At 39.1% G+C, this 116,428-nt stretch overlaps 2 protein-coding genes across 13 annotated transcripts; one reads left to right on the top strand and one right to left on the bottom strand.

The window, feature by feature from the left end:
• The first annotated feature begins 7,479 nt into the window (after nt 1-7,479).
• On the top strand, nt 7,480-62,057 carry GNB4 (G protein subunit beta 4). Of its 7 annotated transcripts, XM_063704402.1 has the most exons (13): nt 7,804-8,017; nt 15,083-15,157; nt 18,997-19,065; nt 21,449-21,607; nt 33,223-33,321; nt 38,475-38,513; nt 40,050-40,156; nt 42,985-43,048; nt 44,492-44,654; nt 45,759-45,825; nt 45,931-46,132; nt 54,093-54,309; nt 56,809-62,057. In XM_063704402.1, the coding sequence occupies exons 5-13, from the start codon at nt 33,265-33,267 to the stop codon at nt 56,913-56,915; spliced, it is 1,023 nt and encodes a 340-aa protein (XP_063560472.1). In that variant the 5' UTR covers nt 7,804-8,017; nt 15,083-15,157; nt 18,997-19,065; nt 21,449-21,607; nt 33,223-33,264; the 3' UTR covers nt 56,916-62,057. The 7 variants fall into 7 exon arrangements, with proteins under 7 accessions (XP_018879760.3, XP_055237784.2, XP_055237782.2 ...); XM_055381809.2 differs by lacking the exon at nt 15,083-15,157 and having other exon boundaries at nt 7,588-8,017; XM_063704401.1 differs by lacking the exon at nt 21,449-21,607.
• On the bottom strand, nt 33,550-110,012 carry MFN1 (mitofusin 1). 6 transcript variants are annotated; one of them, XM_055381803.2, is made up of 19 exons: nt 109,896-110,009; nt 108,746-108,864; nt 105,682-105,817; nt 98,693-98,855; nt 95,208-95,332; nt 93,291-93,399; nt 92,471-92,578; nt 90,104-90,257; nt 89,592-89,659; nt 82,443-82,564; nt 80,610-80,736; nt 80,330-80,434; nt 79,329-79,431; nt 78,957-79,186; nt 72,049-72,201; nt 71,138-71,334; nt 67,621-67,755; nt 65,703-65,826; nt 33,550-34,658 (listed from the first exon to the last, which is right to left on the bottom strand). In XM_055381803.2, exons 2-18 carry the CDS (start codon nt 108,855-108,857, stop codon nt 65,748-65,750), a joined length of 2,226 nt encoding a protein of 741 aa, XP_055237778.1. In that variant the 5' UTR covers nt 108,858-108,864; nt 109,896-110,009; the 3' UTR covers nt 33,550-34,658; nt 65,703-65,747. The 6 variants fall into 6 exon arrangements, with proteins under 6 accessions (XP_055237778.1, XP_063560470.1, XP_004038091.1 ...); XM_063704400.1 differs by having other exon boundaries at nt 33,551-34,658; nt 108,746-108,861; XM_004038043.5 differs by lacking the exon at nt 33,550-34,658 and adding an exon at nt 41,800-42,106.
• Nucleotides 110,013-116,428: the final 6,416 nt, after the last annotated feature.

Genomic DNA, 116,428 nt, shown 5'->3' with positions numbered 1-116,428 from the left:
AGAAAGTTCTGGCTCCATATGTCTGTGCCACCATTTACCAGCTGTTTGATTGAATATAGGAGAGTCGCAGGGGCTGCAGTGTTGTTGAAGCATTCTGGAGTTTCATTTGCACAGCGAGCACACTCTTTCCTTAGGTTGTCTAGCTACTGTGGTAGCTTGGAGGACTTGAAGATGGGGGGTTGGGAAGAGTAAGGAGGACCTGACCTCCCCACGCCTACCCCTGGCACTGCCTCAAGACCTTGAGCAAGATGCTCAATTCTCTGAGCCTAAATCTCCGCTTTGCACAACGGGAATAATAATATTCCCTTATAAATCTGTTGTATGTAGTAAATGAGGTTAATTAATGTGAAGTGCTGTCTCCTAAATGCTCCATAAATGTATGTTAAATGTAAAAGATATCAAAGGGGAAATACTAAAGTAGGAAATTTGTTTAAAAGCAGATTGTTTCTGTTAAAAAATTCTCAATTCTGCACTGTTCCTAGATGAGTTTTGATATCTATTTTCAGATATAGTTAGCCTTCCATATCTTCTGCATCCTTAGATTCAATCAACCTCGGGACAAAAATATTTGAAAAAAATTAAAAATAATAATAGAACAATAAAAAGAATATAAAAATTTAAAAACACAGCCTAGCAACTATTTACACAGCATTTATATTGTATCACAGTTATTATAAGTAATGGAGAGATGATTTAAAGTATACAGGAGGATATGTGTAGGATATGCAAATACCATGCCATTTTATATCAAGTACATGAGCATCCTCAGATTTTGGTATCCGCGGGGGTCCTGGAAACAATATGCCAAGGATACAGAGGGATGAATATATTTAGCCCTAATAGTTAATAATAGTTTTTTGTTTTTGCTTTTGCCAAAGACATTTTAAAGAAGAGAAAAGCAGTTCTTGTTTAAATCATCATTACCCTGCCAATACTGCGGCTCAAATTCAAAGGGCTGTGTTTTCCCAAAGAACACTTAAAAACCGCGGACTTTATCACACTATGAGAGCAGAAGCTGGTTTCTCTCACTCCTGGTCCCTGAGGAGAGTGGATTGCTCCAGAAGCCCTTATTTGCTGCTGTCATTTGGATGGTGAAGTGGTAGAGCAACTCCCCTGCCCCTCCCCACATCGCATTAAGAACTAAAATGGGCTGGGCGCGGCGGCTCACACCTGTAATCCCAGCACTTTGGGAGGCCGAGGCGGGTGGATCACGAGGTCAGGAGTTCAAGACCAGCCTGGTCAATATGGTGAAACCCCGTCTGTACTGAAAATACAAAAATTACCTGAGCGTGGTGGCAGGCACCTGTAATTCCAGCTACTCAGGAGGCTGAAGCAGGAGAATTGCTTGAACCTGGGAGGCGGAGGTTGCAGTGAGCCGAGATTGCGCCACTGCACTCCAGCCTGGGTGACAGAGCAAGACTCTGTCTTAAAAAAAAAAAAAAAAAAAAAAAGAACTAAAATGACAGCACAAGGAAACATGAAGCTGTAAAGGTAGCTCAGTGCTCAAATGTTACTACCTTGAAGTGAAAGGAAAATTGTAAAAACCGTCCCAAGTCTTGGAACTCATGACCCACTTCCACCCCACGTTGACTATCTCACCTGCCAGGAACAGATTCCACTCCTAGAAGCATTAATGTTGAACCAAGCATTTTGTTAGCCTGACTCTATTTGTTCTTAAATAGATACGAAGATACCTTTTTATCTGAGAGCGCATTAACTACTTACAGAAGAATGAATGAATGGAGCTCCCAGAGACTGTCCCTTAGAGTTCTGCATTCATTTGCTCCCTCATTAATTGAAGAAAATTGGTGGGTGCATGTGCTGTGCTAAGACTGTGGCTAGAATGTGATAAGAAATGAGTACGACCCCAGAGAGAGAGTTTGGCATAAAATAGTCATCCAATTATAAGCCTCTGAATCATACAAAGTACTGTATTACATTCTAGGCACTATAAAATGAGCATAATTATACAAAGGGGAAAACCAGTGGAATGTAGCTTTAATACATCACACACTCTACCTGAACTGAATTTGCTACCATTAACAATTTCACTTGACTTTCTTAGAATTTAAACGGGCTTTTGAAAACATGATTTGGATATCCTGGTCCATTTAGAGAAAATGGCTAAAGGAAGTCTGAATTCATGAATCCTTTTTCTCTTAAATATTCCTTGGGGTAAGAAGAGGCATTCAAAATTATTCTCTTGATCTTAGAGTTTTGTTCTAAAGAGCAGGTTCTGTAATTTTTTGTTTGTTTGTTTATGACACTGAGATGGGCATTTCTACCAACAAATAAACATGTTTAGAGTAAGAGTTGGTCCGCAGGGCTCCTTTTCATCTTTTCTCACCTCCTAAATAGAGTCTGAAGTCTGGTCTATGTGGCTTGGTATCAGTTCAAAGCAATCGTTTCCATCAGAAAACTATTTGCCAAATGGATAAACCAACTGTGGTACTTCCATACCATAGAATGCTGCGCAGCAATAAGAAAGAACCGAAGTGTTATGCTAAGTGAGAAAAGACAGTCTCGAAAGGTCACATACTGTATGGTTCCATTTATATGATAATCACAAAAAGACAGAACTCTAGGGTCAGAGGACAAATCAATGATTGCCAAGAGTCATGGTAGGGAAGAGAGGTGACTATAATTAAGGCTGTAAACGGATAGTATGAGGGAGATTTGGGGAGTGATGGAACTGTTCTGATTATAATGATAATTACATGAATCTGTACATGTGTTCAAAATCACAGTACTGCACACTAAAAGAAAAAAAGGTCAATTTTACAGTATAAGTTTTAAAATCAAAGCAAAGCCAAAACAAATTTGTAAGGGAAACAAGATGTTTTCCATTGTTTGAAATATGTAACAGAACATATTAGCATAAATGAAATCAATGCTCTATGGGAGGAAGGAATGGAAAGACAGAATCTTAGATTGTTGGATTCTCATAGATTATTAATCCAGGGTTAGCAAATGTGCTTGTGGCAGATTATATTTCTGAAGTTAGCTGCAATGATATGTGCCATTCAACATGTTCCTCTAGATAAGTCTATCCAGCCTGGGGAACATGGTGAAACCCCGTCTCTACAAAAATACAAAAAAATTAGCTGTATGAGGTGGCACATGCCTATAATCCCACCTACTCAGGAGGCTCGAGAATCACCTGAGGTTGCAATGAGCTGAGATTGCGCCATTGCACTCCACCCTCAGTGACAGAGCGAGATCTTGTCTTAAAAAAAAAAAAAAAAAAAGTCTATGTCTCTATTACATGAATTTGTGACTGCCTAGACCAAGTGAGGATAGTGGAAGCAACACTATGTGATTGCTGAGGCTAAGTCATAAAAATGCTATGCATTTCCTCCTTGTTCTCTTGGAACACTTGCTCTTAGAACCCAGCCACTCTAATGTGAGGAATTCCAAGTAGCCCGTGGAAAGCCCTACGTGAAAAGGAACTGAAGTTTCTGCCCACACACCTGGCTGATCTTCCAGCTAGCAGCCAGCACCAACTTGCCAGCCATGTGAGAGTGCCATCTTAATAAGAGTCAAACTATCTGAGCCAGCATGGAACAGAGAACGCGTCTGCCAAGCCCTGCCCATGTTGGAAATTCATGAACGAATTAAATAATTGTTGTTGTCCTAATCCACTAAGTTTGGTGACTTGAATAGAGCAACAGATAACTAATATGTCATCTCATTTTTAAACTCATGTTTTTACTCACTTAACAGAAACAGATCAGAGTTCCTTTTGAAAATGTGGTGTTCAGAAGAGTTCTTGGGATGAAATGAAGCTTACAGGGCAAGAGTCCACGATTGATTAGTGAAGTCATCCCCGGACATAGTCTGAGAGATGGCACCAATGTTGTCTATTTGTCAATCGTATTAGAATTCAGCACCTTCATTTTATATAATTAAGACAGAATGCAGGCAGGGTAAGATCTGCTTAAGATCACACAGACATTTAATACCAGAGCCAAAGCTCTAAATCAAGTCTTCTGATGTGCAGTTTAGTGTTTTTTCACTTTGACATGTCCCTTTCCGGGGACCTGAATTCCCTGATTTCCCTGAATTCCTTGATTCCAGGGACCTGAACGACAGGACATAGAGCAGCAGATATATGCTTGCATGCTTCTAGTTCCCTCTCCCATGCCTGTGACAGATATCATTGACACTCTCTTAAGGTCACTGGGATGCACTTGGATGACAGATTCCAAATTCCCATGGTTAACGAGAACCTGAGTGGAAATATAGAAAAGCTATAACTGATTTGTATCACCAGTGTCAGAGGAGTACAGCAAAGGTGACTCAAAGTACAAACTGTACTTTGATATGGAAAATGCATTGTGTGTGAGCAAGAGGGAAGGCTTTAGGAATGACTACTCTGTATCAAGGATGTCTGTCTGAAACCACACATAGACTGACTTCTTACAGAATCTACTAGGGAATTGCTTCTCATGTCCTTGGGGAACTGTGCTGTAGATCCTGTTAGATAATTTCCATTTAATATTTTATAACTTATTTTGTTGTGGGTGAAATAAAATCTGTTACTGTAGTTACGATGTTGTATGTATATAATTTGGCCTCATTTCAAACACAATAGAATTGGAATGCATACAACACATACAGGGCGGTACTGAAATATTGTACCCTTTAATAGCTGTGTTCTTCACGGTGTGCTTGGCATCGTCTGAGAGCAAGGTAGGCTCAGAAAAAAATATAGACCATTTCTAGGCTAAAACTTCAAAGCAGGATATACAAACCTATGGCACTATGGATTACAGGGTAGCTCACTGAGTACAGCATTCAGATTCATCCAATGTAGGACCAAGAGCAGAGCTTCTCTGAACTTGATCATAGTGAAGCAAAACACCCTGCAAAAGAAACTGTAACTAAACTCCTAGAAAAGCAATGACCGTTTTCGCCTCTCCTATGATTCTGACTAGCGTGTGGGATGGGGTGAGGTATGCAGGTTATTTGCATAAAACAAGCAGCCAAGTGCATTCACTCATTTATTTGTTCGTGGAGTACCTAGCAAATGCAAGGTGCTCTGTTAAACACTACGGCAGACACAAAGATGAAACGGACAAGGATTTTGTCTTCAAAGGTTCTCTAGTAGGGACCCCACCATGCTCTCTTAATAGAGTAGGATTTGAGAACATGGGCCTAATGAGTTAGAAATCTAATTATCAGCCAGTGGCACCCAAACAAAAGATCATGGGGCTTAATCCTTAGAAGTAGGATACATCTCTACAATTGTCTACACAAACCAGCAGGCAGCAGAAATGTTAATATCATACCCCTTCACCTTTCTCTCTGCCTCCCTTCCCAGTCTCTCTCTTTTGTTCTTCGTGGATTTCATTATTATTGGAAGAATCATGAATTGCTGGATCACTTAGATGCATTAGTGTGCTCTTATGAAATTATTCCTGATGATAAAATTCTTTTAATCAGCTCCACTTTCAGATTTTCAGTATAGGCTTGTCCTTTAACAAGTAAGTTTTTTTTTTTTTCCAGAACAATATGCAGCAGGTATGGCAAAACAGAAATACAATATTCTTGGAAGTAGATTCGTTTGGATAATAATTAAACTTTCCTTTTTCTGTACTTGGACTTTATTCTTCTAGTAATTTCTTTGTCTTCATTAAATTTTCAGGAAGGTTGATGATATCATTCTTTTAAACTCTTTAAAAGACAGTCAAATTCTTGTTACATCTTTTCAGGTTTTGTATTTTATGTTTAGGAGCTGTTCATTTATATTTCCCCTCATCTTTTCTGGAATAGACTATCTCATTGCTTCCCACTGTGTTTTCCTAAATACCAGCAACTTGTTTTTCAGCAAATAATCTTAACCCAACAACCAGCTCTCAAAGCTTTATAACATCTGGTAAATGCTAGTGCACAGGAACAAGGCAGAAAAGAATCTAAAGAAAGAATATGGGGCCGGGATCGGTGGCTCACGCCTGTAATTCCAGCACTCTGGGAGGCCGAGGTGGGCGGATCACCTGAGGTCAGCAGATTGAGACCAGCCTGGCCAACACGGTGAAACCCCGTCTCTACTAAAAATACAAAAAATCAGCCGGGCGTGGTGGCTTGTGCCTGTAATCCCAGACTTGGGAGGCTGAGACACGAGAATCGCTTGAATCCTGGAGGTGGAGGTTGCAGTGAGCTGACATCACATCACTGCACAGTGACTCCGTCTCAAAACAAAAAAACAAAAAAACAAACAAAAAAAAGAAAGAATGTGGGCTTTGGAGTTGATCCAATCTGATGTCATGCAGGGCTCTACCAATACCTTCGTGACTCCGATAAATTAATTTTACCAGGGCATCAGTTTGCTTATCTGTAAAATGGGGATAAAATTCACACTTCAAGGTAATTATGAGGATTAAGTACAGTATAAGAAAGCAGAGAGCATGGTCCGTAATAGGCACTCTTTAACAATTTCCCTTTGCTTCCTCCTAAAAACGACAATGATAAAACTCAGGATTTAATCATTAAAACGTAAATAGTTACAGATGCAAAACACTCATGTCCCAACGAGCTCTTCTGACACTTTGATATGCAGAATATTTGGCATTTCTTTCTTCTTAATGGAAAAATGCTCCTAATATTAGTAAAAATGAAAATTTTGGGGGGAAAAATTATCCACAGTTTCTTTATCTGTGGATAAAGAAAATAGAAACAGCTGCTTCTATTTTTGTCATGGCCTGGCTTTTATACAAAACGGTCACATTTTCCCCACAGTCACAAACAGGGTGTGTTTACCATGGCATCACCTCTTTCAAGGGACTAATAGATTTATTCCAGGTGGTAGTGGGAAGCAGCTACAGAAGGAGGATTGGAAGGCTGAGGGGGTGTTAAAGTTATCTGATGATATTGTTCGAACCTTTCTCCGGCACAGAAACTCCACAAAGAACTCCTCTGCAGTTTTCGCTACCCAGGGCTGTTTCTTTAAATTGTTTGACGTCAGAGAAGGAATGCTATAGCAACAGTCTGTCAAACTGGAATTAACTCAGAAGAAAAATGGGGGTGGGGAGAGGAAAAATGCTCCCAGGCGGTACTGACTTCAGAGGAAGCAAATTGGATAGATGCATTTATTTTATGACATTTTAAACATAAAACACCCAGATAAATGTGAAAAAAAAAAAAACTCGATTGAGATGCATGTGGTGTTTAACTCATGCAGAGAAGAGCGACTTGGCAGGGATATCTGGAAGGCCTTCCAGTTTTATCAATGACAATAGGAACAATAACTTCCAAGTATTGGCCATTTATTTGGAGGCAGGCTTCGTGCAAACATCACTTCATTTAATATGCTTAGCACCTTTATGAGGCAGGTATCAGTATCTTTATTTTGGCGATGACGAAACTTAGGCCCGAGACGGTACACGGTCCTACAACTAGTGATGGAAGAGCGGGGACTGCAACGCAAGGTTGTGCAACTCTGGGCTTCAGTTTACTTTCTGACATTTAGAATTCCAGAATGGGAAACCTAAATGGGACCTTTGGGGTCTTCTAGCTCTGCCCTTCGATCCTGCTAACAAGCAAACTGGCGCCTGTCACCGCCGGAAAGGAAACTGGCCACGCCACTTAGACGGGCGCTACTTAGCAGCGTGCCCCGGCGCCACACCAACAAGAAAACGAAACCGCCCGGGAATGAATGTTTTTCTTCTCCTTCTGGCAGGAAACGAGAGAGAAAATAGGAAGCAGAAGCTGCGCGCGGCGCCCGCTCCCTTCGCCCCCCGCCCGGGCTGCGCGCGCTCCGAGGGTCTGCGCGTCCCCGGCACGTCCCCGCCGGGCCCGCGCGCCTCGTGCCTCGCGCCTCGCGCCTCCAGCCACGTCCCCGCCCCGGCTCCGGCGCGCCGCGGAGTTGGCTGCTGGGAGGTGCGGGACTGGGTGTGGCCGGCGGCTCTGGTCTCGGCGGTGTGCTGAGCTCTCCACGCCGGCTCCGCGCTCCAGGGGCTGCTGAGCGCCCAGCGGACCCCGGCAGCGCGCGGTCGACGCGGGCCCGAGCTCCCTCCAGGTAGGCGGCGAGCTCGCGAGCGGCGGCTCGTCGGTGCGCCCCGCGAAGCGATCCCGGGCTTCTCGCAGGGACGTGGGGCGCCGCGAGCCACCCCTGCGGAACGGGGCCCGGGTGACGGCGCGGGGCGGGGCGGGTCTCCCCTGGCTCCGAGACTGAGGGCTCGGGCGGCCGACGCTGCCCGGGAGGGACGGGGAGGGCGCGCCTGTGTCGCGCCCCGCTGCCGCGCGGGAACTGGCCCCACGACCGCCGGCGCAGGCACTTCCCGGGCGGTCCAGACCGCTCGCCCCGGGCAGCGAGGAACGGTCGGCGGTCCAAGTCCTGCAGACCCCCGGGTTTCTCGTCACTCCCCGAGGCCTCCTTCCAGGAACTCAGAGCACGAGCCCGTGCGTGCCCCCAAAATAGCGGGTATTCGGGACTGCCCAGCAGGGCTGTTGGGTGGAGAGTGCTGGGAAGACTCATAAAAGTTCTACGCTGAGTCCAAAATTAGTCCAGTGGTTTTGTTTCAGATTTATTTTGGAAATGATACAATGTCCAGAGTTTGGGGATGAGAGGGGATTGATGAATTTTGAATACTTGTGAGTTCAGTACAATAAAAAGTGTTTTCCTTTTCTCTCCACCTTTTTGTGCTTCAGAACACAGATGATTGCCATATACTTTGATATGTATTGCTATTCGCTAAGGGAACATTGAATTTTCAAAAGTTTAAAACCAGGCTTTCATTTGTTTATACAAGCAATACTTTGTTATTTTGCGTCTCCTTGTGTTCCCTTTTCTCCCACTCCTTCCCTTTCTCTTTCCATAAAGGATAAGGATGCATCTTTCTCCCTCTCAGCCACCGACAAAGTAGCTTGGCGTGTGGATTAGCGGGAAGTTTTCTTAAAACGTTCAAAATTTAATTGTTGATTAGAACTTTTATTATGAGTCCGTCTCAGTGTTGCAAACAGAGTTTATGACCATTAAGTACATCTTCTAGGACAGAGACAGAACACACGCTACTTAATTTAAGATGGGAGGGAAGTTATTTCTAGTCGGAGAGGAGAACGGCTGATTAGGTGCATTCAAAATTGTGTGCTTTGAGTCTCTGCCGTTGTTCATTTTAATACTCTTCAGTGTGGGGCTTTTGGTTTACTACTGATCCTAGGCTCTGAAAATTTACTGTATATTTCAGTATGTGGCTTAAAGACATTTTAAGATTTTCCATGTTGCATTTTGGTTTGTAGATGAATTTGAAACTGAAATAGAAACTTTTAAAATATCATCTTATTGACCGTTGTCAACCCTCTGTATATACATTTATAAAACTGATTGATACAGCTTGTGATATTTTAGGTTGGTTCAACTCTTTGTGGGCCCATAAACATTACTTAGGAAGTTATTCCGAGTCATTGGCCTTTGTTAACCTGTAGAATTGTTTCTTTTAAACAATTGGCATGTAAGTATGTCAGCACATACTTTTACACTTTAAAAATAGACTCTGGGGCAATTTGAAAATTAAGAATTGGAACTAAGTGTTGGACATTCTTCTGCCCTTACCAAATACTGCCTGAGATGGTGTGATTTCTCTTAGGCGTGTTATTGAAGTCAGCTGGCTGTATCATCGGTTTCTTTACCTTGCTGACTATTTTAATCTGCGTCTGTTATGGACTTCTTTATTGAAATATCTCTTCTGGGCTGGGGCAGTGCTGTAAGTTATTCTACTTCTATCTCACAGTAACACCATTATCTACTTCCACAGGTAAGGAAATTGTGAGGTTTTAAGTAACTTGGCAGTGGTCATGTAGGCGTTAGGTAACTCAACTGGGATTCGAAGCAAGACCCCTCTGTTTCCAAAGTCCATGTTCTTTCCCCTGAGCCATATTAACTTAGTTCGAGGGCATGAGGAGTGACCCTCAGTTACTCATTAGCATGTGTGTAAAATATCCAAGAGATGCCAGAAACATGTTTGTTTTTCCAGCATGATCATTATTGTCTGTCCCATGTTTTTATACAGCTCCTCACATCAGCCATTCTCTTCTCACCACTCTACTCCTAGTTAAATGTCTTGTTCCAAGTTCAAAACCTCCCTTTTGCCAGGGCACAGTGTATCCTATTGATATTAATAGGTAGTGATGGCTTAATTATCTTGATAAAATAATAGCTCCATTTTAACGTGGGTTCTCTAGAGATAGAGTTATAACTAATTTGGAAGGTTACAAACAGGATTGCAGTCTATTTTGGGATATGAGAACGCTTTGATATCCCTCAAATTAAACTAGAGGATATTTTGATGGATATTTCCCTCTGCAATTTATCATACTCTCTCCTGCACCTTCAATTTGTCAGTTACTACAGAATCATTTACATTATTGTACAGTCTACCATGTTAAAATTGTTTCTTGATCCAGTGTTCTGCTTCAGTGACTGCCTCATTTCTTTTTATTTATTTATTTTTATAAATAGAAGCGGGATCTCACTGTGTTGCCCAGGCTGGTCTTGAACTCTTGGGCTCAAGCAATCCACCCATCTCAGCCTCCCAAAGTGTTAGGATTACAGGTGTGAGCCACGGCGTCTGGCCCTGCCTCATTTCTCTACCTCACCTTGAGGAAGCGTAGTTTTTTGACAGAACAAAAAATAAATACAGGAGCGATAACCAGAAACTAATTAGTTACCTACAGGCACCGGGTAGGAACTGAGTAAATGGGAACAACAGAAGGAATGGCCTTGTTCTGAATATACTTTTTTGCATAGTTTTGAGTTTTGGAAACTGTTAGTCTTTTTTATGTTCAAAAATAAAATTAACAAGATGTGGAGAGTGGGACTCCAAAACAATACAAACAGCAACAACAAACCATGTATTTATGTGAATAATATAAACTCCCAGAAGAAAAAAAAAAACCAAGTAAGTTTTGAGCACAGGATTAAAGATTAAAGAACTGAAAAAATAATCTTGAACTCTGTGTAGTAGGCTATTATTTGTATGGTAGAGGTGTAGCAATTCTGAAACTATTTTGTGTGCATTATAGGATTGAGCAAATGAGTAAATTCATTGATATTTTGGGAACTGGGGTTTTCAATGTGGAAGAAGAGAAATAAAAATATGAAACAGGCCAGGCGTGGTGGCTCACACCTGTAATCCCAGCACTGGGAGAAATGAAAAATTAAAAATAAAACTTCAAACAATAACAATGCAGGTTTGCTTCAAAAAGAAAATCTTTGAAAGACTCCATGTAGGCTGTCTCTACTCCTTATCTGCCATCTTCTGAACCCGCTTCAGAGACACATTATCCCTCCTACTCCATGAAACAATTCTTCTCCAGGTCACCAGGGATGTCAGTCTTGCCAAACTGGATCTTCAGCCACATTTGACACAGGCAACAGATAACTCCTTCCTTATCAAAATGTTGTTTCCCCTTGGCTTCTGGGACACCGCTCTTTCTGATTTTCATCCTGCCTCATTGGCTACAGTTTCTCATTCTTCTCCATCTCAGTCACCATCCACCAGTTGCTCAGGCTAAAAATTCTAATTCCCCTATTTCACTCATTCTAAATCTATTCCTTCAACAGCAAGTATTATGAGCTCTACCTTCAAAATCACTGCAGATTGGACCATCTTTTTTAAAAAGTTAATTTGACCATTCCTATCACCTGCACTGCCACCACCACCCTGGTGTCAAACTGTATTCTTCCCTGGCCTGGATGACTGCAGGAGCCCCCCAACTGGTTTGTCAGCTTCCACTCTCTGTCTCCCACCAGACAGCATGAACTTTACAAGAGGTAAATCAAAGCAGGTTATATCTCAGTCGTCAGAACCCATTATTGTTAGATAAAATAACGTTTTAGCCAGGCATGGTGGTGCATATCTGTGGTCTCAGCTACATGGGAGTCTGAGGCGGGAGGATTGCTTGAGTCCAGGAGGTCAAAGTTGCAGTGAGCCATGTTTGTGCCTGGGCAATAGAGTGAGACCCCATCTGAAAAAAAAATCAGGATTTTTTTTTTTTTGCCATGATCAAGAGACTGTGACTGGGCTCTGGCACACCCTTCTAGTCTCATCTGCTGCTCTCTGCCCTGCTCACTCTCTTCCAGCCTCGCCATCGTCACTGCTGTAGGTCCAGCACGTCAGGTTAGTTTTTGCCTGGGCCTTTGCTTGCTGTTCTGCCTGGAATGCTTTCTCCCAATGAAGACATAGCTCATCCTCTCATTTCATTCAGTCCTTACTTAATTTATTTGAAAATAGCCTTCCTCTTCACCCTCTAACCTCTTGAAGTTCTTGCAGTTTTTTTCTTGCATACGACTTATCTGTACTTAAAATTATGTTATTGATGTGCTGTATTATTTATCTCCTAGACAGATACAGAACAAAGCACTGTGGCAATGGGAAGTTTTGTTTTGTTTACTGCCGAATCTCTAGAGCCTAGAATATGTTTGGCACATGGTCGGGACTCAGATATTTGTTGAATGAAGGAATGAATGCATGAATTAATATTTGTTGTATCTTAGCTAATGCCATTTCAAATGGAGAAGACAGTTTCTAGAGAATCTTACAGCGTTAGTGCTACGTAAGGTGTTTGGTGATGCTGCTACAGCTTCTCTGAAAGCTAACAAGTTACCAACTTTGAGTGTTTTCACGTTATCACCTTTCTTTTGTGTGCCCTCTGGTGGAGTGATGATAATAAGCAGCAAGTGAGTAGAACAGGTCAAATAGAAACTAAAATGCAAGAACTTAGATCACAAACTGGATGATTAACTTAAAAAAACAGATTTGAAAATTTTAACTTTAGTTAAGCCTCCTGAATAATTATAATAAGATTAGAAAGAATGAAAAGAAAATGAGCCACAGATTTGAAGAGAGATCTGGCTTAGGATGAAAAAATAACCTATTGAGCACACCCAAAATGTTTGGATCTCTTAAAAGAATTCCTGCTTAAATATACTTCTGTCCCTTGAAGTATTTTAATATTTTTCCATCTTTAGTTCAAAGACCTCTTTCTCTCAACTGTAGTAATAATTTCAGTGAGCGTTTATTGACTACCATGTGTCGGTTAACGTACACAAGTGGTGAAGCCAGTGTTCAAACTCCAGCAGTGGAGGATCAGAGTCAGTGCCCTAAATCATCATGCTTCACTACCACCTTTGTGCCAAGGTCCTGTGGATGGTACAGGGACCGGAGAATTTCCTTTGGAGCAATAGTTATGGACAGAAAAATGCTTGGTAAGTTCACAGTGTGTGTTCCACAGTTCCATTTTCCAGTATGTTTATAGAGAGCCTTTTCTTCCAGAATTGCTGAAAGATGTGTTATTTTATCTTTTTTGAAATAGAAATCACATGAAATGTTTCTACACTCAGATGCTACTGACTTGCTGAAATAATATAAAGTTTCTCTTAGTGTATATATTTCATATTTATGGCAGTAACAGCTTAATTGTTCCTCCACTTTTGGCTTTAGCAGGGTTTGTTCATATACTGTATAGTTATTACAAAGGAAATGTAGTATACCTTACTGGGTAAGGACAAACTCCCACTGAGATGCTTATCTTACTTGCAGTAGGAACCCTCTAAAAAAGAATTCGCTCAGAAGATATTATTCTTAGTATCTCTGCAAGTCAGAGCGCTGTCTTCTTAATAGCTGCATAATATTTCATTGTATGAATGCATCATAACTACTCTCCTATTTATATTTTTAATTTGTTGTCATATATACAATTGGTTAATGAATATCCTTAAACATTAATTCTTACCTATTATTCAAAAGTGTTGGCCAGTTGCAGTGGCTCATGCCTGTAATCCCAGTACTTTGGGAGGCTGAGGCAGGCAGATCACTTGAGCCTAGGAGTTTAAGACCAGCCTGGGCAGCATGGTGAAACCCCATCTCTACAAAAAAATACAAAAATTAGCCAAGCGTGGTGGTGTATGCCTGTAGTTCCAGCTACTCGGAAGGCTAGGGTAGGAAGATTGATTGAGCGCAAGAGGCAGAGGTTGCAGTGAACTATGATCATGCCACTGCACTCCAGCCTGGGTGACAGAGGAGACCCTGTCTTAAAAAAAGAAAGAAAGGAAAAAAAAAGTATAAAGTACTCTTTTTAGAAGCCTTACTGTTTCTACTCTCTTACTTTTAGCTTGTCGTGAATTTTCAGCTGTGGAGAAATTAATGAAATCTACTTTCTCTATGGAACAGATCCTATCAATTTCTCTATAGCTGAAGAAAGAGAGAATACTACTTTGGGAGGGACAAGATGAGGACAATGGCCCCTATGCTCAAAGAGCTAACAATTGCTAGGCTCTTATATAGGATTTTTAATTTTTTTTTAATGGCAACACTTAGCAATGGCTCGACTCAGTTTTTTTCTCCTTATTTTTATATTCAGTTTTTCAACTAAACACCTTTACCCAGAGATTGTTTAAAATATGAAAATTGGTCATTAACTACTTGGTAATGTGAAATTAGAAACCCAGTAAGGCAGCTTAAGCTGAATGAGGTTTTATGTCTAATTGGCATGTGACGTAAATTATATACATTATGTTTAGGATAGTTAAAAAGGCTTACGGTGGCTAGTTTTTATAAGGAAATAATTTAAGACATTCTAGAATTCTGCAAATTAAATTATATATGTATGCCTGTATATACTTTTTGAGACAGAGTCTCTCTCTGTCACCCAGACTGGAGTGCAGTGGTACGATCATGGCTTACTACAGCCTTGACTTCCCAGGCTCAAGCAATCCTCACATCTCAGCCTCTTAAGTAGCTGGGACTATAGGTGCATGCCACCGTGCCGGCGAAATTGTGTATTTAAATGGAACATGATAGGCAGTTAATTACTTGAGGAAATTGAAATTTGTCAACAAGGGATCTTAGTTATCTGCATTATGTATTAAATGGGCTCTAGGGAAGCTGTTGAGAGGTTAAAAAAAAAAAAAAAACCACCCTGAAAAATGTGATCTCCTTGCCATGTGGTCTAAAAAACAAAAAACTTAGTAATTAAAAATTTTAAACTTAGATATTAGTTTTCATGGTTTGTGTTAACCTATGGGAATTAAAATTTATGAACAGGAGATTTCATTTGGTTCATTAATTATTGAATATATCACCAGGGAAACTCTTCGGGGGAAAAAATGAAAAAACCACGGGCTCCTCCTTGCTGTAAGACATAAAGAAGATAGAGATAGGTTAGTATGTAAATTTCATTCATGTTTATGTGTTGACTCACCTTTTAATGCAAAAAAATCTTTGCAAAGGTTTTAGAAATGATGAGACAGATCATGAGAGGATGCTGAAGAATCGGGGGGATTGTGTGTTCCCTTAAGGCATTGAAGAGCAGTCTTGGTATATGTGATAGAGAGTGTTGTAGGATAAAAACATGAATAGGAAAATCAGCAGTAGAACAAAACTAAATGGGACTAAATGTAACTAAAAATGAATATTCTATTTGAACTGCATGGTAGAGATAAGACCCTTTGAATGATAGATTCTGAGAACATTAGTGGTGGGGTAGAGAATTGGGGATGGGATAGAATCCCAAATAACTTCAGTTATTAATTAGCTGCTAATCTAAACCTGAGACAGTAATTGTATAATATTTTGGTAAATGAAGTGTCATCCTGAGGTAGCAGAGATGGGTATCTGCTCATCTCAGAACAGTATCACCATAAGTACACTTGCTTGTTAACTAAAACCTCTAAAATTTTATCTTATAGGTAGGCATTATGGCTTTGTTAAGAAAAATGAAATCTACAGTGAAAGACACTGGATGCTGTATTCTATTTCTACTTATTGGTAACTTTAAGACATTTTACCTGTTTTTTCGAGACGTCTCACTCAGTCACCCAGGCTGGAGTACAGTGGTGAGATGTCGGCTCACTGCAACCTCTTTCTCCCAGGCTCAAAAGATTCTCATGCCTCAGCCTTGCAAGTAGCTGGCATTACAGGCGTGCACCACCACACCTGGCTAATTTTTGTATTTTTAGTAGAGATGGGGTTTCACCATGTTGGCCAGGCTGGTCTCGAACTCCTGACCTCAGGTGATCCAACTGCCTCAGCCTCTCAAAGTGCTGGGATTACAGGCATGAGCCACTGTGCCCAGCCATAAGATATTTTACTTCTATTAAAGCTGTGAACATAAGAAATTGTAGCTACCTTTCCGTGACTATGGTAATTGCACATGTTAACATTTTGTCGTATGAAGCGGAGTTAGCAAATAAGCTAGATGGTAATGCTTGTGAGGCACTTATAAACATTTGTTGGATGAAATTCTGATATCCCCAGTTGTCATATTCTAACCCTTTAATGGTGGGATTGATTTTTAAAATTTTTGTATGTAACCAAAAATAATATATAACCAAGTCTGGTAAATTTAAAGGGTTGTTTCTGGTAAAACAAAAGCAAGTTATGTGACTTTAAGTGATACAAAACTGCCGGGTATGGTGGATCACACCTTTCATCCCAGCTACTCAGGAGGCTGAGGTGGGAAGACAGCCTGAGCTCAGGATGTCAAGACAGGCCTAGGCAACATAGTAAGGACCCCATCTCTAAATTTTTTTTTTTTTAATTAGCTTGGCATGGTGGTGCATGCCTGTAGTTCCAGCAACTTGGTAGGCTGAGGTCGGAGATCGTTTGAGCCACTGGGTTCAAGGCTGCAGTGGTGAGCAAGGATGGCAGTGCCACTGTGCTTTAACCTGGGCGACAGAACAAGACCCCATCTCTTAAAAAAAAAAAGTGACATAGGACTATGTGGCTTGGTAACACAGAGATAACTACATGTGGTCGTATAAAAAAAAAATCCAAGAGATGATAATGCTTGAGTGGGTCATGTAAGAAAAGACAGGCTAAGTGTATGATTTTAAATTTACATAATCATAATTTATGTTTCTAATGTTTAGTTCACAAAATCTTAGAGTACTAAAACCAAGAGGCTCCTCTTAGAGAAGGTAGTTTTAGGACTAAGTAAAAGGAAATGCCCTGCTATTTTACAGAGCTGACGTAAATTGACAGAACTTGTTATTTTAAGAAGTAGTACAGGTGAAAATATAAGCATACTAAAAATGGGTTCAATGAATTCATGGACAATAGTTTCAAAACGTATTGTGTAAAATTTAAGAGAAATCCTTAGTATGTTGAGTTCAGCCACATTCTCATAAACATTTGGTTTCAGTGATGTAATACTTTAAATACAAGTTCTGTCATAGCATTTACACTGTAATATGATTATAGTGATGAGCCCCATAACGATGTTTCAGTCGGCCGGGCTTGGTGGCTCACACCTGTAATCCCAGCACTTTGGGAGGCCGAGACAGGTGGATCACCTGAGGTCAGGAGTTCAAGACCAGCCTGACCAACATGGTGAAACCCTGTCTTTACTAAAATACAAAAATCAGCCAGGCGTGGTGGCGGGCACCTGTAATCTCAGCTACTCGGAAGGCTGAGGCAGGAGAATTGCTTGAACCCAGGAGGCGGAGTTTGCAGTGAGCTGAGATCATGTGCCACTGCACTCCAGCCTGGGCAACAAGAGTGAAACTCCGTCTCAAAAAAACGATGTTTCAGTCAGTGAGTGGACTGTATATAGGGTGATGGTCCCAATTTTTTTTTTTTTTTTTTTTTTTTTTGAGACGGAGTCTCACTCTATCACCCAGTCTAGAGTGCAGTAGTGTGATTTTGGCTCACTGCAACCTCTGCCTCCCGGGTTCAAACGATTCTCCTGCCTCAGTCTCCCAAGTAGCTGGGATTACAGGCGCCGGCCACCCAGCCTGGCTAATTTTTGTTTGTTTGTTTGTTTTTGTGTTTTTAGTAAACACAGGGTTTCACCATGTTGGCCAGGCTGGTCTTGAACTCCTGACCTCAGGTGGTCCACCTGCCTTGGCCTGCCAAAGTGCTGGAATTACAGGCATGAGCCACCATGCCTGGCTTTACCATGTTTTTACTGTCTTTTCTATATTTAGATATGTTTAGATACACAAATATTTACCATGGTGTTAAAATTGCCTGCAGTGTTGAGTATGCAGTACAGGTTAGTAGCCCAGGAGCAATAGGCTATATGCTATAGAGCCTAGGTGTATAGTAGGCAATACCATCTAGGTGTGTGTGAGGACACCCTATGATGTTTGCACAGTGATGAAATTGCCTAAGGACATGTTTCTCAGAGCATATTCCCATCGTTAAGTGATGCATGGCTGTATTGTTACTTACCTGTTTTTCCAATGGACGGATGTTTCTGATGGGGTGGGTTTCTGTGCCTAGCACAGGGTAGGTGTCAAATACGTGTTTGTTGAGTGGAAAAAGGAATCACATGATGATTTAGATTGACAGTAGGTCAAAATAATACTCATTTCTTATGTACTTTTAGGAGTATAGGTGAAAATAATAGGAACAATGCAGAAGAAAATCCTTTTGAAAACCTTCCCAAAATGTTGACTGGAAAAGAGTTTAAACTTACTCATTTCAAGCTGCTATTGTATCTCTCTCTCTCTCTCTCTCTATATATATATACATATAGGAATTTTAAAAAAATACACCGAAAGAATAGAAACATATCAACACTATACTTAAGACATGTACTGTGCATTAGGTTTTAATTCCATGAATTTCTATTCATTTTTTATTTTTATGCATGAAAGTTTACTGGGTAATGGAATTTACCATCCCTGTTTAGATTCTGCCTTGATGACATATCCTGTTCAATGTCATAACCCCTAATTGTTAACCGTGTTCACCCCAAATGGATCCATTTATGATACATGGAGAAATAACTTGTTTTTCTTCTTGGTCAATTTGTGCCTATATCGACTGATGACATTGTGCCTTGTTCAGAAAACGTAATCACAAGTTCTTGAAAAAAATAATAAAACATGTAAAAGTCAGCTGGCATTTCAGAATCTAAGTCCCTTTTTAATTCCCAAAATACATGAAACACTATTTTCTTGGTATTTTCTCATGTACTTTGCTACTTTAACAAAGATTAATTCATTTAAGTCTTAATTTTTTAAAAAATGTCTCAAGTGTCTCTTTTTTTCAGGTGGCATGAATATTTCAAGATAAAAGAAGACAGCTTGGTTCCTAACTAAGCCTGTCCTTCCTGACCTGGGTATTTATTTCATTCTTATATTTGTTTAAGAGTAAAGTAAGACCAAAGGAGGTATAGCTGCCCCCCAAAAATCATAGTTCTGTTTGAGGAATTGTTTCCCTCAAGGAAAGAGAAGATAACACCTGAAATATGTCAAGGAATTAATTGTTAATGATTTCTGTGTACAAATATTTTAAGTTGGGAGTGTTGAGAAAATTGCAATTTATATAGGAACTTCTTTGCCCTTTCTGAAGCCATTCTTTAGAAAAAAATTCAAAATCTTATCACAATTCACATATGGGAAGTTATTTTGCTTTAAAATGAATTAAGAACAAGAATAATGTTTTAAAATCTATATTCCTTTTAATGTGTAAATCAAAGAAAATATCTGAGGCAAGTCTCATTCATTTCGTGAGGTTTATTTGCCAAAGTTAAGGATGTGTGCCTGGGAGGCAGGTCTATGCCTTTCTCTGACGATGGTTTTGAGGGCTTCAGTATTTAAAGGAGAAAGGGCAGGATATTGGGAAATACACAATTTTCATATGAGAAATCGGTAGGGGAAAACAGTCATTTATGCCTTTGTCTGAATCAGCGAATCTGTATTTTTACATAAGACAACATAGACAAATACAGCAGAAGAAGCAGTGAGATACACATTTGTCTCAGGTGAGTGGAGGGATGATTTTGAGTCCTGTCCTATGTCCCCACGCCTGTGAAGATAAGCTATCAATTCACATTGCCATGGTGACCTTCAACAGAACTGCTTTAGGGTAGAGATCTCGGGGCCCACAAGGATTTCCTCATGGGCCAAGTGTGAGGGAGGTGTGTAGCTTTTCATCTTTGTAGCCATCTTATCTAGGAACCATAATGGGAGGCAGGTTTGCATGACCCAGCTTGACTTTTCCTTTAGGCTTAGTGAGTCTGGGGTTCCAAGATTTATTTTCCTTTCACAGATGTCTTTATGTGTAAGGATTTAGATGTTTTATCTGATCAGGAAGATTATAAAAGTGCCAGTTTAGTGATTTTTAGGAAGTGATTACTGCATGAACACACGTTCTTGAACTTTCCTCCAATCACACGATCTTAAACTGCTTGTGTAAATAAGAGCTTAGACCAGTGGATCTCAAACTCTAGAGAGCTTCAGACTCACTGTGAAGACTTGCTAAAACACAGATTGCTGGGCTCCACCCTCAAGGTTTCCGAGTCTGTAGTCCTGGGAAGGGATTTATAAATTTGCATTTCTAACAGGTTTCTACGTGATGCTGATGCTGCTGGTCCCCACACTCTGAGAACCACAGATTGAAACTGTTTGGTTAAATTAGTGGTTATCAACCCTGGTTCCGCCCTTACACACTTGAAGAGTCAAGGCCTTAGGGTGGGGGATGGGCCACAGAGTCAGGTGCAGCTAATGCGGTGGGGCAAGTATTTAAATCTTCAGGATGTGGATGTAGTTTGAGAAAGCCCTTCAAATTACTGGTTGTTTTCTTCTATTCTCTCTCCCCCTTTGAAACCACTCTCCTCTAGCCCTCAATAGGAGAGTCCTGGTGCAAATGAAACAGTGCTCATGGATTGTTTTAGTCCTCTCCCAGAAAATAAAACACAGCCTTTACCAACAGTTGCCCCAATGCTGCTTAAGGAGTTCAGTAGAGGAAGAAGTAGTTAAATTGCAGCATAAGGCCAAGAAAGGACTTCCTTCTGGTCATTTCTTTTTCCATTTTTGTTTAGAGCACTATACTATTAGATCTGTCAATTAATCACTGTAGATATTAGCCTGAGTAGTGTTCATGGCTATAGCTTCTTCATATATTTCCCTTGCTGGGCCAAATTGACTTAAATTTCCCAAGACATTAAAAAATGTGTATTATTTAATTCCCAAAACAATCCCATAGGGGTAGAGATCCCCACTGCACAGATGAAGGAATGGAGACTTAGAGTAGTTAAAGAATTTCTGGGGTCACACTGTGTAAGTAGTCATCTCTGGCTCCATTAGGTTGTGTGAACTTGGCTAAGGTCCATAACCTCCATGTGTAAAGTTTCCTCGTCTGTGGAATGAGAATGATACTGGTACCTACCTTCTGAGGTTGTTTTGAGAACTAAATAACGAGTTACTACACAGAGTTGTGTACATACACGTAATAAATGCTCAGTAAATGTTATCTCTTAGTTGGCTAACTCCTAGTTAGTACTTTTTAAGTTCGGGGTAATCCTGCCTTTTCTTTTTCTTTTTTTTTGAGATGAGGTCTCACTCTGTCGCCCAGGCTAGAGTGCAGTGGCACAATCGTAGCTCACTGCAGCCTCGACCTCCAGGGCTCGAGTGATCTTCCTGCCTCAACCTCCCAAAGCACTGGGATTGCAGGCAGATCCCACCACACCTGGGTAATTTTTTAATTTTTTTTTTTTGTAGAGATGGATACCTGCCATGTAGCCCAGGCTGGTCTTGAACTCCTGGCCTCAAGTGATCTGCCCACCTCAGCCTCCCAAAGTGCTGGGATTATGGGCATGAGCCACTGCGCCTGGCCTATCCTGCCTTTGTGCCAGGCAGTCCTCTTCATGTGTATTACAGGTCAGTCTCTTAACAATTTAGAAATACCAAATACTCTTGAAAACTACAGGGTTTTTTTTCCTTTTCACAAATAATTTAGTGGCAAAACCTTATATGACCTGAACTCATTTGGTGGCACAGTGTGACCTGAACTATAACAACATGCAGCTATTGCTTAGTCTGTTTTTGGTTTTTTTTGAGACAGACTTGCTCTGTTGCCAATCAGGAGTGCAGTTGTGCAATCTTCCGCTCGCTGCAACCTCCGCCTCCCAGGTTCAAGCGATTCTTATGCCTCAGCTTCCCAAGTAGCTGGGACTACAGGCTCACACCACCATGCCCGGCTGATTTTTGTATTTTTAGTAGAGATGGGGTTTCACCTTGTTGGCCAGGCTGGTCTCGAACTCCTGGCCTCAAGTGATCCGCCTGCCTCGGCCTCCCAAAGTGCTGGGGTTACAGGTTCTTAGTCTCTTTTTTTGCTACCTCATATGAACATGCTTTACATTTTGCTTCAGAAATTTTAATTCTTGACTCTGTGGGTGCTGCTGTGGGGTCTGGTTGTGGTGTTATGCCAATACAATGAACGTACCTTTCTAAAACCTGGAAACTTCCAAATTCTGAAATGTATCTGGCCCTAGGGTTTAGGGTAATGGATTATGGGCCTGTGTGTGTGTATTTTTATGTCTGTCTTCCCTTTTAGACTGTAAACTCCTTGAGACCTGGGCCTAAGTTTTATTCATATGTAACCCCAGTTCCTGGCATATTCAGTAAATATTTGGTGAGAGAATAAACCCTACCAGGACATAACAGTTAAGGTGAAGGAAAATAGACTGGAGAGCAGTGCCTTATTTATTTCCTGGAACACAAAACAGCCTACCTTCAGTTCACAAGGGGTTGAATTGTTTTACTTTAAGGGTACTGAAAAATGCTCAATATAATGAGTAACTTGGTAGCAAAACAAAAAACAAGATAAAAAACCAAAAGTTAATGCCGTATGCTACAATTTCAGCATCTGCAACTTCTGTTTTCCTCTCTTATCCACTTGCCCCATGCAGCTGTACGGTTTTGACTAACTTCCTGAGAAAGAAAGCCACGTGGAGATGTCTTTGTATGGAACACTTGGGGTGGGTGGGCATGTGTGTTTTAAAATTTCTTAGTTAAAAAAAAATCATAAAAGCTTTAAATATTGTACCTGGTTCATTATGGTTGTTAAAAATTATGAAGTGTAAGAAATATAAATTTGTATTGCAAAAAGAAAAGTAGAATACTAGAAAATTTACAACAAATTAAAAATTATGAATAGACTTTTAGAGAAGCAAAAGTAGTTTATACTTACATTTTTGTTTTATTTTATTTTATTTATTTTATTTTTTTATTTTATTTTATTTTATTTTAATTTTATTTTATTTATTTTGAGATGGAGTTTCACTCTCATTGCCCAGGCTGGAGTGCAATGCCATGATCTCGGCTCACCGCAACCTCTGCCTCCTGGATTCAAGCGATTCTCCTGCCTCAGCCTCTGGAGTAGCTGGGATTATAGGCATGCACCTGGCTAATTTTGTATTTTTAGTAGAGACAGGGTTTCTCCATCTTGGTCAGGCTGGTCTCGAACTCCCTGCCTCAGGTGATCCACCTGCCTTGGCCTCCCAAAGTGCTGGGATTACTGGTGTGAGCCACTGCATCCGGCCTATCCTTACATTTTTAAAGTGCAATTTAAAATAACATTTTTTATGGCTTATATGAGCTTTCATGATTGGTATGAAACTTAGTAGCTAAGAAATACTTGTATTTTTTTGTCTTGCACAGATTAAAATATGTTCACTAACACAGCAGTATAATTGTACAGCCTGCATAATGCCTTGCTTCAGTAAAAGTTCTGTGGACATTCTAAGACATGGAGTGAGAAGGCCATTTGAATTATGCAAGTGTATTTTTTTCCATTTTATTTAACAAATTGGCTTGGATACAATGGCTCATTAGTATCTTTTGATATTTGTAACTGGTACAGCTGAACTCTTAAAAGATAACTGATATGCTGCTTTCTGCTCAACAATGCTTTCACTATGTGATAGTTATTTAAAATGTGTTAAATGAACCAAATATTCATGTTGAAACAGTGCTTAGTCAAGAAGTTACGGTAACAAAATAAGAGCACTGTGTTTATGAAACAATTTCTATTTAATTATTAGTTTAAAATTGCCTTAGCGATGTTAATGCCACTTTGAAGATTGTGATAGGCAGCTCCAATGTGATCTTGAGCAAAAATCACTATTGGTTGAAATTCCTTGGCGATTACATTGTCCCCTTCTGATTTTTTTTTTTTTTTTTTTTGTAAAAGAAAGGGATGGTGTGTGTATCTCATATTCCTCTTTAGCTTTGCTTCCTCCCAAGAGGGCAGTTTCTTAACTAGCTTGATGAAGATAGAACCCTGGGACACATAAATCAATATTTAAATGAATGGAGGAGAAGGACCCACAAAGGTAAAAAGAAGGAATAATTAAGTACAAGGATAATCAGAGAAGTATGGGTTCATGAAAGCCTTAGGAATGAAGTTTCAATAAGAAGGGAGGATCATTAGATTGAGCAAAGAGGTCTTAAGATGCCCTTTGAAAAGAGGCCGTATGGCAGAGTGGTAAACAGCCTGGGTTTCAGAGTCATATGCCTGGATTCAAATCTGAACTCTACCTCTATTCTTAAGCAAGTTATTTAACCTGCCTAAGCTTCATTTTCTTTCTTTTTATTTTATTCCATTTCATTTATTTTATTGTTCCCAGTGGACTTCAGGTACAAGAGTTGGATAAATTATAAATATACTCACCTTTGATTCCTGTAGCACTCACTTTTATATATTTATGTTTGCTTGCTTATTTTATTTATTTATTTTTAAGAGACAGGGTCTCATTCTGCTGCCCAGGCTGGAGTACAGTGGTGCAGGCATAGCTCACTGCAGCTTTGAACTCCCAGGTTCAAGCGATCCTCTTTCCTCGGCCGTTGGAGTTGCTGGGACTATAGGCGTCCACCACTCCACTGCATCCAGCTTGTGTGCATTCTTTTTTTTTTTTTTTAATGAGACAGAGTTTTGCTCTGTTGCCCAGGCTGGAGTGGAGTGGTGTGATCTCAGCTCACTGCAACCTCTGCCTCCAAGGTTCAAGCAATTCTCATGCCTCAGCCTCCTGAGTATCTGGTACTACAGTCACACACCACCACATCTGGCTTATTTTTGTATTTTTAGTAGAGACAGTGTTTCCCCACATTGGCCAGGTTGGTCTCAAACTCCTGGCCTCAAGTGATCTTCCCACCTCGGCCTCTCAAAGCTCTGAGGTTACAGGTGTGAGCCACTGCACCTGGCCCATTGTGTGCATTGTTAAGCAATGTATCATTTAGTTGTAGTTGTTTTTTGAGTTTTATAAAAGGGATATGATGCCAATGTGTGTCTCCTGGAATTTGCTTTTTTTTCCTCCCAATATTATTTTAAAGATTTATCTATGTTGCATGTAACTAGTTCATTTGTTTTCACTGCTGTATGATAATTCACTGTGAAAACACTACAGTGATCAGTTCTCCTGTCAGTGGGCATTGGTGTTGCAGTTTATTGTTATTATAAGTAGTGCTGTATGAACACTGTTCAATCCTGTGCACATGTACTATAGATTCCTTAGGGCTTATATATCCAGAAGCAGAATTGAATTGTCAGGTTGAAAGACACGTGTCGTCACCTTTGTTAGATGTTGCCAAATTGCTTCCCCAAGAGTTGTCCCATTGAATATGTCCCATTTCTACAACTTTGCTAACCATTGGTTGAGACATAAAATGTTATTAATCTAATAGGCATGACATTCTGTCTTATTTTAATTTGCATTTCCCTGATTCCTGAGGTTGAGTGTCTTTTCATTTGTATGTGGTCCTCTGAAGCTTTTCCTGCTGTGGTTTGCCAGTTCATATCTTTGCACATTTTCCTGTTGGATTGTTAGTCTTTTTAATGATTCATTTGAAGTAATTACTTTAAAAATTCTAGATGCTAATTCATTATTTGAATTTTAGCTTACAACTGTCTTTTCTCAGTCTGTGACTTGTTTTTTTTGGTGTTTTGTTCTTTTGAGGTATCTATGTTCTCATCATAGATACCTTGTGTTTACCCAACTGAAGCTGCTTGCTTTTTTTTTTTTCCACCATTAGAGACAGGGTCTCTTTTTAAAATGTTTCCCAGGTTTGAGTGCAGTGGTGTGATTGTAGCTCACTGCAGCTTCAAATTCCTGTGCTTAAGCGATCCCCCCACTCAGCCTCCTGAGTGGCTGAGACTAGAAGCGTGGACCACCATGCCCAGCTGGAAGCTGCTAGCTCTTATAGTTGATCTTTTCTCATCTCCCCAGTTTTCTCATATATAGGAATAATTATGAAAATTGTCAGCAGTGGATGTGTCTGTGTGGTGGGGGTGGAGGGTACAGCTGGTCATTGAACTGTTGGTAAGCCTTTGGGGAGATTCTGCTCCCCTATGTTGAAAGTTTTTGGGTTTTGTTTTTTTTTTTAAATAGCATGCTTGATGCCTCTTTGTCTTCATCTTTGGGGTTCATTTATCAGATCTGTGTTATTGGGAGAAGTCCCACTCAATTTTCTGTTTTGCCTATAACTAGTGTAGATGGAAAACTTTCTGTCTATAATCACTTCGTGTTTTTATCATTATTTCAGGAAAAGTCTGATCAGTGAGAAATGATTTTTTTGGTTTACTGCCTTCTCAGATTGGGCTCTTGATTATTTTAAACTTTAAGGAACACTGAATTAATTGATGCTGCAGTTAGTCCGCCTGGCTAAGACCCAATGGAGGATTTCTTCAGTAGTGGGTGACTGTCTTGCCAATTTCCACCCCCCCTCCACTTTCCATATTTTTCTTTTCCTCACATCACAAAGCTTCAGACATCCTTTTGCCACTTCCCTGATTTCTGTTTCTTATTAAACTATGGATGTAAAGGAACTGCAGGAGGGCAGGTGGTTAGATGACTTTCTCTTCTGCTGTCAAAATGTGTCCTTAAAAACCTGCCCTTCCCTGAATTTACGCATGCTTCTGATAAACAGCCTGAGGGAGCTACTTACTAAACTATACCTGATGTAACAGTATTGTTTCCAAGAATTAAAAATTTTTATAGTCATATTATGTACACACATGTCAATACAGTTTGACCACTTTGGATCCTTACCTTCAAAACATATTTACTAGGACTTGCCATATTAGGCTTCACCTGGGGGCATCCTATGGCCTTGTTTTACCCTAGTCAGCCTTTAGGTTTGTCTGAGAGTAGTTTATAATCTATTGTTCTGTGCTAGATTCATGCTTTATTGGTATTCTCAGGAATCCAACAGTTGTTGGCTGAGAAGAAAAGATCACCAAAAAAATCTGTGTAATCAGAATGTTCTCTCTCCCAAGTGACAAAATGAATCAGTTGTGTTTTTTTTTAAAGAGTGAAAAGTTAGTTCCTCTTTTTAGCAGCAAAAAGGAAAGGGGAAAAAAGGGCAGCTTTGACATTTCTTTTTAGACATCCAAAGAAAGGTTGCGGTTGTCTGGCACAGGCATCACAAGGGTTCTGATTTTGCAGCTTAGCAACATTTCTCAGCCCCTTGCCTTATAACTACGCTCCCTTTCCATCATGCCTGCCCAAACATAGCCGGAGCCTGCTGGACATGAGGTTTGAGAACTCAGAATTTCATGTGAGAAAGTGGGGTCATGCGTAGGCAGTTCTCTTTAAAAGTCCTTGGTGAAGGGAAGAAAAAGGACTGTAAGTGATGGTGCAATGTGGAGTCAAGGAATTTTTTCTTTTTTCTTTTTCTTTTTAAGGGAGGGACTTGGGCCTATTTAGCTGCTGGTGGAAAAGACCCACTTGAAACTGAAAGGTTCTCCACAGATTGTTTGCTGGATGAGAGTGAGGGATTATAACTCCATAGTGGACAAATTAAGCTGTTAACAGCTGAACACACTGAGGAATCTTAGCTTCACTGATAGTAGCACAAAGAAACATTAAGTTCATCCTGATGTGCTACAGTATGAAGTCCACAGCATCACCTGGAAGGATTCTTGCCAAATATATTGAACCTGAATATAATCTAGCCGGTAGATCTAACTTCCTTCCAGTTTACAAGCAATCAGTATAGAAGATAAACAAGTTAAACAGTACCATAAGAAGTAAACAGATTGGGGTACATTGTGTAGGACAAGTGATTTAGTCTTTTTTTTTTTTTTTTTTTTTTTGAGACAGAGTCTCACTCTTCACCCAGGCTGGAGTGCAGTGGCGCAATCTCACCTCACTGCAGCCTCTGCATCCTGGGTTCAAGCGATTCTCCTGCCTCAGTTTCCCGAGAAGCTGAGATTACAGGCGTTTGCCAAGATGCCTGGCTAATTTTTTTGTATTTTTAGTAGAGATGGGGTTTCGCCATATTGGTCAGGCTGGTCTCGAACTCCTGGCCTCAAGTGATCCACCTGCCTCGGCCTCTCAAAGTGCTGGGATTACAGGTATGAGCAACTGCACCTGGCTGATGATTTAGTTTCTCTAATAAGTCAGTGTCAGAAAGTGCAAAAGAGCAGGCAGGAGATGGATACTTCTAGATGGTGGGACAAGAGACATAACTAAATGTATTATATAGTTCTTAATTGGATCTGGATTTGCAGAGATCAAATGTAAAAACATTGGTGGAAGAGTTGGGAAAATTTGAAAATCTACTGGGTTTTAGATATTAAATAATTTCTGTTAATTTTGGTAGTTATGATAATAGTATTGTGGTTTGGTAGATATTGAAGTATTCAGGGCTGAAATGTCTTGATGTCTGTAACTGACTTTAAAATACTTCAGCAAAAACAAAAGATAAAGCAAATACAGCAAAAAAAAAATTAATACTTTGTGAAGCTATGATGAATATTAGGGTTGTTCAGTCTTTCTCTGTGTTAGAAAATTTTATAAATAAAAAGACTAAAAATAGAGAAAAGTGTAAGAGGTTGAATATACTGGAAGTATAAGATTACTTAAAAGGTGAGAGTTTAAATCACTGGTGGAGGGGCTGGGCATGGTGGCTCATGCCTGTAATTTTAGCACTTTGGGAGGCCAAAGCGGGAGGACCAGTTGAGGCCAGGAGGTCAAGACCAGCCTGGGCAACATAGCAAGACACTATTTCTCAAAAAAAAAAAAAAAATTAGCCAGGCATGATAATGCACGCCTGTAGTCCCAGCTACTGGGGGAGGCTGAGGTGGAAGAATTGGGTGAGCTCAGGAGTTTGAGGTTACAGTGAGCTGTGATTGTGCTGCTGCACTCCAGCCTGGTTGACAGAGTGACACTCTGTCTCAGAATGAATGAATGAATGAATGAATGAATGAATGAATCACCAGTGGAGGAATTGGCCCAAACAGGAAAGAAGTCAGCTATTCTATTATAATAGAAAGGAAGGGCCAGGTACAGTGACTTATGCCTATAATCCCAGCACTTTGAAAAGCTCAGGTGGGGGGCATCGCTTGAGCCCAGGAGTTTGAGACAAGCCTGGGCGACATGGCGACCCTGTCTCTACCAAAAAAGAAAAAAGAAAATTAGCTTGGCGTGGTAGTGCCCACCTGTGGGCCCAGCTACTTGGGAGGCTGAGGCTGGAGGATTGCTTGAGCCTGGGAGGTTGAGGCTGCAGTTAACCACCACTGCACTCCAGCCTGGGCAGCAGAGTGAGGCCTTGTCTGTCTGTCTGTCTGTCTCTCTCTCTCTCTCTCTCTCTCTCTCTCTCTCTCTCTCTCTCTCTCTCTCTCTCTCTCTCTCTCATTCACACACACACACAAGAAGATGAGGAATATGAGTCAGTTATGTATGTATAGCTTTGTATATCTAGTAGTGGAAGATTGGAAAAGTTCATGTTTGATGGCTTCTACTTTATGATATAGATGGCAAGGTCATCTGCTGCAAGATGGCTTGTGAGAAGGTCAAAATTTTGAAAAGATTGCAAAGGAATTTAAATATTTGATAGCAAAAGCAGAAGCAGTGCATACAAAGCTGTGTAGGGTTGCCAGGTAGTTTTGAGGGCCCAGTTGAGATTGGTGATGTGAATTTGTAGTAGAACTGATATGCCCCATTGTTTGACTTTCTCAATCAATGTTTGGCCACTTGAGTGCTGGCTGAAAGAAAGTAGGTAGCTGATTTCATCCAGGGTTTTGCTTTTGCTGTTGAGTGTGACAAGATGGAAGGGCAGGCAGGCTAGGGTACTGTGAAAAGGCTTGAAGTGCTGGACCTAGGGCCTGATGAAGTACTGGATGAAGCCTGGTTAAGAAGGGATGAGCCACAAACTCACTATTTTCCACATTGGACCCCTCATCTTTTTTCTTATGAACCCTATATCCATGACTGCAAAGGACCTGGGATCTTTACCTACTTACAAGCGAATAAATGAGTCTGTTACTGTTTGATGAAACTCCTTGGTCAGAGACAAAAGATTTTATTACTCACGGTGAGTAGCATGGTGTGATGATGCTTTGTGTTGATTCCCTGTGTTCCCCAGTGCCCACAGGGTGACACAGGTAGGCCCAGATGGATGCTGCACGTGCACTGGATTTCATCACAGCCTAGAGACACTGAGCTTGGGGGTTTTACCCCTTTTACAGTAAATAGAAGCCATTCTGCTCTTCGTCTCATGAGGAGACATTGTCTTATTCCTTGAGGTTGCATGTTGCAAAACAACCCTGAGAGATGGCCCAAGTAACAGCCACTAGGGACTTGTGTTCTTGGCATTCCCAGCCAGAATGTGCAGGAAGGGCCCGGGTCTGTGACAGATTGCCTCACCCGTCATCCCATCGGTGCCCCATCCACGGAGTGATGGTGGTGAGGGAACTGCTTTTTCTTTGTTTCCCATTTCTGTTCGTGGTACCTCCATCCTTAGGGGCACTCAGCCTGGAAATTCTCATTCATTTGGTACAGATCATAGTTTATCCCATTTAACTCTTATTACAGGTAACTCCTGCTTTAGAAGGTCACTGGTATGTGTATGTGGCTTTGGGGGAAGGACAGCAGTAGGATGGGTAACAGGTAATTTTTAATAAGCTTAAAAGTTCTGAGACCCAGGCTGGGCTCAGCGACTCATGCCTTTGGTCCTAGTGCTTTGGGAGGCTGGGGTAGGAGGGTCGCTTGAACCCAGGAGTTCAGGACCAGCCTGGGCAATATAGCTAGAACCCCATCTCTACAAATAATAACCATAATAGTAATAATAATAACTGCAAATTTTTAAAAAGTCCCGAGGCCCTTTAGGGTCCCTCGATAGTTCTTTCTAGTATTTTAGTTAGTAGGAGGGATGTAAACTAGTTGTGCTTACCCAAAATTTTTTGGGACCCTAAAAATAAAGAGGTATCAAAATAATCAGAATTTCTAGGACTTTGGGGCCAGGGATATCTCAGGAATGGTCAGCAAGGGCAGCTAAGGTTGTGGCTTTATAGAGCCCGCGTGCTGCTTGTCTTCACTTCAGCGGAATGGGATTCCAGACCGGCTGTAATCTGTCCAGTCTGGCCCTCTCTGAGATGCATACTAAATTGTTAAACAATCAAACTTTATCAGGGAATGGTTAAGACTCACAAATAAAAGATGGAAAATTTGGATAAACAGAGAAATATGCCACAATATTAAATTGGAAATGGAATATTAGAATGATTTTAGTTCTTCTGGAACTGTTTTATATACCTTAATGCCATTCCAGTCAATCCCAATACATTTATTTTTTAATTGGACAAAATAAATACAAAGTGAATTCTGAAAGAATAAATACTGGTTTTTCTTTTTCTTTTTTGTCTGAACATAATAAACAGATATTTGTACCATAGTTGATGCGATTGTAGGATATACACCAAAACCAAATTCTCTCTCATGAGGGGAATCAATCTTTTATAGGAATTTGGACTTAGGACAGTCATTTCGGGTTACAATCTTGACCTAAAAAGATATAGGCTTGGGTTTTGTACTTAGGGGAGCAGAAAAAGTCATTCTGTAGAAAGAAAAAAACCAAGGAAGATAAGAAGAGAAAAGAGACCAGGACAGGTAGAGAAAGAATACTCCCAGTTTCTAGCCTCTAGTGTCTTTTTGAGGTAGTAATATTCCTGTCTTTTGGTTCTGTGATTCATCCTAAATCCTTAGAATGAATATTCCTTTATTTGTTAAGCTATTTCAGGTTGCTTTATTTACTGGAGACCAAAGTATCTTAAGTGATGGGGATACAACAAAGAATAAAGCAAACAGAGACCCTACCTGAAGGAACTTTACATCTTTTTTTTTTTTTTTAAAGCCAGAGTCTCACTCTGTCACCCAGGCTGGAGTGCAGTGGTGTGATCTTGGCTCACTGCAGCCTCCTCCTCCCAGATTCAAGCAATTCTTTTGCCTCAGCTTCCCAAGTAGCTGGGATTACAGTCATGTTCCACCACAAACAGCTAATTTTTGTAATTTTGGTAGAGATGAGGTTTCGCCATGTTGCCCAGGCTGGTCTTGAACTCCTGGCCTCAAGTGATCCACCCATCTCAGCCTCCCAAAGTGATGGGATTACAGGCGTGAGCCACCACACCCGGCCCTTTACATCTTATCAGAAGGAAAGAGATCACAAGTAAGTAAATACATGCTGATGGTGTTGAGTCTCATAGTGAAAAACAAGACAGGGTAAGAGGAGCATGTTTGGGTGCACATGTGCTATCAGCAAAGGTCCCACTGAGAAGATCACATTTGGGCAGATTTAGTAAGGGAGCAAGGGATTATAAAATCAGGGACAGGAGCTATCCAAGCAGAGGCAGGAGCAAATGCAAAGACACTGAGACTGGGGCCTGCTTAGCATGTTCAGGGAACATCAGAGAAGTCTTTGAACAACTGGAACAGAGTGAGTGTGAGAGTGATAGATGAGGTCAGAGGGGTGTGTGTGGGTAATGATACAGGGGCTGTGGGTCAAAATAGAGTTTAGTGGAGTGGAAAACCATTGGAGGATTTAAAGTGACTTGTATTTTAAAAGGATCTCTAGTTGCTCTAATTAGACCAGAGAGCGGTCGAGGGCAGTAGAAAGGAGACCAGGTAGGTGAGAGATGGTCATGGTGGTGTGGACCCAGACAGTAGAAGTGGAGGAAATCAGAATTAGAACCTGGATAATTTTTTAAGGAATAACTGACATGATTTGCAAATGGATTCGATGGGGAGGCTATGATTAAAACAGGACTGCTCCCAGATTTTTAGCTTAAACAATTGTAAGTAAGGATGGACGTGCCGTTTCCTGAGATGGGGAAGGCTTGGGGGTGGGGTGGGGTTCAGTTTTGAGGTACTGTGTTAGGTGCCAATCCAGACATCCAAGTGGGGAAGTCTCTTGGTGTCCTCTGAACTATTGTAAAATATTTCTCACCAGACTCCATTCTGGTACTAATTCCCCATAATTCAGCCTCGAATACTACAACTTGGAATTTCTCCTCCATCCTCTGATCATGTTCTTGTATAAAACCTTTCAGTAAATAACCTCATTCTATATTTACTAAGCATCTTTAAATTCCTTTAATAATTGACTACCTCCGTTGAATTTCAGTAGGTCCAAAAAGAAGTTATATGTCAGTATTGTAAAACCAGATTAAGATGTAAATAGAGAACTGAATCTTTCTCTTGCTCTCTGTTTTTTAACAGCCGTTTTCACTCATTAGCTCCTGAGGTAAACAAATTGAAAAAATGAGCGAACTGGAACAGTTGAGGCAAGAAGCAGAACAACTGCGGAATCAGATTCAGGTAAAACCTTTTCATTTCAAAATGTTAGACTTATTTAGTACCAGGAATCTACAAAATTTGCCTATTAGTTTTATCAGTCTATATTAAATGATTTCTAAGGCTAGAAATGGTCTTTTTTTCTCTCACATGGTGAAGAACTGAGGTCTATTTGTGTTTATCATGTCTCGAAAGAACTCTTCAAAATTCATTGCAAACAAGTACCTATATAGAAGAATGGCCTCTATGAAAGACATGATTCTCTTTTTATTTACATGCCTAGAATCATAGATTTTTGGTACAAAACAATAATGTAGATAGTGTCACAATATAATGTCACACTAGGGAAATATTAATCTATACATTAATTAGATTGCAGAAAATCATTAGGGTGGGCACAGTGGCTCATGCCTGTAATCCCAGCACTTTGGGAGGCTGAGGCAGGTGGATCACCTGAGGTCAGGAGTTCAAGACCAGCCTGGCCAACATGGTGAAACTCTGTCTCTACTAAAAATAGAAAAATTAGCCAGGCGTGGTGGCATGCACCTGTAATCCCAGCTGCTTGGGAGGCTGAGGCAGGAGAATGGCTTGATCCCTGGAGACGGAGGTTGCAACGAGCTGAGCTCATGCCACTGCACTCCAGCCTGGGTGACAGAGCGAGACTCTGTCTCAGAAAAACAAAACAAAACTATCAGTGGCAGAATCAAAACATGTCTGACACCTTTTACTCTTGGAATCAACTCAAAACAGGATAAGAAACAACTACAAACTCCATCTTTAACAAAATTAACAGACACTAGAACTTCAAAGCGTAATGGATGGAGAGGAGTTGCCAAATGCAGTGAAGCAGCAGCACGTGGGGAGGCTCTGAGAGGAGGCGTCTGCGTGGGGAGCACTCTCTAAGAGACAGCACCACGGTCCCTTCTTTGGAACAATGGGAACAGATGCTTCCTTGGACTTCATTAGCACTGAGAAATATCAAGGAAGGCAGAGCTAAAAATGAAAGGATGTAGACATGCCATCTTGTAGGAAGCCTGGCGGTAAGCAGGGTGGAGGAAAGAGGCTTTGAGTTGTGAGTAGCCTGGCAGCTGCCTACTTCTTTTCCCAGAGAAAAGTAAAGGCTAAAGCAACGTACAAGGGTAAGCAGGGAGAATCTCATAACTTGCAACACAGCTGCTGCTTTTCCCAGTTTGAACCTCTCACAATAGCTGTTTCTGAAGAATTCGTCTAATTTAAAAGTGAAGAGTAGGCTGGGTGCAGTGGCTCACGCCTGTAATCCCAGCACTTTGGAAGGCTGAGGCGGGAGGATTGCTTGAGACAGGAATTCAAGACCAGGCTGGGCAACATAGGGAGATCCGTCTCTACAAAAACAAACAAAAAAACATTAGCCGGGTGTGGTGGCTTGTGCCTGTAGTACCAGCTACTCGGGAGGCTGAGGCGTGAGGATTGCTTGAGTCCAGGAGTTCGAGGCTGCAGTGAACCATGATCACACCACTGCATTCTAACTGGACAAAAGAGCAAGACCCTGTCTCCAAAAATAAAATCTCTACAAAGATGATACAAGAAAAGAGAAGGAAGGATTAGTAAAAACAGGGATGGATGAAGAACATTCACCAGAAAAGTGTTGATTCTGAGTGAAGTCATAACCAGACAGACTTATTGCCAGGAATTCAAGGAAGTTAACTATTTAGATGTGAATAAGAATTATGAGTTGAAATCTTAGGTATCTCAACAAAGCTTTCAGAACAAAGGAGACATGTATTTTGCCTGGGATAATCACAGAAGGCTTTGCAGACTCATCTCTGAATTCGATGTTACTGCACCCACTAGAAGGAATTTCTGCCCTCTCTACTTTGTGTCACTTACTCCAGATGCTGAGCAGGAGCAGCTGATTGGCTAAACCATGTGGCCACATGCCCATCTCATTTAATCCTCACACCGACTCTGTGAAGTCGATGGTGTTACTTCATTTAATAGTTCAGGAAGCTGAGGCTCAGTGAGATTAAATAAGTTGCCAAGGTAACAGATCCAGGATTCAGACCAGGTGTGTTCTGCTATAACTTAAAGTTGGTTCTCCCAACCTTAGTTACTAATGTCCTTTCCTGCGACTTGTGCTGTAGCCATACTAGTCTGGTTCCCTGAACACGCATTACTCTTTCTCATCTGTTACCTTTTATCAAATTGTTCCCTTGGCCTGGAATTATACGACCTCTGAGCCAATTTTGCTCTTTGGAAATCCTATCTGTTGAGTCCTAATCCTCCAAGAGCCCTCCACTTGGATTTATCTTTTTTTTTTTTTTAAATCAGAGTGAGATGGAGTCTCAGTCGCCCAGGCTGGAGTGCAGTGGTGCCATCTCTTCTCACTGCAACCTCTGCCTCCCAGGTTCAAGTGATTCTCCTGCCTCAGCGTCCTGAGAAGCTGGGTCTATAGGCACACACCACCACGCCCAGCTAATTTTGTATTTTTAGTAGAGACGGGGTTTCACCATGTTGGCCAGGGTGGTCTTGATCGCTTGACCTCATGATCCACCTGCCTCGGCCTCCCAAAGTGCTGGGATTACAGGCGTAAGCCACCACGCCCAGCCAAGTTTCTTAACTTCGTTGATGATCAGTATCTTTGCTGTGAAGCAAGAGTACCAGTACCCCACTTTATACGTTTCTGCAGAGGATTAAGTGAAATAACACACAGAGGACTTAGTCTGCTGCCAGCAAGTGGCAGATTTTTACTTGTACAGCATGTTGGACTTCTGTTATAGAGCTGATCACGGTCTGCCTTGTGTTGTAGTTCCTTGTGCATATTTGCCCCTACTGTTTGTACCTAGATGGACAATTTTGTGTCTTAATCATCTCCGTATCTCACTAGCATCCCAAGCACAATGTCGTGGGCGCAGGTGCTCACCAAATCGTCTCCTCCCATGATTTCAAGTAACCACATTATGTAAAATACTATGTACTTTTCTTAGTTTAATTGTCACACTATATTTAAAAATCTTTCCGGCTGGGCACGGTGGCTCACACCTGTAATCCCAGCACTTTGGGAGGCTGAGGCGGGTGGATCACGAGGTCAGGAGATCGAAACCATCCTGGCCAGCAGGGTGAAACCCCATCTCTACTAAAAATACAAAAAAAAAAAAAAAAAAAAAAAAGCCAGACATGGTGGCGGGCACCTGTAGTCCCAGCTATTTGTGAGGCTGAGGCAGGAGAATGGCATGAACCTGAGAGGCAGAGCTTGCAGTGAGCCGAGATGGCGCCACTGCACTCCAGCCTGGGCGACAGAGCAAGACTCTGTCTCAAAAAAAATCTTTCCTTCCTTCCTCCTCCCATCCGGAAATATAATCGAACTATATTTTTACCTTACTATAGTGTAAATACATGATATAATAGAAATGTATGCTATGTATTATAATAGATGATTTATTTTAAATTTTAAAAAATGCAAATAGAGAAAACAGATTTTGTTTTCTTGTGTAATTGTTATGTCTTTGATTTGCAAAAAAGTATGTATCATCTTTCTTTTGCACAAAGATCTTACCAGATTTTGTATTTCTTGTGGTGCTGGACAGTATGGAATTCAGCCTTTAATTGGGAATATTTTTTATATTCTGGGTTTTTTTTGTTTTGTTTTGCTTTTTTTTTTTTCCAGAGACAGGGTCTCACTGTTTTGCCCAGGCTTATCTAAAACTCCTGGGCTCGAGCGATCCTTCCTCCTCGGCCTCCCAAAGTGCTGGGATTATAGGCATGAGCCATCACACCTGGCCTTATATTCTGTTTTAGAATGGATAATAGTGTTCATAAGAGAGAGTTCCCAGTGTAAATAGAATCTTTGCATAATGTAATTTTGCACATAACTGCTGCTAACATATTTGTAGAATTCTTGTATTCCAACATAATATTTTAATTTTTGTTACCAATTTTCACCGTAGTTCAGTAATTTCCATTTGCAATTTTTAAATTGTGTTACTAATATTAATGTAAGCTCAATGAGGGCAGAGATTTTTGATGCCTATTGGTGCCTAGAATAGTGCCTGACACATAGTGTTCAACCCAGTTTTTTTAACAACTAACTAAATTAAAAAAGATAGTCTAAACAATGGTAGTTCATTTTCATAAAGCTTGAAGTCAAAGAACCTTTTTTAAGAATTTGGTCTTTAACTCTACCATTTTTGGAACATGGTGCAGGCCCATCACTGTCATTTCTGGAAACTCTTCATTATAGGAAAGTGGGCTACATTATTCCTTACCAGCTGAGGTCTTTAAACCCACAATTTGGCTAAGAATGAAATAATCAAATCACATGTTTAGTGCAACTACTTGTGAACACCCTTACTTAGAAATATTCTAAGTGGTTATAAATAGGTTGAAAGGGCAGCCAGAAAGATCATGTCTGCCATCCAGTGTTTGCTGGGAGCTGAAGCAGGCATTTTTCCCTTGGCTGACTGGAACAAGTTGTCCATTTGGGACATTTATTCAGCAAACATCTTGTGCGTTCTCCTTGCCCAGGAGTATGCAAGTACTTAAACACTGTATAGAAAAAACAAAATTGAAGAGGATACTACTATAGCCTTTGTGGAAAAAAGTTTAAGCCTAGCAAGAAGGATTTAATTTCATTTCTTATTTTTCTATGTATATAAATCCTCTAAATTTGTTAACTGATAAATTTGAAAAAAACTGGTAAGTTTGGTGTAAAACTTCTTTTATTAAATATGTTCTTTGCAGTCTTTAATTTTTTGTTAATTTCTGCTTCACCGTCTTCTTTTTGATAATCCTTTTCAGTTCGTATAAAAATTTGAGGTCTCTCAAATTTTTATTGACATCTCTCAAATTTTGTTCAGAAGAGGCAAATCCATAGAGAAAGAAAGTAAATTAGTGACTGTTAAGGGCTGTGAGAGAAAAAGGAATTAGGAGATATGGGGTTTCTTTTTTGGGGTGATGTAAATGTTCTGTAATTAGTGGTGATGGTTACACAACATTGTGATACTAAAAACCACTGGATTACATGCCTTAAAATGGTTAAAATGGTTTGATTTAGGTTATGTGATTTTTATATCAATTTAAAAAATTTTTAAAGATGTGGTTCAGTGAGAAGTAAATTCACAAATCTACGTTTTCAATAAAAGTATCACTTTAGTCATTCCACAGGTTTCTAAATGCATTATAATCATATTTTTTTACTTCAGGATGCTCGGAAAGCATGTAATGATGCAACGCTTGTTCAGGTAAAGTTTTGTTTTTCTTTATTTCATTTTGGTAACTCATAAAATAATTTGACATAGAGGCAAATGACATTCAGATTCTTGTATTAGTGCTTAATTGAAAAAAGTTAAATGAAATCTCTGTGTAAAAGCACTTTGTAATTTGTCAAATGCTATACAGTGCGAGTGCTTTTTCAAATATATTGTTAAAATAGACATCTATGGAAAAATAAATGCTATAAAAGTATACCAGCTGTACCAACATGGTAAAACCTCATCTCTACTAAAAATAAAAAAAATTAGCTGGGCATAATCCCAGCTAGTCGGGAGGTTGAGGCAGGAGAATTACTTGAACCCAGGAGGCAGAGGTTGCAGTGAGCTAAGATCGCACCATTGCACTCCAGCCTGGGCGAGAAGAGTGAGACGCCGTCTCAAAAAAAAAAAAAAAAAATATATATATATATATATATATACACACACACACACACACACATATATATATACACACATATATATACACATATATATACACACACATATATACACATATATATACATATATATACACATATACACACACATATATATATATATATATATATATACACACACACATATATATATATTTTCAAGGCCAAGCATGGTGGCTCATGCCTGTAATCCCAGTAGTTTGGGAGGCCGAGGTGGGAGGATCACTTGAGGTCAAGAGTTTGAGGCCAGCCTGGCCAACATGGTGAAACCCTGTCTCTACTAGAAAAAGAAACAAACATGAAAGTTAGCTGGTCATGGTGGTGCCTGCCTGTAATCCCAGCTACTTGGTAGGCTGAGGCAGGATAATCGCTTGAACCTGGGAGGCAGATATTGCAATGAGCCGAGATCCCTACTGCATTCCAGCCCAGGAGACAAAGTGAGACTCTGTCTCAAAAAAAAAAATTATATATATTTATGTATGTATATATATGTATGTATAGATTCATATAGTTTATGCTTCTTTTTAAATAGTTTCTGATTCTTTTTGGTATACCCTGATTAGGTGTTTTTTTCCTTATGAAAACTCTTAGGTTGGGAATGAGATAGTAAGAGGGGTCAAGAAGACTAATATTTTTTTAAAATCTTGGGAAGGCTTCATGTTTAATTAATATTGATCATTATTATAAGGAAGTACTTTATGTGCTCTACAAATATAAAATTGGCTTTCTTACAGTTAAAATTATAAATGTTTACTGTGATCATTTGCCACTAGATTTTTATTTGTGGTTGGTTTTTTACTAAAGCATAGAGGTATATCTATTCTTTTTAGTTAATAGTCTGCAGAAGGCATTCTTATTATACATTTATATATATTATTTATAATGGCACATAGGATTATTTTAAACTAATCATAATTTTCAGGAACATATTGATCCCATAACGGCTCTGTGGAATTATATACATTAAGTTACCTTCAGTTACTATAAATGTACTGTATGTTTGCTTTTTTAACTCCTCACTGTTTCTAGTTCAAGTTATCTCATGAACTATGATTAAGGTAAAGAATAACATTTTTGTTGCTTTCAAAAGATTACATCAAATATGGACTCCATGGGTCGAATACAAATGCGAACAAGACGTACACTGAGGGGCCACCTAGCTAAAATCTATGCTATGCATTGGGGATACGATTCCAGGTTTGTACCTGTCATTACCTGTCATTTTTAAACTGTTGCAGAATTATTTTCATTAAGAACCATCATTTGCATTTTCTTTGTTTAAAAACAGAATATATTCATGAAGCGTTTGCAGAAAATGCATCTCAGATGAACATGTTGCTTTCAATAAGAATATTAATTGACTCTTTAAAAGTGTAAACATTTTTAATATGGAATCCAGGACAACTGTTTAGAAGAGGATTCCTTTTCTTTGCAGTGGAACATTGCAGACATTCTTTGTTTTTTAAATAGGCACAAAGCGTTTTTACTGTGTATGAAGTTTGAAATTTCAGTTCATAAGCAAATACGTATTGAACACCTATGTGCAAGTTTTTGGATATTGCTATAGTTTGTTATTACATAAATTCGCAAATAATGGAAATTACATGAAACAAAGGTGTTTGTACTGAATACATCTTTTACTCCCTCGACTGCATCACAGAAAGGTGTGTGCTTGAATGTGCAAGCTGACCATCTGCAGGTGCACAGTCACACGCACAGCTGCCACGTGGCCTACAGTTAGATAGATTGCTCATCACTGTCATTCACTGTGTGTATAAGGCTACAGCACAGCCTGTGTTTTTCCATTGTCTGGCAATAGCAGATGTGTCTGCTACCACAGTGGTTTACTTGTTCCTTTGATTTGGTTAATCTTAATGGGAAATGCCTAAACCAAGAAACTTTTATGTTTTAATAGAAGTTGCACATTTATTCTCTTCTCCCAGGAGACACTAAAATTATAAAGTAGAAGAAGCCTCAATTGCTGCTCTAATTGGGATACTTGACCACAATAATATAGAACATGTACCTCTTAGGAAGGGATACATAAAATTATGTAATTGGCAACTGACATAATGTCTTAATCTTTTTCTTTTTCTTTTTTTTTTTTTTGAGACAGAGTTTCACTCTTGTTGCCCAGGCTGGAGTACAATGGTGTGGTACCGGCTCACTGCAACCTCTGCCTCCCAGGTTCAAGGGATTCTCCTGCCTCAGCCTCCCAAGTAGCTGGAATTACAGACATCCACAACCACGCCTGACTAATTTTTGTATTTTTAGTAGAGAGGGGGTTTCACCATGTTAGCCAGCCTGGTCTTGAACTCCTGACCTCAGGTGATCCAACCGCCTCAGCCTCCCAAAGTGCTGGGATTAATCAGGTGTGAGCCACCGCGCCTGGCCAAATGTCTTATTCTTTTTCTTAAAGGAGTTGAAGATAAAAATAATTTACCTGTTGATAAAGCAAAATTTTAACTTAAAATATAGTAACTTGAAACAATGTTTATGGTTCTTGCTTTCCTTAAACGTTTTCTCAAGATTGTTAATCTTCATAGAAAAATGAAACCATCATCCAGGAACCTATCTCACCTAGTCTTCCCACCCATCCGTGTTATCAGTCCATTACTTAATGGTCTCCTCAACTCTTATGCTGATGATCCCAATTGATTTTTAAAGAATTTTCTTTAGATTCCATCCTATACCCCACTATCAGATAGATCTTCCCTTTTGTAAAACCTTGTAGTGATTGCTACCCAAGAATCTGATAATGTTATTTACCTCTAGGGAAAGGAACTGGGTGGCTGATGATAGGCCCAGGAAGGTGCTTTTTAAATTTTCTTCTGTATATCCTTTTTTATTTTTTGAATTTTACACCATGGTGAAAAATAAAAATTCCAAACAAGGCTGGGCATGGTGGCTCATGCCTGTAATCCCAGAACTTTGGGAGGCCAAGCGAGTGGATCACTTGAGGTCAAGAGTTCAAGACCAGCCTGACCAACATGTTGAGATCCCATCTTACCAGTCGTGGTGGTGCGCATCTGTTATGCCAGCTATTCGGGAGGCTGAGGCAGGAGAATCACTTGAACCTGAGAGGCGGAGGTTGCAGTGGGCTGAGATCGTGCCATTGCACTCTAACCTGGGTGTCACAGTGAGTGTCTGTCTCAAAAAAAAAAAAAAATCCAAATAAAACAAAAAATTTAGTGGCTAAAATTACTTAGGAGTTCATACTCTTTAGTTTAACAAAGTTTTCTGCAGTTTAAGCCCAGTCTGCTTTTCTCAACTTATTTTTCCATTTTCTCACAAACTGTACTACTGGAAGACCCACAATTCCTGAAACAACACTCAGTGTATTTTTCTACCTGTCATTGATCTTACATAGCTTTCTCCTAAAATACAGCCTTTTCTGTATCTTTAGCTCTCAACATTTTCTTTCAAGACTCATTCTCTTGTGATTAACTCATCTAGCCATTGTTCCTCCTTTACTCTCCTGTGGCATTTATTTTATAACCCTCTTCTGACAGTTTTTACTTATTTGATTTAATATAAATATGAGTAAATGTCTTATCTTCACCAGATGGTAGAGGCCTCAAGAGCAGGAGATGTATCCTGCGTTGTACCTCTAGTTTTGTCATATTCTCAGGCTCTCAATTGGTGTTTTTGGATTGAATGAAATATGGTTGTTAGGCTTCTATGTACATTCTTGTCATGAAATTTAAGTAAGTCAGTAAGTACTAAACCAGTCAGCTAATATCCACCCAAATCTTGTATAACTAAGATGTTGTTACCACAAAAATGTTTAATCATAGCCAGACATTTTTAGTCAGTTGCTAAATTTTATTTTATGAAATATGTTCAAAATTTTTGGCATGCAGCATAAATTTTTTAAAAGTTGGAAGAACATTTTTTGGTATCAAGTTTTTAGTTAGAAAAATTGTATTTTTTTTCTGAATTATTCTACATTAATGCAATGCATAACCAATTTAAGCTATTTTTTCCCTCTAAGTGTCAAATTATTTTTGTGTTTGTTCCTCTAGGCTGCTAGTCAGTGCTTCTCAAGATGGAAAATTAATTATTTGGGATAGCTATACAACAAATAAGGTAGAATTTCTTCATAATTCTTTTAAATAACCTTATATTTGTTTGGCTGTTCAGTTCTTTCCTTTATTCTTTTACCTCAAACTTAAATTGCTTTCTGAGATAAATTTATTGTTTATTTTAATCTAGTTCTTCTCTTTTGTCTTAGTGTTTACTTTTAATGTTTAACCCTTTTTCATTTCCAGAGATGACTCTGTGTTTTACTAGAGGGCTCATATTTAATATATGAATATTAGAAGAGTACCATTTTACATATACTAATAAATGATTTTTAAAAATTCCCATTTCCTAATATGACAAAGACCTTGAGATTTTTATTTCTAGTTTTGGATAAGTTAGATGGCTAGTGGGAAGCTCTTCTTTGGCCCGCTCCACGCACTGATTTGTGCTTCTGGACTTTTTAGAAGATACAGTAGATTGGAGGTAAATGACAACTTATGTAGATCTCTTGGTGGTAAAAGACTGTGGATGGTCCTAATACATCCACTGGAAGGAATCCCCAGTTTAAAATTGTTGAGTGGTAGTGAAAAAGCTTCAGGAATACTTTGATAAGCTAATATCTTTATACTCTGTGTATACATATTAGTATTTTTATTAAACATTTGAAAATACCATTTTGTGAAGTAATAATTTCAACCTGATTGAGATTTTAAAGCTAGCTAAGACAATTTTGTAATATAATAGTTTTTCTTTATTAATCATCATTAAGCACATTATCTTTCAACTATATTTTCATAAAACAAAAAAATGTATTTTAAGCGTATTATTTTAGGTTAAGTGAGAGCATAGTAGTAATTCTGCCACGTGTTGATTCCCTGTATGGACTGTTTAGCCGTGGTATTCTCATACACCTTACTTTTTTCCATCTGACCTTCAAATGATTGGTGTTAGGGTAACAAGGCAGCAGACAGTGTTGTTTCTAGAGCAATAAAAAACTATCACCATTGTTTGAATGAGATCCCAGAATAAAGGCCTATTAATAGAGGGATGCTAGTGTCGTCTTTTCATGGAAGACTCATGTAATCGACTCTGATACTTGCTAATTATCTCCCTAGTTCTTGTTCAGAGTTATGTTGGAGGAAATTTCTCTTCTGAGCACTACTACAAAAGTGAAAATTCTATTAAAACCTCTAACATTTTACACTTAATTTTTCAAATGGCAATATATTAACCTTGGAACATCTTTATGTTCATTATTTTGTTAAGAGAATTATTTCCAAAAAGAGCACTTTTTGACTCAAATGATTTGATAATACAAAACAATAGGCATTTTAATGTGCGTTAGCGTTGTATTTTTCATGGTTCACTTTCTCAAGCCATTATTTTATTTGACTTATCTTTCTTAGATGTGTTTAATTTTTAATAATATTTACTTCATTGTAAATGGGTTTATGCAATAGATGACTGTTTTTGTAATCTGAGTGATGTGTGGTGTGTGCCCTACAGATGCATGCTATTCCTTTGAGGTCCTCCTGGGTGATGACCTGTGCTTATGCTCCCTCTGGTAATTATGTTGCCTGTGGAGGCTTGGACAACATCTGCTCTATATATAACTTAAAGACCAGAGAGGGAAATGTGAGAGTAAGCCGAGAGTTGCCAGGTCACACAGGTGAGCTTCCCTAAATATTCTTTCCCACCACACGATTCCTTGTGTGGAATGTGCTGATCAAGGACAAATGACAGATTGTGCTCGGCTGGCTAAAGGATGAGGATTAATCGGGTGGGAATGAAATTATTATGAACAAAGGAAACATTAACTTTTTATAGTCATACAAACGTTGATCATAATTTTATTTTTCAAAAATAGCTGTACTGTTTTTGTAAAAAATGATAAGTTTACTGCACAAAATTCAAACTCATGAAAAATAAAGCAAATAAAATGTTCTCCATTTTCTGCTGCCATATAACAATTATGGGATTGTGGCATCTGTACTCAATTACATAATTGAAAGTATGCATTAAGGTACATTAGTGAAGTGCTTTTCACCGTGATAGTGTATTGCTTTGTTTGCCAGTGTGCCCATCATAGTTCAATAGTGTAGTATTGGGTTAGTGGTGTTAATCAGGAATTTATTGCCACTTATCTGGTATCTATCCATCTGAATTTTTAGCCATACTATTTGACCATGCTTTTACAAAATCTCTAGAATGGTGTTTTTCTGACATTTCCATATTTTGAAACACTGATGAATGCTAAGCATTCAAATGCCACATGTTTCATAAAGTCTTCACTGTTGTTCTTCTGATTTCTTACAATATTTTATTTTTTTAAATATTTTTTATTTGAAAAAAAATTTTTTTTAACTGCTCCTTGCAGAGAAGGGCTAACTCATAGGCGGTGCACCCAGAGGCATCCTCTCACAGTATTTTAAAACTATTTCTCCAGGGTGCTTAACACAGTCGGCCATAGATTATAGTTCTTCCCAAAGTAATTGTCTTAGGTGGCAGGGGCTGTGTCTTATTCAATTTGGTAACTTTCAGAGTACCCAGCACAATGTCATTAACATAGTTAATGCCTAAGAATGGTTTGTTGATAAAATTTGGTTTATAGACAATGTAGGATTTGAAGTCACTAAAAGTAGAACTATAGACTATATTGACAAACACTTGTTGCCCAAGTATTCTATCTTTAAAAATATATATTGCTATTTCATATGGTAACTGAGTTATTCAATCAGTGATAACCTAAAATTTGCTACTCTTTATGCTGTAGGGTACTTGTCCTGCTGTCGTTTTTTAGATGACAGCCAAATTGTTACAAGTTCAGGAGATACAACTTGGTAAGTTTATTCCAGAAGCACACTGATCATGGGTTTGAGGGTGGTAGCAGGAACTAACATAAGAAGAAGTAATTGTCATGAAGTGTATTTTGTTTTTAATTACAGTGCTTTATGGGACATCGAAACTGCCCAGCAGACCACCACATTCACTGGGCATTCTGGAGATGTGATGAGTCTTTCTTTGAGTCCTGACATGAGGACTTTTGTTTCTGGTGCTTGTGATGCCTCTTCCAAATTATGGGATATTCGAGATGGAATGTGTAGACAGTCTTTCACAGGACATGTCTCAGATATTAATGCTGTCAGTGTAAGTGAATAGCATTTCCAGAGAAAATTTATTATGCATTTAAAGTGTTGAGTTCTATGGCATGATTTTAACAACAAATTGCCTTCAAGGATTCTTACAAGTAATGTCCTCTTATAACTTTGAATCTCCAAGTCATAAGCGTTTTTGATTTTTTAAAAAAGAAAGCTTCAATTCATAGTCGTAGATCTTTTTTGTTATTGTTGGATTTTTTTTGTTTTTTTGAGACAGTCTTGCTCTGTCGTCCAGGCTGGAGTGCAGCGGTGCAGTCACGGCTCACTGCAGCCTCGACCTCCTGGGCTCAAGTGATCCTCCCACCTTAGTCTCCTGGTAGCTAGGATTACAGGTACACACCACCATGCACGGCCAATTTTGTATTTTTTATAGAGATGGGGTTTTGCTATGTTGTCCAGGCTGGTCTCGAACTCCTGAGCTGAAGCAATCCTCCTGCCTCAGCCTCCCAAAGTGTTGGGATTACAGGCATGAGCCACTGTTCCTGGCAACCTAGGTTTTTTAATTGCTGGTGAATATCACTTTTTTTTTTCCAAAGTGGAGGGATTATCATGAGTAAACAAGCAGATCGTGGATGTTCTACCAGTGAATCAGATGAGAAAAAAGTCTCGTCTTTCTGGGACCAAAGTGAACAACCCAAAGAGAGAACAATAAGGATGAAAAAAGCAGCTGATTAGTGTGGAGTATAGCTTTTGAAGTCAGTGCAACCTGGGACCTAATCTTAGTTCTGCTGCCATTAAGCACCTGTGTGAAACTAGTCATGCTGCTTCATCTTCGTGAACCTCAGATTCTTCAGTTTTTAAAATAGGGATAATACCACTAATCAGAGAATGGTGTGGGGACTAAATGAAACTAGGTATTAGATGCTCAGTAAATGGTATAAATTATTATTATTATTATTTAGAGACAGGGTCTCATTCCGTTGCCCAGGCTGGAGTACAGTGGCATGATCATAGCTCACAGCAGCCTTGACCTCCTGGGCTCAAGTGATCTTCCTGCCTCAGCCTCAGGAGTACTGTGACTACAGGCATACACCACCACACCTGGCTGGTGTTTGTTTGTTTGTTTTTTTAAATCTTTGGTAGAGACAGAGTCTCACTATGTTGCCCAGGCTGCTCTTGAACTCCTGGGCTCAGCGATCCTCCCACCTCAGTCTCCCAAAGTGCTGGGATTACAAGGAGTGAGCTACCATGCCTTGCTGTATCAGTTATGTATAAGCTACTTCATATTTTAAAAAACTACGTAAACAGAAAACCATAAATAGATTAAGCCAGGTAAAAAGTACTCAGTATATAGGAGGATAAGCTAGTCATAGATATCTGTAAATTAGGGTAAAGTGAAAATAACATTTTGAATGACAATCAAAATGATTATCAAATGGTCAGAATTGAGGGGGAGGGGTGTTAAAAGAAGGTAGGATACTGCTTGAGTTAGGTTACCTAAGCAGATCAGATGCCAAACAGTACAGATATGACTAGAATGTCCAAAAGTACCATAATTGCCAAGGATTTTAATGTATGAGAAACATTCTAATTTTATAACAAGACATTTTCGGGGAAAAAATTAGTAAGCTTTTCTTTATCATACACTTATTGAAAGTGACTTTTTTTACATGATTTTATAGAAAACATCAGAGAAAGTAAATGCTGTGCTAACCCCATCCCCACCTCTTTGCCGTAGGCCAACCTGGTTAGAATAATAGAGTTTTAGAGCAGGCAAAGTTAACCCTCTCTATCTCTCAGCCCATTACTTTTATCAAGTTGAGATGTTCTCTCATAATTTGCTAAAGTCTTTATCAGGAATGAGTGTTGAATTTTCATCAAATACTTTTTGTCGGTCTATTGAGATGTTCGTGTGGGTTTTTTTCAGCCAGTTAAAATCGTGTGTTTACATTGATTTTCTCCTGTTTTTTTTTTTTTTTTGTCAAAACATTAGTACCATCTTTTACAAATATAAGTAAATATAGAGGCTTCCTTTTGGAATAAAATGATTCAAACAAAGATACTGTATATATAACAGTTTTCCTTTTTTCAGATGAAATTATGACCAACTTCATTATATTTTTATAATATTTTGAAATTCAGTGATGATTTTAACAGTGACATTTCTCTGTTTAGAATGTTAGGCTTAGAAATGAAACTATAATAGTTTCATTTGTGGCTGAGCCCCATATATTCACTGAGTGAGTTGCTGAAATTTTCCATTTGGCTCTATATTTGTGGGGCCTCTAGGTGTCTCTCAGCAGTAAAGACACTTAATAATTGTAAACTGTGATTATTAATTTCATTAACTCAGTGCCAGATTCAGTTATTTCTATCATAGATCAAGGCTTTCTTCCTCCCCAGCCCCCACTTTATTAAGGTATAATTAACAAATTGTATATATTTACAGTGTATAATGTGATGTCGTATTAGATATGGGGCTATTTAGGTTATCCATTTCTTTTTGAGTGAACTTTCAAAGATTTTATCTATATCATCTACATTGTCATATTTATTGGCTTACAGCTATTTATTATACTCTTAATTTTTTTGATATCTATAGAGTTTACAGGATATCCTGCTCTCATTTATGATGTTGGTAATTTCTGTTTTACTTTTTTCCTGATAGTCTGGGACTGTGGGTTGAATTGTGCCCATCTAAAATTTATATGTTGAAGTCTTAAAGCCCAGGACCTCAGACCGTGACCTTATTTGAAAATAAGGTTGGTCCAGATATAATTGGTTAAAATGAGGTCATAATGGATTGGGTGACACTAATCCAGCGTGACTATTGTCCTTATAAAAGGGGGAAATTTGGAGACAGGCAAGCATAGAGGGAAGATGATGTGAAGAGACACAGGAGAAGACAGTCATCTACAGGACAGTGAGAAGATTACACATCTTTCTGTCACAGTCCTCAGATATCTTGGTTTCAGGTTTCTAGCCTCCAGAACTGTGAGACAATACATTCCTTTTGTTTAAGCCACCCAGCTTGTGGTGCTTTGTTATGGCAGCCCTAGCAATGAACATATCTGGCTAGAGGTTTTTTTTATCTATCTATCAATCAATAAATAAATCAACTATCTGCTCAGAGAACCAGCTTTTGTTCTGAGTGATACTCTGTTGTTTTTCTGTTTCATTGATCTTTCACTCTCATCTTTATTATTTCTTTTCTACTGCTTACTTGGTGTATTAGTTCATTCTCACACTGCTATGAAGAAATACCTTATACTGGGTAATTTCTAAAGAGAAGAGGTTTAATAGACTCACAGTTCTGCATGGCTGGGGAGGCCTCAGGAAACTTACAGTCATGGTGGAAGGCACCTCTCCATAGGGCAGCAGGAGAGAGAATGAGTGCCGAGCGAAGGGGGAAGCCCCTTATAAACCATCAGATCTCGTGAGAACTCTCTGTCACAAGAACAGCCTGCAGGGAGACCACTCTCATGATTCAGTTACCTTCCACTGGCTCCCTCACAACACGTGGGGATTTGGGGATTACAATGCAAGATGAGATTTGGGTGGGGAAACAAAGCCAAACTGATCACTCGGATTCATTTGCTTTTCTTTTTCTAGTTTTTTTTTTTTTGAGACAGAGTCTTGCTCTGTTGCGAGGCTGGAGTGTAGTGGTGCGATCTTGGCTCACTGCAACCTCTGCCTCCCAGGTTCAAGCAATTCTCCTGCCTCAGCGTTCCAAGTAACTGGGACTACAGGCGCACACCACCACGCCCAGCTAATTTTTGAATTTTTAGTAGAGACGGGGTTTCACCATGTTGGCCAGGATGGTCTCGGTCTCTTGACCTCGTGATCTGCCCGCCTCGGCCTCCCAAAGTGCTGGGATTACAGGCGTGAGTCACAGTCCCTGGCCTTTTTTTTTTTTTTTTTTGAGACGGAGTTTCACCCTTGTTGCCCAGGCTGGAGTGCAATGGCGTGATGCTGGCTCACCACAACTTCTGCCTCCCAAGTTCAAGTGATTCTCCTGCCTCAGCCTCCCGAGTACCTGGGATTACAGGCATGAGCCAACACACCCGGCTGATTTTTTTTGTATTTTTAGTGGAGACGAGGTTTCTCCACGTGGTCAGGCTGGTCTCGAACTCCTGACCTCAGGTGATCCACCCACCTCGGCCTCCCAAAGTGCTGGGATTACAGGCATGAGCCACCGTGCACAGCCTTTTTTCTAGTTTTTTTAAGATAGAAGCTGATGTCATTGATTTGGAACTTTTTAAAATTTCTAATACTGGAACTTGAAGCCATAATTTTTTTTTTTTTTTTTTTAAGACTGGGTTTCACTGTCACCCAGGCTGGAGTGCAGTGGTGCAGTCATGGCTCACTGCAGCCTCGACTTCCCTGGGCCCAAGTAGCTGGGTATACAGGTGCGTGCCACCATGCCTGGCTATTTTGTGTGCGTGTGTGTATTTTTTGTAGAGATAGGGTCTTGCCATGTTGCCCAGGCTGGTCTCGAACTCCTGGGCTCAAGTGATCTTTTGTCTTACCCTCCCAGAGTGCTCGGATTTCAGGAGTGAGCCACTATGCCTGGCCCTTCTTCATGCTTCTTGTGTTTGGATCTATGAGTTTCTTTCTTTCTTTTTCTTTTTTTTTTGATACTGACTCTCGCTCTGTCACCCAGGCTGGAGTGCGGTTGCATGATCTCAGCTCACTGCAACCTCCACCTCCCGGGTTCAAGCAATTCTCTTGCCTCAGCCTCCTGAGTAGCTGGGACTACAGGTGCACACTACCATGCCCGGCTAATTTTTTGTATTTTTAGTAGAGGCGGGGTTTTATTACGTTGGCCAGGCTGGGTCTTGAACTCCTGACCTCAGGTGATCTGTCTGTCTCGGCCTCCCAAAATGCTGGGATTAAAGGTGTGAGCCACCGCACCGAGCCCCTAATCAGATTTTTTTTTTCTGTCTCCTCTCTTCCTTCCTTTGGAGACTTTAAGTTACATAGACATTAAACCACTTGAAGTTTTCCCAGAGCTCACTCATGTTCTGTTTATTTTATTGTTCAGGATATTTTTCTTTCTCTATTTTACTTTGGATGGTTCCTATTGCTTTGCCTTCATACGTCTTTTCTGTTGTATCTAATCGGCCGTGAACCCATCCAGTGCACTTTTCATCCCAGACGTTGTCCTTGTGTGTTAATTTTGTCTTCTGTGACTTTTTCTGTTTTTTTCAACTGATTAATTTTTCTCCTAATTATAGGTCATATTTTCTTGCTTTTTTGCATGTCTGGTGAATTTTTATTAGATACCAGACATTGTGAATTTTACCTTGTTGGATGCTAGATAATTTTATATTCATAAAAATATTATTTAGATTTGCTCTGGGGCATAGCTAAAATCAGACTGGCCAAGTTAAGTTACTTGGAAACGATTTGATCATTATAGGGTTTGCATGTAAGTTTTGTTAGATGGGACCAGAGTCACACCGTGTGTGCTTAATTTTGCCCCACTGGTGAGGCAAAAGACTTAAAACCCCTCTTCTCAAGAAATTACGAGGTTTTTCCTGTGTATTATGAGGTTTTCCCTCTGGCTGGAGGGGATAGGCATTATTTTTGTCCTATGTACGCACCAGGGTTTGTTTCCTGTAATCTTTTTGGGTGTTTCTTTTGCAGCTTGATTAGTTTTCTCACAGGGCTCTGCTGATCGGTACTCAGTTGACTACCTAAAGGATGTCCTCAGCGTGCCTCTGGAGCTTTCTCTTTGCCAAGCATTGTCCTCTCTGACACTCTCTGTGAACTCTAGCTGCTGTGGACTTCTTGGATTCCCAGTGCTGTCTCCTCAACTCAGGGAGGCCAGTGGGCTCCAGCTGCGTTTCTCTTCCCTTCACCATGACCTTTATAAACTTTCATAGTAAGATGGTAGTAAGGTAGTAAGATGGAGCAGCTGTAGGAATGATCTTATTTATTTATTTACTTACTTATTTTGAGACAGTCTCATTCTGTCACCCAGGCTGGAGTGCAGTGGCATGATCTCGGCTCACTGCAACCTCCGCCTTCTGGGTTCAAGTGATTCTCCTGCCTCAACCTCCCGAGTAGCTGGGACTACAGGCACCCGCCAACACGCTGTGCTAATTTTTGTATTTTTGGTAGAGACGGGGTTTCACTATGTTGGGCAGGCTGGTCTTGAACTCCTGACCTCAGGTGATCTGCCCACCTCAGCCTCCCAAAGTGCTCGATTACAGGTATGAGCCACCGTGCCTGGCCTCTTTTATTTATTGTTTCTCAGAGGCACACTCCTTCGTTGACTGATATCCAGTGTTTTTAGAACCATGTTTTATATATTTTTGTCCAGTTGTTTTTAGTTTTTTAAGGCGTGGAGCAAATCCAATCACTGTTGCTCCATTTTGGCTGGAAGCAGAAGGATAGCCAAGAAGTAATTTTTTAAAAAATATCTTAGTTGAAGAAAAACATTGAGTAGAAGGTCCAAGGGTCTTATGAAGTACTTTTTAAAAAGTAATTAAAAGAGGGGCCAGGCGCTGTGGCTTATGCCCGTAATCTCAGTACTTTGGGAGGCTGAGGCAGGCAGATCACTTGAGGCCAGGAGTTTGAGACCACCCTGGCCAACATAATGAAACCCCGTCTCTACTAAAAATGCAAAAAAATTAGCCAGGCGTTGTGGTGCATGCCTGTAATCCCAGCTACTGAGGAGACTGAGGCAGGAGAAGCATTTGAACCCAGGAGGCAGAAGTTGTAGTGAGCTGAGATTGTACCACTGCACTCCAGCCTGGGTGACAGAGCAAGACTCTGTCTCAAAAATAACAAAAAAAAGTAATTAAGAGAAACCAACACATCCTGTTGAATTTAAGAGTATCAAAAGATGGGAGAAAATTCAAGGTGAAAACGCAGATTACCTAGATATAAAAGATTAAAAACCAAGCTAACCTCACACTTTTTCACAATAGACACTGCTGGAAGGCTCCTGAACAGTATCTGCCAAGTGTTAAGGGAGATATACTGTGACCCAATAATTTTAAGTATCAGAGATCATCGTCATCATGTGGGGAGGAAATACACTAAATATAATATAGGATAAGAGATTAAGACCAAAAGTAATCACTTAAGGCATTACACGTAAATGATTACTGCTATTAAAAGATACAGAATAAACTGAACTATAATGTTGTATGCAAGAAACACACCTAAAACAAAATGACCCAGGAAGGCTAAATGTAACAGTAAGAGAGTGGGTAAGTCATAAACTGGAAGGAAATCTGTAGTAATATTACTATATTACTATTAACCGAAGTAGAATTGGAGCAAAAACTATAAGATGAGAGAAGTTTTATCTTAATGAAAGGGACAGTAGTGATGCTATAACATTGAAATTCATAAAACAAAAGCCATTAAAAATTCAAGGACCCAAAACACCATTGTGTAGGAGACTTTAGTAGACAACTTGGAAATACTGATATCCTAAGAAGGCACGAAATAAGATACTGAGGATTCGAATAGTGTTATTTAATAATGTTGACTTGAGAGTATATTGTAAATTGCACCATATTTGGGTTTTACCAAGTACACAGTATATTACCTTTCTAAAATCTGAAAAATTCTGAATTCTGAAAAAGAACTGTCCCGAGGGGTCCTTATAACCCTATAAGGATTGTGGACCTTTTATCTCCTTGCCATTCGTTCTACAACAGCCACACACACACATATATATTCTATAAATATTAGTACTTGCTTTCAGTGTTTCAGCATGACATATGGAGAACCAGAGCCAGTATTTGTTGAATACTTGCTGTGTTCTGAACAATGGGCTATGTACTTTGCATATGTTATTTAATTCAGTCCTAATCACCACTTTGAAATGGAATCTAAGGCTCAAAATATTTAAGAATCTTTAGTGCCCAACATCGCTCACCTGGTAGGTAGCCAAGTTGGAATATTAATCTAGATTTGTCTATTATTACACTGCCTCCTATGATTTTGCATACATCTGTAGAATAAATGTTTGTTACTTTCCTGTCTAGTTTTTCCCGAATGGATATGCCTTCGCCACTGGCTCTGATGATGCCACTTGCCGGCTCTTTGACCTTCGTGCAGATCAAGAGTTATTATTGTATTCTCATGACAATATCATCTGTGGAATCACTTCTGTAGCCTTCTCAAAAAGTGGGCGTCTCTTGTTGGCTGGTTACGATGACTTTAATTGTAACGTATGGGACACGCTAAAAGGAGATCGTGCAGGTTAGTAAATAAGTCCACATTAGGTTCTGATTTTCAGGAAGCGTGAAGAGGTTCCCATCAGTTGTGTTCTAGGCCTCCATGGACATCTTGGAGTTGTGGAAAGTGGTAACCCGATGGTTCTCATCATGTTCTTTGTTGTTACCTTTTGTTTGTGGTTATAATCCATAAGCCATATTTACACTTTTGCTTTCTGAAGAATCACACTGAAGTCTGTAATATTTTCTTGTTTGGTAGACTTCAGAATTAAAGATGGATAGTGAATGTGATTCAGTGTGGTCTTTTAGAAATCACACTTTTCTTATCACCTGACAGGAAACATTGTAACTGCTGGTTTTCTTCCTTCTGAAGCAGATCTTGTATGGGACAGGACATAGACCTCAGGTTTCCACCCTTCTGTTAAGTTTTGGTTTTCATTTTCGCTACCATCTTTTTAACTTAAGAGCTATTATTAGTGAAAGAATTTTTTTTTTAAGTTTCTTCTTCAAGCATCATCTTTTGTGTTTCCAAGTTTTTTTTTTTTTTCCCCCTTCATTTTTGGGGTTTCCTGTCTTTATTTTTAGAATATTTCCTTAAAAGTGTTAGTTCTTATTCATACTTAAGAGCGAGGCACTAAAACCATTTGAAGCTCTGAGCACGTGGCTGGTGTGCTGACTCTAGGCCTCCATTTACTCTAGGCTGGCCATTCACTGAGGAAGCTTTGCTGTGTCTGCCTTTCTGCCTTTCTCCATCTTCCACTTTCCTCCATGAAGTGTATAAACTGGCTGCCAGTTTGAGGGCTGATTTCAAGAGAAAACCTGAGGGACCACAACATTTAGCTAGTAAACTTTATTCCCCATTTCAACACAGTTTTATCAATCGTATCTGTGCCTGTTTTCTTCCAGTCAGGAGACCCTGTTTTACCCTTTCCTCTGAGTGAGTCTCTAGTCTTACGCCACAGTGCAGAATGATCCGTCACCTGACTGCAGAGTGGAGGAAGGGGACACCTGGGGGCTCTTACTGATTGATGAACACTTTCCAGCACAATCTTATTTTACTCTGCCTTTGCCCCTACCTGTTCCAGAGATACCTGGTTCTACCTAGTAGGGATGCTTTTGGAGAATCTGCAGTGTAATTTTGTTACTTGGCTTACTATTCATTTTGAACTCGGTATTTTGGGGTTCATTAACCAGTTGCCACCATCCACCTTACGAAAGTTCGTTGCCATTGCCTGCTCTCATCTCACTGTCCTTGTGGATTTATGTCCTTACCCTTTTAACCCCCGCTATGCAGTTGTTGGGGTTCCTGAGGGAACAGAGGCAGTGTAAGTTTTTTCCAGGAATAATTTTCTACAACCTCTTTTAAGAGACTGCATGGTTTGCAGTTTTACACTTTGCAAGTAGATTCCTGGAAGTATTCCGTTGCTTAAGGCCAATTACTTTTTAAAGATATTTGGTGTTTTGCCTGGATTGAAACAATTAGTATCCATAACAAAATAAAAATGTGCTTGTTTGTCCACACTTATATGCTTGAGTTTTAGTTTTGCTTTGCTTACAAGCTGGTTTCAAGTTGGCTCAACTGGAACTTTGAACTTAAAATTGGATCCTGACTTGTGAATTGCTAATTCATTTCCCTCTCCAGTGTGACTTAAAGTATTTAGCCACAATGTTCATTTTTTTTGTTATTTCAACTCATAATGGTAAATTTTCCCATTGCCAAACATGGCCATACTGGAGATACTATAGAGAATATTAAGAGTTACAAGATGAACTTCTGTTCCTGACTGATCGAAAATGATATGCTTAAGAATATAGAGAGAATGCAAATTCAAACACTGTATTTAAAAATTTTGAGCATTTGATGTATTCTAATTTTTCTTATTAATCTTACTGTATTTCTTGTTTTCTTCCAAAATATTGGAAATACATCAAGTGAGTTTAATATGTGAAAGAAATGAAAATTAGATGAGTTTCATGGTTTCAGAAAGTTATAACCAATAACATTCCAGAGTTTGGTGATTAGCATAAGAAAGTGAATAAATTGTGTTGGTATTCTTGGAAGCAGTGATGTGAGGCAGCTTTGTTCTTACGTTTTTGTTGTTCCTGTGGTGAAGGGCTCCTTCAGTGAACTTCATTGACAATCTTGTTTTTGTTGAAAATAGCATACATAGCTCAGTAGCAAAATTTGGAATATCGTGAACTTATTAGAGATGTGGAATAATTGTCTGCATATGTTTTCCTAGATGTAAGTTGAATTATAAAATGATTTTTCAAAAATTAAAACCACAAATTGATGCATGTCAAAATTCAAATAATCCAGATTTATAAATACATCCAGCTTACTCCTAACTTGTCTTCTTACTCAGAGAAATTTGTTGTTTTCTTTTAAATTATTATTTTTTAACTGATGAGCTTTCAAGAAAACTGGACTGATAGTTTATAAGTACCCTTTTAAATCTCTGCATATACTTGTTTAATTCTAAAACTCTACAATTGCTGATTTTTTACTGAATTTTTTTTTCAGGTGTCCTTGCTGGTCATGACAACCGTGTGAGCTGCTTAGGTGTAACTGATGATGGCATGGCTGTGGCAACAGGCTCTTGGGACAGTTTTCTTAGAATCTGGAATTAACAGTGTCATACATATTTGTTCTCCATTGATATATCTGGAGAAATCAATGCTACAGCCTATAGCTGTGAAAAAATTCTACCTTATATTTGCAGGTGAAGATTTTTCTATTAGATTATATACAAAAACAAGCTTTCAGTAAACTACCAAAAAAAAGCGGGGGCGGGGGAAAAAAGGCAAAGGCGCCTTCTGAGATCAAAAGGACCAGTGTATTAATTTGAGGGGTTGGGTTAATTTAACCTTGATGAATTGTTGTGTGTACTCAGAGTCTATTTTCTTTGTGTCGAACAGAATGTACACAATATAGCAGCTCGCCATTGTGTTTGCATTTTTTAAGAAGTACGTTTTTAACTTTGTATACACAAGAAATGTCATATTTTTGAGTTTTGTAATGGAAGAACCAGGCACAGAAACAGACAGAAATGATACTGTATGTGTGTGTATTTATGTCTGAAGAAAGTCCCCTTGAATTCTGATATCTCTTTGAATCTAAGAGATCCTGATGGCTTCATGTTTAAGAGCATTGACAGGTGGGGCACCTCTGAGGGGAGTTCATTGTTTCTCATGCATCATTTGCCGTATACTATTAATCAAAGTGCTTGCTTTCAGTCCTTTGAGGGGACAGATAATCTGAAGGCCAGAGATTAGAGATTTCACTGATATTTTGGACATACATAAGAAACATCATTATAATTTATTAATAAAAAGTAGGTAATAGCATATAAATGGTTCTTGACATTTTAAAAGCCTGGTTATGATCAGTTGACACTTTGAGTACCCCCCTAACTAGCTGGACTTTCCTTTTCATTTCATATTTGGAACTAAGTTTGTAGTGTATACTCATCTTTCAGAAGTTTGGTAAACATTGGGATTGTCCCTGCATCTGAACATCTTTCCCAGTGCTATCAGTATACATCTAGAGAGGAAATGCAATGTGACAGTGTTACATTTGGAGAGAAGTGTGAAATCTAACCAATCGCTAGCACATATTTGTTGTAATACGGTGGTTTATTTCATGTTTGCATACTATAAAATCTGAATTGATGTGAAATATCTGTGCCTTTAAATTTCTTAAAATGAAACCTTTAAGCTTTTTGTTCTGTTTTGCAATATTTTGTAGTATTTCTTCCCTTCCTTAGCACAAAATACTGGTTTCTAAGTGGTTTTGCTTCAAAGGATGTCTAGATGTTAGTGATTCCACTTAAAGCCAAAATAAAAATTCCTAAAGCAGTTCTTAAAGGAGTTAGAGAGCTATATTAAACAGTTTTTCTGTGGTATAATAATGTGTCTCTTAGTAGAATGTCCCCCACTACCAAGTTAAAGATACTTTTCCTGTTGGATTCTCTTTTACAAATAAGTCTAAATGATTGATAATAGAAGATTGTTAGTCTTGCTTGATGGTAAAGTCTTGGATTATTCTGATATACAGACGTGCATTGTTTTGTAACTTAGTTACTTTTCAGATAGGTCTGTGTTAACTTTTGAACATGTGTAACCTTAACCTAAATGCTCCCAAACTTTACCTCTAAATTTTTGTTTTTATGTTGTGAATGTGCTAATATGTGCTTCAACTGTAAAGACCTATCAGTTTTGTTTATTAAAATCAGTGGACAATTAGAATAATAATAAAATGGATAAAGGCAAATTAAGATATAGGACCAAAACAATATTGTAGATGGCAGTTATGAATGTGTATTTATATTTTGATTAAGATTTCTATTAACTTTTTGGCTGGGCACAGTGGCTCACACCTATAATCCCAGCAGTTTGGGAGGCCAAGGTGGGCAGATCACTTGAGGTCAGGAGTTCGCGACCAGCCTACCCAACATGGTGAAACCCCATCTCTTCTAAAAATACAAAAATTAGCCGGGCGTGGTGGCACATTCCTGTAATCCCAGCTACTCGGGAGGCTGAGGCAGGAGATTTGCCTGAACCCGGGAGGCAGAGGTTGCCAGTGAGCCGAGATTGTGCCACTGCACTCCAGCCTAGGCGACAGAGTGAGACTCCATCTCAAATTGGAAAAAAAAAAAAAATTATATGAACTTTTGCTGTTAATGTTTATTTGTAGGCTATTTATATCACTTCATAAAGAACAGCTCTTTGAGAAAAGAATAAAGGAATGTATTCATTTCCAGAAAAAGAGGGTTGGGGAAAGTTTGCCATGTAGGTTAGTCAGAAGAAAGCAATTCTATTATGCATAAAAATAACCTTAAATATGTAAGAGAGTATCTCCTCTACTTAAAAGTTATTATAGTAGTCACAGGCTTACAGACCACAGGAATTCTATGGTCTTAACATATTTTAAAATTACATTTATTTTAATGTTCTTAAAGTTTATGAAGAGGAGTTTAAAGCAATTCCCATAATTAAATATTTACTCGGCAACTAAAAACTATTTAACACTTGTGGTTAATTATACACATAAACAAATGGCGACACAGTAGCCTCACTACCACAATTACCTTCATGGTTACGCCTTTGCTTTCTAATAATAGGGGCTCCAGTTGCTAAATATATTTGTTTACTTACAGTTTAAGTTGAGCTGATTGTTGAATTCTGTTATTGTTCCTGAATTCAATGAGTATATAATTTGTAGAGATGTTGAATAGTTTGGATCTTAGTTTTTAAGGCTGAAAAATCTGGCTGGATTTAGTTTTTAAAAATTTGCATCATCAAGAATATTGCAGTTAATGTTCCTTTTTTTTTTTTTTTTTAAAGACAGAGTCTCACTCTGTCACCCAGGCTGGAGTGTACAGTGGTGTGATCTTGGCTCATTGCAACCTCAACCTCTGCCTCCTGGGTTCAAGCAATTCTTGTGCCTCAGCCTCCCAAGTAGCTGGGGACTATAGGCATGTGCCACCATGCCCGGCTAATTTTTGTACTTTTAGTAGAGATGGGGTTTCACCATCTTGGCCAGTCTGATCTCGTACTCCTGGCCTCAAGTGATCCACCAGCCTCAGCCTCCCAACGTGCTGGGATTACAGACGTGAGCCACCGTGCCCAGCCAGGTTTCCTTCTTTACCTTCTAAGAAACATTTAAACAATGTGCCTGAGAAGGTTAATTTGTCGACTCTGTAGCATGTCAAGAAGAGTAGTTTTTTGAGATCTGGCAAGAATATTTTAGAGATACATATTCTTTTCTAAGTATGTTATCACCCTGTGGTGTTGAGCATATCGTCCCAAAAACCGGCTTCAGCAAGCAGTCCTTGGCCAGGCACGGTGGCTCACACCTGTAATCCCAGCACTTTGGGAGGCCGAGGCAGGTGGATCACGAGGTCAGGAGTTCAAGACCAGCCTGGCCAAGATGGTGAAACCCCGTCTCTACTAAAAATACAAAAATTAGCCGGGCGTGGAGGCGGGCGCCTGTCAGCTACTCGTGAGGATGAGGCAGAGAATTACTTGAACTCAGGAGGTGGAGGCTGTGGTCAGCTGAGATGGCGCCACTGCACTCCAACCCGAGCGACAGAGCAAGACTCCGTCTCAAAAAGAAAAAGCAGTTTTTGCCATCAGCAAGGATATCTCCTCCACTTTAATGGACAGGCCTCATTTTTGGCAGCTATGCTGTTTGAGATGTAGACTGAATATCCAAGGTTCCTCCCTAGCTCAAGTTTTTACTTGTGATTACACACACCACATTGAATTCCGTCTTCGGAGGCAAAGATTTGGGCTTCGTATCTCAACAGCAAAAGGGCCTGTTCAGCAATTCCCTTCATTTTAGACTCATATGACCTCAGCGATTGCATGATAGTAGTAAACTAGTCTCCTGGAAATAATGGATGTAGGTGCTTCTAGAATATGTTACAGAATTTCAGACTTAACCTATTAATAGATAAACGGATCTTGACTTAAGGTGACAAAATGAAACTTTTATTATTGCTTAAAAATGCTGTGCCAATATTGTATAACTAGCTCCTCTAATACTTTTGGTGTTTTGGATTTAATAATAAGACCTTAAGCATTTTAAATGTGAACATGTTCAGGGAAGTATGCTTTGATGTAAATGTCTCAGATCTAAGTTGTAACACAATTGAATACTCGTGGCTTATTCTTGGTTTAACTTAGGAAAACTGGTTAAACAGTCCCCCATTTGGGCCTGTCATCATTTTAATAGTGACGATGTTCTTTCTAAAATCTTCAGGGTCGGAGTCAGGCTGAATTTTTTTAAAAATTACATATTATGTTCAAATTCTTTCCTTTTTGCCATTGTGAAAAAGCAAAATTTTAAATGATTTCTCCTGTTAGAATTTTTAAAAATACCCACAGGTTGGACCATCTTTCTTATGGGTTGCACAATGAATTTATATTTTAAATTAGATTAAGTAGAATGTGAAGTACATTTCAGATTTACTAGTTTTCTTTCCATTGTTCATTTTGGGTTGCCTCAGATTCAGTGTATATTTTAAAATATTGGTTACATAATAGGTACTCAATGAAATGGTTTATAGTAGAATATCTAAGCTAGCACTTTATTTTAAAAAGTAACTTATTAATCACACATTGATGGTACACCTTGTATTTAGCAAATGTTTGCATGTTGATAAAATCTCCTATGTCTTCTTTCTTAAATCCAGTTACTGATTTTGTAAAATACAGTTGTGATAAAGCAGCATTACGGGGGGGGAAAAGCTATATTCCAACTGGTGTTAAATGTATTCAACAAAATCTTACATCATACAGTATTTATTTCTTAATTAATAGAACTTCAGTGATATACTTGGTAGATATCGCAAGCCTTTTGTCTTTTACACAATGGTGCTCTATCCTATTGTTTTCTTTTCAAAGAAGCATCTGAACATTTGCATTTCTATTTTCCTATCCAAAGGCATCCATATCTAAGTGTGTTTTTAAAGTTGATTAAAATTATTTTTCTGTTAAAGCATTCTGAAAGTGTTTGTCTTTACCTAGAATGATTTGTACACACTCGTGGTCAATTGAACATGAATGTCAGTAGTAGTCTAATTATGGGAAGGGTAAACATGTTAGATTAAGGCTCTTAAAGCTCTAAACTATATAAACTATGGACTTGTATCATGATTTAACTGTTCTTAGATCTTTCTTACACAGTGATTCATTCCTCTATTTGTACAGTGGCTTTATGAAATGTTGTGAATTGATACTGTAATCAATAAAGTGCTTTTAACCAGATTTCATTGTATTTTTTTATGCCACACTTTTTTTTTTTTTTTTTTTTTTTGAGAGTGTCACTCTCTTGCCCAGGCTGGAGTACAGTGGTGTCATCATGGTTTACTGCAACCTTAGCCTCCCGTGCTCAAGTGATCATCCCACCTCAGCCTCTGGAGTAGATGGGACTATGGGTACGTACATGCCACTATGCCCAGTTAATTTTTATATTTTTTATAGAGACGGTCTATGTTGCCCAGGCTGGTCTTGAACTCCTGGGCTCAAGAGATCTGCCTGCCCCAGCCTCCTAAAGTGCTGGGATTATAGGCCTGAACTACCATGCCCAGCCAATTTTTTATAAAAAGTTTTTATTGAGACAGGGGTCTTGCTTTGTTGCCCAGGCATGTCTCGAACTCCTGGCTTTAAGGGACCGTCCCACCCTGATCTCCCAAACTGCTGGGATTGCAGGCTTCAGCCAACAAGCCTGGCCTCTGTAATTTTTAAATAAGCGATTCTGCTTATGGTGTTGATAAATTATCTTTACTACTTTCTTTCACCACCACACCCTTGGGGGAGGATGAGGGTGGAAATTAAGATAAAGATGTTATATAATATTATTTACAGATTATATTAAATTTACTTCAAAATGTGGGAGATGATAAAACAACAACTTTAGCCATGAGTTGGTAATTCTTGAAGCTGGGCAATGGAGTAATGAAGGTTTATTATGCTTTCCTGGTTATCTCTGTCCTTGTTTAATATTATTCTATAATAAAATGTTTCTTTCCCTTAAACTTATGAGTCCATGCGGGGGCACATAGCACTACAGGTTGAAGCAGAGGGCAAGAATAAACTCCCCTTTGGCACTAAATTAGTTCTGTTGTCCAGTGAAGAGTACTAAGTACCTGTAAATTGTTATGTTTAAGGTAGGTAGAAAACTTCTTGAAATGTGCTCCTCTGGTGGTATTGTATGACATCTTATACTAATGACTGGTATATGTAACTTTGACTTACCCTTTTAATGCTTGCCTAGAAGAACTAAACAAACAGTAATGCAGTCAAAAGAGGTCTACTTAAGATAACTTACATATCTACCGTAAAAGTAATTAAGAATGAAAGATAAAAACTCACTAAATACTAGTATAAATGCTACATTTGTCAACTATCAGGCAAACAGGTTTTATTTTCATCTTGCAAGCCTGCATACTGAAAAAAAATTTTTGTAAAAAGATTATACAAAGTTTAATCCTGCAAACATACAAAGTAAACAAGTGTATGTGCAATAACTAACTTTGAAGTACATCACTCATAATTACATAATTCCTGTATAATTCATGGGCTTGGTCATAGGTGCACATATTTCTAGGCATAAGAGTTGGCTTTCATTATTTTACTGTTCCATTTCCAACATTCATTATGTTTTCACAATTGATCAGACAACTACATAAAACAAGTGATGAAAAAGTTGCCATACCAAACCTAATACCAGTGGTACCCCAACTTCACTGTGCATCAGAAACACCTGGATGGCTTGTTAAACCATAGATTGCTGGGCCTCAAACCTACTGTCTGACTCCATAGGTCTGGGTTCAGACCCAAGAATCCACACTTTTTATAAGTTTGAAGGTTGATTATAGCTGTGCGTGGTGGCTTACACCTGTTATCCCAACACTGTGGGAGGCTGAGGTAAAAGGATCACTTGAGCCTGTGCGTTCAAGACCAGCCTGCACGACATGGGGAAACCTCATCTTTACAAAAACTAGCCAGGCATGGTGGCGTGTGCCTGTAGTCCCAGCCACCCAGGAGGTTGATGTGGGAGGATCACCTGAACCCGAGAGGCTGAGGCTGCAGTGAGCCATGATCATGCCATTGCGCTCCATCCTGGGTGACAGACTGAGACCCTGTCTCAGAAAGAAACAGAAGTAATGTTGATGACCCAGGACCAAACTTTGAGAACCACTGTACTATACTAATGAGGTGATACCAAACCATTATGAACTTTCAAGCTTAAGTACTTTCATATAAAGATTACGGCCTTGAGTTTTGTAACCTAAATTAGCAGTACGTGATCTCAGACACTGTTTTTCCATGTTGTAGTTGTTACCTAATCCCAGTTACTGTGGCCTGTACCATTTCTTGGGTTATAAATGAGCAATAAAAGCTAACCACCAAAATTAATTTGCATTAGTATACTGCACTCGTGTCAATTTGCATAAAAATATATTTTTGAAAGGCTTCAATGGCCTAGTGTTATCTTCTAAGATACCTTGAAAAATAGAGTTGCACCTGCTGTAAAAAGGCTGAATAGCATATAGAAGCCTTAAAAGGCATAGAAAAGGAAGGACTGTATTCAAAGAAAAAAAGCTTTACATTTTATCCCTCCCATGAAAAGGAAACATAAATTACATGTGGCCAAATGTACTGTGTTCCCCGGGATTGTGCATTTCTAACAAGTGTCTAGGAGATACTGATCCGGTAGTCCTACATTTTGTCTAGCAAATTCCTAGAATGGTGTCATTTTTGTACATTTCCATTCCATCTGAGTTTCAATCCATTTTTTGTAACATCAGTTAAAGATTTTATTTGATTCATTAAAGAGGAAACTGGTGAGGCATTTCCACCAGCTCAAGGAAGAATTTTGTAAATGTTACATTTATGGATCAGAAATAACTGAAATGAATGTGCAAATGGAGGCAAAACTGGCCTCTTCCACAGTGGGGAAGAAAGTCAACAGAACCTCCACTAGGCATAATTTACATATGTACAGACTCAATCAGCTTTTAATAAAGATATTTGAACCCAAAATCTTTCATTAAGGTAAAAAATACAATAATAATTTTTAATGAAATCCTGGAAAATTCATACAAATAAAATTAAAAGCCTCCAATGGGGTATAATCCAGCAATATCCTAGGCAAATGCCTCCTGAAGAACAGCTTTTTAAAAACATCACTGTTTATCATTCAAAATTCAGACGTCTCCTATCTTTGGCTATTTTTATCTCTTCAAACTTTACTCCTAAAATTGCACTAGGAAAGCTTTCCTTATTGGAATCATAATGGGAGCAAAGCTGAAAATGTTTCTTTAGAAACATCTAAGGAAATTACTTAGACCCAGATACTTATAAGTGACTATAACAAGCCTTTATCCTGTTTTACATCAGTTTTAATGGGAATAAAAAGTAAAAACACATTTATTAGTGTTTCACATAGCTGCCATGATGGCAAAGTGACTGTGACTTGCATAAATAATACACTCAAGGACATTCCACACTCCTTGGTGGTTCCAGCAATGCGATTTACTAAATAAAAAAGTGACTATTCCCATGAAAGAAAGCATCAAAAACTAGTTTTGAGAAAGAAGATGAAAGGCTCAATCTCTAACTCCTGGATGCCAGGAAGCAGAGTTTTTCAGAATCAAAAACAAATTAAGAGCTCACAGCCCCACCCCTCAGGGGTCACATAAGTTGGTACTGTTGCTTGTAACTAATTCATGATTTTAGCCTTTTCTTTACTCAAAATTAAAACTAAGGACATAACACTCTTCAAAAATACACATACCCTGAGACAGATCATTACCAGAATCTACACAGGGCTTTGCTATTTAGGTACAGTTAGTACAATTCATATTTAAAGTAATTTCATAAAAATAACAACTGTTCCAATCTTACAAGTTTCGTTTCCTCCTATCATGGTCACCACAGCAATCTCTATTGTTAGGATTCTTCATTGCTTGAAGGTAGAAACTGCTTAGTAAAATTCTCCAGCTCATTTTCAAGTTGAACAGCTCTATTTCTAATTAAAAAAATAAAACACCAATCTAATTACCATAAAGGTCAAGGAGAAAAATGCATTCCATCCATTATTAAAAGACAAAAACTTTAATAATAAACAATGAAGAGCATAACAGACAGTGGAATCATATCTTACACGGGATATCCTAAGTTACCTAGAGTCATGATTATGCTTGCAAATTCCCTTTAAATAATGCACAAAGTACACAGTGTTTCTTATGGACATACAAGGAAAGTAGCAGATGTTACAGCGGCAATGGCATACCAAAAATATTTCCTTTAAACACTAGATTCATCCTTGATGCAGCCAAATGCCCACAAGAGAGGAAAACTGGAACTAAAACTGACAGAAAAACAGATTTGTTTCCCACTCTCACACTATGCCAGGGCACATATTCATTGAGTGGGCTCTCTCTCTCCATTATGGAGGGGGGAGGGTCTTGTTTTACTTTATTCCTGTGTGCATATGCTTCAGGTCATACAAGTGAAGTATACATCAGCTCTGAACTCTACTGTATATATTTCTTGAGGTAGCTCTCCTGCAGCGTTAGCACATTAAATTCTATCCAAATGGCTGAGCCTAATCTAGTAAAAAATGGAAATTCCAAATATTATGGTATTTGTTTTTTTTTAACTTTTTTCTATTAGAAGAATGATTAGCAGACCAAAAATATTCATACTTATTCAAGCCAGTCTTGCCCAAATCAGAAAGCTACATGACTAATGCCAATAATCTATTTTATCATTTATTATAACAAAATGAAATACTATTTAAAAACTTACCTAATATTCCTCTTTCAAAAGCTGAATAAATTAAAACCAAAAAACCACAAAAACTTACCTAGGTTAAGACAAAAAACCAATTTCTACTGCACAGTTTCACCACATTTGAAAGGTATATATGGGATGAGCTGACTTAAAATAGGAGCAATCTAATACATACAATTCACATGGGTGGGTGAGGCTGGAAATATCTAAGTGATAGGCAGTCATCTTTTCCAGAGATTTTTGAAACTAAGGTACAATGAACACGTGTGTTGGTCAGATGAAGACACTATGGATGGATAATCACTACTATGGATGTTTTAAGTACATGCCCCAAAATCCAGGTCACAAAGACAGTCCCTCCAATTTGTAAACATTGACTACTAAGCTGTTCTTACACAGGCAATTTTGTGTAGCATGTGTCCTAGAAGTAACAGCAGGGACTAAATGAGGTTTAATGGTTCTTCCAAGACATTCTGACAAGCCAGCTAATGGGTAAGCAAAAGTAAGAAAGCTGAAAGTTAAGTTCTTAAGCACTGAGTAAGAATTTCCAACTACAGACCGAATGGTGACACTTTCAGTCTTGTCCCCAAAAGCAAATTTTATTAGACCCTAAATAATATATAATGAATCATATCAAACCAGAAATCCACATTTTATCAGGAAATCTTACTTTTATGATTTAAGTATACATAATCAATAGTCCCCCATGAAAACAGAAGTTATGGGTCTTGGACATACACAACTAGAAATTCACTTTTAATTATACAACTTCTGTTCTGAAAAGGGAATAATATAGCCTAATGAAGAGTAAATTTCGATCTATAAAGTCCCTTTCAATTCAGATTTGTTTTCTTGTTGCAATTAGCCTTTGGTGAAACTGCAAACCACATGGAATTAAATATGGAAGATTTTCATTTAAACCAACACAAAAAGCTATTGGGTATGAATACAAATTCATTAATAATTTTACATATTTTGTAATGAGACCAGTAAATGTTCAAATTATTGAGAAGAAAGGTTTAAATACCTTAAGAGCTTTGAATTGTTTTGTATTTTCTCCAACTGATCTATTTCTTTGGGTAATCTAGCAATTTCTTCTTCCAGCTGTTTTTGAGTAATATCAACTTGTTGGCACAGGCGAGCAAAAGTGGTGGCTATTTGTCTTAAAATAAAAATTTAGAAGCAGTCATAAATGTCTTCAAAAATGAATAAGCTTTAATTTAAAGCTCACATGAAAAGAAGAACACAAGTTTTAAAAAACTTCTAAACTATAGGGAATCAGAACACTAAGAATGGTAAGAGGGAAGATATGGCACTAGTGGGCTGCATTTTATCCTGGCTCAAGAGACGATATTACCTCTGCTATATGGCTGTGAACATGAATAAGCTACATAAAGACAAAAGGCGGGCGTGTTTCTTCAGAAGCACAATAAACCTTACTCATGCTTGGGGCCCTGCACAAAGTAAGAAATTATCAAGAACAGAAAAAAAATTCCATGCACTTTTGTGACATAGGCAAAAATACTTTATAGCAAAATTTAACAATATTTCTAGAATCAAAGGGTTATATTTGAGGGCTAATTCATATATTAACTTTGGCAAACATTATATTTTTAAATGGGAGCATACCTCTTCCCATTCCACCAAATCTCAGTATTAGACAGATGAAGCATGTGTCATTCTTTTAATATTTTGTTAAATATTAAATATTTACTTAGTTTATTTTAACTGAAATTATTTGAGGTTGCCTCCACTAATGTGCAAAGTCTTCTAAGAAAGAGGATCAAGTCGAGTTTTTATTTCCCATAACCCCTAACATGAACTGCTGCATGGGAGGCAATTAATAAATGTTTGATAATCAATGCATGGAAAGCTACATTAACTTTGTTTTTATTTATATGAATTTCAGCTGATTCTTTGGATGTCCAAGTATCTTATTTAGATGAAAACTCATCCTTAATATAAATTAAAACTATCAGATAAAATAGAGGCTCAAAAAATTTGGTCAATGATTGAATGAATGAATAAATGAACAAATTCCTCAAATTTGCGTCTCCTGGTAACCATTCTCTACAATTAACTGTTAGTTCAGACTTTGATTTTGTATCTGAAACAGTTTATCATTCCTGCAATTCCTGTCTCTTGAGTCTAAACAATTTCAAATACTACTGCAAAGTTATCTGTTCTAGAGCTAAGTGTTGACATCACTCTCGGAATTCCTAATTATCCAAACCCCAATCTACACATACAGACAAGGCCACATCCTGCTATGAAGTCTATACCTGAATGTATGTACACAGCTTAGATACACATGTGCCACATTGAATATTTCTCTTCATGTCCTCGAATGCAGTCTTTTCCCCTTACCTTCTTGTTTTTGATTTGGGTTGTTGTCTCCATCTGATCTTCTGATACAGCATGTTCAAATCTTATGCTACACATCTCCTCTAGGAAACCTTTATTGATCTACTATCCTTCATGATTTAAATAACTTGTACAGCCTTGCCTTATGATAATAGTTTCTCTTTCTCTTATATTTCTTATCACTCTCACTTTGTATTATAATTATGTAAATGTTAGTTTCTTCCATTAAACTGAAGTTACCTTTAACTCAAAGAATTTTTAAATTCTGCTCTCAGAGGCATCCAAATACAGAATATTGTACCCTGACTTGACTGGAGTTCTATATATTTTTACCACATGAATGAAACAAATATTTAAGTTGTATAAAAGCAGAAACCGGGTGGACTTAGGTATATGTTATAATAAAATTCTCCTGAGATCTAAAAATAAAATAGCATTTAACTTATAAATTTGAACTGCGAGAGCAAATATACATTACATTCACCATGAAATCAGGAGTCTACCTACCATTAAGTTCATTTGTTAAATGCTAAGACTTCATTCAGCTTTCTTAGACTGCTTGGCCAGGCTACCTCTATTCATTCAGTTTTCTTTATTAAGAAACCACAAAGATCTGGCTGGGTGCAGTGGCTCACGCCTGTGATCCCAACACTTTGGGAGGCCAAGGCAGGTGGATCACTTGAGGTCAGGAGTTCAAGATCAGCCTGGCCAACATGGTGAAACCCTGGCTCTACTAAAAAAAAAAATACAAAAAATAATTAGCTGGGCAAGGGGCTGGGCATGGAGGCTCACACCTGTAATCCCAGCACTTTGGGAGGCCGAGGCGAGTGGATCATGAGGTCAGGAGATTGAGACCATCCTGGCCAACACGGTGAAAACCCCATCTCTACTAAAAATACAAAAAAAAATTAGCCAGGTGCAGTGGCATGCACCTGTAGTCCCAGCTACTTGGGAGGCTGAAGCAGGAGAATTGCTTGAACCTGGGAGGCGGAGGTTGCGGTGAGCCGAGATCGTGCTACTGCACTCCAGCCTGGGTGACAGAGTGAGACTCCATCTCAAAAAAAAAAAAAAAAAAAAAAAATTAGCTGGGCGTGGTGGCATGCGCCAGCTACTCGCTTGAATGAGGAAGGTGGAGGTTGCAGTGAGCCGAGATTGTGCCACTGCACTCCAGCCTGGGCAACTGAGACTCCATCTCAGAAAAAAAAAAGAAAAGAAAAGAAAAAGAAACCACAAATATCTTAAGGGCAATTATTTATTTTTGAGACATAGTCTCTCACTCTGTCGCCCAGGCTGGAGTTCAGTGATGTGATCTCGGCTCACTACAACCTCTGCCTTCCAGGGTCAAGCGATTCTTGTGCCTCGGCCTCCCAACTAGCTGAGATTACAGGCATGTGCTACCATGCCCGGCTAATTTTTGTGTTTTTAGTAGAGATGGGGTTTCACCATGTTGGCCGGGCTGTTCTCGAACTCCCGACCTCAAGTGATCCGCCTGCCTCAGCCTCCCAATGTGCTGGGATTATAGGCGTGAGCCACCTTGCCCAGTCAGGTACATAAATTTGGAATAGGTCTGCTGAAGATCTTTTGAGTTGGGCATGGTGGCTCACGCCTATAATCCCAGCTACTCAGGAGGCTTGAGGAGGGAGGATTACTTGAGCCCAGGTGGTCAAGACCAACCCGGGCAACATATTGAGTCCCTGTCTCAAAGAAAAAAAAAAAATTAAAAAATTATCCTGGTGTGGTGGCACACACCTGTGGTCCCAGCTACGTGGGAGGCTGAGGCAGTAAGATCACTTGAGCCCAAGATTCGAGGCTGCAGTGAGCCATGATTGTGCCACTGCCCTCCAGCCTGGGCGACAGAGACCCTGTCTCTGAAAAAAAAGAAAAAAAATTAAGAACTATCTTTTTAAACCTCTCCAGAGTTCCTGAGAGTTCCTATCTACCAATTTTCTAATGTTCAAACCTAATCTATCAGGAGAATGGAAAGAAGAATAGTGATTAGGAGGGAGAAAGGGCAGCAGTGAGGTTTAGTATTGTTCTATTTTTTCTCATTTATGGCCATCACGAAACATGTTCATTTCGTGATCATTCTTTGAGCAATACGCTTATTTTGTGCTTTTTCTGCATGTATGTCATATTTCAGTAACTTTTTTTTTAAAGGAAAGATGCACCTTTCAACTTACTGTTTTACTTGGTGACTGCAGTTTGCACTCGTGGAGCTAACAATCATCCTCAGTTTTTCAGTTGCATAGTTTACAAACTGCTGTTTAAAGGCTCGCTCCTTGGCATGGGTGGTCCAGCTCAGTCTTTCATAAAGATACAAAGCTCCATACATAGTTAATGAAACAGATAGGAGTTTCCAGCCTATAGTTTTCCAAATCTGTAAGATAAAGTCATAGCTTAGTCTGAGAAGGAAAAACACCACTTTGGAGAGTACATTTAAAAGCATTTTAGTTCCCTATGGATCTTTGAGTTAGATACATTTTCTAAAAATGTATATTCCTTTTCCATGAGAAAACCTGAAGTTACCAGAAATCAATCAGGCTTAAAATGGATCAGCACACAAATGAGGGAGAGCTTTATAAGCTGCCAGATTTGATAAACTGATTCAATGTATCTCAAAAATAAAACGATATTAAATATTGTAGGTCAGACCTTTCAAAAACCAAAACAAGCATATCCATGCTGTTAATGATGCACATTTTTTTAAGAAACAAATAAGAACTACTACTAAAAATAACATTTAATACTTAAGACAGATCCCCTTGATATTCAGAGAAGGCTAGATAGGGCACCTGGGGTTTTCTTATTACGCCAATGTACAAATATTTCTTTGTGTGCTGTGATGTGAAAATGCTTAGGAAGTATTAAAGACCAGCTAGGTGGTGATAGTTCATTCCTAAAGATGTATGTTTTTAAAAAATTTAAGATGAAACTTGTGATATTTAATTCACTACTTTTAACCTGCAAATTTTCATACTATTTTACAGATCCTATAAATAGAAGTAAATACTGTATACCTTTTCTTTTGTGAGCCAACAGGCAGCCTTGCAAACATTTCAATTTTAATTATACTAAAAGTAATGTTTCTTACCACTCCTCCAACAATAATGATGCCCATAGAAGTTCTAGATGTAAGGGACGCCAATCCTGTTACTAATGTAATCATGAGTTCTTCCTGTGATGCATCATCTGGAGTTGCTGGAGTGGTAGGAGCAGTGGGAGTAGAAGCTAAAGATCTAGGGAGCTGCCAAGAAAAAAAAAAAAGAGAAAAAGGAAAAAAGATTACACTTAAACAACTATAAAGTTATCTTTATAAAACTCTAAAATTATAGTAGCACATCTATGAGGGAAAAATTACCCTAAATGATGAGTACACCACAAATATATGTAGAAAATAAAAATAATTTGGAAATTCTTATCTACAATATGGACCAATGATATCATGAACAATAATAAATTTTCATAATATACAATGGGGTCTAAATGTAACAGTAGGCCCTCAACTCTCAAGAGGAACAAAGTGTGTTTTTAAAAAAACTAACAACAAAAGCACAATCCTTGAAACAAACAACAACAAAAAATGATAAACTAAAAAAAAAAAGGACTTCAGCCGGGCACGGTGGCTCACGCCTGTAATCCCAGCACTTTGGGAGGCCGAGGTGGATGGATCTCGAGGTCAGGAGATCGAGACCATCCTGGCTAACACAGTGAAACCCCGTCTCTAATAAAAATACAAAAAAAAAAAAAAAAAGTTAGCCCAGCCAGGTGGTGGATGCCTGTAGTCCCAGCTACTTGGGAGGCTGAGGCAGGAGAATGGCGTGAACCCAGGAGGCGGAGCTTGCAGTGAGCCGAGATTGCACCACTGCACTCCAGCCTGGACGACAGAGTGAGACTCAGTCTCAAAAAAAAAAAAAAAAAAGACTTCAAAATAAAAACCTCTTAAACTTCAAAACACACAGGCACAGGCAAGAGAAATATATTTGGGGCTGGGTGCAGTGACTTATGCCTGTAGTCCCAGCACTCTGGGAGGCCATGGCAGGAGGATAGCTTGAGACCAGGAGTTTGAAACCAGCCTGCGCAGCACAGTGAGACCTTGTGTCTACAAAAAATTTTTTTAAATTAGCTAGGTGTGGTGGCACATGCCTGTGGTCCCAGCTCCTTGGAAGCAGAGGTGGCAGTGAACTGTGATCACGCCACCATACTCCAGCTTGGGCATAGCAAGTCCTTGTCTCAAAAAATAAAAAAACATATTTGGAAATCATATATGTGAGAAAGAATTTGATCCAGAATATGCAAAGAAATCCTGCAACTCTATAGGACTCAAACAATTTAAAAATAGGTAAAAGCTTTGAATAGACATTTCACAAAAGAAGATACACAAATGGCTAGTGAGCACACAAAAAAGATGTTTAAAATCATTGGTCATTAGGGAAATGCAAATCAAACCTACAACGAAATACTACTCTATACCCATTAGAACCTAAGTATATACTCAAGAGAAATGAAAACACACGTCCACATAAAAAACACGTACATGAATATTTATAGCAGTATTCATAATAGCCAAAAACTACAAACTACCCTAATGTCCATCAACTGGTGAATGGATAGTGTTGTATCTATAATGGAATATTCCTCAGCCGTAATAAGAAATGAAGTACTGATACATCCTACAACACTGACACCATGATGATAAACCTTGAAAACATTATACTAAGTGAAAGAAACCAGTCACATAAGGCCACATTTTATATGATTGCATTTACAGGAAACGTCCAGAAAGGGCAAATCCATAAACAGAAGGCAGATTAGTGGTGAGGCTGGAGGTGGAAATCATAATTGACTACAAATGAGTAAAACAGCTTTGAGGTGACAAAAACTAAAACTAAATTGTGGTGATGGTTTTACAATTTCACAGATTTCCTAAAAAATTACTGAATTGATACATTTTTTAAAGTTTTTCTTTTAAAATGCTTGTATTCTCTTTTATTTCGATGAGCAGTGGTTTGTAGTTCTCCTTGAAGAGGTCCTTCACATCCTTTGTAAGTTGGATTCCTAGGTATTTTACTCTCTTCAAAGCAATTGTGAATGGGTGAAATGAAAGAACATTCCATGCTCATGGATAGGAGGAATCAATATCATGAAAATGGCCATACTGCCCAAGGTAATTTATAGATTCAATGCCATCCCCATCAAGCTACCAATGACTTTCTTCACAGAATTGGAAAAAAACTACTTTAAAGTTCATATGGAACCAAAAAAGAGCCCGCATTGCCAAGTCAATCCTAAGCCAAAAGAACAAAGCTGGAGGCATCATGCTACCTGACTTCAAACTATACTACAAGGCTACACTAACCAAAACAGCATGGTACTGGTACCAAAACAGAAATATAGACCAATGGAACAGAACAGAGCCCTCAGAAATAATACCACACATCTACAACTATCTGATCTTTGACAAACCTGACAAAAACAAGAAATGGGGAAAGGATTCCCTATTTAACAAATGGTGCTGGGAAAACTGGCTAGCTATATGTAGAAAGCTGAAACTGGATCCCTTCCTTACACCTTATACAAAAATTAATTCAAGATGCATTAAAGACTTAAATGTTAGACCTAAAACCATAAAAACCCTAGAAGAAAACCTAGGCAATACCATCCAGAACATAGGCATGGGCAAGGACTTCATGTCTAAAACACCAAAGGCAATGGCAACAAAAGCCAAAATTGACAAATGGGATCTAATTAAACTCAAGAGCTTCTGCACAGCAAAAGAAACTACCATCAGAGCGAACAGGCAACCTACAGAATGGGAGAAAATTTTTGCAATCTACTCATCTGACAAAGGGGTAATATCCAGAATCTACAGAGAACTCAAACAAATTTACAAGAAAAAAACAACCCCATCAAAAAGTGGGCAAAGGATATGAACAGACACTTCTCAAAAGAAGACATTTATGCAGCCAATAGACATGTGAAAAAATGCTCATCATCACTGGCCATCAGAGAAATGCAAATCAAAACCACAATGAGATATCTCACACCAGTTAGAATGACGATCATTAAAAAGTCAGGAAACAACAGGTGCTGGAGAGGATGTGGAGAAATAGGAACACTTTTACACTGTTGGTGGGACTGTAAACTAGTTCAACTATTGTGGAAGTCAGTGTGGCGATTCCTCAGGGATCTAGAACTAGAAATACCATTTGACCCAGCCATCCCATTACTGGGTATATACCCAAAGGAATATAAATCATGCTGCTATAAAGACACATGCACACGTATGTTTACTGCAGCACTACTCATAATAGCAAAGACTTGGAACCAACCCAAATGTCCAACAATGATAGACTGGATTAAGAAAATGTGGCACATATACACCATGGAATACTATGCAGCCATAAAAAATGATGAGTTCATGTCCTTTGTAGGGACATCGATGAAGCTGGAAACCATCATTCTCAGCAAACTATCGCAAGGACAAAAAACCAAACACTGCATGTTCTCACTCATAGGTGGGAATTGAACAATGAGAACACTTGGACACAGGAAGGGGAACATCACACCCCGGGGCCTGTTGTGGGGTGGGGGGAGGGATAGCATTAGGAGATATACCTAATGTAAATGATGAGTTAATGGGTGCAGCACACTAACATGGCACATGTATACATATGTAACAAACCTGCACGTTGTGCACATGTACCCTAGAACTTAAAGTATAATAAAAAAAATTTTTTTAAATGCTTGTATTTATTCTAGTTTATCTGAAATGTGAAAATCAAATCTTTTAAGAAAACAGAAATGTTTCAAAAATGAATGTAGCACCACCTGCAACAGTATTGGACGAAAGCTTTAGGATAAGCTTTCCCTTAAGCATACTACAGGTTGAGTGTCCCTTATCCAAAATGCTTGGGACCAGAAGTGTTTCAGATTTCAGATTTTTTAGGATTTTTGAATATTTCATAGATATAATGAGCTATCTTGAGGATGGGACCCAAGTCCAAACACAAAATTCATTTATGCTTCATATACCTTATATGCATAGCCTGAAGGTAATTTTATCCAATATTTAAATAATTTTGTGCATGAAACAAAGGTTGTGTACACTGACTTATCAGAAAACACAGGTGTTGCTATGTCAGCCACCCATGTGAACACTCTATGGTTGTTTGGCATCACCATCATTCTTGATTGAATTTACATACTGCTGACAAGCAATCATTTTCTTACACGGATTCACACAAAGGAACTTAATAGTAAAAATATAAGACACACCATTAATAACAGTGAAAAATAACGTATTCAAACTAAGCAGCACAGTGGCATCACCAGAACACCTGTATCAGCTGTTAAACAGCAACAATGGCAGGCTTTCAGTCTCTACCTACAATGCTATGTTTTGATTAAAAAGTTCCTGTACACAGTACTTTGTTAGGTGAGAAGAAACATCAGAAGCAGTTGAGGGACCAAGATTAGTGGGTCCTCTCAGCATAATAAGACATTGTGCTGAATGGCCTTTTAAAATGTTTCCTGCAGTACCACCTACTTGCCTCTTTAACAATGGTTTTTGTTGAAGTCTCTCCTTGATTTTATAAACCTATTTCTTGTTCTGTTATGAATACATGCTGCTCTAGTGCTTCAATAAAGCCCATCACCATGCTGCCTATAGGCAGTTGTTCCGCGAGGTCAATGAAATCATTTTCATTATCACCATTATCATAATCACCTTGATTTAGAAGCATTTTAGCTATTTTGCCATCAGTTAATGAATGAACAACCGAAACCTGATTATCAATGTTAAACACTTCTTTGATATATCCTTCTTCCAGCTTATGGATGGACTCTTAAGATATTATTTTTTGCATAAGGAGCTCACTTGACATACTTCAAAGTCACCAATTTGCTCCTCATCATCAATAAATGTAGTGACAGGCAGACGCTGCAGGCATACACAACTGAGTCACTGTCTTCCAAGTGCTGGCATATATGGCATCCTTCATCCTAAACTCCTTGTGCTGGCAAAAGCAACTATGGCATCTTTCATCCTAAACTCCTTCTGAAAACCTTCCACACCCAGGCCTCAGTTCACTGCTGCTAGCATGCTGCCCAAAAAAGGTTTTTGTATTTACTCCTCATTGATCTTAGAATACCCTGGTCACAAGGTTGAAATAATGAAACATTTTTTTTAATGAGAATTTCAGCTAGACGATGAGCAGAATAGTTGTCAAGGAATAACAAAATCTTGCAGTCATCATCCGGCCTAGCTTCCCTGAAAGTGCACACAAGCTGCTGGTATAAAGTGTTTGTGAAACCAATCAGAAAAGATGTCCCTAGGGATCCATGCCTTTTTGTTAGTACAATAATGGACTAGTAAAAAAATTCATTCCTTGAAAACAGTGAGGACGCAAGCTTTTGCCTATCACAGCAAGTTCACATTTATGCCTTCTGCATTAGCACATCCCAGCACACTTATTCTGTTCTTTGCATCCTTTATTCTTGTAGGGGCTGTCTCCTCAGCTGTAGTCAGTGTCTTTCTGGGTCAATAATGGCAAAACAGTGATGTTTCATCAGCATTATAGACTTGTTCTGGAGTCAGATTTTCATCAGAGACAATCTTGGCAAATTCATCAATGAATTTCTCTGCTGTTTTGTGATCAAGATGCTTTAACACCACAAACCTTTAGAAAAGTTAATGCTATCTTACCTTAAATTTCTCTAACCAGCCTACTGAATACTCACAGTTCCCTTCGATTTTCAGTTCATTTTAATAGATGTTTATTTCATGATCAGCATGTCCTTAAGTGGCACGTGTTCACAGCAATGCTGATGGATCCACTCTTTCAATGCATGATCAAGATCTTCGTTTTTAACTTTCTGCAGTGTTTTTGTTTTTTTCATTAACTTCTGTCATCATTTTTAGCATGGAACTTCAACAGTTTAGTCCTAAAGAACAACTTTAGGAAAGTTGTTCTTTCTTTTAGGTCATATATGGTGTTCATTCCAACATCATTCTTCTGTAAGAAGTTTCTCACTTACATTATTGTCCAGTTTTTCCAACAGCTTAAATTTATGTGCTATAAATAAAAATAAATGCCTCTTCTTTTTCTTATCAATGTCACCCACAAGGGTATCTGTAGGCCTTTTAAACATTTTAAACAGCCTGGGTGCTGTGGCTGACGCCTGTAATCCCAACACTTTGGGAGGCTGAGGCAGGTGGATCACTTGAGGTCAGGAGTTCGAGACCAGTCTGGCCAACATGGTGAAACCCCATCTCTACTAAAAATACAAAAATTAGCTGGGTGTGGTGGTGGATGCCTATAATCCCAGCTGCTCGGGAGGCTGAGGCAGGAGAATCGCATGAACCCGGGAGGTGGAGGTTGCAGTGAGCCAAGATTGCACCACTGCACTCCAGCCTGAGCCACAGAGCAAGTCTCTGTCTCAAATGTATCCCCACTCAAAAAAAAATTTTTTTTTAAACAGTATCTTTACACCAGAGAAAAGAGAGTAAGTAAAGAAGCCCATACTGGGTAATGCACAAAGGTCTTGGCCCCTTGTGGGGCATCATGGGGAAACTGCTGTTGGTGCATTGGACCTGCACATGTGCCATTTTAGTACCCTTCATAGGTGTGCTTGTGTGGGGGAATTTGGGCATATGTGGAAAAGATATATTGCAGCTAGAAGAGGCTGAGTCTTTTTTCCCTTGAGGACACTGAATAAACTGTGTGTTGTGTGCCTGCGTTTTTACTATGACCTCATTGAGGTCTTGTGTGGAATTTTCCACCTGTGGTGTCACCATACTCAAAAAGTTTTTCATTTTGGACCTTTAAGGATTTTCAGATTGGGGATGCTCAAACTAAATTATCTACCTCAGAAATGGCTCTAAGAGATAGATACTAGCTTTTAAATGTGCAGATTTTGTAAAGCTAGTTTTATTATAGAAAAACCACATAAACAAAATAATAAAGGAGAGTCTTAATTGGTAGATTCAAAGATACATACCTGAAAGATAGGCTCTGATAATCCTAGGAGCACCCTTTGAGCATTTCTAGGGCCCAAAAATCGATGTACAAGGGAAGACCAGCCCAGGGAAAAACGAAATACAATATCCTCTTGAAAATCTGAACATAACTTGTGGTAATTTAGATTATAACTGAGATCAAATTTCTTGCAAGGGATCAGTGTATGTAGTTTATCCTGTATACCAGCTGGAAGTAATGGCTTCAAATTTTCTAGAAAGAACAAAATTACAACACTTAAGAAAGAATGGTAAATGTTTTACCTTCAATGGAATGCCTAAAGGAAAATAAGCTCTTTACCAGAGTCATGAATGAAAAAACAAACCAGACATGACCTTGTAGACATAAATATTACCAATAATTTCTTGCTGGGTCTGAAGCACTAAGGCGTTTACTTCATCGGTGCATCGATCAGCCAAATTTCTTCCCATACCATCCTCTATGTGCTTATTTAATTCCTGTTAACAATGGTAAATATCCATATTATTTTTTCTCCAGAAAGTATGTAGTTTTTATAAAGACATAAAAAATTCAGTAAATGCCAAAATGGTCTTTTTAATTTGACTTTTTTTTTTTTTTTTTTTTGAGACAGGGTCTTGCTTTGTTGCCTAGGCTGGAGTGCTTTGATCTTGACTCACTGTAGCCTTGACCTCCTAGGCTCAAGCGATCCTCCTGCCTCAGACTCCTGAGTAACTGGGACTATAGGAGCGTGTCGCCATGCTTGGCTATTTTTTATTTTTTTTTGAGATAGAGTTTTGCTCTTGTTGCCCAGGTTGGAGTGCAGTGGTGTGATCTTGGCTCACTGCAACTTCTGCATTCCGGTTTCAAGCAATTCTCCCGCCTCAGCCTCCCGAGTAGCTGGTATTACAGGCGCCTGCCACCGGCTAATTTTTTTTTTGTATTTTTAGTAGACAGGGTTTCACCATGTTGGTCAGGCTGGTCTCGAACTCCTGAGCTCGTGATCCGTCCGCCTCAGCCTCCCAAAGTGCTGGGATTATAGGCGGGAGCCACCGCAACCAGCCTAACTGTTTTTTGTAGATTAGAGTTCTCACTATGTTGCCCAGGCTGGTCTCGAACTCTGGGGCCCAACTGATCCTCCCACCTCGGCCTCCCAAAGTGTTGAGATTACAGGCATGAGCCACTGTGCCTTGTCCTAAAATGATCTTTATCTCATTCTAAGTATAAATTTTCTATTTACTTTTTATACAAGACAGTTTACATTTATTACAAGAGGGCACAAGAGATCTAACAGTTTCATTTTGTACTGATACACTGAAATGCCAAACCATGAAATAAATGAGGGTATAGAATAATAAGAAACTGTCTCTGAATAATTTTATCTATACTTTAACTTACACTTTTATATATTTTTAATACATCTGGATTAGGATGAAACTCTGAACAAAATTCATCAACCAAAACAGACAGTCGACAAATTTCATCTGTCATTGCACATGAAACCTGAAAATATGAAAATTTTGGAGTTAAAATAATTAAACAAGATTATCAATTATTCAAAAAAATTAAACTGAAAAATCTTAAAATATTCTTTTAAAGTAACAGGAATAACATTTTTAGCATTATCAAAAATAATTTCCATCCAGGTTATTTTAATCATGAAGCTACTGTTACCCACTTTGTTTGCCACCTCCTCGGTAACCTCCTTGATTTTTTTCTTAACATCCAGTGTTAAAAGGTTCATCTGGTTTCGAATAAAGTCCAGTCTATCAATTTGGTCTTCCCTCTCTTCCACTGAATAATGCCTATTTCAGTATAAAGAGTAATCAACGTTCAGGGTAGTCTGAAGTCCTAAAGCATTTCAGCAAGGGACTCATTCATGTATTGAACCATCTATTAGCATGACTCAAGGAAAAAAAAAACTTGTAACATCTCATAGGATTCAAGTAATATTTCACTTATAAAGTATTTTATATAGATGATTTGATAGAAACCACGTTTCTCTGCCCATGTGGCACCTGAATCCCAGAAAGGATGAATAAGAATTCTAAGTCTTCAAACACTTCATAGATATGAACAGGCAAAACAGAATGCAATACTGACTTTAGTTAATAAGCAGGGGTCAGCATATAGCACCTTACAAGCCAAATCTAGCCAGCTGCCAGCTTTTGTTAAAGTTTTCTTGAAACACAGCCACACCCATTCATTTACCTATTATCTATCTATGGCTGCTTTTGCTCTAAAACTGTAGAAATGAGTAGCTCCAAGAGACTTTATGGCCCATAAAGCCTAGAATATTTACTATCTGGCTCTTTTTTTAAACAAAAGTTTGTTCACCTCTGGCTGATACAGGAAAATAAAGACCTGAGATCCATTTAAGAAGATCTTTTACTTAAGAAGTTCCCAGGACATTATGATTATACAATCCTCAAATCACATCTTCTTTGTGCTATACTTTGTTCAACATCCTATGTCTTTAAAAATTATTACTAATTAAATCACTTATAGACCAAAATTTGGGTACTACATCAAAGCAACTGAGCTAGAAGGAACTGCTATAGCAGCACAATCTAATTAAACACAGGCGACACGGAGGCTGTACACAGGGGCTGAGTTCAAACTCAGGGTTCTGATCCTTGCGTTTTATATGCTGGCAATTCTCTGCATTTGAACTTAATTCATTCCTAAGAAAGTACCACTATAAAGCAACAGACAGGGACATGAAGGGGTCTTTGTTCCCTGAAAGAGCAAATACATTTAAAATTCCAATGTTATGTCATCTTGGACTTAAGCTTTGATGCGTTTATGTTTCCTTCAACTGGCTTAAGTCCACTGAAGGTCCTATTGAGGCTTAACTTCATTACTTTTGTCACATCTAATAACATCCCAATCTGTGTTTCAAACATACCAAGTTTGTGAAAATTATACTTTGTATCAATAATGCTGGTATTTTCATCTATTCATTGCCACCTTTATAAGGTAACAAATAGTATAAAATAATGCCGTACAGTATAACACAAAGGGTACTGCTTACCAAATCAACTTTCTGGTTGGCAGGTAGCATCGCCTTGTTTGTTCATCAGGCAATAAACAAACATAACTAGTATAAAATAGTGATTTCAAAATACCGATGTATGACTATATTAAAAAATGGGTCGTGGGTTGAATGCAAAAAGAGGATCACCTGTTTTGGACTTCTTCATAAAAATCTGCTTGAAGAAATGGTTCTTCCACTGCTTCAAAGATATTTTTAAAGCCACAAAACATTTTAAAAATCACAATTCATATACAGGAATAGTGAGGTCCAGGGAATATAAATGATGTGTGCAAGGTTGCAGAATAAATATCGACACTTTCAAATACATACTTAAAAATATAGAAGTAGGCATCAGTTAAACCCACAAGGTTGATTTCAGTGTAAAAAGTATAGTACAACAATTTAAAACCTCATCTTAACAAAAGTCTGACAAAAAAACTAACATTTTTATGTTGCAACAAAATGAACTCATACCTTTTCTCTTCAGCTGCCAGGTTTACTGAATCCATTATGTTTTTCACAGTAGCTAGTATCTGTTTAGCTCTGATAGTGTGCTGTTCAAACTTTGTTTTCACTGCTGACTGCGAGATACACTCCTGCGAGGGGCCCAAGCCATAACACATTACTGTAATTCCATCACAACATTTTCAGGAATTTAAACACAAAAACTTGCTGTTTGTAACTTTAACCCAAACAGAAATAAAGATAGAAAACAAATGAGTGATAAAAGCACAACTTAAAATTACAAAGGTGAAAAAAATACAAAGATTCAAAAGTAAAAAGGGCTTTAGCAGCAAGTTACCATCTTTGTGTATTTTTACACAGTAATGTGCAATGGTTTGACTCTAACATTAAAAAAAATAAACAGGGTACTATTTTCAATGTTAAAAAAATTTCCTCATTAGAATTACTATTTTTATCTGGATCACCTTTAATCCAATTCTAGTCCTTCTATCTAGATTCTTCTCATACTTGCAAAAGATATAACCTAGTAAAGTTCTTAATTAAGATGTGAATTAGGACAATTCCTTATTTAATAGCTGAATGATACAATGATTCCTGTAAGTTTGCTAAAAAGGACTTCATTGAGTTAAAATGTGAAGAATTTGAAAGCTAACATTTAACAATGTAACATCTAAAATTGTTTATAGAAAAAATATCTGCAGCTGTTTAGAAGATAATTGTAATTACTTTCATTAGAATATAGTGTGTACACAAAAACCTGAATCATGCCCTATCTCATTTATCTTCAAGCTAACAACCCATTTAAAATAGTTGTTATAAATCAGTGTTTTATAACCAGTGTTTATTTAAATAAAAAATACGTCACAATGCATCACATTTATCAATGGATACATTTCACAACATTTGTTTCAATTTTCAATATATAGAATACTTGTTATCTTATATATATATTACATATATATGTTATATATATTTTGACAGTCTTGCACTGTCACCAAGGCTGGAGTGCAATGGCATGATCTCGACTCACTGCAACCTCCACCGCCTAGGTTCAAGTGATTCTCCTACTTTAGCCTCCCAAGTAGCTGTAATTACAGGCATGCACCACTATGCCTGGCTAGTTTTTACATTTTTAGTAGAGTTAGGGTTTTGCAGTGTTGGCCAGGCCGGTCTTCAACTCCTGACCTCAAGTCATCTGCCTGTCTCAGTCTCACAAAGTGCTAGGATTACAAGAGTGAGCCACCACACCCATCCTATAAATATATATTTACTATGATTTATCATTTAAAATTTATAAAATTGGGCCGGGCATGGTGGCTCACTCCTGTAATCCCAGCACTTTGAGAGGCCGAGGCGGGTGGATCACGAGGTCAGGAGATTGAGACCATCCAGGCTAACATGGTGAAACCCCATCTCTATTAAAAATACAAAAAATTAGCTGGGCATGGTGGCACGCGCTTGTAGTCCCAGCTACTCGGGAGGCTGAGGCAGGAGAATGGCGAGAACCCAGAAGGTGGAGCTTGCAGTGAGCTGAGATAGCGCCACTGCACTCCAGCCTGGGCGACAGAGCGAGACTCTGTCTCAAAAAATAAATAAATAAAAATTTATAAAATTTTTATATTACAATTAGTCTTATTTCATTTTTACTTCATAGAAAGTCAAATTCTGCACCGAAATATAGCACAGTAACTACTATAGATGTTTTATAAGAGACATGTTTATTTTCTATGATAAATTTTTTTAAAATTAGGGATATATTAATTCTCTGATACTCCAATGAATTCATCTTCTCGAACCTCTATATATTTAGCTAATACAAATTGTAGTAATTGCTTCCTGAAGTTCATTACTATCCTTCCTTTAATAAATGGCTTTTAGGCTTCAAAAGGCATTTACTTAATACTCTAGTGCTACATTTGTTATCCTGAAATCATCAGGATGCTACACGTGCATTCAATGTCCTATTTACGACCTATGCTTAGCCTTCATGTCTCTGAAATTATTTGAGCACTCAGAAAGACTATAATCTCTTCTGCCATTTTAGCTCCCCTCTTCAGCATTTCGTTTGAGGTAGAGAAAACAAAACAGATTAGTTAGCTATAGAGCACATAAGGGTAATTAATTTAGTCAATATTTAACTCTGAAGCCATTACTTTCCTGCATTGCCTAGCTTCATTTTTGCCCATGGTGAAGCTCATTTATGCATCACTTATTTTCACTGATTTTGAAAAAATTAATGTAGGAAGTTATAGTATTCCTGTTCTGTACACACCTAAAGATAAAACATACCTGCATGTTTTCTTCTTTAAAATCACCAATAATTACATAATAGTGAACATTTGTAAACTACTTATTTTTTAATAACTAAAATAATGCATTGATTTTATTTTAAATAAATGCCTCATAAATGTGTCAAATTAACTTCTGCAAAATTATAAAAACAAAAATTTTTTAAAAGGAAAAAGATTAAAATAAAGTCTATATTCCTCGATGAAGCAGATCTAGATATCAGCAATGAAGATCCAAATTTGTAGATAACAGCACAGTGTTAGAGCTAGACGAGACAGAAAAGATCTCCAAAAGTTATTAGGCAATATAAGTTACTGTCTGATTCAAAAATATATAATGATGAGTAAGTATAGAGAAGAAAATAATCAATTAAAAAGTAATCCCACATTGGTGTTCCCACTGATCTGTAGGATATTTAAGAGGTACCTTGAAAAAAGAACATTCTACTCCAAATAAGTATGGGAAGTGTTAATTTAAATAAAGTTCCCCTTCTAAGTTATTTCTCAGCATCCTTAATACACTAATATGCTAATTAATCTCTATGGGGAACATATATAATATGCAGCAGTTCCCAGATTTATTTTATCAGGAACTCTAATCATACATTAATAATATTAATTTATATATGTAATTAAAACATAAAACCAACAAACTTGTCAATTTCCCTTGAAAACAGACCCTACAAACACCTAACAACATGCTACTCATCACTGCCAACTTATTTTGATATACTTTCAATAGAAAGTGCAAGAAATAGACCTTTCATCTAGATATATCAAATATTAACATTCAGCCCCTTTTGTTTACTTCTCCCCTCCCTCCATACTCATGCTTGATACTCTCTCTCCTGTGTGAGGGCATATATATATAATATTTATATATAACATATTATATATAATATTTATATAATATATAATATATACTATATAATAAATATATATAATACATGTCTTGCAATGAATATATAAAATGTATGACCCCTATATATATAAAGAGAGGCATATATTTTTATATATACTTATGTATTATTTTTCTTCCTGAACATTTTGACAGGTCATTACTACATCACAAGCTTATTACCTAACACATCAATACTTGTCTTCTAAGAAAGAAAACATTTATTTGCACAATCACAAAACAATTGTATTCACAATATTTACCATTGAGACAATACTATTATCTAACAAACAGTTCATGTTCAAATTTCACCTATCATCCAGGAATGTCCATTATAAAAAAATCCACTGACATTTTAAATAAGTTATTTTTATACGTCTATCTCCCATCATACAACCAAAACTAGTAAGAATTAATGGTGAAATAACTGTGCAAAAGATATTTGGATTTCTAACTTGCCTTTAGAACAATGCAGTCCAAATGCATTTTGAAACTTTCCAAATACAGTTTTAAAACAATAAGAAAATGTATTGACAGACTAACATTGATTTTCCTTTCTTCCTTTTTTTTTGAAAGAAAAGAGAGTCTCACTCTGTCACACAGGTTGGAGCACAGTGGTACCTCCATAGCTCACCATCACCACAGCCTCAAACTTCTTGGCCTTCTACCTCAGCCTCTGGGGTAGCTGTGACTATAGTCATGAGCTATCATATCTGGATTTTTTTTTTTTTTCTGCTAGAGATGGGATTTAGTCTTTTCATGTTTTTGCCCAACCTAATCTCGATCTCCTAAGCTCAAGAGATCTTCCTGCTTTGGCATCCCAAAGTACTGGCATTACTGGCATGAGCCACCAATGCCCAGGCTAATATTGATTTTTTTTATTGCTTTTACTCCATTTAATTTTCAAGGCTTGCTTAAATTAGTATTCTAAATGTTTAAAATACTTAGATCCGTTTGAATCAAATGAATCTAAAGAAGTTCACGGCAAAGGTCAAATTGATAAAGGTGATGAACTTGATACAGTTTTTCTTTTCACAAAAAATCTTGCACGACTACAAAGAAAAGTAAGCAAATCCCCAAAACAGAGAAAATGTGTGTAAAAGCCACATGATGTGACCACAACACAAAGAAACCAAGAAATTAGTAACCAAAAATTGGATAAAATGAATCAAAACACTTGAATTTTAAAAAGTCTTATATTGATAAGGAAATGCCAAAAGGATAATTAGAAACAAAAACAACAAAAACTAAACTAGTACTGAAAACCTTGGGATACGCCTAAAGCTGCAGTCACAAATTCACGATCCTGAATCCTTAAGAATAAGCAAAAACCAATGCATCTTCAACGTAAACAACGTTAAAGACGAACACAGGCCAGGCACGGTGGCTCACGCCTGTAGTCCCAGCACTTTGGGAGGCTGAGGCGGGTGGATCATGAGGTCAGGAGATCGAGACCATCCTGGCCAACACTGTGTAACCCCGTCTCTACTAAAAATACAAAAATTAGCCGGGTGTAGTGGTGTGCCCCTGTAGTCCCAGCTACTAGGGAAGCTGAGGCAGAAGAGTCCCTTGAACCCAGGAGCCGGAGGTTGTAGTGAGCTGACATCGCGCTGCTGCACTCACTCCCTCACTCCAGCCTGGCGACAGAGTGAGACTCTGTCTCAAAAAAAAAAAAAAAAAAAAACTTAGTGAATGAAACCCCCAAAATGATATTTATTAAGTGATAAATTACATAAGAGCTGGGGCTGTGTCTTTGGATGATAAATCATTGGCAAACCCATTAAGGGTCTGTGTGTGTATGTATATGTAGATATATATTTATATTTAAATATAGAAGTGAGAAACAAGAGATTCAAAACAAACAATTTTATGCTACTAAATTATAAATGTTCAGAAATACACCAATTTCTAAGAAATCAGAAATTACCAAAACTGACTTAAGAAGTAACAAATACCAGTTCTGGAATAAAGCTGACTAAAACTTTCAATGTAATTAATTACCAAAAAATGTTTTGTCTCTTTTTAATACATTCAGACATAATATTTTTTGCCCAGCTGATTGTTTGGATAAATTCAAATAATTTTTAACTGATTCTCATTTTAGATATTTCAGACTTAAAATTTTCAAACTCTAAAGCTGGACATTCCATGACTTTAAGTAAAAACAAAAAGCTACTGCTCATAAGCAATTTTTTCCATACATAAATTTTAGAATCCCAAATGGACCATTAGAATAAAACATAAACTGCCAAGTTTCCTCTAAAAACATTTAAAAAGAATAGTTCCTAAGTCTGTCTGATTATTGCAATCACTTGGGGAACTTTGAATATATATATGTATATAGATTCCTAGACCAACCCCAACCCCCTGGATCTGGGGTTGGGGATAGGATAGGTCAGGAGCCTGTGGTTCTCTAAAGCACGTCATGTGATTCTGATGATCAGCTAGGCTTATGAACCAATTCCCTACAGCATATCTTATTCTTTTCATTCCCACCTCCTCAACGAGATATTCCTGGGAAGCACAAGCTATACCATGAACCAATATGGAAGCAGTATAAATGTGTAACAGAACATTGCACAATTATACATTATATAAATGTATAATTTAGAAGAAATCAATGATAAACATACATAAAACACATATATACAAAGGTCAGTAAATAAAGACAAGGAAGTAGAATAGATCCTCTCCCTACATATTTTCCCCATGGATGAAATAACTGATAACAGTGAGGAGAGGAGGCTGAGGTGGGAGGATCATTTGAGCCCAGGAGTTCGAGGCTGCAATGAGCTATGATTGCCCAACTGCACTCCAGCCTGGATAACAGAGGGAGATCCCATTTCTTTAAGAGAAAAAAGAGGTGAGGAGAGCATTAACCCTTTGGTGAAAGCAAAAGGAAAAGAAAAAAAACAAACAATGGTCTTTGAGTAACCGGGACTTCACGTATCCTATAGCTTGGCTTGAGAGGACATCTACTGATAATCCAGTAGCCTCTGAACAATTAGATCTTATCGAGATAGCTGGCAGTGGATTTGCTTTCTTCCAGTTTGTCTTCATCTGTCTAATAACCTTTTTTCTCTCACCAAATTAAAGATGAGAGATAGTAAGCAAATTTTTTTATTTTAAAAATCCTGCCAAGTATACTCAACATTCATGTCCCCCCATTAAAGCAGTTACTACTTATAAGAATAATTACAGACTGAGGTTTCTTCAATGCTGAAGTCACTGTGTTCATTCCTAAGTGGGAAGGTGATACGAATTATATAGGGCAAAATAGGAGCTCAGAAGGTTAATATCTAAAGAACTATTCAGTCAAATGTAGGGTGAGTTTTAATGTCTCTGAATAAAAAAACACTTACAATGCAACATAAGAAACTAGCCTCCCTCCCCATCTACCACTCAGGCACTTCAATAGTTTCCTAGAAGTTTCTGAAAATGCTGAAGCTCTTTTCTACTCAATTATTCATTTAGAATGTTTGGCACAAAATATGGAGAATGGACATGTGGCAACACAGTATATAAATATAATAAAATTTTGCCAAATCGCATTAATCATGTTTTGTATAATTCTATTAGTCATGCCGCACAAAGTAAAAAAGGATAATGCTTACTTTGCTCTATTATCCATTCCAACAGCAATTACGCTTGTTTACTCTTGTTCCAAATTATTGAATACAGGGAATTTCATTCATTGCACAACACAGCAATACTGAAACACAGTTTCTTATTTATATAAAATACATAAAAATAAGAATCAGGAATAAATTACAATCTTTAATTCTCAATTCTTACAAATCATTTTGCAGGGGCTCCTTTTCTTCACTTTCCACATTTTACTGGCTGTGTCAGTAACTAAACTAAATAACAGCAAAAGTTATTGACAAAGACAAATGATAAAAATAGAAGATTATGCTTTCTCCAACCAAAGAAAGAGTTTTGTATTAGGCAATACAATCACAAAATTCCTACCTCAAAGATTTGTTCAAAATTCTGAAATTCCTGTAATCTTGCCTGAAATCCTTCAGCAAGTGCCACACCTGTAACGTACAGGCAAAGATTTAAAAACCTAGTATATAGCAAGATATATTTTCTGGTAGGCTACTGATTTTATAATTTTAAATATATATATATATATATACTTTTTCCCCCCGAGACAGAGTCTTGCTCTGTTGCCCAGAGCTGGAGTGCAATGGCGCAATCTTGGCTCGCTGCAACCTCCGCCTCCTGGGTTCAAGCAATTTTCTGGCCTCAGCCCCCCAAGTAGCTGGGATTACAGGTGTGCACCACCATGCCCAGCTAATTTTTGTATTTTTAGTAGAGATGGGGTTTCACCATGTTGGCCAGGCTGGTCTCGAACTCCTGACCTCATGATCCGCCCACCTCAGCCTTCCAAAGTGCTGGGATTACAGGCGTGAGCCACCGCACCCAGCCAATTATAAATATTTTTATATTTAAAAAGGAAATCTATAGGTAATGCATACCACTTTCTGGCATCCCCTGTGCTTTTTGCTTTCTAGCACTAAGAACTTCCTTTGCTGAAACAAAGAAGATACGATTCTGTGCTTCTAAAGCATTTACAACTTTGAGCTCCTCCACCAAGAAATGTAGGCATCTTTCCATGTGCTGTCTGCGTACCTACAGAGAAAACGGTATTAAAAGAATTCTAATAATTTAAACAAATATAATAACCAACGACTATAGACCAATACTTACTTTATTCACAGTGATATAATAAAAGTTACCATATAACTAATGAATTTAAGAAATTCTAATAAATGAAGTTTGATACTTGATGACAGGAAATCTTTCTCTTAACGATTCTGTCTTTTGAACATCTATTTAAAATTCTGCTGGGCACAGTGGCTCACGCCTGTAATCCCAGCACTTTGGGAGGCCAAGGCGGGCAGATCATGAGGTCAGGAGTTTGAGACCAGCCTGGACAACATGGTGAAACCTCGTCTCTACTAAAAACACAAACATTAGCTGGGTGTGGTGGCAGGCGCCGGTAATCCCACCTACTGGGCAGGCTGAGGCAGGAGAGTCGCTTGAGCCCAGGAGGTGGAGGCTGCAGTGAGCCAAGATCGTGCCCCTGTACTCCAGCCTGGGTGACAGAGCAAGACTCCGTCTCAAAAAACAAAGTTAAGGTTGGGGAGTTAAGGTTGGATAGAATGCATTAACCAGGCATTAGAATTGCAATGTTGGGTTCAAGATTACCACTTGGGCACTGAAGTGAAGATTAAGGGTTAGAAGTTAGGATTTAGTACTAGTCTTTAGCATTATGGCTATGATGAGAGATCTCTATATTCAGACTTGCAAAAATAAATCTAAATAGGAATGCTGAAATATTTGAGGAAAAATAATTTATGAGTGATGCTTCCTAATTCTGAGACCCCAATTTGAAAGAGCAAGACTGTAAGACAACAGTTAATGACAGGAGGATATAAAACATGATGTTACGCAAAATTCCAATTGGGGAAAAATGAAAGCAAATAATTTTATCATGTGAACAGTGATGGGATAGTTTAAGTTATTTTTATCTTGTCCTCTACATATAATAATCTCGTACTACTATTAAAATCAGAAATAGTCTCAAGCAAATTAAATAAATATTATTTATAGTTCAAATTCCAGATACTTCAATCTTTTTAAGTTTCTACAATTGGTGTGACTAAAATGCCAAAAAAAAAAAGTTGAGGATGCAAATCTTATGAAACTCAATCTGCTGGCAGGAGTATAAATCGACACCAAGCACTTTGGAGAACTCTGGTGCTATATATTTACTAAAATCGAACATATTCTTAACTTGTAATCTAGCAATTTTACCTCTAAGTACATATACCCATGGTTTACTGACCTCTGCATTACTGACGTTTTGGATTGGCCAGTGTTTGCTTGGGGGCCTGTTCTGTGTCAGAGCATGTGTAACAGCATCTCTAACCTCTACTCATTAGATGCCAGTAGCACAAAACCCCAATTGTGACCAAAAAAAAGTATCTTCAGATGCTGCCAAATATCCCATTGAGGTCAAAACTGTCCATCCTCCACACTGAGAACTACCTAACAAAAATGCACACATATGCATACCAGAAGGACATATACAAGCATATGCACAGTAGCATTCATAACTGAATACAGTAAATTAACCCAAATGCCCATCACTGTGAATAAATCAATTGTAGTATAGTCACAGATGGAATACTATACAGCAATGGGAATGCAATACAACTATGCTACGCACAATAATATGGACACATATGACAAACACGTTAAATAAAAACAAAAACAGATGCAAGAGCAGGTATTATATAATTCTGTTATATAAAGTTGAACAACCAGAAAGATTAATTTAGGGGGTCAGAAGTCATGATAAATGGATAATTTCTCCTTGGGAAGTAGGACAGAAGGGAAGTTAGAAGGAGGTAGGTAAGAGGAAGGTTCTGGGGTGTTCAGAATGGTCTGCTTTTTGATCTGGATTTTGAAACAGGTGTGTTAAATTTGTAAAATTTGGCCAGGCATGGTGGCTCAGGCCTGTCATCCCAGCACTTTAGGAAGCCAAACTGGAAGGATCACTTACGATTTATGTACTTTTCTGTTATGTACATTTCAATAACAACTTAAACAAAAAAGAAGTTTCAAGCTTTGAAATAACTAGATAGTATAACACAATTTTCCCTCAAAGTAACTTCAGACTTTGGTCTTTATCACATACCTACTTCAGGTTTTCTCTAACTATCTTCTTTTCATGGAATAGCTCTTATAATTTTCTATTCTATAAGCAATATTGTTTTCTCAAATAACAATGTATGTGACTGTATTTCAAAACCTACAAAAAAAAAAAAATAACTTACGTCTTCCATATATTCTGGCTCTGATGCAGAGGCATCCCAACGATTATTGAGAATGAAAATATTAGGCTTGGAAAGCCGCTCATTCACCTTGTGAAAAAAGTGTTTTTCCTGAAAAACAAAAAAAACCCCACAGTACATTCACTATAATTTACATTTATAATTGAAATTTTACTTTAATGAGAAAGTCTGAACCATTTAAACAGTAATTAACACCACTGACAAAGGATCCCAAAGCACTCTATGAGCATTAAACTTTCAAAGATGAAAAAAACTGATAACTTTAAAAAATCATGTTATAGTTTTGAATATTAGATTACCTAAACTCTGGAAAGTTTATTTCAGATGAGTCTGGCTCCAGACATCTGGCTAAATAATCTTCTAAGTCGGACAGCCGCTTAAAGTGTACACAGTTAAGCTGAAACCTAGAGTATATTCTTGTGAAGCTGGAAATAGCTGACAATACTGAAAATATAAAAAGCCTTGCCTGATAGATGGCAGAAGGAAGGAGTGGTTTATACTTTATTCAAGAGACTTAAATAAGCATCCTAAAATTTCTGGCACTCATTTTCCCTGAGACTGACAAATAACCAGAAGCTAGAACCATCAAGCCCTATACTGCTAGAGAAATCCAGGGAACTACACACTATAGAAAGACTAGAAACAGCCCTTCTGGTTCTATGAAAACACAAACCCCTTCATTCATGCCTGTTTTTAGAAGTTCTTTCTAATCCATGATTTGGATTTCCCTTGCTTTTCAGAATTAAAACAGATACCATTTCATTTCCTACCATCGAAACACAATAATATGATTAAATCCTACCGTATTCATTAGTGTTGATTCAGAGTTTGCGACCAAAACGAAGACATCAGCATCTAGGCAAAACTTATCAATCCAGCTATCCAGCTCTGTAGTGACATCCGTGCCTGGACTAATGAGAGTGAAATAAAAATTGTATTATATTTCTTAAAAAGAAAATTTGGGTTACAGAATTTTTTCAGCTTTTATATATAATTTGAAGTTTAAAAACCAGGATTTCCAGCTGTCATCTGTAAGAAGCCTAGGAAATTTTAACCTAGTGATCTTTGACAAAGCAAATAACATGCTCAATATTTCAATCTTTTTAATGTTTATGCTTTAGATGGCTGAAATATAAAACTAGGCTAATAGATACTAAACAATGAGGGTTCAAGCAGCTATATCCAGTATGGCTCAGAGAAGATTTAAGCACTTATAAACACAAATAAAAATATATAAATTTAATATACCAACTATACTAGGAGCTGCAGTGAAGAATTTGCCAACAATAAATATTTGTAAAAAAGTTAAAAAATTTATTCATTTTAAATTTTTGTGGGTACATATTAATTAAGTATACATATTTATGAGGTATATGAAGTATTTTGATACCAGCATACAATGTGTAATAATCACATCAGGGGCTGAGTGCAGTGGCATATTCCTATAATCCTAGCATTTTGGGATGCCAAGGCGGGAGTTTGAGTCCAGGACTTTGAGACCAGCCTGAGCAACATGACAAAACCCTGACTCCACACACACACAAAAAATTAGCTAGGCTTGGTGGCATGCCCCTGTAGCCCCAGCTACTCTGGAGGCTGAGGTGGAAGGGTTGCTTAAGCCTGGGAAGCGGAGGTTGCAATAAGCCATGATCCCACCACTGCACTCCAGACTGGGCAACACAGCAAGACCCTGCCTCCAAAAAAAAAAAATCACGTGGTAAACGAGGTATCTATCACCTCAAGCATTTATTCTTTGTATTACAAACAATACAATTATATTTTTTTAGTTATTTTTAAATGTACAATTAAATTGTTATTCAGCCAGGTACGGCAGCTCACACCTGTCATTTCAGCACTTTGGGAGGCTGAGATGGGGGGATTACTTGAAGCCAGGAGTTTGAGACCAGCCTGGCCAACATGGTGAATCCCCATCTCTACCAAAAAATACAAAGATTAGCCAGGCGTGGTGGCTACTCAGGAGGCTGAGGCACAAGAATGGCTTGAACCCCGGAGGGGGAGGTTGCAGCGAGCCGACACTGCGCCACTGTACTCCAGCCTAGGTGACAGAGTGAGACTCTGTCTCAAAAAAATAAATAAAAATCAATTATTTTTCACTACCGTTACCCATTTTGGTACCAAATACTAGATCTCATTCATTTTTTCTTGTATATATCCAACTGTCAATCTTGACTGACTGGGTCATAGATACAATCTGGCTATGAAATAAAGCTAAACTAGTTAACATTGTATTTAAACCAAATATTTTGGTGTCATGAACATCTCTCTCCTCTGTTTCTATGGATTACTTGAAACACTCATTTCCATTTAAAAGGAAAATCCATTATCAAAAACAAAATGGAGCCAGGTGAGGTGGCTGGTGTGTGTCTGTAATCCCAGCTACCCAGGAGACTGAGGGGGGAGAATCACTTGTACCCGGCAGGCGAAGGTTGCAGTGAGCCAAGATCGTGGCACTGCAGCACTGCACTCTGGCCAAAAAAAGTGGCCATCCTTAAAATTTCTTGAAATGGAATCAGACTGATGAATTGGTGCTTTTATGTAACTTACAAAATAAAACCAATACCGTATCTCTTCCTTAATCTAGCTAATGAGAACAAAGTGGTAACTGAATGTTTTAATTTTTTATACCATATGCTAAAGTAAGCAGTATTATACTATTAAATAAACTTCCAGAGAAAATGCAATCCACATGTAATTTTACCTGTCTACTAACACCAGGTCATCTCTCAAGAGGGCACATTTTGCTTTTGGCCAAAACACACGTACAAGACAGCCAGCTTTCAAATCTTTGTCCATGTGAAGGGCATGGGCCAGTTGATTAACTGTCTAAAGCAGGAGGAAAAGAAAAAAATAAACTCCACTTGTAATAAAATTCAATAAAAATTAAAAACATTGTGGTACATTTATTTTAGCAAAACAGGTATATAAAAGGTAAAACTCTGAAATAAAACCTTCTGAGCAATCTTGAGAACCTGAATTTTTAAATTTCCAAATAGAAAAAAAATGGTTCCCTCAAAAAGGACTCCAGCAACAGAATTCTAAGCAACTCCTGATACTGATTTTGTGAAGTATATAAGTTCTGGAGTCTCTGTTCTTTTTGCCTATTTGTATTTTCTGATTCTACTGAAATAAATGTGTATCACTTAGTCATATGGAAGAAATGTCATTAGAAGAAATGTCATTATTAAAATAGGTTAAAATTACATAGCTTTTAACACCCCATAGAAAGGAATGAAATCAAGTCTTTTGCAGGAACATGGATGGAGCTGCAGGCCATTATCCTAAGTCAATTAATGCAGAAACAGAAAACCAAATACTGCATCTTCTCGCTTAAAAGTGAGAGCTAGGCCGGGGCGGTGGCTCATGCCAGTAATTCCAGCACTTTGGGAGGCCGAGGCGGGTGGATCAACTGAGGTCAGGAGTTTTGAGACCAGCCTGGACAACATCATGAAACCCTGTCTCTACAAAAAATACAAAAATTAGCTGGGCATGGTGGCACGTGCCTCTAATTTCAGCTACTCGGGAGGCGGAGACAGGAGAATTGCTTGAACCCAGGAGGTGAAGGTTGCAGTGAGCCGAGATCACGCCACTGCACCCCAGTCTGGGCAACAGAGAAAGACTCTGTCTCCAAAAAAAAAAAAAAAAAAAAGTGAGAGATAAACATTTGGGTACACACAGAAATAAAGATGGGAACACTAAACACTGGGAGCTACTACAGGGGTAAAGGTGGAAGGTGACAAGAGCTGAAAAACTACTGAATGCTACATTCACTATTTGGGTGACGGGCTCAGTTGAAGCCCAGACCTATCCATCACACAATGTATCCATGTGATAAACCTGTACATGTAACCAACCCCTGAATCTAAAATAAGGAGGAGGAAAAGAGTGTAAAGAGGACTGGAAGAGCATGGATCAGGAAAATGAGAGATGATTTCTTTAAAATAACAGCATACTTTGAGACTCTGAAGTCACGAGAAGTTTGAATTTTGATTTGCTAAAAATCTTAATCACAAAACAATAGTGATTCCTTCATTTATATGAATTAAAAGCTTGATTAGTATTTTCTTTTCTTTTCGAGACAGTGTCTTGCTCCATGTCCCAGGCTGAGTGATCACGGCTCACTGAAGCCTCAACCTCCCAGATTCAACCAATCCTCCCACCTCAGCCACTCGGGTAGCTGGGACTACAGGTATGCGCCACTATGCTTGGCTAATTTTTGTATTTTTTGTAGAGATGGGGTCTCACTATATTGCTCAGGCTGGTCTCAAGCAATCCGACCACCTCAAGTGCTAGGATTGCAAGCATGAGCCACTGTGCCCGGCCTTGAATAGTATTTTCATAAACATCACCTCATTTTTCTAATAACTAATCTGAAGGGTATGCTTATTCTAAAACTTACAGATTGAGTCACCTGATTTACATCAAACAGCAAATTCACAAAGCAAGAACCACCCATGACTTTACCAAGAAATAAAATAGCATGGATCTTCAAGCACTGAACTTTTGTGTTTGTGGAAGAGATCTTTAGACTCAAGAGAAAGTAACCACAATGAGAAACAGTGCCTTGACTAACTGCTTTCAGTCCAGAGTCAACATTTTGCATCCTAATTTGTTTTTCCTTTTATTTTTTTTTTTGGCTGAAGGAGTGGCACTGAATTGAGAAATTTATGAAAGGTAGGGAATTGCCATTGGCCCTAATCTGATAAAGTTAAAATATTTATTCATAAATATACTTACTACATAATCCTGAGGTAAGACAGTTTCTAAAAACACAGATACATATCAAAAACAGATTCCAGGGCCCAATTTCTTAAGCAATTCTGTTTCAAAAAGACAAATCGGAGGCCAGGCATGGTGGCACAAGCCTGTAACCACAGCACTTTGGGAGGCCAAGGTGGGACAAATTTGAGATTAAACAGCAATGATACACGATTAAACAGCAATGATACACTTCAATAATGTTAGTCTCAGCCGGGCGTGGTGGTTCACGCCTGTAATCTCAGCACTTTGGGAGGCCAAGGCAGGTGGATCACCTGAGGTCAGGAGTTCAAGACCAGCCTGGACAATATGGTGAAACCCAGTCTCTACTAAAAATACAAAAATTAGGCAGGTGTGGTGGTGCATGCCTGTAATCCCAGCTACTCGGGAGGCTGAGGGAGGAGAATCACTTGAGCCTGGGAGGTGGAGGTTGCTAGCCGATATCGTGCCATTGCACTCCAGCCTGGGCAACAGAGCAAGATTCCACCTAAAAACAAAGTAATAACTAAAATAATGTTAGTCTCACTGGAAGGGTAGATTTAAAAAAACTCGTTAATTCTAATATACCTTTAAATTAAGGACAAGTTTTATTTTTTCACTAATTTAGTTATGAAGTGAAAAAAAAAATTTAGAGTACTCAAAATATTTAGTGATGGCTTTCAAAGTTAGAAATATTAACAGTTCTTTTTGGCCGGGTGTGGTGGCGCATGCCTATAATCCTAGCACTTTGGGAGGCTGAGGCGGGTGGATCACCTGAGGTCAAGAGTTCAAGGCCAGCCTGGCCAACATGGTGAAACCCTGTCTCTACTAAAAAAAAAAAAAAAAAAAAAAAAAGTACGAAAATTAGCTGGGCATGATGGCGCGCACCTGTAATCCCAGCTACTCGGGAGGCTGAGGCAGGAGAATCATTTGAACCCGAGAGGCAGAGGTTGCAGCGAGCCAAGATCACGCCACTGTACTCTAGCCTGGGTGACACAGTGAGACTCAGTGTCAAAAAAAAAAAAAAAAAAAAGGCCGGGTGCAGTGGCTCACGCCTATAATCTCAGCACTTTGGGAGGCCGAGGTGGGTGGATCATGAGGTCAGGAGTTTGAGACCAGCCTGGCCAAGATGGTGAAACCCCCATCTCTACTAAAAATACAAAAATTAGCCGGGTGTGGTGGCGCACGCCTGTAGTCCCAGCTACTTGGGAGGCTGAGGCAGGAGAATCGCTTGAACCCAGGAGGCAGAGGTTGCGGTGAGCCGAGATTGTGCCATTGCACTCCAGCCTGGGCGACAAGAGCGAAATTCCGTCTAAAAAAAAAAAGAAAAATATTAACAGTTCTTTTTATAAGATGTCAGCAATGCAGACATCTATAAAAATGTTATTAAAGAATAAGTTCAGGACATTGTTTCAGGTATATTATTCTGCTAAAGGTTAAAGATCATACCTTCACACTCTTTTTTTCATCTGATCCTTCTGTCATAAGATAGGCTTTATCTCCATCAGTTCCTTCAACACTTAGGAAGCAATTGGTTATATGGCCAATCCCACTAGGGAGAACTTTATCCCACAACATTGCATTGATAACAGAGCTCTTCCCACTGCTTGTCCTGAAGAATATACAAAATCATGAAAAACAAAACGTAACAGTAAAAAAAGTAGTTCTTTCACTGGGTCTAATATCAACTTTTTTAAAATCCAAATTTTGTTAAGATTTCTTAAGACTGCATTTTTATGAAAAGATTAACCACTTGGCTTACACAAATACTAGCAATGTACATTTCAGAAAAAATAAAGTGCAAGAAGACAAATCCCACCTTTCTCATAGTAGTATCCTCAACTTTTCTTTCTTGCTTTTTGTGGCAATTCAAAATCACAGGTCAAAATTCTGCAACACTACTCCTATCACAAGATGGGGTCTAATATCCCATCTCCTTAAATCTGGGCTGGTTTGTGACTGCTTCAACAAATAATGCACATCAGAAGTGATAGTGGGTGGCCAGGCTCAGTGGCTCACACCTGTAATCCCAGCACTTTGGGAAGCCAAGGTGGGTGGATCACTTGTGGTCAGGAGTTCGGGACCAGCCTGACCAACATGGTGAAACCCCATCTCTACTAAAAATACAAAAAATTAGCCAGGTGTGGTGGGGGTCCCCTGTAATCCCAGCTACTCAGGAGACTGAGGCAGAAGAATCGCTTGCACCCAGGAGATGGAGGTTGCAGTGAGCCAAGATCGCGCCACTGCACTCCAGCCTGGGCGACAGAGCCAGACTGAGTCTCAAAAAAAAAAAAAAAAAACAAAATGAGTGACACTGGGTGACTTCCAAGACTAGGTCATAAAAGACAATGCAGGTTCTTCTATCTTTTTCCCTGGAATATATGCACTTGGAGCCTTGCCATGTAAAAAGTCCACTTACCCCGAGTCTGCTGTGCTGCAAGGAAGTCAAGCTAAATGGAGAGCTCTGAGTAGTGCTCTACTCAACAGTCCTAGTCTTTGAATCATTTCAGCCCAGGTCCCAGACATGTGAGTGAAGATTTAAGATCATTTCAACCCTCAGTTGTTGAGCCACCCCAATCTTCACATCTTCTCAGTTAAGGCTCCAGAGTCCATGGAGCAAAGACAAGACATCCCCGCTGTGCCCTATCTGTATTCTTGACTCACAGAATCAGTGAACATAATAAAATGGCTGTTAAGTTGCTAAGTTTTGGGTAATCTGTTATGCAGTCATAGGAAAAAGGACACTTTTGATGGCTCTGAAATGCACAGAACTCATACTCACTTCAGGGACTTGCTTTCCATTAAGTCAACCCAAGTCCCAGATATCACTGGGAGCCTTTTGGTTCACTGCAAAAGCATCCTATCTTTTCGGCATATGTTTTACCTCTTTCCTTTAGCATAAGAGGGAAAGAACTTTTCTTTATGTTATGGATATCATTCCCAACTCCCTTCCCAGGGAACCTTCTTGCCTTCATTAGCTCAACATTGGCTTCTATTGCCAATATACCACATCCTGCAAGGATGCCTAGGATCTCTCTTAAGATTTATCTTTCTGGACATTTCATGAAGCCTTGCAGTGATCCTCAAGAGTAGTTCTGAAACCATCCCCATGGGGTTAACAAGAATTACATGCCGGGGTCTGGACAGAAACATGGCTGTAGCTCATTAATAATCAGGCTGCACTTTGGCCCACTTCCTTGTTGCTAAATGTCATGTAACACCAGATACTGACCATTTGCACCCCCATTCTTCCTATAGACAGGAGCTCTGACATTAGAATCGTTAACACTTTTAAGGATAGCTTAAGATGTTTTTCGGGCCCCCAAATCCAGCAACCAGTTTGAAGACCCCCCACAGAGGAATGGGATGGATCAGCATGCGAATACAGCCTAGCCTTATTATCTCCCTGTCCCATGACTTCACTCTGCAAGTTCCAACCAATCAACGACCTCTACACTTTGGGTACTCCAAAAACCTTAAAAACCCTAACCTCAAATTCCTTGGGGAGATGGATTGAGGTTCCCCCCCATCTCCTCATTTGGTGACCCTACGATTAAACCTCTTCTCTGCTGCAACCTGGTGTCTCAGCATATCAACTTGCTGCATACATTGGGTGATGGACCTACTATAGTTACAGTTTGGGTCCCTCCACCCCATATAAGAATCATCTGGGGAGCCCATTAATGATGCAGATTCCTCAACTGAACTGTGAACCTAAAGAATCAAGACTCTGGGGATGCTCTTGGGATGATTCTTATGCATACTAAAGTGAGACACACTGTCACCCTGCCTTCCCAAAACAAACAAAAAAAAAACAACTGTGGAAATAGAAACTTTTTCTCCTCTACTATCAAAATCAACACAGAACACTTCATAACTAGATATATGGGGATTTTTCCACATGCATGAAGTGGTTCTCCAGCAAACACCAACTGGGTGTCCTATCATTCATTTCTACCTCCTCCCACCTTGGTTCAATGTCAGAATAGCTCACAGAACTCAGGGAAGCACTATACTTACATTTACTGGTTTATTATAAAGGATATTGTAAGTGACACAGATGAGATGCCTGAGCATTCATGCCCTCTCAGCATGCCACTCTCCCAGCATAACCATGAGTTTAGTTACCTGGAAGTCCAATCATGTTCAAGAGTTTTCATAAAGCCTAATTTTCAGCCTGTCCTCCCCCACCCTTCCTGGAAATGGGTGGGTGGGAAGGAAAGTTCCAGTCCTCTAATCCCCTGATCACTTAACCTTTCAGGTGACTGGTCACCCTCTGAGGTTATCTAGGCGCCCCACCCTAAACCACTCATTAGCATAAATTCAGTTGTCATCAAAAAGGGCTCATTATGAAAACAAGATACTCCAATCACTCAGGGAATTCCTACCGTTTTAGAAGCTCTGTGATAAGAATGGGACAAAGATCAAATATATTTCTTTTTATACCATACCAATGCTTTCTAATTTTCCTTTTACCTGGCTGGCATTTTTTTTTCTTGTTTGAGATGGAGTCTCCTTCTGTGGCCCAGGCTGGAGTGCAGTGGTGCAATGTCAGCTCACTGCAACCTCCACCTCCTGGGTTCAAGTGATTCTCCTGCCAAGGCCTCCCAAGTAGCTGGGATTACAGGAGTGCACCACCACACCCAGTTAATTTTTCTATTTTTGGTAGAGACAGGGATTTACCATGTTGGCCAGCCTGGTCTCAAACTCCTGACCTCAGGTGATCCACCTGCCTCGGCCTCCCAAAGTGCTGGGATTATAGGCGTGAGCCAGCACGCCTGGCCCCTGGCTGGCATTTCCATGGATAGTCCCTCTTCCTCTCCCCAGTGCTGTCATTGTTTTTCATTACACACTCTCCCTGGATCATCTCATCAACTCCTGTGATCTCAATCACCAACATAAGCCAATAATTCCTAAATTTCCTAGTCCAAGTCTCATATTTCCAACTGCCTTTTTGGTAACTATACTTGAACATATATAGTTGTATTAAACACACACAATTTCCTGCCTATACTACTGTCAGAGGTGTTTGAAGCAGAGCAACTCCATCTTGAACAGGGGCTGGTTAAAATGAGGATGAGACCTACTGGGCTGCATTCCCAGGAGATTAGGCATTTTAAGTCACAGAATGAGATAGGAGGTTGGCACAATATACAGGTCACAAAGACCTTGCTGATAAAAGAAGTGGCCAAATCCCACCAAAACCAAGATGGCGATGAAAGTGACCTCTGGTCGTCCTCACTGCTCATTGTAATATATATATTATATGTATATAATATATACAGTTTAGATGCCATGGCAACATCCAGAATGGATGGATATATGGGCTAAAAAGGGGAGGTACCAGCTGCGCACGGTGGCTCACACCTGTAATCCCAGCACTTTGGGAGGCCGAGGTGGGTGGATGGCCTGAGGTCAGGAGTTCGAGACCAGGCTGGCCAACATAGTGAAATCCCATCTCTACAAATAATACAAAAATTAGCTGGGTGTGGTGGTGCACTCCTGTAATCCCAGCTACTATAGGGAGGCTGAGGCAGGAGAATCGCTTGAAGCCGGGAGGCAGAGGTTGCAGTGAGCCAAGATCACGCCACTGCGCTCCAGCCTGGGTGACAAGAGTGAAATTCTGTCTCCCAAAAAAAGAAAAAGTGGGGGCCAGGTACCAACCCTCAGTTCTGGGAATTGCCTACCCCTTACCTGGAAAACTCATGAATAATCCACCCTTTGTTTGGCATACAATCAAGAAATAACCATAAAAATAGCAAAGCAGCAGTTCTCGGGACTGATCTGCCTATGCAGCAGCCATTCGTTATTCCTTTATTTTCTTAATAAACTTGCTTTCACTTTAGGGACCCATCCGGAATTCCTTCTTGCGCAAGGTCCAAGAACCCTCTCTTGGGGTTAGGATCGGGGCCCCTTTCCGGTAACATTATCACAACTGCCTCCTACCCCTGTTCTCATTCAATTCATTCTCCCCATTATAGCTAAGGTTATAATTGTAACATCCAATCCTCTCATGACTATTTTCCAAAATAAAAGAATGCAGAACGCCTTACCATGATATATTAATACAAGGTCTTTTACAATCTGGCTTTTGCTTACAAAGTCTCTTCTTTTGCTATTGTTTCGTAACACCTTAAATTCAACTACTTGAGTTCTCCAAACACACTGTGGTCTCCCTACCCCTTTCTATTTATGGCTTTCTGCAAGAAATGAGCTTTTGGACCTTTTTCACATCCAAAGCTATACCTATTTCTCATTCTCAGTAGGACAGTTGAGTCATCACCTTCCCAGGAGGCTCTTCCTTCCTACTCCACCCTAATCTGAAGTAGGATCTTTTTAAATGGAGCTGTCTCATGCCAGACTCTGTGTAAGGCCCTGAGAATATGGTCAAATGGGAGAAGCAGAAAATAAAAACATAAAATAAGAGCTTTGTGAAAAGTGTTGAAAGACATTAACAGGATGCTTTAAAGAAAATAACTGAGAAGGAATAATTTAGATACGGTGGTCAGAGAAGGTGTCCAAGGTAGTAACATTTACGATGAAATATGAAGAATGAGAAGGCACTAGACGTAGCTAGAACAAGGAAAGGTGAGTTGTAGGCAAAGGGAATTGCAAGGGCAAAAGCCCTACGATGGGAAACAGCTTAGAAGGTCTACGAAGTTAGTTTAGTAAATAAATGCCTCTGTTGGTACACAGCACATGATAGCTGAATAACCAGTTATGGAGCTAGTCATTTGTCTTTGCATATAAGCTGTGGCAGAGATCACCCTATCACTCTGGATTGTTACACCGATGTACGCCTCCTACTCTCCCTCTAGGAATGATGGAGTTGAAAATTTTGGAAGACGTACCTGATCACTGCCCTTTTCTCCCCGCCATAATCCTTACAACCTGTGAACCAGATAATTGTCAACCTTAAGAAAGACACTAAAGAAAATCACCTCTAAATTAGCCAGGCACAGTGGCTCACGCCTGTAATCCCAGCACTTTGGGAGGCCGAGGTGAGTGGTTCACTTGAGGTCAGGAGTTCGAGACCAGCCTGGCCAACATGGTGAAACCCTATCTCTAATAAAAATATAAAAATTAGGCTGGGGCCAGGCGCGGTGGCTCACGCCTGTAATCCCCGCACTTTGGGAGGTCGAGGTGGGCGGATTACCTGGGCTCAGTAGTTCGAGACCAGCCTGGGGAACATGGTGAAACCCCGTCTCTACGAAAATACAAAAAAAAAAAAAAAAAAAATTAGCCAGGTGTGGCAGCACACGCCTGTAGTCCCAGCTACTACGGAGGCTGAGGCAGGAGAATTGCTTGAACCCGGGAGGCGGAGGTTGCAGTGAGCCGAGATGGTGCCACTGCACTCCAACCTGGCAACAGACTGAGACTCTGTCTCAAAAAAAAAAAAAAAAAATTAGGCTGGATGCGTTGGCTCACGCCTGTAATTCCAACACTTTGCGAGGCCAAGGTGGGTGGATCACCTGAGGTCAGGAGTTCAAGACTACCCTGGCCAATATGGTGAAACCCCATCTCTACTAAAAATACAAAAATTAGCCAGGTATGGTGGCACACGCCTATAATTCCAGCTACTAGGGAGGCTGAGGCAGGAGAATCGCTTGAACCCGGGATGTGGAGGTTGCAGCGAGCCGAGATTGTGCCACTGCACTCCAGCGTGGGCGACAGAGTGAGACTCCCTCTCAGGGAAAAAAAAAAAAAAAAAAAAATGCTGAGTTTACTTGGGAATCAAAAATAAAGATTATAATCTGGAATGCATGGAATGGCATACCAGTGCATTCATTGAGGGTAAGAGGAGTTTCTATTAGCAAAAAGAGATTTACATAAGCTGCCTAGAAACAAGAGTTATTTGGTTCCAGAGGTTCAACGCCAGTTATTGTCAGTTCATTGGTGGAGATGCCATTACTGGGCAAGAACTCTCCTGAAAACATTTTATCTGAATTAAGGCAGTCCTAAAGTATGTTTATTGATAAGTCTTATCAAAGCAGGAGATTTGAAAGAATTTCTAGAAAGTCCTTGGGAACAGTTATCTCAGACAAGAGCCTCTTTCCTTCTAGGTCTGTCTAGGTATGACAAAAGTGATTTCATCCTAGCTTCTGAAACTTTCACATAATCAAGTAAACTTAAAAGAGTAAAACACAAAGTATGCTTATCATTTATCTATATTTCCATTCTTAAAACTGTCTACGAGCCAATTCTTAGAGATGAGAATCATTAAAAGGTAAAAATATGATTGACTTTCATAAAGCTTCATTTTATACCAGGAGGTAAAATGCACAAATTCTTTCACATGCTAACTAACAGCTTTAACATTCAACACAGGCAGAAACTTGCGGGGCTGGGGGAGGATGGGAGAAATATTACTTGTTGAAACATCAAGACACAAAGCTGATTCCTGGAAACTAATCTTAGAAGTAATAATAAATGATTACCTGCCAAAAAATGCCACCTTCATGTGTCTCCGAGATAGCACCTCACCAATGATGGAAAGCTTGTCTTTATATCCTTGCATTTCTACCAGATCATCCTCAGTGGCTATTCGATCAAGTTCCGGATTCTTATATGTTGCTGCAAAATTGAAATGGCATTAGAAAAGTGATATAAATGAATATTAAGTTAGTTATATAATGGAATACCTAAGATTATATGTATTTTTGCTTTATGTTAACATGCCACCCACAGCATCTCAATGTTTGGTAAAAGGTGCATACTCCGTGGCAATGGGTCACAAGAATCCTGCCCAAAAGAATTTCAAGAATATTAAAAGTTGCAAGGGTACAGTCAAAAGTGGACTTCTAGGTCTCAAACATACAAGCTACCCTTGAGACAAGAATACATTTCTAAAGAGAGAAACTAGAACCTAACACTGACCTATTATTGTTCCAACCTGACTGAATGGATCTTCAGATCTTGAGCTCAGAAGGGGGAGCCACATACTGAGAGAAAAAAGTGAGGTTTGAATAGGAGCCCCTCAGAAATTAAGATACGGTGCAAGGTCTCCAAGCTAGGAAAGACTTTGCTACTTTAGCACGTTCTATCTGCTTCCCCCAGGGATGAGGTGAAACAGCTCACTTAACACAAAGACAGAGAAGAAAGAGAATTATAGGTTGTATCCCGTCTACAGCCATACCACCCTGAATGCACTCAATCTCATCAGATTGTATCCCACTCTCACTCTCATCAGGTTTAGGGTTTAACCGCACATCCCAGCCCTCACCTCTCCTCCATGGCTGGAGGTAGTTGAAAAAGCCTGGGTTTGAAAAATAGAAAAATCTTTCAGTTTTGTTTATAACTCAGGAATAGGAGATAACCTGATGTTTAGATTCTTATCACCTCTTTTCGAAGGTAAAGACATGAAGATTCATGTGGGCGTGGGGGCTCACGCCTACAATCCTAGCACTTTGGGAGGCCGAAGTGGGCAGATCCCTTGAGGTCAGGAGTTCATGACCAGCCTGAATAATATGGTAAAACACCATCTCTACTAAAAATACAAAAATTAGCTGGAAATCACTTGAATCCGGAGGCAGAGTTTGCAGTGAGCCGAGATGGTGCCACTGCACTCCAACCTGGGCGACAGAGTGAGACATCATCTCAAAAAAACAAAAACAAAAAGATTCATCTGGCTATCTGAATGACCCTAATTAGAGATAAACACTGCCACTTAAAACTTCTCCAGTGCACATCCAATTAAGCTTCTCATATCTCACCATACTTTTCTAATGCATTAATAAAATATGTGCAATTTGGTGAATAATGGACAGACTGGTTTAAGTATCATTACATTTATTTTTGCTTTTCATTTTATTTTTGCTCTTGTATGTTTTTCTTGATTTATTTGCTTTGTCTCCTTTTTGCAACATTTTTACTGAGGTTCTAAAACCTGTAAAACTGAATTCAGATTCTAAAGCTGCCATTTCACTAGTGCCTAGCATGATGCATGATCTATAACACGCAAATACACATTTAACTTCATTTTCACTTCCTATTATTTTTAGAAAAAAAAATTGTTTTAAAAGTCAACTGTGCCAGCTCAAATTATTTCCTAATTGGAAACAAAGATTCTATACTACTATTTTTTTTTTTCTCATTCAGCATTGAATTGTGTCAAGTCTGGTGCTAGGAATACAATGAATCCCAGGCTCCTGCCCTAAAGGAGCTTAAAATATGGTAAGAGAGGGTTGGGAGAGACATGAAAAAAAAAGTTTGATTCCCAATCTACCAAAGGTTTCCCCGCTGTCGCTGGAAAAATTTACAGAATCCCTCCCTTTCCATTGTATAGTTGAGAGGTGCATAATCTTTTTTTTTTTTTGAGATGGAGTCTCACTCTGTCACCCAGGCTGGCGTGCAGTGGGCGACTTCGGTTCACTGCAACCTCTGCCTCCCGGGTTCAAGCGATTCTCCCTCCTCCAGCCTCCTGAGTAGCTAGGATTACAGGCGTCCGCCACCAGGCCCAGCTAATTTTTGTATTTTTAGTACAGACAGGGTTTCACCATGTTGATCAGGCTGGTCTTGAACTCCTAACCTCAGGTAATCTGCTGATCTTGGACTCCCAAAGTGCTGGGATTACAGGTGTGAGTCAGGGCGCCTGGCCGAGAGGTACATAATCTTAAGAACCAGAAAAAATTTTCAACAGTTATCTGCAAAGAAGGATTCCCGGCCGGGTGTGGTGGCTCACACCTGTAATCCCAGCACTTTAGGAGGCCAAGAGAGGTGATCATGGGGTCAGGAGTTCGAGACCAGCCTGGCCAATATGGTGAAACCCTGTCTCTACTAAAAATACAAAAATTAGTCAGGCATGGTGGCACATGCACTGTAGTCCCATTTACTCGGGAGGCTGAGGCAGAAGAATCACTTGAACCCAGGAAGTGGAGGCTGCAGTGAGCCGAGAACACGCCACTGCACTCCAGCCTGGGCAACAAGACAAGACTCCATCTCAAAAAAAAAAAAAAAAGAAGTATTCCCTAGCAAGACATGACATTCCTCATCACCTTTAACAGTTAGGAAACTCCTTTTTCCCCCTTTCCACTGCAATTCAGCCTCATTTGAGAGAATGAGATATGTCTGAGGTCTTGGCTTAACTGCTAAGTTGGGGAGGAGACAAGTATAATGGTTAAATGTGGACTGCCTGATTTTTTGTCTGGGCACTTATTAGCTGTGTGATCTTGGGCAAACTGTTTAACTTTTCTTTGACTTGGTCTCTTCATCTTTAAAATGACAGATGGTGGTGATGAAAATTAAATGAACTATTAACATAGCTATTTCTCATCACCTAGTGGTGATGAAAATTAAATGAGCTATTAATATACTAAAGTTCTTAGTTGTTATTAATACCATTTAATTTTCCCCTTCTGGAGGTTAGAAAGGGGTTTTATTCATTATGGTACTTCTCATAGTATACAGTACAATGCCCTATACATGTGTTCAATAACTAACGTTGAAAGAATAAGCACATATATTTTCAACAGTAATTACTTTAAAAACTTAAGAAGAACTAACCTTCAACAAAATGTGATCCTTCAGTAACAAACTCCAGTAACTGGTCAAAGATTGCAGTAATCGCCTTCTTAGCCAGCACAAAGTGCTTCAGTGGAGAAACAGGTTCTGCCATTATGCTACTAGAGGGAGATAAAGTTAGAACAGCACCAACTAAAGTCGATGATAGACATGCAAACTGATGACACACCAGTGACATTCATCAACTCCCCAATGAAATAAATTATGCTGCCAAATGTTTTTAGGTAATTCTTTTTTGGGAGTGTTCTAGTCAGACAATTAGAGACGAATTTTGAATGATATTTCACTAAAATAAGTGAAATCTATTAGCCAAAATCTTGGTTGCAATTTCTACTCAATTTCCCTTTGGTGAAGACGAAACTAATTGTGACTAAGTTTGTCACTGCATGTGACTCTAAAGTACATCAGGGAACAGGGTTAGTGAGACGAAGCCAAATTCACAAACAATAACGAAGTTACTAAGTTTCTCAACCTGAAGCTCTAGGTGAGTAGGAGTGGATATGCAGAGTGAGGAGATAAAATTCTAAGATCACAATGTGAGGCTGACATTTAGAAAGGTAAGGCTTCAAGAGGGCATTAACGCTTCCAGCCAAAGTACCAGAAACTTCAAGGACTATAAGTTTAAGAAAGCATAGGTGGTTTCTCAAGAAAAAGACACCAAAGACAAACAATCACGGTCTAATCCTGGTGTGTACATGGAAAGGAAGTGGCCATAAAGAAGGCGGATTCTTCCAGAGAGTCAAGAAATGACCGCGCGAAGGAGCTGCGTGGGAAAAGCCGGGTGGGGGTAACGCCCCGGTCCGGCCGGTGTGAACACCTGCCTGAGAAAAGGCCTCCCACCTTCCCACACCGGGCGCAGGAGTCAGGGCCAGAGCCCACCCCCGCCCCGCGCACGACCGTCCAGGTCCGGATCCCCCAGTCCCACCCCCGAGCACGGCCTCGTGGGCTTCGTGGGCTCGACTCGGCCGCCAGCCCCGTTCGCCCGACAGTCGGCTCTCTCCTTTCCCACAGGACCGCGGCGGCCGGCGCCTCGTCACACAACGCAGCATGCACGACTCCCGCCCCCAGTCCCCAGTCGCTCGAAGGTCACTCCGAGCGTCGCAAACGTGCTGTCGAGGCAGCCGGCACTCACAGTCTCCGCTCCAACTATCACCCGGCAACAGCAACTCGGCCACAGATGCCAAACTGCCTCATCTTCCCAAGAAGTTAAAGGCGGAGAGGAGGCAGGGGGAGTGGCAAAGGGCGGTCACTTCCGGCCTCTTGCCTCCTCTGTTCTGTTTGGCTCCGTGGCCGGAAGCGCATCTATGCCTGGCGCCATTTTCCTTAAGGGCAGAAGGCAAGGTTTGTTGTGGGCAGACACTGCTACCAGGAGAGTGGTTTTCCGTTCCCCCTTCCAACTTCTTCCCCTCCTTTCTCCCCTCAAAGTGTCCAAGTCTCTGCCCAGCCTAGGCTTAGCTAGCTTCCAATGATGGTGGTGGCTGACGCCTGTAATCCCAGCACTTTGGGAGACCGAAGGGGTGGGATATCTCTTAAGCCCAGGAGTTCGAGACTAGCCTGGGCAACATAGGGATGCGCCCCGCCCCCCCCGCCCCCGACCCGCTTCCTCCTCCCCGTCTCTACAAAATTAAAAAATTAAAAATTAAAAAAAAATTAAAAACTTAGCGAGGCGTGGTGGCACACACCTGTGGTCCCAGCTACTTCGGAGACTTAGGCGGGGGGATTGTTTGGGCCCGGGGCTGCAGCGAACTGTGATTTATCGTGCCACTGCACTCCAGCCTGGGCAAGAGAGCGAGACATTGTCTCCAAATAAATAAATAAATAAATGACAAAAGAAAAGAAATCCAGATCGTATTACTTTCCGAACTTAAAAAGCTTTCCAGGCCGGGTGGGGTGGCTCACGCCTGTAATCCCAGCACTTTGGGAGGCCGAGGCGGGCGGATCACAAGGTCAGGAGATCGGGAGCATCCTGGCTAACACGGTGAACGCCCGTCTCTACTAAAAATACAAAAAGTAGCCGGGCGTGGTGGCGGGCGCCTGTAGTTCCAGCTACTCAGGAGCCTGAGGCAGAGAATTGCTTGAACCCGGGAGGCAGAGGTTACAGTGAGCCGAGATCGCGCCACTGCACTCCAGCCTGGGCGACAGAGCCAGACTCCATCTCAAAAAAAAAAAAAAAAAAGCTTTCCAACAGCTTGCCATTATACTTAAAATTAAAGCTTCGGATGGTAACCGCCCATGGAAAGCCTTCACCTTGCCCGCTGACTGGCCAGAACTGATACAAGACAGGGGAATTGCAAATAAAGACTTAGTCACGCAAAGCCGGCTGTATGGGAGACTGGAGTTTTATTATTACTGAAATCAGTCTCCCCGAGCAGCACTGGGGAGCAGAATTTTTAAGGACAATTTGGTGGGTTGGGGGAGGCCACTGAGCCAGGAGTGCTGATTGGTCAGGGATGAAATCACAGGGAGTGGAAGCTGTCTTTCTGCACGAGTCAGTTCCTGGGTTGGGGGACACTAGGTCAGATGAGCCAGTTTATCGGTCTGGGTCGTGCCAGCTAATCCATCAGTTCTGAGCATAGGTAGTCTCAAAGGGAACTTTTACTCTGTTTGAATTTTAAAAATCATGATGGTATCCTTTTATTAGTTCTGTACTTAATAATTATATTTAATATAATTACTGTATTTTAAAGCAAGAGTGACATATTACAGACTATAAATTATAGCACGGTAATTAAATGTTTAATATAGTAATAAGAAATTTAATCCATTGCTTTTGTGTGTGTGTGGAACACACATATTACCAAAAAGCCAGGAGAGTAAACACAAAGAAGGAAAAGAATTAAAATATAAACGCTAAAACCAACATAGATATTAACAAAAACTAACGTTATTTGAAAGAAATTATCGATTTGATGTATCACTGCCAAATCTGTTCAAGAACATAAAAAATGAAAGAAGACACAACTTAAGGGGAGAATAACTATAGATATATACTATAAATGCCAACAAATTGAAAAGCTTAGATGAAGTATAAAATCTGGGAAAACATCAAATACCAAAATTAGACCGAGAAAAAATAGAAAACTTGAATAGGCTAAGTTTCCCACATATTCAAAAATAGCCAGGTCTAGATGATTTTAGGGGTAACTTTCTATTACATGTTTAACGAAAAGATTAATCTTGCCGGGCGCGATGGCTCACGCCTGTAATCCCAACAGTTTGGATCATGAGGCGTGTGGATCATGAGGTCAGGAGTTCGAGACCAGCCTGTCCAATATGGTGAAACCCTGTCTCTAATAAAAAACACAAAAATTAGCCAGGCGTGGTGGCAGGTGCCTGTAGTCTCAGCTACTCCAGAGGCTGAGGCAGGAGAATCACTTGAATCCGGGAGGCGGAGGTTTCAGGGAGCCAACATCACGCTACTGCACTCCAGCCTGGGCGAAAGAGCAAGACTCAGTCTCCAGAAAAAAAAAAAAAAAAATTCACACTTATGGACTACAGAGGCAAACAGGAAATATTAGCTACCTGAGGCCAACATTGTATTAGAATTTTTTTTTTTATCCAAGTAGGGTTTTCCTAGGAATACAGAAATCATCAAACAGAAATCAATGTAATCCATAATACTGACAGACCAAAGGAGGAAACCCACATTTATCTCAATACATGCAGAAGAAGTAATTGCTAAAGTTTAATATTTATAATAAGTCCTAACATTTATTTTTTATTTGCTATAAGCAAAGCTCTAATATTTATTATTTTTTAAATTATCAACCATTTCTCTTTATTTCCCTTGTTCTCTGCCTATACTTACCCAACTCTTAATATTTAAAGCATGTTGTTACTATTAAAGTATGTGATACTCTTGGAGGAACAAACGATGGAATGTAACTGTGTAAGACACAGATTTACATGCTAATTATGTCCATGGGGAGTTGGTATATGATAAAATTGGTATTATGAATCACTGGGTAAGATAAATTATTTTATCGCATTGGAGAAATTGGTTCAGTCTAATTAACAAAAATAAAGTTTGAATCATATCTATATACAAATTCAGATGGGTATAAGACCTAAACATGAAAAGTAAAACCAGGCCAGGCGCGGTGGCTCAAGCCTGTAATCCCAGCACTTTGGGAGGCCGAGGCGGGCGGATCACGAGGTGAGGAGATCGAGACCGTCCTGGCTAATCCGGTGAAACCTCGTCTCTACTAAAAATACAAAAAAATTAGTCGGGCGTGGTGGCGGGCGCCTGTAGTCCCAGCTACTCGGGAGGCTGAGGCAGGAAAATGGCGTGAACGCCGGAGGCGGAGTTTGCAGTGAGCCGAGATCTTGCCACTGCACTCCAGCCTGGGCGACAGAGCAAGACTCCGTCTCAAAAAAAAAAAGAAAAGAAAAGTAAAACCAGAAAATTAGGAAAAAACGTAGGAAAATAATTTAGGGACATTTTAGTTGGAGAGAATTTTGTAAAATTAACAGGCAGGAGGTACGATGTAAAGGGAAAATGTGATGAATCTATTACATTAAATTTAAGGATTTCTGTTCAAAAAAGACATCCGTAACAGACACATAGGAAATCTATTTTTTGCAGTATATATATATTAACAAAAATCAATAGTTAAAAATAAAGAACTTCGGAAAATAGAGCAGAAAACCCAACAGAAAAGCAGACAAAGGATAGGGAGAAGCAGTTCACAAAATGAAAGTTAAAATGACTAATAAGCATATTAGATAGTCTCAACCTTGTTAGTAATCAGATTATGCAAATTTAAACAATAATAATGTATTACTTTATGCCCTTAAGATTTACAGGAAATTTAAAAGTTGTATGATATTGTTGATAAGCCTGTGAGGAAACATGATCTTGCTGATGGGAGTATAAAGTTTAGTCATTCTGCATATATTTTGGAAGTACTGAATCACAGTATATAAAAAACTGACAAGAACGTGTATGGTAGTTAGCATTATACAAAAGGCAAATACTTAGATACATGAAAGTCAATTTGATATTTAACTGAATTGTAGTTCAGAAAGGTGACAGTTTCCTGCATTATATGGTAAATCTCTTTGAGGTCAAGAACCACAGTTTATCTTTGTATTCCTGAGCACTTGGCTTGACAGTAGATATTCCATAGCTGTTAGTTAAATAGAAGCATAGTAAAATAGTCTTTTTGTTCTGTTTTGTTTTGTTTTTTTGAGGAGTCCCGCTCAGTTGCCCAGGCTGGAGTGCAATGGCACGATCTAGGCTCACTGCAACCTCCATCTCCCGGATTCAAGTGATTCTCCTGCCTCAGCCTCCCAAGTAGCTGGGATTACAGGCATCCGCCACCATGCTTGGCTAATTTTTCTATTTGTGTAGAGACAGGGTTTCACCATGTTGGCCAGGCTGGTCTCGAACTCCTGACCTCAGGTGATCCACCTGCCTCAGCCTCCCAAAGTGTTGGAATTACAGGCGTAAGCCACCGCGCCCAGCCTGTAAAAATGGAAGTTTTTAAGGTTAAAAAAAAAAAAAAAAGTTTTTAAGGAAGGGGGTGTCCAATCTTTTGGCTTCCCTGGGCCACACTGGACGAAGTATTGTCTTTGGTCACACATAAAATACACTAACAATAGCTGATGAGCTTGAAAACAAAACAAAACAAAAAATTGCAAATAAATCTCATAACATTTTAAGAAAGTTTACAAATTTGTGTTGGGCCGTGGGTTGGACAAGCCTGTTTTAAGGAGTTGCAGAACCCACGGACTATTTAAGAAAAACTTAGTAATATTACATCTACTGTTCATGGTCATAGTCACACAATTTATTACTACTGAACAGGGATTACAAATCAGAGTCATATGCTTTTGTCCTTTATTTTTTAATATGTTATTTTCTCTAAGTGTTTGGTATGACATTCCATAAAAAACACAGAGCACCTTTTAACTTTAAAGAAAATTATTTGAAGAGTGGTTGGGAGTTTGTCATGTTTATTCTACCTTAAAAAGCATTTGACTAATGATGTTAGAAGATCATTTTTCTGAAGCATAAACAAGAAGTTTTGTCTAGAATTCTGTATTCTTCAATTTCAGTCATTCATGTATCACCTACCCAATTTTTTCCATATCCATGTATGACTATTATTATTTACTTCATATTTTTCACCAATTTGCTTTTCTTAAAAAGTTAATTTTTTCCTAAGTAAAAATATTCATGAATCCAAGTGTTACGCCAATTAAATTTTATACCACATAATTTACAATGATGAAAGTAAAAACTACATACCATATACAATTATTGTTATTATTATTATTAGAGACAGGGTCTCACTCTGTCTGCCCAGGCTGAAGTGCAGTGGCACCATCAATAATAGCTCACTGCAGCCTTGAACTCCTGAGCTCAAGCAATCCTTTCACCTCAGCCTCCCAAGTAGCTGGGACTACAGGCACACACCACCATACTTGGCTAATTTAATTTTAATTATTTTATTTTATTTTTTTTTGAGACAGAGTCTTGCTCTTTCACCCAGGCTGGACTGCAGTGGCGCTATCTCGGCTCACTGCAAGCTCTGCCTCCCGGGTTCGGGTTCACACCATTCTCCTGCCTCAGCCTCCTGAGTAGCTGGGACTACAGGCGCCCGCCACCATGCCCGGCTATTTTTTTTTTTTTTTTTTTTTGTATTTTTAGTAGAGATGGGGTTTCACCATGTTAGCCAGGATGGTCTCAATCTCCTGACCTCATGATCTGCCCACCTCGGCCTCCCAAAGTGCTGGGATTACAGGCGTGAGCCACCGCGCCCGGGCTATTTTAAATTTTTGTATAGGTGGGATCTCACTATGTCGCCCAGGCTGGCCTCAGGTGATCCTCCTGCCTTGGCCTCCCAAAGAGCTGGGATTACAGGAGTGAGCCTGTGGTGACACCCAGGACACAATTATTTTTACATGTTTTTCACTTTTGAGTCTAGACTATATCTCTAAGGTTCATCCCAGATCTAATATTGTGTCATTCTAGGTTAGGTCCTTCTTCTTCGGCATCTTAGTTGCTCACTAACAATGGATGAATGCCATAAGGAATTTAACCAGAATATTGTAACCATAAAGAAGTTATTAAGATCTGTGCCATAATGTTATGCTTAAAATCTAAAACAGACACATTCAAAATTTACAAAATCAGCACAAACTGATGCCAGGCAGGTAATATATAAAATATTTACAGGGTATACAAGCAAGTGATGTGGGATATGGCATGAAGGGAGTAACTTATTTTAAGAGTTTGGAGAACAGACGGAAGGAAGAATCAAAACAAATCTACTCTATCTTAGTCAATATAGGCTACTATAACAATGTACCATAGACTGAGTGGCTTATAAACAACAGAAATTTCTCACAGTTCTGGAGGCTGGAAGTCCGAGATCAAGGTGCCAGTAGGGTCAGGTTCTGGTGAGGCTCTCTTCCAGGTTGCAGACTGCTGACTTCTCATTGTATCCTCACATGGAAAACAGGTGAGCGCTCTCTGGGATCCCTTTTATAACGGCACTAATCCCATTCATGAGGGCTCCATTTTCATGACCTAATCATATACCAAAGGCCCCATCTTCTGATACCATCACACTGGGGATTAGGATTTGAACATATGAATTTTGAGGGGGACATGTTTAGTTCATGGCAACTTACCTTGTTAGTTGGGAAAACTTTAAT

This window comes from Gorilla gorilla, chromosome 2 (genome assembly GCF_029281585.2).
Source record: "Gorilla gorilla gorilla isolate KB3781 chromosome 2, NHGRI_mGorGor1-v2.1_pri, whole genome shotgun sequence".
In the NCBI taxonomy this organism is placed as follows: Eukaryota; Metazoa; Chordata; class Mammalia; order Primates; family Hominidae; genus Gorilla; species Gorilla gorilla.
The sequence above is the reverse complement of the archived record's forward strand: the minus strand, read 5'-3'. Positions and strand labels throughout refer to the sequence as shown.

What these genes read in the sequence shown, in the direction of transcription:
- GNB4 (XM_019024215.4), top strand. Translation starts at nt 33,265, where the DNA reads ATGAGCGAACTGGAACAGTTGAGGCAAGAAGCAGAACAACTGCGGAAT. An exon ending in AACTGCGGAATCAGATTCAG is followed by an intron (nt 33,322 to 38,474) that starts GTAAAACCTTTT and finishes TTTTTACTTCAG; the next exon opens with GATGCTCGGAAAGCATGTAA. An exon ending in CAGATATTAATGCTGTCAGT is followed by an intron (nt 46,133 to 54,092) that starts GTAAGTGAATAG and finishes TTTCCTGTCTAG; the next exon opens with TTTTTCCCGAATGGATATGC.
- MFN1 (XM_019024214.3), bottom strand. Translation starts at nt 108,857, where the DNA reads ATGGCAGAACCTGTTTCTCCACTGAAGCACTTTGTGCTGGCTAAGAAG. An exon ending in GACCTGGTGTTAGTAGACAG is followed by an intron (nt 93,400 to 95,207) that starts GTAAAATTACAT and finishes CACTCTCATTAG; the next exon opens with TCCAGGCACGGATGTCACTA. An exon ending in TATCAGAGCCTATCTTTCAG is followed by an intron (nt 72,202 to 78,956) that starts GTATGTATCTTT and finishes TTTTCTTGGCAG; the next exon opens with CTCCCTAGATCTTTAGCTTC.